Source organism: Homo sapiens, chromosome 11, assembly GCF_000001405.40.
Source record: "Homo sapiens chromosome 11, GRCh38.p14 Primary Assembly".
In the NCBI taxonomy this organism is placed as follows: domain Eukaryota; kingdom Metazoa; phylum Chordata; class Mammalia; order Primates; family Hominidae; genus Homo; species Homo sapiens.
In genome coordinates this window covers 124,164,258-124,308,436 of record NC_000011.10, presented here as the reverse complement: position 1 = coordinate 124,308,436, position 144,179 = coordinate 124,164,258, and the positions used below count along the sequence as shown (strand labels likewise).

At 36.5% G+C, this 144,179-nt stretch overlaps 4 protein-coding genes, 1 long non-coding RNA gene and 5 pseudogenes across 8 annotated transcripts in view; 2 read left to right on the top strand and 8 right to left on the bottom strand.

The window, feature by feature from the left end:
* OR8D1 (olfactory receptor family 8 subfamily D member 1) overlaps window positions 1-5,606 on the top strand; it is an 11,119-nt gene extending 5,513 nt beyond the window's left edge. Inside the window, exon 3 of the mRNA NM_001002917.2 lies at window positions 1-5,606. This exon is cut by the window's left edge and continues 2,346 nt beyond it. The gene's annotated coding sequence lies outside the window, so the exon portion shown is untranslated.
* SLC5A4P1 (solute carrier family 5 member 4 pseudogene 1) lies at window positions 33,859-34,467 on the bottom strand (annotated as a pseudogene).
* OR8G5 (olfactory receptor family 8 subfamily G member 5) lies at window positions 42,213-52,061 on the bottom strand. The gene is made up of 2 exons (NM_001005198.2): window positions 51,803-52,061; window positions 42,213-43,519 (listed from the first exon to the last, which is right to left on the bottom strand). The coding sequence occupies exon 2, from the start codon at window positions 43,503-43,505 to the stop codon at window positions 42,570-42,572; it is 936 nt and encodes a 311-aa protein (NP_001005198.2). The 5' UTR covers window positions 43,506-43,519; window positions 51,803-52,061; the 3' UTR covers window positions 42,213-42,569.
* Window positions 52,062-54,072: 2,011 nt separating this feature from the next.
* On the bottom strand, window positions 54,073-67,342 carry OR8G1 (olfactory receptor family 8 subfamily G member 1). Its single transcript, NM_001002905.2, has 3 exons — window positions 67,073-67,342; window positions 60,557-60,636; window positions 54,073-58,777 (listed from the first exon to the last, which is right to left on the bottom strand). Exon 3 carries the CDS (start codon window positions 58,759-58,761, stop codon window positions 57,826-57,828), a length of 936 nt encoding a protein of 311 aa, NP_001002905.1. The 5' UTR covers window positions 58,762-58,777; window positions 60,557-60,636; window positions 67,073-67,342; the 3' UTR covers window positions 54,073-57,825.
* On the top strand, window positions 67,224-90,301 carry LOC102724410 (uncharacterized). 2 transcript variants are annotated; one of them, XR_007062931.1, is made up of 3 exons: window positions 67,224-67,285; window positions 87,823-87,915; window positions 88,554-90,301. It is a non-coding gene; the product is annotated as an uncharacterized LOC102724410 (long non-coding RNA). The 2 variants fall into 2 exon arrangements; XR_948128.1 differs by lacking the exon at window positions 67,224-67,285 and adding an exon at window positions 80,309-80,431.
* On the bottom strand, window positions 68,860-70,015 carry OR8G7P (olfactory receptor family 8 subfamily G member 7 pseudogene; annotated as a pseudogene).
* On the bottom strand, window positions 82,830-83,705 carry OR8G2P (olfactory receptor family 8 subfamily G member 2 pseudogene; annotated as a pseudogene). The gene has a single exon (NR_171169.1). The product of NR_171169.1 is annotated as an olfactory receptor family 8 subfamily G member 2 pseudogene (transcript).
* A 2,307-nt stretch (window positions 90,302-92,608) lies between the features above and the next one.
* Window positions 92,609-96,730, bottom strand: OR8G3 (olfactory receptor family 8 subfamily G member 3 (gene/pseudogene); annotated as a pseudogene). Its single transcript, NR_172910.1, has 3 exons — window positions 96,567-96,730; window positions 93,777-93,865; window positions 92,609-93,699 (listed from the first exon to the last, which is right to left on the bottom strand). The product of NR_172910.1 is annotated as an olfactory receptor family 8 subfamily G member 3 (gene/pseudogene) (transcript).
* Window positions 100,291-101,253, bottom strand: OR8F1P (olfactory receptor family 8 subfamily F member 1 pseudogene; annotated as a pseudogene).
* On the bottom strand, window positions 119,657-125,092 carry OR10D3 (olfactory receptor family 10 subfamily D member 3). The gene is made up of 2 exons (NM_001355213.3): window positions 125,054-125,092; window positions 119,657-123,178 (listed from the first exon to the last, which is right to left on the bottom strand). The coding sequence occupies exon 2, from the start codon at window positions 123,165-123,167 to the stop codon at window positions 122,229-122,231; it is 939 nt and encodes a 312-aa protein (NP_001342142.1). The 5' UTR covers window positions 123,168-123,178; window positions 125,054-125,092; the 3' UTR covers window positions 119,657-122,228.
* Between the last annotated feature and the right edge of the window lie 19,087 nt (window positions 125,093-144,179).

Here is a 144,179-nt window from a genome sequence, read left to right as displayed (position 1 = left end):
CTTGCTCTAATATTTTTTAATGTTATCTTAGAGTTTCTCAGATACAGTGCCTATATCTTCTCAAGTCCTCCCATTCCTTAAGATCTTTTTGAGGGGGACACATAGTACTTACTCTTTTTCAGCAGCTTTAATAGTGCAATTAACACTTTTCTGAATCCAGGATCCTGACCTTCAAATTATCATTTGGTGCCACATAGTTTTCTAACCTGTCCTCTTCTCTCTCTTATTCCAGTTTAATTAACTTATTTTACTTTTAGTCTCATTTTTCTTCTGCTCTTGTTAGGGTTATAAAACTGAAGCATTCTTTCTAAATCACTTTATTTTCTAAGCAGATTTGATTCTTAGAAACAGGGTGTTCCAAACCCAGATTTTAAAACTGTATTCTTAGTTGTTAGCTTTGCAATAATTCAATTGAACTGTTTCTCTTTCTCAGTATATTTAGATGCAATATTATTTTTATGCTAAGACCCTCTTCCCCCGTTATTTTTATTTTTATTTTTTATTTTTTGGTTCATGAGTGAAATCTACCACCCCTTTAAAGGGAAAGCTCCAATTTAGAAGATGGGTATTTGTAGCCCTGCTCAGAACTTATACATTTAACAAATCCAGGGAGAGCTTGAGACCATTTGGTGAGAGTTAACCCTCAAGCATGTGGACAAGCTGGAAAACTGTGAAAATAACCAATTATTATCCCATCCCCTGTGTCTAAAATACCTTTATATGAAAATATTCTCTTTTCCCTATAATCATATCATGACTTTCTTGAAAAAAGCTTCCCCTTTGTGTTCAATTTTAAGCTGCACCAATATTTTCTGATTCTTAAGTGGCTTTCGCAGTTGCTAAGGTTGCTCAAACTATCCAGCCTACAATTACTTAGGATTATAGGACCCAGGGCTTTGTGGAGCCTCACTTTGCTCACATTTTTCAGAAGACAGCCTTTCCTGAGGCATTTGCCTTTTGCTTAGGGCCTAGCACTAGCAGCATGATCTCCAGGGGAATGAATCTGTGCTCTTCTAAAGTTATTCACTTATTTGTAAACAACTCTTCTGTATATGCACCAGTGGAAGTTAAAATCTTACATTGTCAGAGGTCAGGAACCACAGCTGCCTGCTGGGATCACTACAGTTAAAAGTTACACATAAACTGTAAACTATAAAATATTGCAAAATAAATGTCACTGCATGCTCCTGAGGTCAAAATCCTCTCTCCTCATGGAAAGTCCCAAACTTGTAAGTACACTTTTGTACTTAAATCTACTTTTGCTGTTAAGTTCTTCATAACCCTGGTCCAAACCACCAGATACTGGTTGTTTGGCAAGGTATATTTTGGGGCAAATAAATTTCTTAATACCAAGCTCTAGCATTAGACAAAATTGCCACTTGAACCATAGAAAATGCTGGATCCCTGTAGGTCTCTATTAGTAGAGGTAGAATTTCATAGGCAAGGATAACCAAGGATATATTGTTTCTAAAATATGCTAACTCTCAAAAAGAACAACAAAAAAGAGAACCATTTCTTTTTCACAACTAATCATCAGAAAAGTCATCCCACCTTCCTGGGGAAAGTGAGTAAAGGTGTGAAACAGAGGCGGGAGTATTAGAGTAATAGGTGTTCCTCCTCAGGGATGGGAACATCAGAAGCCAGGAGAGGTGTCTCATTCTTCCTACATATACCCTAGGATTTAGAAAAACAGATTCCAATCAGTTAAGAGTAAAAAAAATGGCAAGGCTATTTTAGAGAAAAGTAGAATCAAGAAATACAGAAGATTCAAAATTATAATTGGGAAATTCGAAGTAACTCTTAAGAAAAGTGACACAAAATCCTTTTTCTGCTGAAAAAACCCTCATCAGCACACTATTAGGATGTTTTTGTCTTACTACAGAAGGGAAAATAAGGACAATGGAGAAGAGAAAAAGAATTTTAGCTGACCAAAATAAAAATACGTAAATGGTGATTTGAAGTTAATACAAAAAAGATTAATATCCCATAGAAAAGTATGCAGAAGTTTCACTGTGAATATTATATGAATATTATATATATAATATTCATTATATATATATAGTAGCTATTAAACTTGGTCAACCATACTAAAAATAAAAATTCAAATAAAATAAGTCATATACTTATTTACCTGTGAAATGGTAAATAATATTTTAATAAATCTTAAAGGTGAGGTAAACAAGAATGATAATATATATAGATAACTGTATTAATTTCTGTAAGACAGGTTGATAATATATATCAAATAATATACGCCAAATAATTCCACACAATTTTACCACGTTATTCAATTTCTAGGCATGCATACTTAAGAAATAAAAGTGACATTGTCAAAGGCAGAGCTATAAATATATTGACAGTAACAAAATAATGAATTGAGTTAAATGTTCTTCAAAGTTATAGGTTTGAGTAAGATTCAGATATCCAGTAGAATAAATATGGTATCATTAAAATAATTTTGTGAAATAGTACTGGCAGGGACAATATGCAAAGTATATAGTAAGTTAAGAAGACGGGCATGATAAATGATACTGATATGTATGACGGCTTGAATGAAAAATCCGTAGTGCTTTAACAGACATTCTTTCTTTTCATATTGAAAGAAGTGTGTAGCATAAAATAAATGAGGATAATGTTTTAGGGGTGTTTTAACATTATTTTTGTGTGTCTGTGTTGAATACAGGGGATTCAAAGGGCTTTATCTTCTACTCCAATCAGTTTTTAAGATATTCCTCCACTGCATTTTAATGAATTTTATATATGTATACACAGAAAATGCACCAAGAGTATAGCTCTTTAAATTGCTAATGATGTTTATATCTATTTAGTGACTCTCCAGGTAAAGATATAGAATATTAGCATCACTCCTGGAGGCCCCCTTTTGCTTTTCCCGAGTCAATACCCATCTTCAAGAAGTACCCACTATATTGACTTGTACAATTGGTCATTTTCTTTTTTTTTTGAACTGTATACAAACTTTTCTCATACTCCATTATAATCCTTCCCTCAACCTTTTTCCACCCTTTCCTAGGCAATCATGAATCCACTTTTGTCATTGTAGATTATTAGCATTTCCAAGAATTTTGTGTTTATAAGGCCATACAGTATATACTCTTTACTTGATGTCTTTTATTCGGCATAATTACTTTCAGATTCACCATGATTTGCATGCATCATAGCACTATCAACTTGCCTTGACATTTTCCTTTGTTAAGATCAACTGACCATCTATATAGGGACCTACTTTGTACCCTATATTCTATTGTCTATCTTTATTATTTTCAGGCATACGCACTGATGGAAATCAATGAGGAAAAGAAAATCTGTTCAACAGATTGTTCTGATTGACTAGATGTCTGTATCCAAAAGCTGAACCTGATTCAATGCCTGACACCATACACACACACTAACTAGAGATTGATTACAGAAGGGAGCATAAGAGCTATCTTTGTGACTGGGAGGTAGTCAAACATTTCTTACATAGAATACCAAGAAAAATGATAAATGTGACTCCATCAAAATTTAAAATTTTTTATTATTAAAAGACACTATTTTAGAATAAAAAAAGTGCACACACAGGCTGGAAAAATAATGTACACACACACATATACAAACACAAAACAAATGTGTCCAACAAATGACTTATATCCAACTTTTATAAATAATTCCTACAACCAATTATTAAAAAAATGAGTAAAAGAAACTTTATATGAACTGTATACTAGGGCTTACAAATACATTAGGCCATTTCAATATTAATAGTCATCAGGAAAATTCAAATTAAAACCATGAAGAGATACCATTACACACCCACTAGAAGGGTTAAAATTTAAAAGATTAAAATATCCAGTATTGGAGAGGATTCAGAGAAATGGCATCTCTCAAATTTTACATGTTGTAGTGTAAAATGTTAAACAGTGCAGAAATAAAAATATACTAGAATGTCTATTAAATCTTTATTCATAATAGCAAAAAAATCAAGAAATGTCCGTCATCTGATAAATGGAGAAGGAAATTATGGAATATATGTATAATGGAACACCACTTAGTAATAAAAAGGGACAATCTATCGAGGCATGCAACCAAACAGATGAATATCATTTAATAATATGTCTAGGCCAAGAAACCACAAACACAAGAGTACACACAGTATAAATCAATTTATTTCAAGTGCAAGAATAGGCAATATAAACCTGTGAAGATAAAATTCATAATGATGATTGTTTCTTTGGAAGAAGTAAATACTCATACTGGATATAAACACAAAAAAACTTTCTCAGGTGATAGCAATGGCCTACATTAGAGACTGACATGTTTTCTCTAAAAAACCAGATAACAAATAGTTTAGAGTTCACAGACCATAAGGATTCCATTGTAACTACTGAACTATTATATTGTAATGAATGAATGTGGTCTTGTACAATACAATTTTATTTATAAACACTAAAATTTAAATTTTATGTAATTTTATTTTGATTTTTTTCAACCATTTAAAAATGTAAAAAGTGATATTAGCTCATAAACAATACTAAACTCTGGGCTGGATTTGCCCCATAACCCATATTTTGCACCACTACTCTTTATCTTGATAGGTGTGCTAGTTATTTGAATGAATGTATTTATCAAAACTCATTGAATTATATACTTAATACCTGTTCATTTTGCTATATGTAATTATTTTGAAATGATTATAATATAAAAATAAGAAAACAGAGGACTTTATGACTTCAAGTGAGCATAATTTTTAAAGAAAATGAATCATAAATACAGCCACATTAAAAAACTTTACAATAAAAGGCATCATACATAAAGCTAAAGGCAAGCTACAAATCAGAAAAGGATAACTGAAACACAAAATAATTGATATCTATAATTTTAAAAGCCCCACAAATTAATAAGCAAAGGACAAAAAGCCTAATAGAAAACCAGGCAAAAGATATAAGCAGCAATTTACATTGAAAACAGAACGTCCAGTAGCCAATAAACAAATGGAACAATGTTTAACTTCACAGAATCAGCCAAATACGACCGTTTACTATACTACATGTCAAGGACTCATATGGTTTAGCCCTGTGTCCACATCCACGTGTCGACAGAGGGACCTGTAATCCCCGTGTGTCAAGAGAGGGAGGTGGTTGGATTATGGGGGCAGTTTCCTCCATGCTGTTCTTGTAATAGTGAGTGAATTCTCACAAGATCTGATGGTTTTATAAATGGTAGTTTTTCCTGCTCTGTCTCACACCTCCCGCCATGTGAGATGTGCCTGCGTTCCCTTCTGCTATGATTGTAAGTTTCCTGAGGCTTCCCCAGCCATGTAGAACTGTGAGTCAATTAAACCTCTCTTCTTTATGAATAACCTAGTCTCCAGCAGTTCCTTATAGCAATGTGAAAACGGATTAATACAGACTCATTTCTGAACTGTCTGTAGTTTTGGTCTCCTTATTCCTTCCTAGTAAGGAGTTCATGAGTAAATCAGGAGACAGGAAGCCCTGGCTCCAGATTCACTTGTGAAACTGCATTCCTGCATATACTCATTTGTAAAGAAATCACACTACTCCAATTCTTCCTTTCTTATAAAACCGTTATGAGAGTAAGATAAGTTAAATATGTGAATAAATAAAACTGTAAATCTTTATAAATTTGATACAATATCATTTGTTATGATTCATCTGACTTGAAAACTATGAAGCCCTTTCTTCTTTAAGGGCTTGGATTTTTTTTTTCCTAAAATGGGTACAGGCAAAGATGTATATGCACTTCTGAGGAAGCTATCAGTTTTATGGCTATAGACCTGAAAGAGAATCTCAACATATTGAGAAATAGTTATTTGTAATGAAATGTCAGACCCAATACATATACACATACCTTTCTGCATGAAAGTTTACGATCTATTTAGGAGTGATAACATCATCCACAAACATTAATCTCTCACAAACATTCACAGTGTCTTAACATGCCTGGGAAGGAAACAATACAGTGTTTCTCAAATTGTGGACAAGGCACAGCTGAAGATAGACTTGGGAAAACTCATGTAAAGAATAAACAGAGTTCATTTTCTTAAAAACCTAATTTGGCTTAAAAATGTGATGGTGTAAACCCAGCAATTTTTATGTTAAAATTGTTGATGTAAGAGAAGTTTGAATATAAATGAGACTTAAAAATTGCCTCAATTTTAACCTGCCTTCTCTTCCTCATTTCATGCCTTTAGCATATTAACTCTTGTCTGCCATTTAAGTTACTTTAGCAGAAAAATTTAAGAATTATCAAAAGAGCATAGAACCAGCACTTAGAAGACTTGCATTGGAAACCTGGCTCCAGCACAAAATGCGTAAGCCTCTGTCTTCCACAGTTCTATCAGTATAATTGCGTAGGGTACATTTAATATAGATAAGTGTACCCCTGGAGAAGCCTGGCAGGCTGTTCAAAAGGCCCCACAAAATGACAGTCACAACCTTGGTATATTAATTTTAGTCTAGAATCTGCCCTCAGCCCTGCAAGCTTGCAAATCTAATTTTGTCTGCAGAGGAAATCATTCTTTTGGGAATGGATTTCACAATAATCAAGCTCAGCAAGCTGATGCACAGGAGCAGAATGCTAGTTTTTAAATTACAACAAATGCAGGACACTTGAAGGTACTGTCAGTCTTCCGATTCAGTCAGGTTACATGGGAGATAGATCCACAACCAGAAGGCCAATATATTAATTTAAAAGAGAACTGAGTTTGTCCCCAGAACTTGCATAATGCAGTCCGCATGACTCATTCTTTCCCTGTAGAAAGGCTGAGTGTGAAGCCAAGTAAGTACAATCCATTAAGTAGGAAAATGGAACAAAGTGAAAAAAATCAGCTATGCTCGTCCTCCCCTTCATTTTATTTTAATTACAATTTAAATGGCATTTTAATTTATGTTTGTTATTACAGTAGATAAAATAGCATAGTAGAAGATAAAATGTTAATTAGATACATATTTACATTAAGTATCATGGAATGACTATTGAGTCACATAGTGTCCTCTTTCTGGGCCTCAATTAAAAATGGTGAATTGATCAAATAAACTTGATGTCTATTTTCAGCTCTAAGACATCCTGTTAATAGGAATAGCTAATATTTACTGAGTGGTATCTCATTCCTTTTTATTAAACAATTAGGTTCTTTTAGTTTTCCTTTTTGATGATAGAAAATGTCAAGTCATTCTAATAGCTAAATTATTATTCATACTTTTTCCTTAAAATTTGTTCACAGAAAAGTAGTTTCTGGGTCAATAATAAGAATATTTTACAAACTTTTGCTATATATCGCATTTCAGAAAGATTATACCAAATTAAATGTCCTCTAGTAGTTATATAAGTAAATGAATACACCTTCACATATATTGATGAAAATTGTACAGGAATATATTATTATGGTTATTTCTGAGGGGTGTGCTATTTATCTTTATTCTATGGTTGCATGTTTTATATTTGTTTATAACAAATGTATATTCTTATACATAAATGTATATTACTTATATAGTCATTGCTAATTTATATTTTCTATATGAAACATAATTTCCCAAGCACTTGTGCATTTAATTTGGATTATAACAATATAACAGACTGGTCTCCAAACTGTCTACCTAATGCTGCACAATTAGCAAGATTTAGTTATCTAAATGTTAAAACTGTCCATCTTGGGCTGAGGCAGCGGGCTGGCTGCATCAGGTAATAACTGTGCACTTAGCTTGCTACGTTAATTGCTACATTAATTGCCCCACCCCCAGGGTACACGCATGTGCCCTGAGGTAAGAAGAGGGTGTGAAGAACAGTGATCTCAGTTGGGTTGCAGGTTTCTTCTAAGCCTCCTGGCAATGCCACCACTGCCTCAGTTTAGTGCTGAAAAAAAATGAGTGGTGGCCAACTGCTAGAGAAATTTCCAGCCGACACAAGCCTAGCACTGAAGAAACCATGAGAGGCCCTACAGTGGAGAAAAAGAAAATATGCTCTATAGGATATGGGCAAGAGAGACAAGCCTTAACCAGGACAAAACCTGTTTCTCTTTAGGTATCCTTCCAGTGCCCTGTATTGACAACACATAGCACGTTGCCCAAGGGCAGAGAAGAACTATTTTAAAAGGCTCAGCTTCATTATTACGCAGCCTGCAAAAAGGATGAATTTAGAAATGAGAGATGAAAGATAAAAAACGGACAGAGGAAACATTCAGTGTTTTACTACTAAGCATAATGTTAGCCGTCAATCTTAGTAGATGCCTTTTTACAGGTTGAGGAAGTGCTCCTCTATTCTGAATTTCCTGAGAGTTTTTATTGGGAACGCACATAGGTTTTTCTATTTTGTCTTGTTTATTGGGGAATTACACTGATTGACGTTCAAATGTTAAATGAATCTTACATTTCCATTATTAACCCTAGTTTATAATAATAAATGAAGGAGTGTGTGTGTGTGTGTGTGTGTGTGTGTGTGTGTGTGTGTGTAAAGGGATCGACAGGGGAGACTGGTGCATATTTCTTTAGATAAGAGAGCTGGGGAAGGAAACAAAGCCAGAGCTCACTCCTAAGCTGTGCATGTGTGGAACAGACCCAAGGAAGTATCACAAAGGCTTTGAAAACTGAAAGACAATTTGAAACACCACCCAGGTCTTAGACTGACCTCTGCGTGGCAAAATCTCATACTAACTTCTGAGCGGTACATTTGAAAGACAAACACGATGCGGCATATTAAAGGCTTTGAAAATTGTACTGACATTGGAAACACTGCCCATGGAAGGCAAGAGGAACTACTTGTCTGATGCTATGGATTGACAATGTGTTAAAACAAACAAAGAAGCAAACAAAAATCAATATTCTCCAGAGAATTTTAACAGGATCTGGAGTCTAAATAGCATAACATGAAAAGTGTCCAGAATGAAATCTGAAATTATTTAGCATACAAAAAAATCAAGAAAATGTAACCAATTCTCAACAGAAGAGATGATCAACAAATACCAACCCTGAGATTACCCAGATATTAGAATTATCAAAAATATTAAAGCATCTGTTATGACTGTGTTCCATAAGGTATAAATAAACAAATTTAAAATAAATGCAGGAACAGAAGTCCTCAGCAGACAAATGTAAACTATAAAAAAGGAACAAAGAAAACATTTAGAACTGAAATATAGAATTAATGCTTAAGAAATTAGAAATAATTAACATCATACTGGGAGTTCTAACTAGTGTGACAAAGAGAAAAAAGGCAAGAGGATACAAAGTAAAAAATGAAACTTTTTCTATTTACATACAATATGTTTATCTCCATAATAAATCCCAAGGAATCTACAATAAAAGCTTCTAGAACTAATAAGGGAATTTAGCAAAGTCACTGTATGCAAAGTCAATATACAAAAATATGTTATGTTTCCATATATTGGCAATTAAAAATTGTAAAGCAAAAGTAAAACGAATAGTATCATTTATAACATCACCAAAGTACACAGTTTTGAGTCTAGTAAAATATGTGCAGGATCAGTATGTTGAAAATAAAACATTAATGGAAGCAATCAAAGAAGACATATATAAATGGAGAAACAAACTGTGTTTATGGATTGGAAGACTCAATATCATTAAGAAATCAATTCTACCTAAACTGTATCATCAATGCACTCTCGATCTGAATTCCAACAGAATATTTTTTTTTAGATATTAAGAAGACAATTCTAAAGTTTATATGTAAAGAATAATTATAATAGACAGACGCTTTTGAAAAACAACAAAGTTTGAGGGCTCATACTACTAGATTTTAAAACTTACTATAATGCATAATGCTATGTTAAATTAAGACCATGTGGTATTGACGGTATTGATGAAGGGACTCATAACTCAATAGAACAGAACAGAGATCCTGAGAACAGAACCACACATATATGGTCAATTGTTTTTTGAAAAATTGTGCAAAGGCAAGTAAATAGAGAAAAATGGTCTTTTCAACAAATACCAAATAATTCTGAAACAATTAGCCATTCATATAGTAAAACAAAACAAAACAAAACAAAAACCAGTGATCCCAGACCCATGCCTAACACCTCATACAAAAATACACTTAAATGAATCATACATTTAAATACAAAATCTGAAACTTTAATACCTTTGAACACTCGTGCAGTCCACATAGACCATTGTGGAATTTTCTGCAGTATTGTAAAAGAGAAACCAAGTCACATTCTCTGGTTTCCAGAAGAGTGTGGTATCTCAGCCTCAGGAACTCAAATTTGGTGTTTATAGAAGGAGGTCCCAAGGGGGTATACTATCAAGACGTGAACACACTCATTCTCCTTGGATTACTTTCTTCACATACCGTTGGGCATTTCTCATGATGTAGTCATTGGTAGCTATGAGGGAGCAATTAAAGTTAACCACATTTGCCACCCAAAATAAAATAACAATAGTGAGATGCTTTGAAAGAGAAAATATATACACCTCTTCCCAGTGTGTTTGCCTAGAGAATGGACTCCAATCCTGACCTCAAGCGTTCATGGTTCTTTTTGTGCCTGTCTCTTACATGTTTATGTCTTTGCCTGTGGTGACATTTAAACACCTGTAATTTAATTGCATCAAAATTTCTGGGAATTTGTAGATATCTACAATTAGCATTACCATTTAAGACAGAATTTAATAAATAATTAACAATTGTTTAGTTGTTATGTGTTCTTCCAGCAAATGCATCTTAAAAGTAACCGTAATAAACTAAATACATTCAAAGAAAGATTATAAATTGATAAAGTGGCTCATCGCATATGAAAATGATTTAATATACCTAACAGTTAATATTGATTGAATATTTGTAAGTACTGTGATTTTTTTTTCAAGTTTAGTGTTTTTTTCTTATTTAAGTCACAAAACAAACTTATTAAGTAGGAGAGAAAGACTAAAGCACAGAGAGATTTAATACCTTGATCACACAGCTGGAAAGTGATTGAGCTAAGAATTAAACCCAGATCTGATTCCAAAGCCAACACTTCTCCCCTTCTACTGTGAGAGCTCCCAAGGGATATTTTGTTTAGAGAAGTAGAGACATGACACTTGACTTCAAATACAAAAACTGCTATGTAGATTTGTCGTGTGGTTTTCCATGGTGAAAAGCCAGTAAAAAGACGTGAAACTAATAAAAACTTAGATTTCATTTCGGTATAAGGAGAAAAACAATGGTGAGATATGTTGCCTTGTGAAGGAGTGAGTTTACTACTACTGTAAAGAGTGTAAGCATGGATCAAAAAGCATTCTTTCAGAGATGTGATAAGGGACATTCCAATCAGAATGCAAGATTACCCTACATGTACCCTTTATATTGCTTATAATTTTGAGATCATTTGATTTTATTACATAGTCCATATTTTCATATATATGTATATTTATATGTACATATTATATATGTATATTTATATGTACATATTATATATGTATATTTATATGTACATGTTATATATGTATATTTATATGTACATGTTATATATGTATATTTATATGTACATGTTATATATGTATATTTATATGTACATGTTATATATGTATATTTATATGTACATGTTATATATGTATATTTATATGTACATGTTATATATGTATATGTACATATTATATATGTATATTTATATGTACATATATATGTGTATATATACATATTATATAATATGTATCTATAGATACATATTATATACATATATGTATCTGAGTAGGCACAATAAAGCTTAACAAATGGTTCTCTTTGTAAGCAGGTGATTTTCATTCAAATGTGATAGATCTATTCACCTTTAAAACATTACCCTTAGCAAACTAATGCAGGAACAGAAAACAAAACACTGCATGTTCTCTCTTATAAGTGGGAGCTAAATGATAAGAACTTATGAACACAAAGAAGGAAATGGTCACTGGGGTCTACTTGAGGGTTGAAGGTGGAAGGGGGAAGAGAAGCAGAAAAGATACCTATTGGATACTGGGCTTAAGTACCTGAGTGATTAAATAATCCATACAAAAAACCCCCATGAAATGAGTTTACCTAGGTAACAAACCTTCACATGTACTCCTGGACACTAAAAGTTTAAAACCCCCCAAAACAACAAACAGAAAAACCAATAAGAACTATGAATATATGTATAGCAGTTACCATGGTAACAAATTAACACCATTTTTAATGCATCTTAGAAGAAAAGAAGCACATGCCATGGGGAAAGCCAGAATTCCACTGAAGAAGAGTTCCCTTGGGATGGTAGATGCTCATTGGGATACTTTTGTGTATGGTATGTAGCTTAAAAAAAATCCAAAAAATCTCAATTATGTTCAAAATGAATACATACAAGCATTGTACTGATTATTTTATGCACACTAACTCTCTTAGTCTTTACCAAAACTCTGTAAAACAGGTAGTGCTAATTCTCATTTTACATCAGAAAGCTGAGGCACAAAGAATGTAAGTGAATTGAACAAGTATCTACATCTATTGGTGGGTAGATTTGGGTCTCACACGCAGAACAGTAGGAATGCTTTGCTGAGTAGTTACTAATTCTGACTTCCTAATACTCACTCAAAGACAATAATTCTAAATAATCTTATTTTGTATTGCTTTATTTTTACAATGTAATTTTATTTTCTCTTAATTAATTCTCAGAAAAGCCTTGCAAGATTGTTGTAATTTCCAGATAAGGACATTGAAATTCAGAGACTTAAAAACTTTTCTGAAACTAAAAAGTGAAGAGTAAGTTATACCCAAATCTTCTGACTCCATGTTTAGTCTTATTTCTATTACACCTTCACTGTCTCCAAAAATACTTGATGCGGAGAGAAACTGCCCCTGGGTAAGGGAAAAAATATCACTCACAGATTCATGCTTCCAAGTTTGGAGAAGTTTTCCTGGCACCCTTGCAGCCATTAACTGTCTTTATATATTATTATTTTAATAGTTTATGGCACCAGCTTATAGCTCAGGAGAGGAACACGAGTCTTTCAAGATTATATTATACTAAGTTAATAGGTTGTAGAGCTACAGAGAAGTTTTAGTGCCTAATGATAATCCCCAAGAACATACTTCAGATTATGGTGTAACAAAGATAAATTTGCATCATATTCATTTCATTCAGAAATAACAGCCTATCTCCTTGTTTTACTTCTACTTATGAGTTCAAATATTCAGTAAGCCTGCAGACTTTTTCCCGGACATAAGTGAAATGACCTCACCCACAGAGGTAGATCCCATCCTTTAAATGAAAGGTTTTACCGTTTTTTGTTCGTGTATTTATAGTAACCCCCAATTATTCTAATAAAAATAACTATTCACATACTATCTGTCCATTTGTTGGTGGCGGCGGGAGACTGTCTCAAAGAAACCAAAGTGGAAATAATCAAGCATGGTTCCTTGGATCCTAATATCCCAAAGATTGGTGAATTGAATTTAAGTCAGGAGAGAAAACAACTTTTATGTGTTTCAGGATATACATATGGAAACATGTCCAACAAGGGTTTGGAAAGGAAGATTGAGGGTTTACTCTAGATATCGTGGCTAAGTCATCCTGCAAAAAGGGAAGTCCTCAACCTCTGAAAGAGCATAATGTTCACTTACATCATAGTTCTCCTTCACTTGGGTTTATGGATATGAAGAATTTCTAAGTAACAAAAAGGAAGCTGACACTGATCTGGCTTGATCCTCTTTAGAGACATTATTTTATTATGATTCAAACCAGCACCATAAGGCAGTTAAGTGTAGTGTTTACTGCATAATTCAGAAAAATATTTAACAAAACTTTAAGTATAAAACTCTATTACTTACTACAATACCCATCTTTCTTAACCCATTTACACCTGAAGTTGCAATTTTTTGAATTTTTGCAGTCAGACCTTGGCAATGACCTTCAGCAGTAGGATATAAATAACTCCCACATGCTTAGTGTTCCAATAATGGAACACTGGGCATAAGTGGCTAAATGCCTCCCATTTTGTCATAACAACAAATATGTATCTAATAATAATCTAATTTTGTTGACAAAAAGGGATTCAGAGAAAACTGCTGGTGTTTACCCCTTGAAAACCATCTTCTAGAGTACCTCAAATTTACCAACACCTGCAATAATTTCAGACATATCAGAGTTCCATAATAATTTGTCTTAGGATGCTGATCTAATAGTACAACTTTTTTTAACAAATATCATAAATTATATTGGTTTTATATATCAATTAGAGAGCAATCAGTTGTTTTTTTTGTTGTTGTTGTTTTTGTTTGTTTTTTTTAGACAAAGTCACACTCTGTCGCCTAGGCTGGAGTGCAGTGGCACAATCCCGGCTCACTAGAACCTCTGCCTCCCAGGTTCAAGCGATTCTTGGGCCTCAGCCTCCCAAGTAGCTATGATGACAGGTGCCTGCCACCACGCCTGGCTAATTTTTGTATTTTTAGTAGAGATGGGGTTTCACCATGTTGGTCTCAAACTCCTGACCTCAGGTGATCCACCCGCCTTGGCCTCCCAAAGTGCTGGGATTACAAGCATGAGCCACCATGCCTAGCTGCAATTAGATTATTTTCAAGAGGCTATTAATATGTATTCTAAACAACTTTGACCATCACGGAATAAAGATTTGAGAAGGAATATGATTTGACCTAACACACAAACTTCTTCCTAGACTATGAGAAAGCTGGAAGAAATGTTCAAAGCCTTCTGCTCCCCAACACATTTCAGTCCAATTATATCAGAATATTAAGTCTTGGTCTGGGTCATATTAAATCTCTAGAACCCCTTCAGTGGTTTTGGATACCCTTGAGTTTTTCGTGTGTTAGCTTTCAAATTCTTGACTTAATGGAACCCATGATGATTTATGCATCGTAAGAACAGGAAATAAACACCTCACACCAAGCATCAAGAAATAAACTTTCACAAATAATTTATTCTAGTTAAACCTGTTCATGTATCAAAACAACATTCAAAATTCTGTTGCAGTTCAGTTATTTCTCATTAATATAAATAACTGACCGTGAAAAGCAATTGGCAACTTCTGGTTTCTGGTCCAGCATGTAAGAGCTTCAGGGTAACCCTTTATCCTACCAACAGGTAAAAAGCTGAAGCTCACTAAACTAAAAAATCATCAACTCTTCTTTGCTCTATCAGAGGAGTGAGGCCACAGGAAAAACCACTGTCCCAAAAATTGGAGAAAGAGGTGAATACAGAGAATCATATCTTACTGGAACAGAAACCCATGAATGGAAACCTCCATCAGAACCAGTGCTGGGGTAGAAAAACCTAAACAGTAATTGATGAATGGTTGCAGGCTCAGTGTGGACAAGTATGAGATTCGAAAACTTAGCGGTATCCAGTTATAGGATAGTCTCCACCCTTCTGTGAGGTTTGCTTCCAGAAGTTTGGCCAGGTTTTCTTTTTTTTATTTTATTACACTTTAAGTTTTGGGGTACATGTGCACAACGTAGTGAATATTGGAGAAAAGTTCCTTAACGCTTCTGGCAGGGGGAGTGGAAAAGGAACCACTTTAAAGCATTCTGAAGAATTATGTTTTTCTTAGTCTGACCTCAGGAGAAACTATTAAATCAGCACCTAACCTGCTGGAGTTTTATCAGCGCCTAAATGACCTGGGGGAAAGAAAACACCCAACTCCAACCAGCTCTGGCCTTCTATGTGGCAGAAAAACAATCTCACCTCTGACCCACTCTAGCCATTCTGTCCCAATTCAGGACAGGGGAGGAATTGAGAAGCACTTGTGAACTTCAAAATCTAAAGGCAGAATCTCACTAAAGACTGAGACCCAACCATAGGAATATAGAAAGCTTTTCCTTCCCGCACACATTACCACCACATGACTAAAGTCCTATTTCTAATAGTTTCTTTTACTCAGTACCTCATGTCCAGCTATTAAGAAAAAAACTGCCAGACATACCAAAAGGCAAAAAGCACAGATGAAGAGACAGAGTAAGTGTATGAACCACATTCAGATATGGCAGGGAACCTGGATAATTAGACTGAGAATTTAAAATGTGCTTTTATGCTAGGGGCTCTAAGTGGATAAAGTAGACAGCATGCAATAACAGACGAGCAATGATAGCAAAGAGAGTGACATTTGAAGAAAGAACCCCTCCCTCAGTAAAAGCCAGAGATCAAAAATACTGTAACAAAAATGAAGAATGCCTTTGATGGACTTATTAGTAGTTTGGACAAAACAGAATTTAAACCAACAAAGATAAAAAAACACAAAGAAGAATATTACATAATGGCGAAGGGCCCAATTCACAAGAAGACCTAACTATTCTAAATATATACATACTCAGCACAGGAGCAACCAGATTCATACAGCAATTCTTAAAGACCTACAAAGGGATTAGATAACCACACAATAATAGTGGAAGACTTCAACACCCCACTAGGTATTAGACAGATCATTGTGACAGAAAATTAACAAAGATCAAAGGGACCTGAACTCAACACTTGATGAAATAAACTTAATAGACATCTATAAAATTATCCACCCCAAAACAACAGAATATACATTCTTCTCATCTGTACATGACACATATTCTAAAATTGGTTCAACATACAGAAATCAATAAATGTGGTTCATCACACAAATAGAACTAAAGACAAGAACCACATGATCACCTCAATAAATGCAGAAAAGGCTTTTGATAAAATTCAACATCACTTAATGTGAAAACCCTCAACAAACTAGGCATTGAAGGAACATACTACAAAATAATAAGAGCCATTTATGAAAAACCCACAGCCAACATCATGCTGAATGGGCAAAAGCTAGAAGCATTCCTGTTAAAGACTGGAACAAGACAAGGATGCCCTCTCTTGCCACTCGTATTCAACATAGTACTGTAATTCCTAGCCAGAGCAATCAGGAAGAAGAAAGAAATAAAATGAAGAGAGCTAGTCAACCTATCCCTGTTTGCAGATTATATAATTCTATATCTAGAAAACTCCATAGTCTGTGTCCAAAAGATCCTAGATATGATAAACAACTTCAGCAAAGTTTCAAGATACAAAATCAATGCACAAAAATCAGTAGCATTTCTCTACTGCAACAACGTCCAAGCTGAGGGCCAACTCAAGAATGCAATCCCATTCACAATAGCCACAAAAAGAATAAAATACCTAGGAATACAGCTAACCAGAGGGGAAAAAGATCTCTACAATGAGATTTACAAAACACTACACAAAGACACAAATGAATGGAAAAACATTCCATGCTCATGGATAGGGAGAATCAATATTGTTAAGATGGACATAATGTCCAAAGCAGTTTAGGGATTCAATTCTGTTCCTATCAAACTACCAATGACATTCCACGCAGAATTATAAAAAGGTATTTTAAAATTCATATGGAACCAATAACAGCCTGAATAGCCAAGATAATCCTAAACAAAAAGAACAAAGCTAAAGGCATCACATTACCCAACTTCAAACTATACTACAAAGCTGCAGTAACCAAAATAGCATGGTACTGGTACAAAAACAGACAAATAGACCACAGGAACAGAATACAGAGTCCAGAAATAATTCCATACATCTAAAACCATCTGATCTTCAACAAAAATTGACAAAAACAAACAATGGGGGAAAGGACTCCCTATTCAATAAATGGTGCTGGGATAACTGAACCCCTTCCTTATGCCATACACAAAAATAAACTCAAAATGGATTAAATACAATGTAAAACCGAAACTCTAAAAACCCTGTAAGATAACCTAGGAAATACTATTTTGGACACAGGACCTGGAAAATATTTCTTGATGAAGATGCCAAAAGCAAATGCAACAAAAACAAAAATCAACAAATGGGGCCTAATTAAATAGAGCTTCTGCATGGAAAACAAACAACAACAACAACAAAACAATGAATAAACCGACAAATTACAAAATCAGAGAAGATATTTGCAAACTATGCATCCAACAAAGGTATAATATCCAGAATCTATAAGGAACTTAAACAAATTTAATTTACAAGCAAAAAACAAACCCATTAAAAAGTGGACAAAGGACATAAACAGACACTTTTCAAAAGAAGACATACAAGTGGCTCACAAGCATATGAGAAAATGCTCAACATCACTAATCACTAGAGAAATGCAAATTAAAACCACGACAAGATACCATTTCACACCAGTCATAATGACTACTATTAGAAAGTAAAAAAGTAACAGATCCTGGTGAAGTTGTAGAGAAAAGGGAATGTTTTATACACTGCTGGTGGGAATAAAAATTAGTTCAGTCATTGTGGAAAGCAGTGTGTCAATTTCTCAAAAAACTTATAACAGAATTACCATTTGACCCAGTAAACCCATTATTGGGTATATACCCAAAGGGATAAAAATTGTTCTACCATAAAGGCACATACATGCATATGTTTATCGTAGTGCTATTCACAATAGGAAAGACATGGTATCAACCTAAATATCCATCAACAGTAGGTTGGGTAAAGAAAATATAGTATAGATACACATCATGAAATACTATGCAGCCATAAAAAGAATGAGATCATGTCCTTTGTAGCAACATGGATAGAGCTGGAGGTCATTATCCTTAGGAAACTAGCACAGGAACAGAAAAAAAAAATAACACACATTCTCACTTGTAAGTGGGAGCTAAACACTGGGTAGATATTGACACAAAGAAGGGAACAACAGACACTGGGGCCTACTACAGGGTGCAGGGTAGGGGAAGGGTGAGAATTGAGAAACTACCTATCCGATACTATGCTTATTACTTGGATGACGAAATAATTTGTACACCAAACCCTGCAGCACACAATTTACACACATAGCAAATCTGCACACGTACCCCTGAACCTAAAAGTTAAAAAAAGAATTATAAAAAGTACCTAAACATATTAATATGTGAAGAAATTTAATTGTAAATACTCCCTGAAATAGCATATTTGCTATAATAAATAATTTCAACAGCAACAAAAAAGAAAGGTAGCTGGAAAATTCTAAAATATTGGAGATTAAACAACCTACTTCTAAACAATACAAGAAAGGGTCAAAGAAGGAAACACAAGAAAAATTTTAAAATAATAGAACTAAATGAAAATGAAACATTAACTTATCAAAATTTTGGGGAAACCGCAAAAGCAGTACTTAGAGGACAATTTGTAGCATTAAATACACATATTAGAAAAGAAGAAAAATCTGATATCATTCGTTAAAGCATCAATCTTAGGAAACTAGAAAAGAAAGAACAAATTAAATCCAAATCATGAAGAATAAAATAGATAATAAGGCCAAATATAGTGGTTCATACCTGTAATCACAGCACTTTGGAAGGCTGAGGCAGGGTTGCTTGAGTCCAGTTTGAGACCATCCTGGGGAACATAGTGCGATCTTGTTTCTACAAATTAAAAAAAAAAAACAGAGAGATTGCTGGGCATGCTGGTATGTGCCTGTGGTCCCAGCTATTCAGAAGGCTAAGGTGGAAGGATCACTTGAGCCTGGAAGCTCAAGGCCACAGTGAGCCATGATCACTCCACTGCATGCCAGCCTAGGAAACAGAGTGAGATCCCCTCACAAAAAGAAAGAAAAGGAAAGAGAGGCGAGGAGAGGAAAGGAAAAAAAAGAAAAGAAAGAAAAGAAAAGAAGAAAAGAAACAATAAAAATTAGAGCAGAAATTCATGAAATTGAAAATAGGGAATCAACAAAACCAAAAGCTTGTTCTTTAAAAATATCAATATGATTTATGTCGTAGCCTAGCAGGCTAATAAAAAAGAGAGAAGATACAAATTACTTATATTAGAAATAAATGTGGGAACATCACTACAGAGCCCATGCACATTTAACAGGATAATAAATTATATGCCCACAAATTTCATAACCTAGATGAAATGGACCAGTCAGTTCCTTGAACAACACATCTGCCAAAACTCATTCAAGAAGAAATGGACAATCTTAATAGGCCTGTATCTATTAAAGAAATTAAGTAAATAATTAATATCTTCCCAAACTAGAAAGTATCAGGCCCAAATGGGCTCAGTGATAAATTCTACCCAACATTTCAGGACGAAATTATACCAATTCTGTACAATTTCATCTAGGAGATAAGACACAGAATACTTTCAAACTAATTTTATGAGGCCAGCCTTAAACTAATACCAAAAGTAGACAAAGTTGTTACTAGAAAATAAAACTACAGATCAATATGTCTCAAGTGCATAGGTAAAAGAATCCTCAACAAAATATTAGTAAATTGAATCCAACAATGTATAAAAAATATGCACTATGATCAAGTGGAATTTATTCCAGGTATACCAGGCTGGTTAAGCACTTAAAAATCAATTCATGTAATTTATTACATCAACAGGCTAAAGAAGAAAATTCACATGATCATACAATATATACAGAAAAAGCATTTGACAAAGTCCAATGTCCATTCATGCCAAAAACTCTCAGCAAACTAGGAATAAAGAGCAGCTTCCTCAACTTGACAATGCATGTATATGAAAAAGGAAAAACCCAACCTTACAGTTAACATCATGCTTAATAATGAGAAACAAGTGCTTTCCCACTAAGATCAGGAATAAGGCACTATGTCCCCTCTCACCACTCATTTTTATCATTGTATTGGAAATGCAATGTTTCTTCTCTTATTGAATTAGCTAAGATCTAAGATTTTCTAAGAAGAAATCTTAGATATAGCCAAGATTTTCTTGGCTAATACAATAAGACAAGAAAAGGAAATAAAAGATACATTCATTGGGAAGGAAGAAGTGTAACTGTCTTTATTCACAGATAATATGGTTGTCTATGTGGAAAATCTATAAGAATTGACAGAAAAAGAAAATCAGCAACAACAATAAAAAATTCTTGAACTAAATAGTAATTATAGAAAAGTTGCAGGATAAAAGGTTAACATACCAAAGCCAATTGTTTCCCTATACTGATACAATTGTTTCCCTGTAATGAAAAGTGGAATTTGAAATTAAAAGCATAATAACATTTACATGAACACTTCATCAAAGAAAAAAATACTTAGGTATCAATCTAACAAAGACCTATATGAGCAAAACTGCAATCTCTGGTGGAAGAAATCCAGTAAATAAGTAAATGGAGAGAGAGTCCATGTTTGTGGAGAAGAAACAGTATTGTCAAAATGTCAGTTCTTCCCAATTTGATCTATAAATTCAATGCAACCCCAGTAAAAATTCCAACATGTTAGTTTGTGAATATTTAAAAATTGATTTTTTTTCTTCATTGAGAAGGGATCTCACTCTGTTGCCCAAGCTGGAGGAGAGTGGCACAATCTTGGCTCACTGCAGCCTTGAACTTCTGGGCTCAAGTGATCCTCCCCACTTGGCCTCCCTAATAGCTGGGAATACAGATGTGCACCACCATGCCTGACTACAAACTGATTATTAAAGTTTATGTTGAGAGGTGAAAGATCCAGAATAGCCAACACGATGTTAAGGAAAATAATGAAGTTGAAGGACTGACACTACCTAACTTCAAGGCTTACTTTAAAGCTACAGTCATCAAGACAGTTTGTAATTCATAAAAATAACAGACATATAGATTAACACAACAGAATATATTGTCCAGAAATAGACCCACATAAATATAGCCAACTGATATTTGACAGAAGAACAAAGACAACATAAAATGGCAAAAAGAAAGCCTTTTAAACAAATTGTGCTATAGCTGGTTATTCGCATATAAAAAAACAAAATCTAGACAAAATTCAAACTCTTCACAAAAATTAACCCCAAATGGATTCCAGACCTAAATATATTAAATGCAAAACTATAAAATACCTATAAAAACACAGGAGAAAATCTAGATAACCTTGGATTTAGTGATGGCTTTCTAGAAAAAACATGAAATTCATGATTCATTAAAAAAAGACTTGCTAATCTGCACTTCCTTAAAACTAAAAATTTCAGGTCTGCAAAAGACATTGTCAAGAGAATAAAAATACAAGCCACAGATTGAAAGCAAATATTGGTAAAAGACACATATAATAAATGACTGTTATTATTCAAAATATACAAAGAAGTCTTAAAACTCAATAATATATTTTAAAAAACCCTGATTTTAAAATGGCCCAAATACCTTAGCAGATACCCCACCAAAGAAAATATACAGACAACAAATAGGCATTTGAAAAATGCTCCACATCATACGTCATCAGAGAGATGCAAATAAAAACAACAATGAAATACACTATACATCTACTAGAATGGCAAAAATCCAGAACACTGACAACACCAAATGCTGGGGAGGATATGAGGCAACATGAATGCTCATTCATTGCTTATGGGAATGCAAAATAGTACAGCCAGTTTGGAAGACAGTTTGGCAGCTGCTGACAAAACTAAACATATTCATCATATGATCCAGGAAAAACACTCCTTGGTGTTTACCTAAAGGAGTTGAAAACTTATGTCCACACCAAAACCTGCTAATGTATGTTTATAGAGGCTTTTCCATAATTGCCAAAACTTGGAAGCAATCAAGATGTTCTTCAGCAGATGACTGGATAAATAAATTGTGAGTGTGTGTGTCTTTATGGTAGAACAATTTATATTCTTTTGGGCATATATCCAGTGCTGGGTCAAATGGTAATAACTAAATTGCATTCCCACCAACAGGGTATAAACATTTCCTTTTCTCCACAGTCTTGCCGGCATCTTTTGTTGTCTGACTCTATTGATAGTCATGCTGACTGGTATGAGATAGTATCTCATTGTGGTTTTGATTTGCATTTCTTTCATGATTAGTGATGCTGAACATTTTTTCATGTTCGTTGGTGGCTTAAATGTTTTCTTCTGAGAGGAGTTTGTTCATGTCTTTTGCCTATTTTTAATGGGGTTATTTATTTTTTGCTTGTCAATTTATTTAAATTACCTATAGATTCTGGATATTCAGACTTTGGTGGATGATTAATTTGCAAATTATCTTCTCCCATCCTTTTTCTTTGCGTCCGTGAGTGTCCCACTCATAGTGTCCCACTTGTCTATTTTTGTTTTTGTTGCAATTGCTTTTGGGGACTTAGCCAAACACTCTTTGCCATGGCTGATGTTGAGAAGAGTGTTTTCTAGGTTGTCTTTCAAGATTTTTATACTTTGAGGTTCTACCTTTAAATCTTTTGTCCATTTTGAGTTAATTTTTGTATAATGTATATTGTATATATTGTATATTTTTGAGACACAGCGAGACTCCATCTCAAAAAAAATAAAAAAAAAATCGATTGATTTTGTATTCCATAACTTTACTGAAGTTGTTTATCAGTTCTAGGAGCCTTTTGGGAGATTCTTTAGGATTTTCTAGGTATAGAATCACATCATCAGCAAAGAGATATTTTGACTTCTTCATTTCCTATTTTATGCCTTTTATTTCTTTCTCTTGCCTGATTGCTTTGGCTCAGACTTTCAGTACTATGTTGAATAGGAGTGGTGACAGTAGGCATCTTTGTCCTATTCTAGTGCTCATGGGGAATGGGTTCAGCTTTTGTCCATTCAGTATTATGTTGGCTGTGGGTTTGTCATAGAAGGCTCTTATTATTTAGGTATGTTCTTTCAATGCTGAATATGTTGAGGGTTTTTATTATGAAGAGATGTTGCATTTTATTGAAAGCTTTTTCTGTGTCTATTGTGGTTTTTGTTTTTAATTCTGTTTATGTGATGAAAAACATTTATTGACTTGCATTTTGAACCAGGCTTGCATCCTGGTGTATTAACTTTTTGATGTGCTGCTAGATTCTGTTGCTAATATTTTGTTAAGGATTTTTGTATCTGTGTTCCTGAGGAATATTGGCCTGAAGTTTACTTTTTTCACTTTATCTGTGCCAGATTTTGATATGTGCCAGGCTGATGCTGGCTTCATAGAATGAGTTAGGGAGGAGTCTCATTTCCTTGATATTTTGGAATAGTTTCAGTAGGATTTGTTTCAGTTCTTCTTTGTACATTTGGTAAAATTTGGCTGTGAATCTATCTGGTCCAGGGTTTTTGTTTTGCTTTGTTTTGTTTTCTTACTTAATAGGTTCTTGATTATTCATTTAATTTCAGAATTTGATTTTGTCTATTCATGGTGTCAATCTTTTTTTGATTCAATCTTGGAAAATTGTGTGCTTCCAGGAATTTATCCATTTCCTCTAGATTTTCTAATTTTTTTGCATATAGCTGTTCATAGTTGTCTCTGAGGATCTTTTCATTTTTGTGAGATCAGTTGTAATAGTGCCTTTATCATTTCTGATTATGCTTATTTGGGTCTTTATCTTTCTTAATCTAGCTGGCAGTCTGTTCAACTTATTTTTTTTTTGAAAAACCAACTCCTGGTTTAATTGATTATTATTATTATTATTATTATTATATTATTGTTATACTTTAAGTTCTGAGATACATGTGCAGAACGTGCAGGTTTGTTACATAGGTATATACGTGCCATGGTGGTTTTCTACACCCGTCATCTACATTAGGTATTTCTCCTAATGCTATCCCTCTCCTAGCCCCTCACCCCCAACAGGCCTCAGTGTGTAACGTTCCTCTCCCTGTGTCCATGTGTTCTCATTGTTCAACTCCCACTTATGAGTGAGAACATGTGGTGTCTGGTTTTCTGTTCCTGTGATAGTTTGCTGAAAATGATGGTTTTCACCTTCATCCACGTCCCTGCAAAAGACATGAACTCATCCTTTTTTATGGCTGCATAGTATTCCATGGTGTCTATATGCCACATTTTCTTTATCCAATCTATCATTGATGGGCATTTGGGTTGGTTTCAAGTCTTTGCTGTTGTGAACAGTGCTACAATAAACATTCATGTGCATATGCTTTTACAGTAGAATGATTTATAATCCTTTGGGTATATACCCAGTAATGGGATTGCTGGGTCAAATAGTATTTCTGGTTCTATATCCTTGAGGAATTGCCACACTCTTCTACAATGGTTGAACTAATTTAGACTCCCACCAACAGTGTAAAAGTGTCCTATTTCTCCACATCCTCTCCAGCATCTGTTTCTTCCTGACTTTTTAATGATAGCCCTTCTAACTGGTGTGAGATGGTATCTCATTATGGTTTTTAGTTTTGATTTGCATTTCTCTAATGACCAGTGATGATGAACATTTTTTCATGTTTGTTGGCCACATAAGTGTCTTCTTTTGAGAAGTGTCTGTTCATACGCTTCACCCACTTTTTTTTTTTTTTTTGAGATGGAGTCTCGCTCTATCACCCAAACTGGAGTGCAGTGGTGCAATCTCGGCTCACTGCAACCTCTGCCTCCCAGGCTCAAGAGATTCTCCTGCCTCAACCTCCCAAGTAGCTTGGATTACAGGCACACACACACACACACACACACACACACACACACACACCACCGTGCCCAGCTAATTTTTGTACTTTTAGTAGAGATGGGGTTTCACCATGTTGTGCAGGCTAGTCTTGAACTCCTGACCTCAGGTGATCCACCTTCCTTGGTCTCCCAAATTGCTGGGATTACAGGAGTGAGCCACCATGCCCAGCCTTGCTTGTTTTTTTCTTGTAAAATTTTTTAAGCTCCTTGTAGATTCTGGATATTAGCCTTTTGTCAGATGGATAGATTGCAAAAATTTTCTCCCATTCTGTAGGTTGTCTATTCACTCTGATGATAGTTTCTTTTGCTATGCAGAAGCTCTTAAGTTTAATTAGATCCCATTTGTCAATTTTGGCTTTAGTTGCCATTGCTTTTGGTGTTTTAGTAATTGATCTTTTGTATGGATTTTTGCATGCCACTTTTATTAAGTTCTCTACTTTTGGTTATTTCTGCTTTCCTAGCTTTGGGTTTTTTTTTTTTTTTCTAGCTCCCTAGGTGCATAGATTGCTAATTTGAGATCTTTCTGATTTCTTAGTGAAGGTGTTTAGGGTTATAATCTTTCTTCTTAACACTATTTTGGTTGCATCCCCCAGATTTTAATAAGCTGTGTCCCTATTTTTATTAATTTCAAAGAATTTTTTTATTTCTTCTTTAATTTCATTGTTCACCCAGGAGTTATTCAGAAGTAAGATTTTTAATTTCCATGTGGTTGTGTAGTTTTCTTTTTCTTTAAATTTTCCATAGGTTATTGGGGTACAGATGGTGTTTGATCATATGAGTAAGTTCTTTAGTGGTGATTTGTGAGATTTTGGTGCACCCATCACCTGAGCAGTATACACTGCACCTTATTTGTAGTCTTTTATCCCTCACCCCTCTCCCACCCTTCCTGCCAAGTCCCCAAAGTCCATTGTACCATTCTTATGCCTTTGTATGCTCACAGTTTAGCTCCCACATACCAGTGAGAACATACAATGTTTGGTTTTGCATTCATGAGTTACTTCACTTAGAATAAGCATCTCCAATCTCATCCAAGTCACTGCAAATGCTGTTGTTAACTCATTCCTTTTTATGGCTGAGTAGTATTCCATTGCATATATATACCACAGTTTCTTTATCCACTTGTTGATTGATTGGCATTTGGGTTGCTTCCATGACTTTGCAATTGTGAATTGTGCTGCTATAAACATCTGTGTGCAGGTATCTTTTTCTTATAATGACTTTTTTTTTCCTTTGGGTAGATACCCAGTAGTGGGATTGCTGGATCAAATGGTAGTTCTACTTTTAGTTCTTTAAGGAATCTCCACACTCACACTGTTTTCCATAAAGGTTGTACTAGTTTACATTCCCACCAGCAATGTAGAAGTGTTCTCTGATCACCACATCCATAACAACATCTACTGTTATCTTTTGATTATGGCCATTCTTGCAAGAATAAGGTCATATGACATTGTGGTTTTGATTTTCATTTATCTGATAATTAGTGATGCTGAGCATATTTTTTCATATGTTTTTTGGCCATTTGTATATCTTCTTTTGAGAACTGTCTATTCATGTCCCACTTTTTGATGGGAGTGTTTGTTTTTTTCTTGCTGATTTGTATGAACTCATTGTAGATTCTGGATATTAGTTCTTTGTCAGGTGTATAGTTTGCAAAGATTTCCTCCCACTCTGTGGGTTTTGTGTTTACTCTGCTGACTCTTCCTTTTGCAGTGCAAAAGATCTTTAGTTTAATTAAGCCCCAGCTTTTTATCTTTGTTTTTATTGCATTTGCTTTTGGGTTCTTGGTCATGAAATCCTTGCCTAAGCCCATGTCTAGAAGGGTTTTTCCAATGCTATCTTCTAGAATTTTTACAGTTTCAGATCTTATATTTAAGTCCTTAATTGATCTTGAGTTGATTTTTGTGTAAGGTGAGAGATGAGGGTCCAATTTCATTCTCTCTGGCTAGCCAATTTTCCCAGCACCATTTGTTGAAAAGGATGTCATTTCCCCACTTTATGTTTTTGTTTGCTTTCTTGAAGATCAGTTGGCCTGTAAATATTTGGGCTTACTTTTTGGTTTTCTTTTCTGTTCCATTGGTCTATATGCCTATTTTTATATAAGTACCATGCTGTTTTGGTGACTATGGCCTTACAGTATAGTTTGAAATCAGGTAGTGTGATGTCTCCAGATTTGTTCCTTTTGATTAGTCTTGCTTTGACTATGTGGGCTCTTTTTTGGTTCAATATGAATTTAGAACTGTTTTTTCTAATTCTGTAAAGAATGATGGTGGTATTTTGATGGGGATTGTGTTGAATTTGTAGATTACTTTTGGCATTATGGCCATTTTCACAATATTGATTCTACCCATCAATGAGTACAGGTTGTGTTTCCATTTGTTTGTGTCATCTATGATTTCTTTCAGCAGTGTTTTGTAGTTTTCCTTGTAGAGGTCTTTTGCCTCCTTGGTTAGGTATAATCCTAAGTATTTTATCTTTTTTGTAGTACTCTTACCACTCCTCCTCAACATAGCACTTGAAGTCCTAGCCAGAGCCACCAGACAAGAGAAAGAAATAAAGCGCATACAAATTGGGAAAGAAGTCAAACTGTCATTGTTTGCTGACGATATGATCGTTTACCTCAAAAATCCTAAAGACTCCTCCAGAAAGCTCCAGAACTGATAAAAGAATTCAGCAAAGTTTCTGGATACAAGATTAATATACACAAATCAGTAGCTCTTCTGTACACCAACAGCAACCAAGCGAAGAATCAAATCAAGAACTCAACCCCTTTTACAATGGTTGTGTAGTTTTGAGAGATCTTGTTATTGATTTCCATTTTTTATTGCACTGTGGTCAGAGAGTGTGCTTGGTATGAGTTCAATTTTTCTACAAAAAGTTATTTAGTCTTGCTTTATAAGAAAGCATGTGGTCAATCTTAGAATATGTTCTGTGTGCAGATAAGAAGAATGTATATTCTGTGGTTGTAGATTGGGGTGTTCTGTAGATTTCTATTATATCCAGTGGGCCAAGTGTTGAGTTTAAGTCCAGAGTTTCTTTTTTAGTTTTCTGCATCAGCAATCTGTCTAATGCTGTCAGTGTGGTGTTAAAGTTTCCCACTATTATTGTGTGGTTGTCTAAGTCTTTTTGTAGGCCAGGAAGAATTTGTTTTATGAGTCTAGGTGCTTCAATATTGGATGCATATATATTTAGGATAGTTAGGGCCTCTTGTTGGATTGTACCCTTTATCATTATGTAATGCCCTTTATCGTCCTTCTAAATTGTTATTGGTTTCAAGTCTGTTTTATCCGATATAAAAATAGCCACTCCTGCTCTTTTTGTTTTCCATTTGCATGGTAGATCTCACTCCACCCTTTTACTTTGAACCTGTGGGTGTTGTTATATATGGGATGGGCTTCTTGAAGGCAACAGATGGTTGGGTTTTGTCTTTTTATGCAGCCTGCCATTTTGTGTCTTTTGAGTGGAACATTTAGCCTATTTACATTGATGTAGTTAGTACTGATATGTGTGCTTTTGATCCTGTCACTGTGTTGTTAGCTGGCCGTTATGTAGACTTGATTGTTTTTATAGTGCCCGTGGGCTATTGCTTAAGTGTACTTTTTCGGTAGAAGGTGTGGTTCTTTTGAATCCATGTGTATCTTTCCCTTAAGGACCTCTTGTAAGGCTGGTCTAGTTGAAACCTATTCCCTCAGCATTTGCTTGTCAGTGAAGGATTTTATTACTCCTTTATCTATGAAGCTTAGTTTGGCAGGATATGCAGTTCTTGGTGAGAATTTATTTTCTTTAAGGTTGATGAAATAGGCCCCCAGTCTCTTCTGGGTAAGGTTTGTGCTGTAAGGTCTGCTACTAGACTGATGAGACTCCCTCTGTAGGTGACTTGCCCCTTTTCTCTAGTTGTCTTTATATTTTTTTATAAAATATATGTCTTTATATATTTTTTTCCTTTGGCTGGGCGCAGTGGCTCATGCCTGTAATCCCAGGCCAAGGTGGGTGGATTACTTGAGGTCAGGAGTTCAAGACCAGCCTGACAAACATGGTGAAACCCCATTTCTACTAAAAATTCAAAATTAGTCAGATGTGGTGGCGGTCGCCTGTAATTCCAGGTACTTGGGGGGCTGAGGCAGGAGAATCACTTGAACCCAGGAGGCAGAGCTTGCAGTGAGCTGACATCATGTCATTGCACTCCAGCCTGGGCAACAAGAGTGAAACTCTGTCTCAAAAAAAAAAAAAAAAACAAAAAAAAAAACCATTTTTTTTTTTTCTTTTTTCTTTTTTTACCTTTGTATTGACCTTGGTGAATCTGATGACTATGAGCCTTGGGGATGGTTGTCTTGTATAGTATCTGGCTGGGGTTCTCTGTATTTCTTGGATTTACATATAAACCTCTAGTGATATTAGGGAAAATTTCATGGACTATATCCTCAAATACATTTTCCAAGTTCCTTATTCTCTCTCAGGAATGCTGGTGAGCCATAGATTTGGTCTCTTTACCCATATTTCTCATAGGTTTTGTTTATTTTTCTTAATTCCTTTTTTCTTTATCTGACTGACTTGATTCAAAGGACTGGTCTTCAGGCACTGAGAATTTTTCCTCAGCTTGGTCTATTCTGTTGTTATTACTTCTGATTGTATTATGAAACTCTTGTAGTGAATGTTCCAACTCAGGAGGTTCAGTTTGCGTCATTCTAACAATGGATATTTTACTTACAATCTTACAATGGATTGTTTTCCTGGGTGTTTGGGATTCTTGGATTGAGTTTCAACTTTCTCCTGGATCTCAATAAGCTTCCTTACCATCCAGATTCTGAATTCCATGACTGTCATTTCAGACAATCCAGACTGGTTAAGAACCATTGCCGGGTAGCCAATGGGCTCATTTGGAGGTGAGGGGACACTCTGGCTTTTTGAATTGCCAGAGTTCTTGTGCTACTTCTTTCTCATCTGGAAAGGTGTATATTCCTTTAACTGTGGTGTAAGTTGAGTGTAGTCAGTTGGCTTCATTTCTGGAAGTTTTCAGAGGGTAAGGCTGTGGACAGGGTCTTTGTAATTGAATTCTTGTCCTTGGTTTCACAGCCCCCGGAGAATTAGTTGTTTTTTGTTGTTACACTTTGGGCTGTGATCCAGTAGATGGCACATAAGAGCAACAGAGGGTAGACCAGCTCTTACTGGAGGCTGGGTTCCTTTGTGTATCCTTGCATTTGCAGCTGTATTCTATAGTGCCAAGGAGAGAGAGGTGACCCCATCTTTCTTTTGGTCCGATTCTGGGCCCAGGTCCACTCCTGGGCCTTTGGGGAGCCACCTCCGATCACTGGCACTATGGCTGTGATTTTGTTGTTGTTGTTAGGTCTTTCAGCCTGTGGGGCACCCTTGGGGAGAGGTCTGGTACAGAGATAGACCATACCCTTAACGAACCAGCCCTGTTGGGGGAGGCCTACCTAGGTCTCATACCAGCCCATCAAACTGTGTGACTTACCTCCTCTGTTTTCCGAGTGTGGGCTACTCCCTCATTAGCCCAGATCCCAGCTCTGTACTCCTGAGCCATGGGCTGCGGCTCTGGGGCCCATGACCTTCTTGTGGCTCCCTCTTCTGGACCCTTGGGGTTGAATTCCCGGTGTGCTGGGGGGACTCAAAGGATTGCTAGGTTGCCAGAATGCACTTAGGTAGAGCAAAGCACCCAAGCTGGGCAGCAGAGACTGCACTGTATACACACTCCTAGGGGGCAGCCAGGCAGGAGCACTGGAAGGAGTTGATGGGCAGGTGGGCCTGCAGGACAGGTGTGCTCCAGTCCCATAGGGAAGCAGGCCTTGCTTTCTCTCTGGGGCCAGAGCCTCTGAGAGAGAGATGGGCAGCCCTAGAAGGTAGGTGCTTATGGCTGGGCTCTATCGGAGCTGACCCACACTCAAAGGTTCCCAGCTGTGTGCCTGTTGCAGCTCTGTCTCCATCTCTGTGTAATCTTCAGGGAGACCCTTTGCCAGCTCACATGTCCCTAGGGCTGTGGGATCCCCTGCAGATAAGACCCCAGAGGTCCACAGCGAGAGCAAGAAGCCCCCCAGTCCCTTCACTCACTCCTTTCCCAGGCACCATTCATGGCCAGGAACCAGCCCTAGCATTCAGGCACCCCAATCAGGGTTCCCAGTTTCCCCTCGCTTCAGCCTTAGGGACTGCATCTTTTCTCCATTCACATTGAGCATTTTCTCTCCCAATAAGTGTTCAAGTTATGTTGGTGTAGTTGAAATCATGTTCTATGCGAGCCAAACTTCTTGGCTGCATCTAGTCTGTCATCTTGCCACTCTAGGGTCATTTTCATTCACTTAAAAAAGTGCCACTTAGGAAAACAAAATAGGGGAGATGAGCACAAAGTACGCTTTGTAATATTCTCTGATGACACAATTTTACCCTCTTAACTGGCACTCCACATATCTCATTTTCATTTCATATTTTAATCATTTTTTAAAAAGTTTCAGAAAAAATGATGTACTTGAAAGAATGATTAAAGATTCAACTGAGAGGTGGTTTGGAGGAAGAGGAGGAGGAGACAGCCTAGCAGATGGAGAATGTTTGAGCAGAGAAGTAAATGGCAAATTGCATAAGATTGTGTTATGAAGTCTAGGCAGGAAAAGAGACTGCTTACACATTTATATTTGGATTTTGGAGGTCCCTAGGAGAACATGTTACTAACATTATCATAAATCAGGAAATAAATGTCTATACAGATGGTAAACCACTAGCTGGAAAAAGTTGATGGTTGAAAGGAGGTCAGTGATAATGATCACTTGGGTCTGTAAACAGATGACATTGAGGTTCTCAGTGTTCTACTTATCATGAGTCCAGTGGTCCTGCGGTTTATGTGCATGAGTGTTACTCACATCCTGCTAACCATGAAGTTTCCCATTCATTAAGATAAAATATCACTTAATCTGTTCTTACAGGTTACAGTTGTTTGGGGCCTACCATTCACTCAGACTAGAAATCCTTTTGTAAAGGAGGTTCTTTGTTTCTCCTGAAGCTTACCTCTTTACCTTTTTCTCTTTCTGACTTTCACATAGATTAACATGCACAAGGACATGTGCAACAGTTTAACCTTAGAAAATTAAGGAACTCTAGAGGTGCATCGGCCAACATGGTAATATATAACAAAATAGAAGATAATTCTGACTGAGGGAAAACACAGTGATATATTGGAAAGATAACAAAGAAACAGGCCGGGCACAGTGGCTCACACCTATAATCCTAGCACTTTGGGAGGCCGAGGTGGGAGGATCAACTGAGGTCAGGAGTTCAAGACCAGCCTGGCCAACATGGTGAAACCCCATCTCTACTAAAAATGCAAAATTAGCCTGGCGTGGTGGCACATGCCTGTAATCCCAGCTACCTGGGAGCCTGAGGCAGGAGAACCGCTTGAACCTGGGACGCAGAGTTTGCAGTGCGCCAAGATCATGCCACTGCACTTCGGCCTGGGTGACGGAGTGAAACTTCATCCCCCTGCCACCTCTACAAAAAAAAAAAGAATAACAAAGAAACCAGAAATCTTATGATTTTTCCATAGCTTCATTACATGATTGCTGCATGAGATCAGAAAAGAGAAGGAAAAGGATCCAGGAGGTAAATTGCAGAGCAGAGGAGGCCTCTGAGGATGACTGATCCGGGCCCAAATACAAATCCCAGTGGATATGAAATATGAAGTAGTGTACAAGAGTAGAGCTGTCTCTATTTTGCTAACGCAATGTACAATGTAATCTTTGGCCTGACAGGTATTTTCAGTGCAAACTAATCTCACCTGACATTTCTCTGCTTTAACACCTTGAATTCATCCCCATCATCCACAGCCTATATGCTACAGTTAAGACTCCTTAACTTTCCATAGTGTTCTTTGGTCATGAAATTTAAGTCGCTTGTCTAGTGTTCCTTCCACCGATCCTTCCTTCCTTTTTTTTTTTTACATCTTAAATACATACAATTTTTATTTTTTAATTATACCAAAATAAAGCTGGAAACAATAATTTAGACCCTATGTTTCTGGTTTACACACATTATAGGGTCACTTAATAGTTTTATAAATTGTCAACTTTTTCTTTTTTGTCTTTTTCTTTTTTTTTTTTGAAACAGAGTCTCGCCCTGTTGCACCCAGGCTGGAGTGCAATGGCGTGATCTTGGCTCACTGCAACCTCTGCCTCCTGGGTTCAAGCGATTCTCCTGTCTCAGCCTCCCGACTAGCTGGGATTACAGGCACCCGCCACCATGTCCGGCTAAATTTTTGTATTTTTAGTAGAGACGGGGTTTCACCATGTTGGTCAGGCTGGTCTCAAACTCCTGACCTCAGGTGATCTGCTTGCCTCAGCCTCCCAGAGTGATGGGATTACAGGCATGAGCCACCGCGCCCGGCCCAACTTTTTCTTAATGATACAAAGAAACAATTAAAGCAAAATATCAAGTCTTTAGTCATTTCCTTAGACAAAATTACCAACTGCTCATCTCCCTTCTGCAACACAAGAAGCTATAAGAAAATTCATAAAATTATCCTTGGTTTACTTATTAATAATTATCAAGTATTTTAGTGGCTCAGAGTTCAGGCAAAATAGCCATAAACAAAGACCACCACCACCAGGAGGAGGATGACATTGATGTTTACTGCAGTCCTCCACAAGGGCCTCTCAGATGACAGCTTCTTTCTCGGGGCTTCCTCCTCCTTGGGCAGCTTGAGCCCTGTCTTCCGCAAACCACAGAATAAGTCATAAGCTTTCTTGAGATATCCATGAGATTGCTCAGGATAATACGTACATTAGGAATAGGTTTTGTTAAGAGGGAGATTCCTAAGACTGCCAGTATAGACTGCCCCCCACCCACCACCAAAAAGAGAGAAAAAAAAAAAGGAATGATGGAAAAGTACAGACAGTGCTCTTAACAGATAATCTTGGGACAGTCACTGGAAGATAAGCAACTCCCTGTTCCAAAGGTGAACTCTGCAATCATATCCGTAAGGCCCATTACAAGTCCAACCAGAATGCTCCCTGTTCACTGACTCTTTCACAGAAGATGGCAAGCAGGAAAACAGCTGCAATTAGAGGCCCAAGATAACTAGCAATTGATTGTGCATAATAATCAGTTGCTGATTTTGAGATACTTGTACCAATGGGACCTATATGATGCTGATGACAGTCGCTAGAAAGACAAATAGCCTGATAAGAAAACCAAATGATTTAAATATTAAACAAAAGCATTTAAGCACCCCTGTTGTGCATTCATTATTGAATTGATTCTTGCTGCCACTTGTCGGTTTTCTAACTCAAATCAAGCTCTTTGACATTACATGAACCCATGCCATGATTAACAATTATGTTAGCAAAATGTCAGTCCCTTCTTTCTCCCTTTTACTCGTGACTATGTCAAATTGTCCACTTCTTTTTGAAGTGCTTCATATCACCCATTTGCTTTATATTCCTTCATTCTTTCATTTCTTTTTTTCCATGACAAATTTTGTTCATCATTAAAAATCTGACTCTCATGTAACCTTCCCTGCAAAGCCTTCTTAGAGCCCCATAAACAGAATTCATAACTCATGGCTTTGTGCTCTTATCACATGTGTGCTAAGCTAATTGCAGTAGACTGTAGGGTGAAATAATTAAAGGAACGTTTGCTGAAGTCAGATTGCCTGGGTTCTAAGCCTGGCTTTGTCTTTTCCTATCTTTGTAACATTTGAGAAGTTATTTAACTTCTCCATGCCTCAGTTTCCTCATTTGTAAAATGCAGATAATAGACATATCTACTATATAGTATAGTTATGAGGTTTAAATGAGTTAATAAATATGTGTGATTCCATTAATGTCTGGTACATAGACATGCTATTATTATTATCACATTTTATTATGGGTTATTATGCCTGGTTCTTCCATTGGTTGGTGAACTCATACATCTCAAAGATCACGGCTAAAATGTCTTTGTAAAATTAACAACAACAATTATGCTTGACACAACACAGGTAGCCAGTAAACTGACTTCAAGAAGATGGCTTCTTTCATAAATGGTTTGAACACATTGGGTGGGTCTTTGAAATTGAAATGGAGGAAAATTTATCTTCTCCCCTGCCTTCCTGGTACCCCCTTCCCTACAATGTGAGCAGAGACTTCTTTTTCTTAGGCAATTATCTCATTTCTTTAATTTCTAGAATAATCTGCATTTGTAAGGATATTTTTAGAGTCTGCAGACACATTAATTTGTAAAGGCAGAATTCAGACGTGCACCTGTAAGGAGGGCTTTGAACTACCCAGTTTTCTCCACTCCTCTAATCTAATATATTGGGAAGAACTGAGATTAGCACCTATGATAGAGTGACCATGAGTAAGCTTCTAGGCTGCGCTTCCTGATTTGCACTGTCTGTTCTTAGGTCTTCCTCTCAGGAGTGTCATGAAGCCGTGTCTTCCACTCAGTAAGCGTCAGTTAATGCGGATGTACTATAAGAATGAACTAAATAATTAGGCCTTATGATCCGTTCTGTTGTGGAAGAAAATCTTAAGTATTTATAAGATTAAAAAGTTTGACCTTTTTGAAAATTTTCAGACTAGAATTAGATTGGAATGTTTTTGGTCAACTCCTGTGAATTTACTTCAATATTTACATATTTAAAATACACAACTTGGTGTTATCTATCTTGCTACACACATATATATACAAATTTATATACATATATACAATATAAAAACATCACCACTTACATATGTGTGTATATATGTATGTATGTATGTATGTAATATATGTAAAATTATCACCACCAAGCTAAGGAACATACCTGCTATCCACAGATGTTTTCTTCCTGCCCCTTTGTAATGCCCTACTCCTGTCCTCACACAAAGAATCATCTGCTTTCTGTCAATATAGATTAATTTGCATTTGCTAGAATTTTACAAAGATGAAATTATATAGACGTACTTTTTTCTGGGGGGTGGGGTGCAGATTTGGCTCCTTCTGCTTAGCATGATTATTTTGAGATTTATCCATGTTGCCGTGTGTATCAATTGTTCAATGTTTTTACTACTGAGTGGTATGGATTTGGATGAATAAACCACAAAGCATTTTCAATTAAGGAATACTTGCGTCATTTCCAGTATTGGACTATGACAAATAAAGCTAATGTGAATATTAATGTACAAGTGTTTGTATAAACATATGTTTAATTTCTCCTGAGTAACTACTTAATATGGAAAGGGTGAGTAATATAGTGGATATATGTTTAATTTTTTAGTAACTGGAAAATTGTTTTTTTAAGTGGCTGTATCATTTTAGATTCATACTACCAGATTGTGATAGTTCCAGTCAATGCACAGTCTCAGCTTATACTTTTAATGTCGGTCATTCTAATTAATAGGTGTACTGTGGTATCTTAACATGTGTTTATTTGCCATCATTATAACAACGGTGATGAATTCGAATATTTGTTCATTTTATGGGTTTTCTTATTATTGAGTTTTGAGAATTTTTGCATATTCTGAATACAAGACTTTAGTCAATGCCTGATCTGCAAATATTTTCTGAGATTTATGTTTTTAATCTCTTAACAATGTCTTAGGAGGAGCAAAACTTTTTAATTTTGATAAAATCTACAGTATCAATTTGATTTTTTTATAAATCATGCTTTTTGAAATGCTTTCTTAAAATGTTTCTGTCTACTTATTCTATCAGTGATTGAGAGAGTGGCATAAGTATCTCCAAAAATACTTGTGGATTTGTCTACTTTTTCTTGCAAGTCTGTCAAATTTAGACATCATATGGAATTTTGATTGCCTTAGAATATCTAAAGCTATCTTGACAAAGAACAAAGGTATATGATATAAACTAAAATGTTTTGAGAAATACTATGACACAGATTAGTGTTGACACACCACACCACCTGGCAGGTACCCCGAGTCCAGCGGAGACAGAGGAATTAGAAAGAGACAGAATAATAATTTAAAAGGCGGGTCCAGGGGACCATAGCTTCCGAGGCTTGCTCACGGCCCTGAGCTCTCGGCCTCCACCCAATTTATTGGTTTACAAGCTCTTTGTTCTTAGGGCAGATGGAAGGGGGAGGAAGGGATGAGGAAAAGGATTAATCAGTGAAGGAGAACTCCTGAGTCATTCAATAAGATGCATAGCAGTGGCGGTTTCTGTGAATTTCCTTGAGCAAAGGCATATGTCTAAACTACTTAAGATCTTTAACTTCTAGGGACTGAAATGGGTGGGAGCAGGTTTCAGGAGGAGCCAAGATGTTTGATTATACTCCACTGCTTCAAGAGAGTGTTAATTCCCCGAACAACCTGTGGCATGCCACAGAGCTGTTATGCTCTTGGGGCATAAAGACATTAGGGCAATAAGGAGACTTTTCTCCTCATAGTCTGCCCGTGGCTCCCCATGGGTGTCTCACACAGGGGAGACCAACTCATCTGGCATTCCAGAAACTCCCTTTCCCACAGATTAGGTTGTGTGTTATAGGTGATTGTAGAGAAAAAAAACAGAACAATAGAGAGTGCAAAAGTAGACCTAGACATATTTGGTAATTTTGTGAATGAGGTGCGATAGGAGCCTATATTTTATTCTATTGCTAACAAGACTTTCCTTTCATTATTGTTAGCAATAGGAGAAATAAGTGATTCGAAAACTAGGCAGGAAGTATGCAAGATAAACCTGGGGCATACTACGGTGCTAGAAGTAGGGGAGGTATCATAAAGCAAACAAAAAACACTACGTTGATGATTGATGCAAGTTTGTCAAAGGGATTCAGGAATCAACTAAAGGAACTCCGATGACAATGTTAGAACAATTTGAGCAGCAAATAAAGTATTATTGAATTATAACCCAATATATATAGTAATATCCATGAGTCCACACTGGTAACATAAATACATGATTGGACAAATAAATAAATGAGAAAAGAGAAAAATCTCACAAAGAAGAATTCTGAATAATTTATGAAGATACTTCACCCTAAATAAAGTGAAACATAACCATCCACTCTTTAAGTGTAAGCCATGCATACTGAATTTCTTCCAGAGAGTACAGAAAATATGAAAAAAAGTGTAACTTTTTAGTGAAGAAACCAGACCAACACTACCTCAACCACAAAATCAAGGTTGGCATCAACAGTAATAAGTGTGTTTAAAGTTGATAGTATGTACCTTTGATATAATATGGTGAAAATGAAACTTCATAAATCCACTCATTTGTGGTTAAATGATTTTTGACAAAGGTGTCAAGAACACACAATATTGGAAGGACAGAAACTTCAAAAATCTGTTGGAAAAACTGGATATCCACAAGCAAAAGAATAAAAATTGGCCTCATTTCACACTATGTACAAAAGTAAAGAACTCAAAATGGATTAAAAACATAAAGTATAAGATTTGAAAATATAAAATTACTAGAGAAAAACATTAGGGAAATCTTCTTGATATTGGTTTGAGCAAAGACCTTTTAGATTGAACTCCAAAAGCACAGGAAAGAAAAGCAAAAATAGATAGATGAGGGTACATCAAACTAAGAAGCTTATGTGCAGAAAAGGAAATAATTAACAGTGTGAAGAGATAACCTATGGCATAAAAGAAAATATTTGCAGCCATACATCTGATAAGGGATTGATATCCAAGTATATTAAAAAGTCAACTCAATAGCAAGAAAAAAATAAACCAACCTAAAAATAGGCCCAAATAGACATTTTTCCAAAGAAGACCTACAAATGGCCAACAGGTAAATGAAGATAGTTGACATCACTATTCATCAGAGAAACACAAATTAAAACCACAATGAGGTATCACCTCATAGCTATTAGGATAGGTATTATCAAGAAGACAAGATATAACATGGGTTGGCTAGGATGTGAACAGAAAGCCCTTGCACACTGGTGGCGGGAATACAAATTCACACAGCTATTATTTAAAACAGTATGGTTTCCTCAAAAATTAAAAAATAGAACTTCCATGTGATCCAACAATCCCACTACTGGTTATATATCCCAAGGAAATGAAATCAGTATGTTGATGAGATATCTGTACTCCCATGTTTATTGTAGCATTACTCACAGTAGCCAAGTTATGTAATCAATATGTGTCCATCAACACATTAATGGATAAAGAAAATGAGGTGTATATTCATAATGGAATACTACTCAGACTTAAAAAAAAATCTTGTCATCTGCTAAAACATGGATGAATCTGGAGAATATTTTGTTAAATGAAATAAGCCAAGCACAGAAAAACAAACACTGCATGATCTCACTTATGTGTGGAATCTAAAAAGTAGATCAAAGCAGCACGTAAAATGGTGGTTACCAGGGTTTGCGGGAGGGGATGGCAACTGGGGAGATGTTGGTCAAAAGATAAAAAATTTCAGTTAGGAGGAATAAGTTCAGTAGACTTATTGTACAACAAGGCAAGTATATCTAATAACAGTATATCGTATACTTGAAAATTGCTAAGAGAGTAGATTTTAAATGTTCTCACCACAAAAAAATAATAAATTTGTGAGGCAATGGATATGTTAATTAGCTTGATTTAGTCATTCCACGATGTATGCATATATCAAAGCATCAGTGTTGTACACCACAAATAATATATTTGTTCCAATTAAACAAGTAAACAAAAGAATATAGATGCTATTTAATAATGTTTCAATGACTCATTCATTGTAACTAGTGTAGCATATTAATATATGATGTTAGTAATAGGAAAATTATACAGGGCAAGGGAACTCTGTATTATCATAAAAAGTTTTTGATAAATTTAAAACTGTCCTAAAAATAACATTAATTTTAAAATATGAAAAAAGTTTCATCGTGGATATTTAAAGTGGAATTCTGTTAATGCAAGTTGAGTTTGAGCTTGCACAGAACTAACAGATGTGTACGAGACGGAAATGAGAGGTAGGCAGAGGATCTGACATGGGATGTCTGAGGTGTCTGGTACTATTTTCAATCAATGTTATTTGAGTGTCTATGTCTTATTAGAGCTTAAGTCAACTCAACAGAGAAAGATTAAAAGAATAAGCATTTAAGTATCATATTATTATCATAAGCCATACGTGCTGAGAAGAAAAGTAGCCAGTATCTGAGAGCAAGAAGAGAGGGATAGTGTATAATTTAGCTGCAGTTTCAAAGATGAGTTCTCTGAAGAAATGACATTTCTAGCCTTTACAAGTATATTTTTGTAGGTCTGATTCTGGCATACGTTTATGTTGTGTTGATTACCCTGAGGTACACAGGCAATACCAAATAAGCCAATAGTTTGGTTTGGCTTAGAGAAATCAGCCATAAGTGGAAGAAATACATTCACGCTAGCATTTGTGTTGGCTCAAAACAATAGAGTCCATGACTGACGGAGACCCTGACCAGCTCTATTTGATATGATTAGTGTAATGTGTTTTTAGATTTTCCAGGAAACAGCCCTTTACAGCTGTAGCTTACTCTCCTACCTTCCCTCCAGCTAAAGGCTTAGATGAATTACAAACTGTATAAGCAGAGGGCTATAAATAATTTTATGCATAAAGCAGCCTACATGAGCTGACCGTCAAGCAGAGAAACAACCAAAACAAAAAAAAAAAAAAAAGAAGAAAATGAAAAACAAAGAAAAACAAAGGGTGAATAAAATTGATCAACTGGAAACAGTAACCAAGACTTCTATGCTTAAATATTTAATGCCATTTCTCTGTAAGTCTAAACAGCAGAATAATTCCCCCTACGCCAGCATGGGTGAAGTTATTTTCTGTCCTGGGAATGATGGTCTAGACTGTGTTGTTTGGGCCCCAGACATCACTCTACCACGTAATTTGTCATGTTGTTGTATTAGATTTCAAATCTGTTTTAAAATACTTGAGTTTCTTATGCTGCCTACTTAAATTTAAGAATAAATTAGATTTGTTTCAGGGACTCCTTGGTTGTCAACAGGATTTAAAGACTTACAAAATCAGGTACATGCAAGTTATCATATGTGTGTGCGATTTACCACATAAGGAAGTCAAGGCTAATAGTTCAAACTCCTTGTATAGAAACAGCTAAAGATGTTACCAGGTATCTTACAGATCCTTAAAGAATTCTTCAAACTTAAACATAACCAATTTGAACAAAAAACAAACAAACAAATGCTGTATGTAGTACTTGAAGTGGTTAATGAGTGACAACTGTGTTGGATATGTACTTGTTTTCATATAAATATCTTATAGGGAGGAAATAAATATTAAAAATTTATTGGTCGGGTGTGGTGGCTCACGCCTGTAATCCCAGCACTTGGGGAGGCTAAGGCGGGCAGACCGCGAGGTCAAGAGATCGAGACCAGCCTGGCCAACATGGTGAAACCCCATCTCTACTAAAAATACAAAAATTAGCTGGGCGTGGTGGTGTGCTCCTGTAGTCCCAGCTACTTGGGAGGCTGAGGCAGGAGAATTGCTTGAACCCGGAAGGCAGAGGTTGCAGTGAGCTAAGATTGTGCCACTGCACTCCAACCTAGTGAGAAAGCGAGACTCCATCTCAAAAAAAAAAAAAGAAAGAAAAATTCAAAGGCCTAATATGTAGCAGGCACTCAACTATGAATTGGAGATGTAGCAGTGAACCATATGTCCAAGGGATTTCTTTCATGGAGGTTACTGTCCAGTACAGGATTTAAAAACGAGTAGGCAATTAACAACTAGAATAATAGATGGCATAGCAAGGGTATACTAGATTGGGAACAATTAACTGCATGTACATGGATCTGTGATTCAGATTTTAAAGTTCTGATTAGATTTTGCCTTTAAGCAGGAGAGAGAGGAAATAACCTCAAAGAAACATATATGGGATGGGATAATGTGTAATAGGCTTTTCTAGGCTAAACATGTGCAAACACTAAAGATTACAGGCCTACCATTGCTATGGCTTATGCTGTTTTTGAGTGGATAGAAAAAAAACAGATTGCTAGTCATCACCGCATGATAGTATTTTATCACCAGAAGATAGTGTTTTTATTATGTTGAGGAGTATGTTTTAATCAATTACATGAAAGAAAAGGGGGAAGGGAATGTAACTGGCATTATCAGGTTATGCCACTATTTCACTATGTCAATCTTATTATTTCTTCTAAGAAAATATCATGTCTTCGTAATCCTTATGAGAGAAAAAATGAGAGGGAAATGGCATGAAATAGACCATGTGCATAAGACATAACGTCAGTAAAATCCCCCCAAATTAGAAAGAATGTTGACAGATGCACTAAAGTGAAAGACATCATTTCATACAATATCATAGCCAAAAACTTAGATCTAATGCAATCTTTTTCATTGTACTTCTGTTCATAAGAATGTTCTTTTCCCTAGCGTTTTCTTCAGGGCAACGTGGACATCTTTATTCCTCAGGCTGTAGATCAGGGGGTTCAGCATGGGCACAACAATAGTATAAAACACAGAGGACACTTTCCCCTGGTCCATGGAGCTGACAGATGATGGCTGCAGGTACATGAATGCTGCAGACCCAAAGAAAACAGAAACAGCCGAGATGTGGGAGCTGCAAGTGCTGAAGGCTTTGGACCTGCCCTCAGTGTAGCGAATGCGGAGGATGCTGGCAATGATGAAGATGTAAGAGCTGAGGATGGTCAGGCTGGGGACAAGGATGTTAATTCCACTAAAGATTAAAATCAGTAACTCATTAATGTAAGTACTAGAACAGGAGAGCTTCAAGATAGAAATAAGATCACAGAAATAATGGTTGATCACATCAAATTTGCAGAATTGAACCCTAAACATACAGCCTATATGAGCTGACGCACAAATCAGGCCTATTACATACACCACTAAAATCAGAGAAAAGCAAGCCTTATTGGATATGATGATGCTGTACAGCAAGGGGCTACAGATGGCCACGTAGCCGTCATATGCCATTGCAGCCAACATGTGACACTCTGCAATAGCAAAAACGAGGAAGAAGTAGAGCTGAGTCATGCATTCAGGGTAGGAGATGATGTTCTTCTCTGTCACAAAGTTCACCAGCATCTTAGGGGTAATGACAGTGGAATGGCAGAAGTCAATGAAGGACAGACTGCTGAGGAAACAGTACATAGGTGTGTGCAGGTGAGAACTGAGCCCAATCAGTGTGATCATGCCCAGGTTCCCCAGCACTGTGACTACATAGATTCCCAGGAAGACGAGGAAGAGGGGCAGCTGTAGCTCTGACTTCTCTGTTAGCCCAACCAGAATAAACTTAGTCACAAAAGAATGGTTTTCTGCTGCCATTCTTTGATGAGTTTCTGCAGGGGAGAGAAAAAACATGGTATTTAGGTGAATTGTATTGTTATTCTCCTTTTGTAGGAAAGTGATCCCTTGTTTATATATGATCATTTAACTCCGGTTCAATTAACTGAATCATAATTTATCCCAATTTAGCATGTAGTAATCTTTATTTTCTAGTAACTGGTATTCTATATGATAATATTTTACCTATGTTTATAATAATTAAAAACTTTGAGTGTCTATTTTGTATTTTGAATATTTCAATGATCTTCAAGTCAGTATTTTTAAGCTAATACTTGCAAACTTAAATTCTTAGAGAAGCCAGTGTAAATAAGTAAAAATGGCTGAGTGACAACTTGGGGAGAACAATCCCTGTCTACAGACAGTAACCTCTAATAACCTGAAACTAATTTCTGTCAGGGATGAACAGAAATCTTATTATTGTCAGACTTCAATGTTTTATGTAATTATCAAGAAATCCAGATTTGTACATCAAACATTCATATTTTCAGACATTATTAAAATGAAACAACATTTACAATGATCATTGTGAATATCTATCTGCTGCAGTGGCCATAATTATACAGTTTGTCATCTCTGAGCTACAGGGAAGTATCTCTGACATCCCTTGAGGGAAACAGAATGAGTAGTTGTTGAATGGACAGGCTCTAAAGTCAAAGTGCTTGTATTCAAATTCTGACCCCGTCATTTACTAGCCAATACCCTTGAGCATGTAAAATAGCCTCTTTGTGTCATGACTTTCAAATCTGTAAAAGAGAACATTATTAACCTATTAATAATAACATTTTCAGACTCATAAATCAGTAAGTGAAGAAGGTCAATCTTATGTTGTTAATGTCTATTAAGCGTGTAAAAATGGGAAGATAGTAAGAAATTACTGATTTCAATGTACAGAAACAGCAATCTTACTACCTCAGTATTTCCTTTGATTTTCTTCAACTTTTGTGAATTAGAAGGGAGTAAAAAGTAGAGACACACAATTAAAAAACAGAATTACAAGTGTGATCCCCTTTCTGTTAAACAGTGAATAGATGATGTAGCTATTCCATTCACTAAAGTTACATTTCAAATGAATGAGTCAAATTATTTAAAAAAATACAAAATTTAGAAAATCTATACATTTCTTAACACATTTCTACACCAAAATAAATCTGAAATAAATCAGACCTGAGCATAAAACTAACTATAAAACTTCTGGAAAAACAACTGATAAAATCCTTGATATCTTGGAAAAGTTTATGATTTCTTAGAAAGAACATGGATTAAGCTGGAAACCATCATTCTCAGCAAACTATCGCAAGGACAAAAAACCAAACACTGCATGTTCTCACTCATAGGTGGGAACTGAACAATGAGAACACATGGACACAGGAAGGGGAACATCACACACCAGGGCCTGTTGTGGGGTGGGGGGAGGGGGGAGGGATAGCATTAGGAGATATACCTAATGTTAAATGACAAGTTAATGGGTGCAGCACACCAACATGGCACATGTACACATATGTAACAAACCTGCACATTGTGCACACGTACCCTAAAGCTTAAAGTATAATAAAAAATAAAATATTTTTTAAAAAGCAAAAGAACCAAAAACTAACAATGTTTCGATTATATTTCATCAAAATGAAAACAAAATTAATGACATTAAGAAAATGAAATGGCAAGCTCAAGGTAACACATATGCCTGACAGAGGACTTTTATCTAAAATACGTAAATAACATATGCAAATAATAGTACACAGACAACCAAATATTAACTACTAGTGAAATATCAGAAGAGCTATCTCACAGAAAAGATATATGACTGGTCAGTAAGTTTATGAAAATATATCCAATGTTTTTAGTAATCAAGGAAATGAAAATTAACACCATAATGAGACACTACAAACCATGATAGAATAGAAAAAACAAAACAAAACAAAAACACCTGAATATATCAAGTGTCAGGAGCATCTCTACTTGTCATACAAAGCTGGCAGGGAGTGTGAAATTGTTCAACTGTTTTGGAAAAGAGTTTGCCAATTTCTTATAAACTTAAACAGACATTAAATAAATCCAGAATTCTGCCTCTTAGTATTTACCCAAGAAAAATGTAAACATTTGTCTACATAAAGATATGTACAAAAATGTACATGGCAGCCTTATTCAAAACAACCATAAGTTAGAAACAACCTCAAATGTTCATCAACAGATGAGTAGATGCATGAGTTGTGGTGTGTGTGTATGTGTGTGTGTGTGTATATGTACATATATATAAAACTGAATACTATTGAGAATTTAAAAAGTAAATATAAATCACAAATACGTTTAACATGGATCTCAAAAACATTATGTTTCTTTGCAATAGATTTTCCACCAGAAACCCCAAATGTATAGAAGTATTCACCAGTGTAGCTCTCTAGACCTACAGGATTTTGTGTGTAAGAAATTTCAGTAATGGAATGAATTTATTTAATAGATATCATATATTCAGATTTTATCTTTCTTTTTAGTTTTCTTAAATTGAATTTTCAATTCAGTTGCTTACTTTACAAATTATGAAACATTTTACATTATGTTTTTCATAATAATTAACATTTAAAAAATATTTGTAGGCTATGCAAAATTTTTTGCTTCTTCATTCCTGAATCCAATAAATTAAGGTTGTCTTTTTGTCTTGATCATTCATGCTAGAAGTCTGTCAATTTTATTAATCAATTTAAATAAGCTAACTTTTTACTCTGTTGATTTTAACATTTATTTTTATTTAAATTATTTCTAATAATTTATTTTATTTTTATTCATTTCTTTAGCATGATTTCCTGTCCTTTTCCTAGATTTTTGAACTGAACCTTAATCAACATCTTCCATTTATAGTCTTTTGTAATATGTGCATATAAGGTATAAATTTCCCTCTCAGCCCTACTTTAGCTACTTGTCACAAGTTTTGATATATCAAAGTTATGATATTATACAGTTTAAGACACTTTATAATTTCTTTTTTATATTTGTGTTGTTCCGTGGATTATAGAAAGTAAACTGTTAACTTTACAGAAGTCAGGCTTTTTAAAATGTCTGTCTTAATTTCATTGTAGCTAACAAACATACTCTGAATCATTGAAGTTATTTCAAATTGCTGAGATTTTCTTTATAATACAACATATCATCAGTTTTCATAAATATTCCAAATGCATCTTAAAAGGATACATTGCCTGATATTGAGGTCCCTTAATACACACATTTCAATGATGTTCACTTCACTAATTATGTTGTTGAGGCATTTAATATGCACAGTGATATTTTTGTCTGATGTTCTAACGGTTAGTAGCTAAGTATGTCCATGTCTCTCACTAAAATTTCTGATTTTTAAATTTCTTCCTTTAGTAGTTGAATCTTTACCAAAATCTTTATTGCTATGGAATGCAGAACTTTATATTTAGTAATGTGTCTTGCTTAAATCTTCCTTCGTCTCTTGTTAGCATTTTTAGCATTGTTAGGCTATCACAATATTTTTTTGGTTAATGTTTGCACAGCATACTATTTTTCACTCCCTTTCATTAGATTTTCTGTTTCCTTATATTAAAATTTATTTTTGAAAGAAGCACAAAAAGAATATCATGTGAAATAGCAACAAATTAGCACCAAATACCTCAAAATATAAAGCAAAACATATACAATGACTATAGGTTAAAACTTTTAAGTAATCTTAAATTAGACAAACTTAAGTCTCCATCAGTGGATGGATGGATGGATAAAGGAAATGTGGTACACATACACAATGGAATACTATTAAGCCAAAAAACGAACGAAATCCTGTAATTTGATGGTTAAGTGAAATAAGCCAGGCACAGAAAGACAAATATTTTATATTCTTACTCATACGTGGAAGCTAAAAAAGCTGATCTCATGGAGATAGAGTAGAATGACAGTCACTGGTGGCTGGAAAGACTGACTGGGTGTGGAAGTATGAAGAGATATGGATTAATGGGTACGTGACATACAGTTAGATAGAAGGAATAGTTCCTAATGTTCAGTAACACAGTAGGGTGATTATAGTTAACAACAACATGTAGTGTATTTTTAAATAGGTAGAAGGTTTAAAATGTTTCCAACACAAACAAATGATAAATGTTTGAGGTGATGAGTATCCTAAATACCCTGATTTGATCATTACACATTGTATGCATCTATCAAAATACCACAGGTACCTCACAAATATGTACAATTATGTATCAACTAATTTTTTAAAAACCCTAATAAGAGAAGAGATTTACCATATCTGTGGATAATAAGACTCACTATTATAAAGATATTAAGTCTCTCAAACTTATGTATAGATTTAACATAATTCAATTGCTGGATATAACATCTAAACAGATGATCGATATGTTTAAAAAATATATCAATATGTAATTCTTTTTTTAACTTTTAAGTTCAGGGTACATGTTTAGGTTTGTCATATAGGTAAACTTGTGTCATGGGGGTTTGTTGTACAAATTATTTACTCACCCAGGTATTAAGCATTGTACCTATTAGTTATTTTTTTCTGATCCTCTTCCTCCACACATAGCTTAGCTGCCACTTATAAATGAGAACACATTACATTTGGGTTTCCATTCATGAACTACTTCACTTAGAATAATGACCTCCAGCTTCATCCAAGCGGCTGCAAAAGTCATTATTTTGTTCCTTTTTATGGCTCAGTGGTATTCTATGGTGTATACTGAAATTTTAAAAAATTATTTAAAGACAAAAAAAATGCATGACTATGAAAAATATATCAACAAATTCCTGAAGAGAATATTTAGATACTGCTGTTTATGTCTGAGGATTTATGGAAAATATCATCTCAGTGCAATATCAAAGGGGAGTCAAGATATTGATTCTCAAAAGTTAACAATTATTGTACTCTAAAAACTCAAGATGGATATTATAGCCATTATTCTCTATATCCCTTTCTCAACATCTGTATATAAGATCAGTAAATGCCTTGCTTTCTAGAATACAGCTCGTCTCAATCAGATAATTTTATATTAACACTAATATTTCAATTGCTTGGTGTGAATGTGCTATAGACACAGTTCATCTTCAATTTATACAGGCAGGTGGCACAGGCTTTCAGAATATATGCTGGATAAGATAGAGTTATGGGAGGCTTGTTGCTTTACAGTCAGATGTAGAAGAAAATATTTGAACACAAAGAGTGTTTGTTGATTCAGGTATTTCCCAATATGATTGATCATCACAGTCATCTAGGGAGATTGAAGTGTTTACAAAAAAGGATTAATGTAAAAATGTAAACATGATTATAATGAAAAACAAACGTTCCAGAATCACCTCCCTATATACTCTATCCTGTTCCCCAGACACTAATCTCTGTAGAATAGTTCCAACAGTGTCTGCTTCTAGTTCTTCTGAAGTTTACTGCTATAGTTCTAATTTGTTCATATTGCTATTTGTAGAATTAATAACTTTGAGCATTAAAAACTTCCAAACTGCATGTGGTTTTATTTTAGTTAAACTAGTATTGCTACCCCCTCTCTAATTCTGATAATTGATAGTTGTATTCTAGTTCAGATATCTTTTAGTAGCTTCTGAAACTTTGAAAATATTTTCAAATCTTTGTCAAATTTCAAATTTTTTTCAACTCATGTGTAAATATCCTGTTTGTGTTGTTTAATATAGATTTGCTACCACTCTACCAGATTTAGTGAATCAGAATCTTTGATGTTGAGGTTTAGAGATCTGACCTCTCTGAAAAATAAAATAAAAACACACAAATGACACTTCTAAATCAATGATGATGATCATCCAGGTTTGAGAACAGAGTTGAAACAAATTAAAATGTAGCAGGGAAAATATTTATTAACTTCTAAGCTTAGTTTAAAAATTAATTCTTCCCATATAAGATATCTGGTTTGAGTGTAGTTTATATAAAAGCATAAAGGCATTTTAAAAAATAATCCAATGGAGTCCATAGAATAATAGATGATAAAGCAATTGAAAATTCATAGCTTATTTATTAAAAAACAATTTCTAGAGTATGATGAGCCATAATCTCAATAAGATCTACGACATAGCTTCCCAACTCATGTGCCATGGACTTAGAATGTGTTACAATGGTGCTGAAGTGCTGGTGTTTAGTCCTTGGGGCAATGAAGAGAAGTCTGTGGCATCCAGAGCCTCTTAGAGGTCAGCATTTGCCACAAGCTGGGGTAAATTTCTTACCCCAGATGCTATGCAAATATTACCATCTTCTATGGGCACTATGAGGTTGGCAAGTACTATTCTATGCCTATCATATTAAATTTTGAACTTTATGTTTAATTATGAATGTCTTTTTTATTATTATTATTATTTATTTATTTATTTGAGATGGAGTCTCGCTCGCTCTTGTTGCCCAAGTTGGAGTGCAGTGGTGTGGTCTCGGCTCACTGCAACCTTCACCTCCTGGGTTCAAGCAATTCTCCTGCCTCAGCCTCCTGAGTAGCTGAGATTATAGGCGCCCGCCACCACGCTCAGCTAATTTTTGTATTTTTTAGTAGAGACAGGGTTTCGCTATGTTGGTCAGGCTAGTCTCGAACTCCTGACCTCAGGCGATCCGCCCAACTCAACCTCCCAAAGTGCTGGGATTACAGGTGTGAGCCACGGAGCCTGGCCATGAATGTCTTTTTTAAGGAGGAACATTGACAAGATGAAAGTTGTATAGAAGCTGTGAAGAGCTTGGAAAATATTTAAAGGTAATGAAATAATTAGCAGACACTTTTATACATTGAAAGAGAAACAAAAGAGAAGAGGTGTTTATTTTGTGTATGGTGTTTGACAGACTTAAGAATACACCCTTTAGATGTTGAAGATGCTAGCCAGAGAGGAGATAATTCAATGGGGAAAAGTCTCAGAGAAGAAGAAAATAATGGGATATGGAGTACGTGTACAAGAGCTAGATTTAGAAAGGAAGGACTCTCCTAAGAGAGAAGAGAGGTGATGTTGGGGTGCAGAAGATGATTCCCCAAAATATGGCACTCTGGCATGCTGAGTGCTTTAAAAGGCCTTGGAAATAAGCTTCAGAACCAAGGGCTGTTTCTGACCTTCTCCCACCTCCTTGTCTCTCAGATCCTCTTCCCCAAAGTACTGGGTGGGACTCTTTGGAATTTCCTTATCTAACTAAGCTTCTTTCCCAAAGAAATGCAGTTGTCTTAAGACCCCCTTCTTTGGAATCCAGGAAAGATAACCAGGAAAGATTAACCACCAGAGAAGAGACTGGGAGTCATCACCATGCACAGACAGACTTTTCATCTGCTATTCTCAAGGCAGCTCCAAGAGATTACCTGGGGGACTTTATCTGCATAATAAGACAACCTGTGTCCCCATGCATTTCCACCCCTCACCTTCCATAACTTGTCCGTCTCATCCAGCTTCCAAAGATAATCATTTACAAAATAATGTCTACCTCTTGCGTCCACACATCTCTCTTCCATGAAGAGAGTATTTAAGCCTCAACCACCTGGTCCTTCTTGGGTTTCATACTTAGTGTATGACTTCCATGTATATACACATTAAATAAATTTTGTATGCCTTTTTCTCCTATTAAAAAAGAATACACCCTTTAATCAATATAAAAATATTCTAATAACTTGAGATCTTAAAAAAGGAAGAGGCTATTTATTTCTGGCCATTAAATATATTTAACCACAGCATGACGATCCATCTTCAGAAAAATTAGGGAAAAGATTTTCTTAATTTATCTTATGATTAAAAACAAATATCCACTATCTCTCATCTCTTTCTACTCTTAGGTCTTGTATCTTCCTCCTTTGTGAGAGAAATATTTGGCTTCATTCAGTTCCTGGAATTTGTCACATTCACTTAGCTGTCTGACTTTTTGTTTACTGTTCCTTCTACATTAAATAGTCTTACCAATTACACTTTCTGTTGTCTGGCAAACATTTGTTTTCTTTCATATCTCATTCAAAACTATAATAATCATAGAACCATTCTCCAATTCCTTGTAATTGATTGGACCTTTCTACTGCATGCTCAGAAAATTCTAATTTCTAAACAGCACATTTTTAGACTGAACTGTACTGTAAGCCAGGCTGTGGATCAGACATCCTCTCTTCTGTATTCCCAGTATTAGCCCATATCTGGCAAATCACTGAAAGTTTAAAAAGTACTTTTAAGAATAAATGATTGATTAAATGAATGAACGAAAGTATTCACAAATATTTCCTACAGTTTTTACAGTGATTACTTCTAGACCTAATAGCATCAAATCATAAGTGTGAGATGAACACACTCACCTTTCTTTTGCCTGAAACCTCAGTTCCAAATTTTATTTGCAACTTGCTGTCTTTGACTTGGAGAATGGCACTAATGCTGCTGTTGGAAGTCATAGGTACCAAGCCAGCGTTCTGTAGTCTTTAGTCCTGAGACTGCAAAGCACAAGACATCTCACTCACTTTTGAAATCAATCTGCACCGCTGATCAGCATCTCCAGTTGTCACTTTTCAGTTGTGTTTCTCTAGCTCTAGCACACATCCTCCCCTTTTACAGTGGCCTGAGCAGTTTTGATTGCTAAACCTGGGTTTAGATACGCCAGGTACCAAATATCATGCAGACAAACATTCTCCAAGGATTTCCATTTCTCTGGGAACACAAGCTCCTGAGAAAAGAAGCAATTACTGTTGGCATTTACCCAATTGTCTAATTTTTCTTCAGGGGAATTTTTGTCAATTCTAAACTTGTCGATTAGCAATAAAGATTTGTGCCTACTGGCAATAAAGGATTTTGTGAAAAGGTATATTCTGATCCAGCAAGTCTGAGTGCGGTTTGAGATTCTGCATTTCTTAGAAACTACAAGCCAGTACTATTTGTTCACAGCCCAGACTATTATTAGCTGATTTTAGAGGACCAAGACACTTCCTGAAAAGTTATATCTTACTCATATTAGTGTTAGAAATTTTAAAATAATAAATCAAATCACTGCTTGACAGATCTCATGCTTATATTTCAACAGCTTCTCCAAAACCAATGAACTATCTTCCTTTGTTGCTAAATTGAATATTTGCAGGAAAGCAATAAAACAGCCTAAATATAATTCATGTAATCCTCCATTGTGGCCGGGGAGCAGTGGACTGTGATTGATCTACACTATTGTACTTCATGGTTGAGGTGGTGAAAGTCAAATTCAATACTGGTCAACAGTATAATGTGACTTTTAAAAAAGACTCAATATATCTTTAGTCTTCACTTGCAAAAAAAAAAAAAAATGGTCCTAGAAAATGGAATTGCTTAGTCTTATTTAACACTCAACAATAGTTGGACTACTGTTTAGTTTGGAGTACCATAATTTTGTGGGGTATAGAAAAACTGGAAAATTTCAGGAGAAAAATGTTCTGGAAATTTTGTCATTTGAAGATTGTCAGAGAGAACTGAAGATATTTAGCTAGCACAGTAATACTCTGTTTGACACATGATAGCTATCTTCAAATATTCAGCATATTCCTATATTTAGGAGATGTTGAATTCATTTTCTTCATGTCTAAGAAATTGCTGTAATACTAACTGCTAGAAACTATGGTAAGACACATTTTGTTTCACAACAAAGAAGAGCATACAAATACATCCAGAAATGGAAGCAGTTACCTTAATGTGCAGGACTTACAACCAGAAATGTTAGAGCATAGCCTATGTAACCACTGAGCAGATATTTTTCAAGTACACAGTACAATATGAGTAATTGGGTTAAATCATTTTTAACATCTCTTCCAGTTCTAATATTTCATGACTTGATATAAAAATTCCAGTATATCCTGATATTCGGTTGGACAGTCCTAGGTTCAAATCTCAGCTTAACTCCATACTTGCTGTGTGACTTTAAGAAAATCACTTCCACCAAGAAAAGCTGGCCATAACTGGGCATTAGGAAGAGGCATGAAATTTTCCTCAGAGCTCTCAGGAGGAACCACCTATGCTGACATCTTGATTTTTTGACTTCTAATTCCCAGAACTATGAGACAATAAATTTCAGTTGTTTAAAGCTGCCCAGAGTATGATACTTTGTTACAGCTATTCTAGAAAATGAATGCACTGTAAGACATGGAAGTTTTTATTTTCATTGACCTCTACTAACTGTATTAAATATCGTAATGTACTCATAAAACACCAATGCTTGGATAATTTTAGTTTGAGGGCTAAATGAAAGCTTCTGGTAGATGTTGGTGTAAACACAAGAGGTGTTCCTAGGGAACTGCACAAAGGAGAAATGATAAGGTTTTCTTCTAAAAATAAAAATGTTGAGGAACAAAAGAAACACATGCACTGTACAGGTTATTTTAGTTCCATATATAGACTAATTAACTTGTTTGGAAATAAAGATTATTAAACTTTTTACTCAAAATATTTATTAGTATTATATCATTTTGAGATAATAATTTACAATAGATTTTCTTAATCAAATTTGCTTTGAAAGAAAATATTTGCAAACCATACATCTCACAAGCGATTGATATCCTACATATATAAGAAATGCAAACATCTCAATGGTAAGAAAACAAACAGATTTAAAAATAGGCAAAGCATCTAAATAGACATTTCTCAAAAGAAGACATAAAAATGGTCAACAGGTATATGAAAAAGTGTTCAAAATTACAAATCATCAAATTGCAGAGAAACTACAGTGAGATATCACCTCATACTTGTTAGGATAGTTACTATCAAAAAGAGAACGGATAACTGTTGGAGAGGATGTGGAGGAAAGTGAACCATTACATGCTGTTTATGGGAATGTAAATTAGTACAGTCATTATGGAAAACAGCATAAAGCTTCCTCAAAAAATTAAAAATTGAACTACCATATGACCTAGCAATACCACTATCGGGTATATATTCAAAAAATACAATCAGCACGTCAAAGAAATATCTGCACTCCCATGTTTATTGTAGCATTATTCACAATAGCCAAGATATAGATTAACCTAGGTGTCCATCGCTTAGGAAGAATGGATAAACAAAATGTGGTATATGTGCACAATGGAATAATATTTAGATTTAAAAATTTGCAACAATACAGATGAACCTGTAGGACATTATATTACATGAAATAAGCCAGGCACAGAAAGACAAATACTACATGATCTCACATACATGTGGAATCTAAAAATGCTGAACTCACAGAGGTAGACAGTAGAATTGTGTTTATCTGCAGCTGGGCGTGTGGGAGGAGATGTTGGTCAAAGGATATAATATTTTAATTAGATAGAAGGAATAAGTTAAAAACTATTGTATAAATGGTAACTATAGTAATAAAAATCTATTGGATTAGTGTTCTCACCACACACACACAAATAAATATGTTAGGTAATATATATGTTAACTAGCTCAATTTAGGCATTTCGCTATACACACACACACACATTCAAAATAACTTGTACACAATAATATATACAATATTTTTTGACCATTAAAAGTTGTCAAAGTTTTTGTTTGTTTGTTCATTGGTGGTGGTGGTAGTTTGGGGGACAATCTCTCTCTGTCGCCCAGGCTGACGTACAGTGGCACAATCAAGGCTCACTGCAGCCCCAACTTCCTGGACCCAAGCAATACTCCTGCCTCAGCCTCCCAAGTAGCTGGAACTTCAGGCACACACCACCATGCCCAGCTAATTTTTGTATTTTCTGCAGAAATGAGGTTTCTCCTTGTTGCCCAGGCTGGTCTCAAACTCCTGAACAGAAGTGATTCACCCACCTCAGCTCCCCAAAGTGCTGGGACTACAGGCATGAGCCACTGCACTCAGCAAACATAAATAGTTTTCTAACGGACTTTAAATTATTGTTTTATCTTCATTTAAGCTGTTAATTTTTTAGTAATGTTTACAAATTTGAGTCAAAATGCGAAGAAGGAAAAGCTAATATTGGAGTATGTTATTGAAAAGCTGGTATGAGCAATGGTGGTTCAATTTTACCAGCACTTCCTCAGAAGTGCATATGATGTTTCCCAAGATGGCTGTCCTGTGTGACAGGATGATGTGGCATTACACACAATTTTCACTGTTACTGGGTAAAGGTGACCCCAAGAGCAAGAATTCTTTGAGCTGACTGTACATAAGCCAAATGAGCATCTGAAATTGTGGAGAAGTTTCCAGAGTGAAAGTGCAAAGCACTTGCTGGAAATTTGAAGTGTAACACCTTCAATGCAAGTTAACTCTCAGCTTGCACACAGCTAATAAATGTGCCTCAAGTCTGCTGAAATGAGAAACAGGAGGTAGTCTGAAAGAATGTGGCATGAGAAACCAAGGGTGTTTGGTATAATCATTAATAAATATTTGAGTGTGTATTCTCTACTCGAGCTTATAGTCCATTGAAGCAAGGGAAATGTACAGAGTAGACGTTCAAATGATCATAAAATTACCACAAGCAATGCAAGCTAAGAAGAAAAAGAGATAGTTTTTCTGAAAGAGAACATAAGGATGATATGGAAAAGTAATGCAGATTGAGTTTCAGAGATGAGTTTTCTGAGGAAATAACTTTAAGTCCCCTTAGCTTTTAGAAATATATTTTTTTCTAAGTCGGATCCTGGCAATTTTTTCACTAGTTATACTTAGATACACTAGTAATAGCAAATAAGTAATAAGTAAATAAGCTTAAAGAAATCATTTAACTTGGCTCCACATGGAAGAAATAGATTAACAGTTGAATCTTCCCAGACTCAGGTTAATAGAGTCCATGATTGATTGAGAATTTTCTCAGGCAAGAAGATCCAAATCTACTTGGTATGCTCAATTTTATACATGCCATGTTTTTAGAGTTCCCGGGAAATAGTCCTATTAACCTATGGCTCATTCACCTACACTCCCTTCAACTAAAAGGATGGACAAACTATAGTTTCGATATCCAGGAGCCTGTGATTAAATATATATAAACAGAGTAAGCTGCATTACCTGGAATCTGATCAAAGCAACTTAACCAGCCCCATCCAAATATAGACAAGTGAAATATTTCTTCTGGTTATAGAAACATAGCTTATTGTATTTGATCACGTAGCACCCTCACTTTCATTTTAAAGCAATTTTATTGAAGTATATTTTATATATCATAAAATTCACTAAATATCTACATAGCAAGGAATTTTCTCATTACCAGCACAGGTAAAATTATGTTCTGCTCTAGGCATAGAGAATTAAGGGTAGTTTAGACCATGCTATTCAGGTTCCAACTCTATCACCAGATTTGCTATGTTTACCCATCAGGCATCAAACATATTTTTTAACCTTCCTGTGCCACATGTTTGAAAAGAAAGAAAAAATAAGTATTGCTTTAGGGACTCCTTGGTTGTTGAGAGGGTTTAATGACTTAAAAAATCAGGTGTTAACAAGTTATCATATCTGCATTGGGATTTTTCACAGAACAAATACACATACATCTTAGCATAGAATAGGTCAGAATGTTACCAGTTATATTATAGATTCTTGAAGAACCTTCTAAAGTAAATTTTAATCAACTTGAAATATAAATTAAATTAGATTAGATTTAAAAACATATGTAGCTCTTCGAGAGATAAATAGATAAAGTAAGTATGACATACATATGGCTTTCCTATACTTAGCTTAAATGAGGAAATAATAAAAAAGCTTTCAAGGACCTAAGGTGGCAAGAACTATGATAGACGCTGGAGACGTGGCAATAAACCACATGTACGGGGGAATCTTCATGAAGACTGAAGTCCAGTGTAGGTTGAAGGCAAGTACAAACTAGAATAGGAAAATGCAAAGCAGATGATATATTGGATTGCACAATTATAACACATACACGGATATGTAACTTATATTCTGAAATTTTGATTATGTTGCTAAAGAAGAAATACAGCAGACAAATGAGGTAAATAGATGAATAAGGCAGAAAAGAGATTGCTGCAGGCTAAAATTACAGCTATCATATTGCAATAATTTATGTTGTTATTGAAAAGACAGAATAAGGGAGATTGGTATCACTTTTGGAAGATGGTATTTTCATTATGGTTGAGAACTGAGCTGAATTTTATCAATTGTGTAAAAGAAAAGAGGTAAGAACATGGGGCTGGCATTAATGAGTCTATGTACTCATGTCGATTTTAGTATTTATATTAATTTGTGTCTCATTGATACATATGAGTTAAAACCCCACATGGGAAATGACATCAAAGGGTCATGAAATGAAAAAATAATGGTAATATAATCTCACCAAATGGTAAAAATTATTGACAGATGCATTAAAGTGAAAGACATCCATTCATACAATGTAACAGTCCACTACTTAGGATTAATATATCATCTTCTTATTATTACTGTTTACAATAATGTTCTTCTCTGTAGCATTTTCTTCAGGGAAACATGGACATCTTTATTCCTCAGGCTATAAATCAGAGGGTTCAACATGGGCACAATAATAGTATAAAACACAGAGGATACTTTCCCCTGGTCCATGGAGCTGATTGAAGATGGCTGCAAGTACATGAATGCTGCAGATCCAAAAAAGATTACAACCGCCAACATGTGGGAGCTACAAGTGCTGAAGGCTTTGGACCTGCCCTCAGTGGAGCGAATGTGGAGGATGCTGGCAATAATAAAGATGTAAGAGCAAAGGATGGTCAGGCTGGGGACAAGGATGTTAAATGCACCAACACATAGAATAAGTAGTTTGTTGACATAGATACTAGAGCAAGAGAGCTTTAGGAGGGGAAGAAGATCACAGAAATAATGGTTAATCAAATCAAATTTGCAGAATTGAACCCTAAACATACAGCCTGTATGAACTGATGCACAAACCAGGCCTATTATATACACCCCTAAAATCAGAGAAAAGCAAGCCTTATTGGATATGATGACACTGTACAGCAAGGGGCTACAGATGGCCATGTAACGGTCATACGCCATTGCAGCCAACATGTGACACTCTGCAATAGCAAAAACGAGGAAGAAGTAGAGCTGAGTCATGCATTCAGGGTAGGAGATGATGTTCTTCTCTGTCACAAAGTTCACCAGCATCTTAGGGGTAATGACAGTGGAATGGCAGAAGTCAATGAAGGACAGACTGCTGAGGAAATAGTACATAGGGGTGTGCAGGTGAGAACTGAGCCAAATCAGTGTGGTCATGCCCAGGTTGCCCACCACTGTGACCACATAGATTCCTAAGAACAGGAGGAAGAGGGGCAGCTGGAGCTCTGGCTGTTCTGAGAGCCCAGCCAGAATGAACTCAGTCACTGAGGAATTATTTTCTCCTGACATCTCCTCCAGTCAGTTTCTGCAGGAAGAGAAAAAACAAAACAAAAAAACCCCATGGTTGTGGGAGGGACTTTATTATTCTTCATTGAGAAAAGGTTCCCAGATATTCATGCTTTAGGTATCCCCTTTGAGTAAGTAAAGTTTACCTCAAATAATATTTATTTAATCTTATTTTCAAATATAATAAATGTGTTTCATGTAAAATATTTTAGCCATTTTTATCATTGAACACTTTCTAAGTATCCCTTTCTTCTTTTAAATATTTCAGTGATTTTAAGCCAATATTTCTAAGTTTAGACTCACTAACTTAAATATTAATATAAGCCAATATAAATGAGTTGAACTCATGACAACTTGGAGAGAACAAACCTTGCCTAAGGATGGTAAACTTTAATTACCTGAAACTAATTTCTGGGAGGGGTGAACAGAGATATTACTGTCAGATTTTTCCATTTTTAATGTAATTATCAAGAAATCTCGATTTATACATAAAATTTTCATATTTTAAAATATTATTACTATGAAACAATCTCTATAACAATAATTGTATAAATTTAACACGAGCTGGACTGGCCCACAGTTATCTGGTTTATGGTCTCTGGACCAAGCACTTCTGCCATTATTTGAGGGAAGCTGTGTTAGTAGTGGTTAAATGGACAGGCCTTAAACTCAAAGTGCCTATGTTTGCTTTCTGACTCTATCATTTACTAATGATACCCGTGGATAAGTTAAATAACCCGTTTGTGTCTTGACTCCAAATCTGTGAAAGATAAATAAAAATATTACCTACCTATTAATAAAATTGGCAGACTTATTAATCAGAAAGTAAGCAAGATCATCATTGTATTTGTTACCTATTCATATCCTGTCAATTGGAAAATAAGCCATTTTACTCATTCAAATTACAGAAACAGATAAAAATACCTCCATTTTTTTTCTCTTCTTTTAACTTTTGTGAATTAGGAAGAAGTACAAAAAACAGGCATACATTTAGAATATATGGAATTTAAAATATAGTTATTTATTCTGTTAAACTATGATCAGGCAAATTACTCATTGCATGTGCCAAAGTAAAATTCCAAATGGCTTAGAGTTAAATTACAAAGAATATTATATATGGAAAACCTAAAAATGTATATCTTACTTCTATAAAAAAACTAAAATACAGATATAAACAGAAAGGCTAAACTATAAAATATCTGGAAGAAAATGCTAGAGAAATTCTTTGAGATTTTAAAATTTAAGCTTTCTTAGAAAGGATACACACACACACACAGACACACATAAACAAAACCCAAAGCAAACAAACAAAAAACCATACAAATACTTAATTTGTATGTCATCAAAATTAAAAGCTGTTCTTCAAAAGATAGTATTAAGAAAATGAGAAGGCAATTCTATGGAAATACATATATCTGAAAAAGGGCTTTTATTCAAAATATAGAAATAATATTTACAATTAATATGAAGGCAAGAAAATTTTAAAAACAGGAAAATATCCGAACAAATTCCTTACAAAAATATGTATGAATAGTCCTTAAGTATATGAAAATATGCTCAATGTCAGTCATCAAAGAAATGAAAGTTAAAACCATAGTGATACAGCTCTGCACACCTGTATTGGAATGGGTTAAATGAAACAACTCCAACAATACCAAATGTTGGTGTGAAGTAACTGGACTTATAAAATTTGGGGGAGGTGTAAAATTGTCCAACCACTTTGGAAAAGATGTTGGCAATTTAGTATAAATTTAAACAGACACTGTGCAATATAATAATTCTGCTCCTCAGTACTTACCCAAGAAAAATGTAAACGTTTGTCTACATGAAGATTTATACAAAAATGTTCATGACAGCCTTATTCATAAGAGCCCCAAACTGGAAAAAACCAAAACATTATCAACAGATGAATACATAAATGAGATGTAGTATACACCTATACTACAATTCTCTCTCCCTCTCTCTCTTCCTCTCTCTGTCTTATATGCACACACACATAAAATATTACTCTATATTTTAAAAGGAACATATCACAAATACATGCAATAACACAAATCTCAAAAACATATTTTTTGGAATAGATTGCCCCAAAATACCTTAAATGTTTGGAAGTATTCACCAGTATAGCAATCTAGACTTACGGTTTTCTCTCTGTGAGAATTTTTAGTAATGGATTGAATTTATTTAATAGATATTACTATTCAGATCTTATCTTTCTTCTCAACTTTCCTAAATTTAAATTTGAAAATGCTTGCCCACTTTGCAAATGATCAAATATATTGTATTCTTCTTCTTTTTTGGTAATTGTTTCTTTAACATCTAAACATAATTGTAGACTATGCAGCGATTTCTTTTTTCTGATTCCTAAAATCAGTAATTTATGGTTCCATTTTTGTCTCGATCAACCATTCTAGAAATTTTCCAATTGTATTACTCAAATAAAGTAAATTAACTTTTGGGTATGTTAATTTTATGAGTGATATATTTATTTCTACTTTAGTTGTTTCTAAAAACTTTATTATATTCTTTACACATTTCTTTAGTATGATTTCCTATTTTTTTCCCTAACCTCTTGAAGTGGAAGCTTGAATCAACAATTCAACTTTTATTCTTTTCTAATGTGTACATATAAGTTATAAATTTCCATCTGAACCCCACTTTAGCTGGATCTCGCAAGGTTTGGTATACAAAATTTATGATATTATTAAGTTTAAAATATTTTATAATTTTTGTTTCAGTTTTTTCATCGTTGCAAGGATTATACAGAAGTGAATTGTTATCATTACAGATGTGGGGCCTTTTTTTTTTTTTAGCTATTTCTTTCAAAAATACATCTATTGTAATTTCATTGTAATCAATGAATACAATCTGAATTATGTAAATCATTGCAAATTACTGAGACTTTATAGTACACCATATGGTCAATTTTTGTAAATATTTCAGTACATCTTAAAGAATATGTTGTCTGTCTTTGGAGGGTCATGTGATCTATATATTTCAATTATATCTAATGCATTAATTATGTTGTTTAGATTTTTCTTGTGCATAGTGTTTTTTTTCTCTTGTTTACTATTCCAATAGCTATTTAGTGAGGTATGTCAATGTCTCCCACTAAAATTTCTGATTTTTATACTTCTTCCTTTAATTGTTCAATCCTTGGATTTAACCCCTTATCAATTACGATTTAGTAATGTATCTTGCCTAAACTTTCCTTTTTCTGATAGTATATCATCACTGATAGTGTTTGCAAATCACATTATTCTCCATTCTCTTCCATTTGATCTTTAGGTATCTTTACATTAAAATGTATTTTTAAGAAGCTACAAATAAAATACAAATTTAAAAATAGTATCACGTAAAATAGCAATAAGCTAGCATCAAATACCTAGGAATAAAATTAACAAAATACATGCAATGTTTATAGAATGAAACTTCCAAATATTTCTGAGAGAAATTAAAGAAACTGGATCCCTCCCTTACACCTTATACAAAAATTAATTCAAGATGGATTAAAGACTTGAATGTTAGACATAAAACCATAAAAACCCTAGAAGAAAACCTAGGCATTACCATTCAGGACATAGGCATGGGCAAGGACTTCATGCCTAAAACACCAAAAGCAATGACAACAAAAGACAAAATTGACAAATGGGATCTAATTAAACTAAAGAGCTTCTGCACAGCAAAAGAAACTACCATCAGAGTGAACAGGCAACCTACAACATGGGAGAAAATTTTCGCAACCTACTCATCTGACAAAGGGCTAATATCCAGAATCTACAATGAACTCAAAACAAATTTACAAGAAAAAAACAAACAACCCCATCAAACAGTGGGTGAAGGACATGAACAGACACTTCTCAAAAGAAGACATTTATGCAGCCAAAAAACACATGAAAAAATGCTCACCATCACTGGCCATCAGAGAAATGCAAATCAAAACCACAATGAGATACCATCTCACACCAGTTAGAATGGCAATCATTAAAAAGTCAGGAAACAACAGGTGCTGGAGAGGATGTGGAGAAATAGGAACACTTTTACACTGTTGGTGGGACTGTAAACTAGTTCAACCCTTGTGGAAGTCAGTGTGGCCATTCCTCAGGGATCTAGAACTAGAAATACCATTTGACCCAGCCATCCCATTACTGGGTATATACCCAAAGACTATAAATCATGCTGCTATAAAGACACATGCACACGTATGTTTATTGCGGCACTATTCACAATAGCAAAGACTTGCAACCAGTCCAAATGTCCAACAATGATAGACTGGATTAAGAAAATGTGGCACATATACACCATGGAATACTATGCAGCCATAAAAAATGATGAGTTCATATCCTTTGTAGGGACATGGATGAAATTGGAAATCATCATTCTTAGTAAACTATCGCAAGAACAAAAAACCAAACACCGCATATTCTCACTCATAGGTGGGAATTGAACAATGAGAACACATGGACACAGGAAAGGGAACATCACACTTTGGAGACTGTAGTGGGGTGGGGGGAGGGGGGAGGGATAGCATTAGGAGATATACCTAATGCTAAATGACGAGTTAATGGGTCCAGCACACCAGCATGGCACATGTATACATATGTAACTAACCTGCACATTGTGCACATGTACCCTAAAACTTAAAGTATAATACTAATAATTTAAAAAAAAGAAATTCTTAATAAGGTTAAGAAGTTTTCCTATTCATAATTTAATGACTCAGTGTTGCAAAGATATTAATTCTCTCAAACTTATGGATAGACTCAACATAATACAGTTCCTGAACAGAACATCTAAACAGATCATCAATATGTTAAGACACCAACAAAGCACTGAAGGGATCATTGGCTACTTCTGGTAATCTCTTTAGATTTATGAAAAAAATTCAATTTAGCCCGATATGGGAGTAGAATTAAGATACTGGATCTCAATATGTTATATTGTACTCCAGAAACTCAAGGTGGTTATCATAAATGTGCTAGCCTTCACACTCCATACCATTTTCTCCTTGAATCTGTCTTCACTTAACATCCTTACATAGGATCAGTAATTGCCTTCCTTTCTAGGATGTAACTTGTTTCAAATCAGGGAACTTTTTTTGTCATAGCCAATGTTTCAGTTGCTCAATATAGATGTGCCATAGACATAGTTCATCTTTATTTTATACAGGCAGGTTGCACAGGCTCTCACAACATGCTCATGAGTAAGACCGAGTAACATGGCTCTGTTGCTTTACAGCCAGATGTAGGACATATTTAAACACAAACAGTGTTTATCAATTCAGGGATTTCCCAATATGGTTAATCATCAGAGTCACCTAGGGAGATCATAGTATTCATAAAAATTGATGAATGTAAAAATGTAAATATGATTATAATTAAAAATAAAAGTTCCTGAATCACCTCCCTATGTGCTTAGTCCTGTTCCCTAGAGACATCTTAGTCTTTGTAGAATAGTTCCAGTAAACATTTTGTTTCTAGTTCTTCTGAAGCTCTTCCCACCCTGCTTCTCCATCTCTCTCTCCCTCTCTCCATCCTTTCCTCATTCTCTCTCCATCTCTCTCTCCCTCTCTCCATCCTTTCCTCGTTCTCTCTCCATCTCTCTCTCCCTCTCCATCCTTTCCTCGTTCTCTCTCCATCTCTCTCTCCCTCTCTCCATCCTTTCCTTGTTCTCTCTCCATCTCTCTCTCCCTCTCTCCATCCTTTCCTCATTCTCTCTCTAGCTCTTTCTTTTGTTATTTTTTAATTTTTATTTTAAGTTCTGGGATACATGTGCAGAATGTGCAGGTTTGTTACATAGATATACATGTGCCATGGTGGTTTGCTGCACCTATTCTAGCTCGCTCTTTTATTCAGCCATCATTACTGAGAGACAAGGGGTCGAATACTGACCCGAAGCCAAAATGCATGAAAAGTAAAATGACACATTCCCTGCTTTAATAGAACTCTCAATCTAATTCTATCCTGTTAACAATGTTTTCAATAATTTAGTTAAGATTAAAATGGAAATGAGTGATCATTTAATGTACAGATAAAATAAAACTGGAAGAAATAGCCAATACAATGAATACGTGAATTGATTGTTTATACAACCCAACAGGACTGTGTTAAGAAGAAGAGAAATACTGTTGTAGAGACTTGATACTAAGTCTAATATTCACCATAATAAGGGATGATGTGTCAATTATTTCAATAACTGAAGTAAAGTTAGAGAGGCATGCAACTTTTGAATGGTTTCCCGAACGAATTCAGAGCTATTCTGTTATATATACATTTAAAAATGTATTTTCTATTATTTATGTGTCCTCATGTGATCACTATAGGATCAATATGAGGCTCTGAAAAATACTTTACATGTACACAAAATATAGTCTTCTGTTAATACAAGAACAAATAAAAAATATAGGGCTCCTGGTCTATTATGTTTACTCCTGCGTGTTAAAAATTGGGTATATATGACAGTAGCAATAAAAGGTCTGACCAAAGCCAGCTAAGTAGGGTTATAAATTATATAATATCAAAGAATAAGGTAAGGTCACTGAACATCATGAATATCAAAAGCATTTTTCTCTACTTTTTTAGTCATTTACGTTTTTGATTACTTTAATTGTAATCATCATAGTAGGGATTACAGCTGGGAAGAGTTCTATGGAATTAAACTGTGAAACTTTCTTTTTGTGAGTTATACATGGATTTGGGAATTGACAATTCCCCATGGTATGGTCTACACACACCCTTTGGTTAACAATATTCCCAAGTTACTGTAACTTCAGTCCTAAAATATTATGACAACCAGCAAAATGTGGTTGGTTCTAGACACTGAAAATAGCTAAAAAAAACAAGCTAAAATTGAGTGAGAAAAATACTTAACTTCCAGTCTTAGTTTAAATGATTAATTCTTTATGTACAACATATCTGGTTTGAATACAATTCATAAGAAAACATAAAAGTGTACTTCTGTATTAACTAAATGAAGTCCATAGAATAGTGGATGATGGATAAAGCAAGGGGAGATTCAGATTTCATTTATAAAAAAAATAATGGCTAGACTATGATGACTAGCAATCCATGTAAGATCTGTAACATAGCTTCCAACTCATATGCCATGGAACTGAAATGTAGGGAAAGGTTCATAATGGTTCAGAGGTATTGGTCTGTAGCCCTCGGGTTCTCACAGATAAGACTGTGGCATTCAGAGCCAGTTCACTGGTCACCATCAGCCACAAGCTTTCTCATCCAGTAACTTCATTATGCCATATTAATATGACCATCTTCTATGTGCTCATGAGGTTAGAAAGCACCATTCCACACTTATCATATTACACCTGGAGTCCATCGTTTTCCAATGGATATATTTTTAAAAGAAAGACATTGATAAGATGGAAGGCACACAAAAGCTGTCAAGAGCTTGGGAAATATTTGCAGGCAATGAGATAATTAGTGAGCATTTTCATGTATCCTAAGAAGAGCAAGGATAAGCTTTAATTTTGTGTGTGGCATTTGAAAGATTTATGAATACATCTTTTAATAAATGTAACTAACCTGCACAGTGTGCACATGTACCCTAAAACTTAAAGTATAATAATAATAAAAATATATAAATAATTTACTACTGAAAAAAAATAAAAATAAATGTAAAGGAAAATATTCTAGTATTTGAGTTCTTAGAAGTTGAATGAGCTACTTATTCCTGGTCATAAAATACACTGGACCAGAAATCAGATGATGATTCACTTTCAGGGACACTGATGAACAGGTTGCCTTAATTACACTTAGGATAAAGTACACAGATTCATGCTATCTCTTGTCCCTCTTCACTTTTAGTTCCTGTGATCCTCCTCCTTGGCTACAGGAACACTTCGCTTCTTTCAGTTCCTAGAGTCTGTCACATTCACTGAGCCTTTTCATTAGCTATTTCTTTTACATTAGATAGTCTTACCAACACCTGTCTTTCTGATGTCTGGTAAATATTTACTTTTCAAATCTCATTTAAAATGAAGTCATCATGTAAATATTGTCCAGTTTATTGTAATTAAGTTGATCTTCCTACTGTAAGCTCCAAAAACTCTGATTTCCAGACAGCACATTTTCTTTGACTGAGTTATTCTATAAGCCCAGTGATGGACCCGAGCTATTCTCCTCTGTATCTCTAGTAACTAGCAAAGTGGCTGGCCCACTGAAGAGGGTTTAAAAGAGCATTTCATAAATAATTGAATAAGTAAAGATAATGAGGAATAATAGTTTCCTGATTTTTTGCAAAGATTATTTCCAGATCTAATAGTCTCAAATCACAAGTGATGGATGAAAACACTCACCTTTCCACTGCCTAAAAACTTCAATGCTTGATTTTACTTGCAATTTCCTCTTCCTGACATGGAGAATGTTGGCTTGGAATGTTCTCTTCCTGACATGGCATTAATGTTGGTGTTGAGAGTCATAGACACCCAGCATTCTGGAATCTTTAGTGTTGAGAGGGCAGGGCCCAGCCCTCAGTCTCAGAGTCACTTTGAAGCTGGTCTGCATCACAGGTCAGTATTTCTAATTATGACTTTGCAGTTTTTGTTTCTCCAGCTTCAGGGTGGCAAGCATCCTCACCTGAGCAGCTCTGATTGCTGTGCTATAAAGGCTTGCCCTGGGTTAAGATATGCGAGGTACCAAAAAACATGGAGACAAATACTCTCCCGGGATTTCCATTTCTCAGGGACCAAATTCTTGGAAAAAACCAGCAATTACACTTGACATTTCCCCAGTTGTCTAATTTTCCTGTAAACGAATTCCCTGTCAATTTTAAAATTGTCAATTGGTGGTAAATATTTGTGCACAAGGATTATCTCTGCTAAAATGCAGATTCTAATGCAATAGGTCTGAGTGGAGCTTGAAATTCTGCATTTCTTACATGCTTCTAATGTAATTTAGTTCACAGCACACACTGTGATTAATATACTTGAGAGGACTAGGCACATCCTGACAAGTTATCTTGTACTGATAATAAAGTTAAAAACTTTAAAATAACACACTTTTTATTTCCTTGCAAATAGACATATTTAGTTTTAATTTGTGTGTAAATAGGTAATTTATATAGTTGACTGAAAATTCAAATCTGTTTATAATTGTATTTCAGGAAGCATGGTGTAATAATTTAGGGATTGATATAATACTTAATTTTTGAGTTTCTTTGTTGATTTAAATTCTGCCTCCTAATTTTTATAACTGAAGAAAGTATTTAAGTTTTGGAGAAGTTAGTTTCCATATAAGTCCATATAAGTGCCCCACTTCTTACTTTTTATGGTTTTTCACTTTCTTCAAAATAAAATTAGATGAAATTTTATATTGAATGTGCATCAAATAAATGAAGGAATTGAAAAAGACTATATGGGAAGTTACATATTAGAAGCTCTGAAAAATCGTACAAAACACTAGGTTTGATTGTCTTTAAAGAGAATGAAGTAGGTCTAGATCAGTGATTTTACTATGGCTGCACATTTAAAATCAACAAGGAGTTTTTTTTCATAATCTCATCCTAGATTACAGCCCATGGCACATTGGACAATAAGCAGGCAGCACAAATTAGAATAGTAAAAGGCAAAGCAGTGGGCATACTGGAGTGTACAATCACAACACACACGTGGGTCTGCAACTTTGACTCTAAAGTTTTGAATAGGTTTCTGAAGTAAAAAAAAAAAATAATGGAAGAAATAAGGAAGACAAGTTTAGTTAGTTGAATCGGGCAGAAAAGAGACTGCTGCAGGCTAACATTGTGCAAAAACTAGAGATTACAACTAACACATTGTCATGATTTCTGTTATTTTTTGAATGGAAAGAATAAATGAGGTTGGTATCACTGTTGGAAGATGATATTTCCATTATGGTTGGAGACTGAGCTGAGTTTTTATCAACTGTGTATAATAAGAGAGGTAAGGGGGCAGGGATAGCATTAATTGATCTATGTATCCATGCTATTCTTAGTTTTTCTTCTAATTTGTGTCTCAATAATGCATATGACATAAAACCCCACATGGGAAATAGCATCAAAAGATGATGAGAAGAAGAAATAATGGTAATACAATCTCACCAAATGAGAAAAAATATTGACAGTTGCACTAAAATGAAAGACATCCGTTCATACAGTGTAACAGTCAACCACTTAAGTTTAATAAACCATCTTTTATTTCTGTTTACAGTAATGTTCTCTGCAGCATTTTCTCCAGGGAAACATTGACATCTTTATTCCTCAGGTTGTAGATCAGGGTGTTAAGCATTGGCACAACAGTAGTGTAACACGCAGAGGACTGGATACTTTCCATTACTACTCGGAGCTGACAGATGATAGCTACTGGTATATGAATATTGCAGACCCTAAAAGACCACATCCACCACCATGTGAGAGCCATAAATGCTAAAGACTTTGGAATTTCCTTCAGTGGAGCAAATATAGAAGATGCTGGCAATAATAAAGACGTAAGAGCTAAGGATGGTCAGGCTAGGGACTAAGATGTTAAATGCATGAACACACAGTATCAGTAACTTGTTAACATAGGTACTAGATCAAGAAGCTTAAGGAGAGGAGGAAAATCACAGAAATAATGATTGATCACATCAAATTTGCAGAATTGAACCCTAGACATGCAGCTGTATATTTGTATAAGCTGATGAACAAAACTGGGCCAATTATATAACACCTGTGAAAAATAATGTATTTTGATAGGGATAGCATGGAATCTGAACATTGCTTTGGGCACTTGCATGACTAGAACATGCATATACCAAACTTTAGCATCACACAATATAACCACATAATGACCCTATAATGTACCCCTGAATCCAAAATAAAGATACATAAATAAAATAATAATATAACACCCAAAATCGGGGGGAAAACAGGCCTGATAGGGCATGACGACAATATACAGCAAGGGGCTACAGATGGCAACGCAGTGGTCATACGCCATTGCAGCCAACACGTGACACTCTGCAATAGCAAAAATGAGGAAGAAGTAGAGCTGAGTCATGCATACAAGTAGGAGATGATGTTCTTCTCTGTCACAAAGTTCACCTGAAGAACAGACTGTTGAGGAAATAGTACATGGGGGTATGCAGGTGAGAACTGAGCCCAATCAATGTGATCATGCCCAGGTTCCCCAGTACTGTGACCATATAGATTCCCAGGAAGGCAAGGAAGAGGGGCAGCTGGAGCTCAGGCTCTTCTGTTAGCCCAACCAGAATGAACTCAGTCACTGAAGAATAATTTACTGCTTCCATTTTTTTCTGAGTAGTTTGTAAAGCGGCAAAAAAAGACATAGTATTTAGAGACACATCTTTGTTGTCCCTCAGTTTTTAAAGGTATCCCATATAGAAAATTATTGGTTTAGGTATCACTGTATTACTCTGTTTTCACACTGCTATGAATAAATACCCAAGACTGGGTAATTTGTAAAGGAAAGAGGTTTAATTAACTCACAATTTTGTATGGATGGGGAGGCCTCAGGAAACTTACAATCATGGTGGAAAGTGAAGGAGAAGCAGGTACCGTCTTCACAAGGCAGCAGGAAAAGAGGGAGGGAGAGCAAAGGAGGAACTGTCAAACACTTATAAAACCGTTAGGTCTCATGAGAACTTACTCAGTATCATGAGAACAGCATGGGGGAAACTGCCCCCATAATCCAATCACCCCCCAACCTGGTCCCTCCCTTGACACATGGGGATTACAATTCTAGATCGTATTTTGGTGGGGACACAAAGCCAAACTATATCAATCACCTTGGTTTCCATATAATAATTTTAACTCTAGATAGATTTACCTAAGTGATATTTGTGTTTTTTAAATGTTCTTTACATCTTAACCTAAAACATATCAAATTATTTTATAAAAAATATTTTAGTCATAATTTTAATCATTCTAAATCATTGAAGTATCTATTTTCTATTTTGAACACTTCAGTGATCCTTATAAACATCAGTTTTTCTTTTTATTTTATTTTATTTTATTATTATTATACCTTAAGTTTTAGGGTACATGTGCACAATGTGCAGGTTAGTTACGTATGTATACATGTGCCATGCTGGTGTGCTGGACCCATTAACTCGTCATTTAGCATTAGGTATATCTCCTAAAGCTATCCCTCCCCCCTCCCCCCACCCCACTACAGTCCCCAGAGTGTGATGTTCCCCTTCCTGTGTCCATGTGTTCTCATTGTTCAATTCCCACCTATGAGTGAGAATATGCGGTGTTTGGTTTTTTGTTCTCGTGATAGTTTACTGAGAATGATGATTTCCAATTTCATCCATGTCCCTACAAAGGACATGAACTCATCATTTTTTATGGCTGCATAGTATTCCATGATGTATATGTGCCACATTTTCTTAATCCAGTCTATCATTGTTGGACATTTGGATTGGTTCCAAGTCTTTGCTATTGTGAATAGTGCTGCAATAAACATACGTGTGCATGTGTCTTTATAGCAGCATGATTTATAGTCCTTTGGGTATATACCCAGTAATGGGATGGCTGGGTCAAATGGTATTTCTAGTTCTAGATCCCTGAGGAATGGCCACACTGACTTCCACAAGGGTTGAACTAGTTTACAGTCCCACCAACAGTGTAAAAGTGTTCCTATTTCTCCACATCCTCTCCAGCACCTGTTGTTTCCTGACTTTTTAATGATTGCCATTCTAACTGGTGTGAGATGGTATCTCTGATGCAAAAATCCTCAATAAAATACTGGCAAACCAAATCCAGCAGCACATCAAAAAGCTTATCCACCATGATCAAGTGGGCTTCATCCCTGGGATGCAAGGCTGGTTCAATACATGCAAATCAATAAATGTAATCCAGCATATAAACAGAACCAAAGACAAAAACCACATGATTATCTCAATAGATGCAGAAAAGGCCTTTGACAAAATTCAACAACCCTTCATGCTAAAAACTCTCAATAAATTAGGTATTGATGGGACGTGTCTCAAAATAATAAGAGCTATCTATGACAAACCCACAGCCAATATCATACTGAATGGACAAAAACTGGAAGCATTCCCTTTGAAAACTGGCACAACACAGGGATGCCATCTCTCACCACTCCTATTCAACATAGTGTTGGAAGTTCTGCCCAGAGCAATCAGGCAGGAGAAGGAAATAAAGGGTATTCAATTAGGAAAAGAGGAAGTCAGATTGTCCCTGTTTGCAGATGACATGATTGTATATCTAGAAAACCCCATTGTCTCAGCCCAAAATCTCCTTAAGCTGATAAGCAACTTCAGCAAAGTCTCAGGATACAAAATCAATGTACAAAAATCACAAGCATTCTTATACACCAATAACAGACAAACAGAGAGCCAAATCATGAGTGAACTCCCATTCACAATTGCTTCAAAGAGAATAAAATACCTAGGAATCCAACTTACAAGGGACGTGAAGGACCTCTTCAAGGAGAACTACAAACCACTGCTCAATGAAATAAAAGAGGATACAAACAAATGGAAGAACATTCCATGCTCATGGGTAGGAAGAATCAATATCGTGAAAATGGCCATACTGCCCAAGGTAATTTATAGATTCAATGCCATCCCCATCAAGCTACCAATGACTTTCTTCACAGAATTGGAAAAAACTACTTTAAAGTTCATATGGAACCAAAAAAGAGCCCGTATCACCAAGTCAATCATAAGCCAAAAGAACAAAGCTGGAGGCATCATGCTACCTGACTTCAAACTATACTACAAGGCTACAGTCACCAAAACAGCATGGTACTGGTACCAAAACAGAGATACAGATCAATGGAACAGAACAGAGCCCTCAGAAATAACGCTGCATATCTACAACTATCTGATCTTTGACAAACCTGAGAAAAACAAGCAATGGGGAAAGGATTCCCTATTTAATAAATGGTGCTGGGAAAACTGGCTAGCCATATGTAGAAAGCTGAAACTGGATCCCTTCCTTACACCTTATACAAAAATTAATTCAAGATGGATTAAAGACTTAAGCATTAGACCTAAAACCATAAAAACCCTAGAAGAAAACCTAGGCATTACCATTCAGGACATAGGCATGGGCAAGGACTTCATGTCTAAAACACCAAAAGCAATGGCAACAAAAGACAAAATTGACAAATGAGATCTAATTAAACTAAAGAGCTTCTAGAAACTACCATCAGAGTGAACAGGCAACCTACAAAATGGGAGAAAATTTTCGCAACCTACTCATCTGACAAAGGGCTAATATCCAGAATCTACAATGAACTCAAACAAATTTACAAGAAAAAAACAAACAACCCCATCAAAAAGTGGACGAAGGACAAGAACAGACACTTCTCAAAAGAAGACATTTATGCAGCCAAAAAACACATGAAAAAATGCTCACCATCACTGGCCATCAGAGAAATGCAAAACATCTGTTTTTCTAAGGTGATATTTACAGGCTTAAACTTAGAGAAGCCAGTGAAAATGATGGAAGCTGGCTGAGCAGCCACTCAGAAAGAGCAGCCCCAGATTCAATGCAGTATCCTTTATTAACTAGCAGCTAAGATCAACCGAGGTTCACAGAGACACATTACTGGAACATCTTTGGAGTTTTTAAATGATAATCAGCTAATTTGAATTTTTCCAGAAATCTTCAGATTTCACAACTGCTATTAAAATGAAACAGCACCAGAAGTACTCGGTTCAGAGCTACTAGCTGGAGTGTCCCACCGTTGGAGAGTTTGTGGCTCTTGGGTCAGATGATTTTTCTTTGCTTGAGAAAAGATGTTTACATAGTGTTAACTAAGCAAGACTCAAAGTCTAAGTGCCTGTTTTCATATTCTGCCCCCATGATTTACTAGCTAATAAGCTTGGGCAAGTAAAATAACATCATCTAATTAGTAATATTTAGCACTCTGAAAATAACAACAGTAATAATTGTTGTAACTTACAACAATCATCAGTTAGAAATTATGGGGCAATTACAAACTTGCAAATACAGAACCAACAATCATAATGTTTAAACTCTTCCCTTCATCTTTTTTCATTCGCTACCTAGGAGGGTGTGAAAGGCAGTCATAAAATAAGGGATAATGAATTATAAATGCAGTCCCTTATTATGTCAAGCAGTAAACACATGATTTTAAAAATCACTTCATGTGTCAAAGTAAAATTCCAAATATATTATACCTGAATTTAAAAAAGGAGGATCAAAAAATCTAAAATGTTCTACTCACACCTAAACAAATAATCAAAAAAACTTGAAATAAATCTTAAAACTAAGCATAAATACTAAATTATTAAACTTGTGAGGAAAAAAAAAACACTGAAGAAGATCTTCATTACTGGAGTGTCTAGGATTTCTTGAGAGAATACCCTCATACAAGCAAACTACCTATACAATATTGATAAATTATATTTTATCCAAATTAAAAAATACTCTTCAAAAGGCACCATTAAAAAATTAAGAGTAAGCCACAGACAATACATTTGTCCAACTGTGTACTATCATCTAAAATTTGTAAATAATGTTGACCAGATGATAATATAATAAATTAAAAAATAAGAAAACTATCTGAACAGATATATCATAGAAAACATACAAGTAGTTAATAATCACATAAAATGATACTAAAATCATTATTTATCAGGGAATTGAAACTTAAACCCATAATAACTACCAGTACACACACACATACGCTGAAATGACTAAAATATAAAAAAGAAAAAATAAAGAGAAAAACACAAACTAACAATCAAACAAAAACTTACAGTACTAATGTTTGACCAGGACATGGAGCAACTAGAGCTCTCATTCCTAGCTGGTGAGAAGGGATATAACATTGTCCAAACACTTTTGAAAACTCTTTGGCAACTTGAGAGAAAATTAATTCTATACATAGAAGATAACCAAACAATTCTATTCCTCAATATTTATGTACATAGAAACTTTATTACTAGCATCTCCAACTGAAAACAACCCGATTATTCAATCAATGAACAGATAAATGAATTATGGTATATGCATAGAATGGAACACTACTCATCAATAACAAGGAATCAATCACAGATACATGCAATGATGTGGATTACTCTTGAAAAGGTCATGTTGAGCAAACAGAACAAGACATGAGTACACATTGTGCAATACCATTCATATAAACCTGTAGAACAGCACAATTAATCTGTGGTGCTAGAAGGTCAGAGGCTGACTCTAGAAGAATATAGGAGATTGGGAAGGGGCATGGGAACCTTTGGGATGATGAAAATGTTTCAGTAATGAAGTGTTAGTTTCACCAGTGTATAGTATATGCATTGGTCAAACTCATTTAGTTTGACACATGACTTTTACACTTTAAATGGATGCTTTCATTCTTGATGTAATCTTGATAAACTTATATCTTTATATAATCCCTATTAAATATGAAATTAATAATTAATCTTTATTTTAAAATGTATATAACACAAATCAGCAAAGATAAAGAATACTTGAGCAAGATTCATAAATGTGAATATCTACCTACCTATATATACTTATCATCTCACATCAGTCAACAACTAGATATTATACTTTTTGAGACCATATGAAACCTTTACAGAATTACTTATATGCCAGAGTATTTATTTTCTATATTCACAAAAAAAGGTAATACATAATTTTCCATTCTTGTAATTTTTTTAAAAACTGAATTTGTAAAAGATTAGAAGATATTCTCTTTCTAAATCTGGAATAGTTGGCATAAAAATTACCTTAAATGTTTGGAAGTATTCACTAGTGAAGTGATGTAGATCTTTGACATTCTTTTTGTTTAGATTTCAAGTAACAGATTAAATTTCTTAAATAGCTATCAATTATTCAGATTTTGTCTTTCTTTTCAACTCTTTTAAACTGATACTTCAAGACATTTACCCATTTTGAAAATTACTAAATGGTTTTCATACTATTTTTTTCACTTTTTAAAATATTTGTGGGGTATGCAATCTTTTCTATTTCTTTATTCCAGAAATCAGATATTTATAGTTTATTTTTTCTCTTGATTATTCATGTTAGTAGTTTTATTAATAAATTTTATTAAAAATTTTACGTTACATTGATTTTATGAATTTTGTGTATATTTTATATTTAAACTATTCTTAACAATTTTATTATTTCATTTTCTTTATAGATTTTTTGGTTTGCTTTCCTTTTTCCTAAATTCTTTAAATAAAGCTTAAATGATTATCCCAATCATCCTTCTTTTTTGAACATATACATATAAGGTATAGATTTCCTCAAAGGCACCTCTTTAGCTGCATCTTACATGTTTTAATGTTTTAAATTGTAACTATAATTTAGTTTAAGTATTTTTTCAATTATTTTTGTCCTATATTTAAAATGTATTTTAAATGTATTATTTTTATATTTTAATATATAAATGTTATATATTTGAAAAAATACGTTATTAAGTTGTAGAAAATTAGGCTTCAAAAATATTTTAATTTTATTGTGGTCAATAAACACATATTATTTACTTTTTGAAAGTTGTTGTAGTTTTATAAATCTTACAATATATGATCCATTTTTGTGAATGTTTCAAATGCATTTGAAAAAATGTTTTTTGCTCTTTCAGAGTTGTTTGGTCTATATATGTGAGTTACATGTAATTCATTATTGTGGTTTTCATATTTTACATCCATAGTGGTTTTATTTTTGGTCTTCTGTTTGAAGAGTTATTGACAGGCCGAGTGTGGTGGCTCATGCCTGTAATCCCAGCACTTTGGAAATCCGAGGCAGGTGGATCACGAGGTCAGGAGATCGAGACCATCCTGGCTAACACAGTGAAACCCCGTCTCTACTAAAAATACAAAAAATTAGCCGGGCGTGGTGGCGGGCACCTGTAGTTCCAGTTACTCGGGAGGCTGATGCAGGAGAATGGCGTCAACCTGGGAGGCGGAGCTTACAGTGAGCCGAGATCGTGCCTGGGTGACAGGGCGAGATTCCGTCTCAAAAAAAAAAAAAGAGTTATTGACGGAGGAATATATATTAAAGTATCCCACAAATATTTGATTTGTCTATTTCTAAATATATTTCATAATTTTTACAAAATTTTGGGGCCGTATATATATATTTCTATATAGCTTTGGGTCATATAGAAATTTAGGGTTCTGAGATCTTTGTTTTAGGTAATCTTGGACTGAACCATATATCATTATGGAATGTTTCCCTAATATATAGTAATGCATCATGCTTTAAGTTTCTATGCCTATTATTAGAATATCAAAGCCATTTTTACTTGGTTAGTGCTTGCATAGCATATCACTTTCAATTCTTTGCTTTTGAACATTTCTATGTCTTCATATTAAAATATATCTTTTTAAGATGCAACAAATACAAATAAAAGATTTTTTAAAAATCACGTCACTTAAAATAGCAATAATTTGGAATCAAATACCTAGAAATAAATACACCAAATTGTATTATGTCTGTATATTGAAAACTATAAATTATTAAAAAATGTAAGAAAATCTTAATAATAGGAGATATTTACCATGTTCGTGAATTAGAAGACTCAATACTATGAAGATATCAAGTCTTCCCATATTCATCTATACATTCAATGTGATCCAAATCGAAATTTTGTAGAATTTTTAGTGGATTGCCATAAATTTCACATGGAAATGCATATAGCCCAAAATATCCACAACAACCTTGAAAAACAAAGCTGTATAAATCACGCTATCATATGTTATTGGCACATTATAAGACAAGATGGTGTCTTATTGGTGTAAGGATAGATTAGTAGAGCAAAATTTAGAATTCAAAACCAGATTTATATACATATCCAGATATCTGATTTATGACAATGGTGACCCCATCATGAAGTGACTAGACCAGTGTTTCAATAAATGAAACTTGTAATAGACTATCAATCTAAATAGCCTGTGAAGGATGAGCTTTTATGCTGTATATTCCTTACTCCTTATATCTGAACCAACTTAACATCCACATATGGAATCAGTAAATGCCTTCCTTTCTGAATTCAGTTTGTCTGAACTCAAAGGAATTTTATGTCAAAGCCAATGTTTAAGTTACTTAAGATGGATATGGCATAGGTACAGCTCATCTTCAAATTATACAGGCAAGTGGCACAGGCTCTCATAACATGTTTGTGGATAAGCTATAGTTATGTGGGCTAGTTGCTTTACAGTCAGATGTAAAAGAACATACTTGAACACAGAGGGTTAATTAACTCAAAGATTTCCAGATATGGCTGATAATCAGCATCATCTAGGGAGATAATAGTATGTACAAAAATGAATGTAAAACTCTTACCATAATTATAACAAACCCCCAAAATTCCTGTGTTACCTTCCCTATGCTCTTAGTCCTATTCCCCAAAGACAGCTTTCTCTCTATAGAACAGCTCCAACAAAGAGCTTCTGTTTCTAGTTCTTCTGAAGGCTACCCCCATACCTCTACATAATTTCCTCATATTGCTTTTTTTCAGAATTATCAACTTTGAACATTAACTCGACTTTCTAATATATGTGGAGTTACTTTAGTTAAATCATTACCACCACCTACCCTCTCTTCCAATATTTATCTTGTATTTCATTTTCATTCCTCTTTCACTTGCTTCTGGAAATGTAAAAATATTCTCAAAACTATTTATTCATCAATTTTCAAAGTTTTCTCAACTCATCTAGAGAAATTCCCAATACAGACTTCTTAATCCAAGAACAGAACTAGTGATTAGATCATTTTAAAGATCTAAATGTTCAAAAGTCAAAATAATTTAAAGCAAGAAAACAAAGTATCAACTAATTGTGATGAATAGCTAACTGTGGGAATGATAGGATTAAGAAACCAAAGTCAAAGTAGTTGCCTGCTTCAAGTGAAGAGCTTGAGAACCTCTATCTTTTCTCTTCTAGTCTTCATTTTCTTCCTTCTATCCTTTCCTTCCTCCCTACCTTCTTTCCTTACTTTTCTTGATTCATCTCTTCCTGTCTTTCTTTCTTCTGTTTTTTCTTACCTTAATTGTAAAGATAATACTTGTGAATACAACTAGAAATAAGCAGTTGAGACTTCAATTCTTTGTGAAATTTTCCTTTGCTCATTTAAGCTTGCACTTGGAGATTGCTAATCCCCCATGGTAAGTATGTTGCACACCAAGTGGCCAACAAAACCTCTCATGTTACTGTAATCTGGGCCCAAAAAGACTACACCTACTGGGCAAGTAGATCCAGGCCCAAAACAGCTAAAACAAATAAGTTGAAATTTAGCAGTGCAAAGATTTAAATTCTAAATTTACTTTAAAAAAACAATTTTTTTGCATACTGTATATGTTTTGGGTGCAACTCACATGAAAAAAACAGGGCTGAGTTTTTCGTTAACTCATTAAGCCAATAAAGTAAATGGTTGGTTAATAAATTGGTTTGTTTTAGATTGCAATTATATGAATATATTATCTAGAATATGATGGGCAATAATCCACATAAAAGCCATAACAAGTCCATAACACGAAGACTCCGTAAATAATAGGGAGTCCGTAAGTAACAGGAAGTCCATAACAGGGAGACTCAAGTCTTCCTGACATGAGTTCTATGGAACTGGAATACCGTGAGTGGAACATAACTGTGCTAAGTTCTTGTGCCACAGAAATATTACCATTTTCTATGTGTGCAATGAAGCTGGGAAGCACTCTGCTACACTTACATTATATTTAAAGTTTTGTTTTTATTATTAATGTCCTTTGTAAGGAGGGACATAGACAAAATGAAAGGGACACAGAAGCTGTGAATAACTTGGAAATATTCAAAGGTAATAGGATAATTAGCGTGCGTTGTCTTATATCAAAAGGGAATCAAAAGGGAAGAAAACTTCTTTCATATGCGGTGTTTGGAATATTGAAGGCTGTGTCTTTTACTAGATATGAGGGAAAGGTTCTAACAATTTGAGTTCTTAAAAATGGAACTAGGTACTTTTCCTAAATCATACAATACACTCATCTATAAAACAGAGGAAAATCTACTTTTGGGGACACTGAAAAAACGGATCTTCTTCACTGTTTTTAAGATAAAGAATGAATATACCTACTACCTCTTTCTATTCTCCAGACCTAGTTCACATCTGCTTCCTTCCAGTTTCTGGAATATACCATATCATCTTAGAAATCTGAATCTTTATTTATGCTTTCTTTCAGGTTAAATAGTCTTACTAAATCCTATCCCTCAATTGCCTGGTGAAATTTTATTTCTTCTAAGTGTCATTTAAAAATTACACCATCGGAAAAACATTTCCAATTTGTTGGGATAGATTAGACCTTCTGAATACAAGCTTTCCTCCTCGCCCTCGCCCTTGCCCGCCCGCTCGCCTGCCTGCCTGCCTGCCTGCCTGCCTGCCTGCCTTCCTTCCTTCCTTCCGACTTGGTCTCACTCAGTTGCCCAGGTTAGAGCAGGGCAGTGGTGTGATCATGCTTCATTGCAGCCTCGCCCTGGTTGAACCTGGCTAAATCTACCCTTCCACCTCAACTTCCTGAGTAGCTGGGACTACAGATGTGCACCACCATGTCCCGTTATTTTCTTTTTCTTTTTTTTTTTTTTTTTGTAGAGATGCAGTTTCGCCACGTCACCTAGGCTACACCACCTATCATTTCTAACAGTACAACTTGAGACTGTGAGCTGTACTATAAGCCAGAAGACAGACCAACTCAAACTTATCTTCCTCTTTATCCAAAGTAAGAGTACAGTGTCTGGAACATCAAAGGCACTTTAAAATATTTTATGAATGAATGAATGTATAAAGCAGGATGTTTAACTGGATTTTTACAGCAATTACCTCCAGACCTAATAGTCTCAAATCACAAGTGTGAGCAGAACACCACAGTCACCTTTCCTCTGCTTGAAAACTGCAATGCCAAATTTTACTCATAACTTATTCTCTTCAATTTGGAGAACAATTACACTAGTGTTGGTGTTGAGAGTTGTATGTACTCAGTATTCTGCTATCTTTAATGCTGAGAGGGCAGGGCACAACCCTTTGTCTAGTCTCAGAACCACATTTGAAGTTGGTCTGCATCACAGGTCAGCCTCCACAATTGTAACTTTTCAAGTTAGGTTTCTCCAGCATCAGGGTAGCAAATATCCTCACCTTTGACAGTTATGATGGTCTGATGGATGTGCTATAAAGATATATCTTAGATTTAGATATGACAACATAGAGACAAATACCCTCAAGATTTCAATTTCTCAGAGAAATAAGTTTTTGAGAAAAGACGCAGTTACGTTTGGCATTTCCTCAGTAGCATAAGTTTTTCATTCACGTCCATCTGTCTTCCATATTGACATATGTGACATTATTAGCATGCAAAACTAATTGTGTTCACTTTCCTGCTTAAAAACTTCTAGCAGTTCCCCACACTAAAATGAGGAGTGATGTCTTATAATGATCAGGGTTGGTTCATGAACTGTTTCTGCCTCCTCTCTATCCTTGTAGCATGATTGTATTACCCTGAATATGACATCCCTTCTGGGGCTGCACAAGCTTCTGCCATTTCCTTAATGAGACTGCCACCTTTTAATTAGTCTGTATTTTCTATATGAGCTCAAGCCCCAGTGATTCAAAGGTCTATGCAACAGCACGCTTTTTGTTGGTCCCCATTTCACTTATTTGCATATATGACAATGTGTTGGACAGAGCACTGGACTCAGAATCATGCCTAACACAAGAGTTGTAATTGTGGCCAACTTCCCTTACATTATATAAATGATGAAAATTGAGGGAAATAATGTGAGAGGAACTCTGAGAATGAATATCTGATTGCAATGAATAACGGAATACAAGGGAGATAAAAATATATAGGTTTGTCCTATACTTAGAAACTATATAGTCAACATTGAAACTTCTTATATCAGCTGAATAATGCAAAACAGCATCCAAAGACTATTGACCTGCCAACAATGAGTAGGAAAGTTTGAACTGGGGAGAGACACAAGGCAATTATTTAGAATATCATGGAAATTCACACTTACAAGATGTTAAATTCTGAGAAGCAGAAAGATAATAACCTGGGGGCCAAGAAGATTTTTTTAAAGAAAATTGATATAAAATGACAATGGTTTGTAAATTATAAGGCAAAAAAGTATGAACCACATGGAAACAATGCAACTTAGAAGAATTTACGGCTGTCATGAGTTGCCTCATAAACAGCCAAAGCATTACTGACATAAAGATGAGGCAATGTTGTGTGGGTTGTTTTTATACAAAATTGTTGCTATCAAGTATAATAATATTATAAATATCTATAGTGTATGTCTATAATAAAACCATAATAATTTTCTGGTTTTGATCTATTTTTCATTGATCAATACAAATTTGGAAGACTTTGATTATGTTTATTATAGCAAATGAAACAAAAGTAAATTATCCTGGAGCTATCCAGAGGACAGCGATGCAGTCATGTTGGGAACTGGGGAAGCTTGATGTTTGGAAGGGATTTCTCAGGAGTCCTTACACCTATCCACAAGTAGCTGGACCAAGTATCACTTTGAATAGTATCACAAGTCCTTAAGCCAAACTTTCTACTCTCAATGACTTCTTAGGTTTGGGGCTCTGAGCATTCACTCAAAAAATAAGCCTTATTTACTTATTGGGAAATAATACTACAGCTTCCCCTGAAGGAATACTGTAAATATTAAATAAAATTATCCACTTAAATGTTAGGACACAGTGCTTGCTATTTCATCACATCTGAATGATATATGCCACTACTAGCATCTTCATTATCATCTTATTGTGATTATCATTGTTGTGCGCATTGTTATTTTTATTATTAATGAAATGATAAAAATATGGCTTCTTTAAACCTCAAGAGTTTTGATTTTATTTTTAGTATTTCTCCACACATACTCATTGGAATATACGTTCAATGGAAGTAGACTGAAGGAATATTTTGGAGGTGTGTTACATAAAAGAGCATCACTATATTTTGATAAATTTGCACAATAAATCTAACATATTACATATCTAATCAAACTGAAAGCCTGTTTTGATATGACAACATGGCAATAATTGGATTCATGAACATGCTTTGCTGTCCAGATTTTTCTTCAGGGCAAATTTGACATCCTTATTTCTTAGGCTATAGATTGGGGGTTCAGCATGGGCACAATAGTAGTATAAAACACAGAGGACACTTTCCTCTGGTCCATGGAGCTGACAGATGATGGCTGCAGGTACATGAATGCTGCAGACCCAAAGAAAACAGCAACAGCCAAGATGTGGGAGCTGCAAGTGCTGAAGGCTTTGGACCTGCCCTCAGTGGAGCGAATGCGGAGGATGCTGGCAATGATAAAGATGTAAGAAGCAAGGATGGTTAAGGCAGGCGTCAGGATGTTAAATGCACTCAAGACCAGAACCAGTAATTCATTGATGTAGGTGCTGGAGCAGGAGAGCCCCAAGAGAGGGAAGAGATCACAAAAATAATGGTTAATCACATTAGTCTTGCACAAAAAGAGTCTCAACATAAAGCCGGTGTGAATTGTAGATCCAAGGATGCCTAAAACGTAAACTCCCACTGTGAGCCAGAAGCAGTGGTGATAGGACATGATGACATTGTACAGCAAGGGGCTGCAGATGGCAACATAGCGGTCATATGCCGTTACAGCCAACATGTGACACTCTGCAATAGCAAAAATGAGGAAGAAGTAAAGCTGAGTCATGCATTCAGGGTAGGAGATGATGTTCTTCTCTGTCACAAAGTTCACCAGCATTTTGGGGGTAATGATAGTGGAATGGCAGAGATCAATGAAGGACAGACCACTGAGGAAATAGTACATGGGGGTATGCAGGTGAGAACTGAGCCCAATCAGTGTGATCATGCTCAAGTTGCCCACCACTGTGACCACATAGATTCCTAAGAACAGGAGGAAGAGGCGCAGCTGGAGCTCTGGCTGTTCTGAGAGCCCAGCCAGAATGAACTCAGTCACTGAGGAATGGTTTCCTGCTGACATTTTCCTTTGGTCAGTTTCTACGGAGGAAAGAAAAACCATGGTGTTTGTAGGGATTGAGTTGCTATTCTACTTTTGGAGGAGGGTATCCCATGCTGAGGATTCATGATTTAGATGACTTTGGTTTATATATAATAATTTAACTCTGGGTAAATTAGCTAAGTAATATTTTTATTAATTAAATATTTTATAGCTTAATATCAAATAGTTGTTTTTTATATAAAATATTTCAGCCATAATTATTATCATTTAAGAATTTTAATTGCTACTCTCTGGGTTGAACATTCCAAAGATTTCAAGTCAACTTTTCTGAGCTGTTTTTCGCACACTTAAAAACTTACAAGGGCTAATGAAAATGATGGAAGCTGGCTGAGCTGCCACTGGGAGAGAGCAGACCTGCATTCAGTACGGTGTCCTTTATTAACGAGCAGAGAAGTTCTGCCAAGGGTAACAGAGGTGCATTATGGCTACATCTTTGGAGGATTTTAATGATAATCAGGCAATTTAGGTTTCTATTAAAAATTATCAGATTTTCAGTATTATTATTAAAATGAAATGGCACCAACAAGATTCATGATACAGATCTACCAGTGGAATTGTCCCACTGCAGCAGTGTTATGGCTCTTGGACCAAATATTACACCTCTGCCTTTGTTGGAGGAAAACAGTGGGAGTAGCGGCTAAATAAAAAATCCTTAATATCAAAGTGCCTGTGTTCATATTCTGATCCTCTCATTTACCAGTTGATAAGTGTGGACAATTAAATTAACATCATCATCTAATTAGCAGATATTTAGCACTCTGAAAATGACAACAATAATTGTTTTCGTTGTTGTTCCACCATCCATCAATTGGAAAATGAGGGATATTTATATACTTCAAAATACAAAAATAGTAAACATGATGTTCACACATTTTCATTAATCTCTTTCCTCTTTCTTTAATTAGGAGTGTGCCAAAGATGGAGTTATAAAATTAGGAAATATATAAATGTAGCCTCTGTTATGCACTAAACAAAAGATTTTGTCATTTGATACATTAATGTAAAATTCCAAATAAGTCATACTTGAATTTTAAATAAAGTAGAAACAGAAAATCTAAAATCTTCTATCTCACACCCATGCAAACAAGAATATTGAAATAAATCTTAAATTTAAGCATAAACAATAAACTATTAAACTTTAGGAAAAAACACTAGAGGAAAATTTCAATATAGTGGAGTAATCCAATTAGATTCCTTAGGACATATATGCACACATGAATTAGCCATATAACATTGATAAATCCTTTTTTATCCTAATTAAAAGCACATCTCCAAAGGTACCATTAAAAAAGCACAAGATTATGTCCATTGCAGGGACATGAATGTATTATCCTTAGCAAACCGACACAGGAACAGAAAACCAAATACCATATGTTCTCACTTCTAAGTGGGAGCTAAATGATTTGAACACATGACCACTTGGACACATAGAGGGGGACAACACACACTGGGGCCTATCAGAGCCAGTGGAAGGTGGGAGGAGGGAAAAGATCAGGAAAAGTAACTCACGGGTACTGGGTTTAATACCTGGGTGATAAAATAATCTGTACAACAAACTCCCCTGACACAGTTTACCTATGTAACAAACCTGCACATATACCTCTAAACTTAAAATAAAAGTTAAAAAAAGAAAATTAAGAGTAAGCCACAAAAAATACGTATATCTGACTATGGCCTTTTATGTAAATATATACAAATAATATCAACATGTCAATGATACAAAGACAATAGACCAAATTAAAATATAAGAAAAGTATTTGTATAGATGATATATGACAGAAGATATGTAAATAGTTGATAAGCACGTAAAAAGATACCAAATTCATTATTCATCAGGAAAATTACATACCACTACACAGCCACATGGAAATGGCTAAAAATTATAAAAGAAAGAAAAAACAAAATAAACAAAAACTTACAGTTCCAAAGTTTGCCAAGGATATGGGATAACTCAAGCTCTCACACATAGCTGGTGAGGAGAGGTGTAAAACCGTACAACTACTTCGGAAAACTGCTTGGCAATATCTTAGAAAGTTAATCATATACTTAGATTATAACCCAACAATTCTGCTATTCAGGGTTTACTCAAGAGAAATGTAAACATGTATCTACACAATGACATGTACAAACATGTACCTGGAAGCCTTGTTACTAACAACTCCAAACTGGAAACAACCCAAATATTCATTCATTTATTCAATAACCATTGAATAAATGAATGAATTGTGGGATTTGCATAGAATAGAACACTACTCATCAATAACAAGGAATAAATCACAGATATATGCAACAATATGGATTAATCTTCAAAACATCATGTTAAGCAAAAAGCCAGACAAAAAAGAGCACATATTGTACAATTCCGTTCATACGAACTTGTAGAACAGCAGAACTAATTTTATGGTGATAGAAATGAGGTCAGTAGCTACTGTAGAATGACTAGAAAGGAGCACGGGAAATCTTCAGGGATGATAAAAATGTTTCAATAAGGAAGTGTTGATTTCACCAGTTTATAGTGTATGCATCTGTCAAAACTCATTTAGGAGTTTTACACTTAAAATGGGTACTTTTATCCTTAATGTAATCTAGATAAAATTACATTTTGATATACTCTTATAAAGTATTAAATATAATAAATTAATAAAATTATTTTCAAAATAAAAACCCTAATAATCGGCAAAGATAAAGGAGGTCTGAATGAGAGTCATAAATTTGAAGATAATCATATGTATGTATAGCTGTATACACATACACACACACACGATCTTACGGCATGCAACAACTAATGACACAAATTCTTTTTAAGGTCACATGGAACCTTTACAGAATTATTTATATGCTGGTTCATAAAGCAAGGCACAATATTTTCCCAGACATTTTCACTGTTCTTCACATTTAAGAATGTAATAACACCAATCTTACAGATTTTCTTCTAAAATACAGAAAAAGCACATAGAAAATATCCAAAAGTAATAATAAATAAAAAGCCTCTTAGCAAACTAGGCATAGGCAGTAAGTTCTTGGAGCTGCCTAAAAAGCACATATAGCTGCCAGGCATGGTGGCTCATGCCTGTAATCCCAGCACTTTGGGAGGCCGAGGCAGGTGGATCACTTAAGGCCAGGAGTTTAAGACCAGCCTAGCCAACATAGTGAAACCCCTCACTACTAAAAATACAAAACAGTAGCTGAGTGTGGTGGTGCACGCCTGTAATCTCAGTTGCTGAACTGGCTGAGGCAAGAGAATCGCTTGAACCCGGGAGGTGGAGATTGCAGTGAGCCGAGATAGCGCCACTGCACTCCAGCCTGGGTGACAGAGCGAGACTCAGTCTCAAAAATAAAAAAAAAAGAATAAAGTATGACAATCTATGCTACCTCTTGCAATTCTCCAGACCTAGTTCACATTTGGTTCCTTTCCATTTCTGGAATATGTCATATTTTCTTAGCTATCTGAACATTTATTTGTGCTTCCTTTCAGATGAAATAGTCTTACTAAATCCTATCCCTCAATTGCCTGGTGAAATTGTATTTCTTCCAAGTCTCATTTAAAAATTACACCATCAGGAAGACATCTGCAACTCACTGGAATAGATTGACCTTCCTAACACAAGCTTAGAAAGCAACCTATTATTTCTAACACAATGCAATTGTACACTGTGAGCTAAACTATAAGACAGATGTAAGACTAACTTAAACTTCTCCTCTTCTTTAACCCAAGTAACCAGCATCTGACACATCAAAGGTGCTTAAAAATATTTTATGAGTGAATGAAAGAATGAATGAATGTTTTTAGAGGGATCTTTGAATTTTGACAACAATTACTTCAGGCCTAATAGTTTTAAATCACAAGTGTGAGATGACCGCAGTCACCTTACCTCTGCTTGAGAAATGCAATGCCAAATTTTACCTGCAACTTACTCTCTTTGACTTGGAAAAGAATGGCACTAATGCTGGTGTTGGGTGTTTCTACTATCTTTTGTGCTGAGAAAGAGGGCAGGGCACATCCCTCAGTCTGGCCTCAGAAGCTGGTCTACATCACAAATCAGCATCCACAATTGTAACCTTTCATTTTTTTCTGCAGCACCAGAGAAGCAAATATCCTTGCCTTTGACAGTCGCCGGAGCAGTTCTGATGGCTGTGCTATAAAGCTATGTCCTTGGTTTAAACACATCAGGTACCAAATAACATGGAACAAATATTCCACAGAGATTTCCATTTCTCAGGGAAGCTAGCTCTTGAGAAAAGAAGCAATTACAGTTGACTCTCTAGTGGCCTTTTTTTTTTTCCTCAAGTGAGATTATCTGTCAATCCTAAACTTATCAATTAGTGATAAAGTTTTGTGTGCAGGGATTACCTGAGCATTTTGTTAACATATAGACACTGATCCTGCAGGTCTGAGTGGGGTCTGAGATTCTTCACTTCTTATAGCCAGTGCTATTGGTTCACAGCCTACACTATAATGAGCAGGTTTCAGAGCACCAGGCATATCCTGACAAGTTATCTTACTGCTAATAGGACTAGATAATACTACATAACCAATTAAGCCACCTATTTCCTTGTGCAAAAATGTTTAATTTATTTTATGTATAAACAGGTATATACTTGATTCAAAAGTAAAATCTATATATACTTGGATTTTAAGAGATATGGGGTAGGAATTCATAATATTGATATAGTACTTAACTTTTTTAAGATCCCTTAATAATATTTTTCCTGCATTAATTCGAATATTTAGATATTTTATTTTTAGCTTCCTATGTTCCATGTTCCTTCTTATTTCTTATATATTTTTCCTGTTTTTCTCTAACATAGGAATAATTGGATGCAGTCTTCACAGAATAAATCAAGGTAAATTTGGACACTCATATCAAAGTAGAGATAAATACATTAGGTTCAATTCTACTTAAAGAAGTCGATGATTGGACTATATTCATCTTTCTCAATTATTACTGCATATTTAAAACCAAGGGATTTTTAAAATACAATATTAGATGTCCTCCGCATATCACTTCAAAATCTTGGGATCTGAAGTCAGATACCGGCATTTCTTAAAAGCTTATCACACTGGGGATCCTCTTCAAATGCAGATTCTGATTTGGTAAGTTTGATACATAGCTTCAGATTTGCACTTTTAAGCATCTGTCAAGTTTTGCCAATGCTGCTGGTGTATGGACCACTCTGTGAATTGAGGTGTTCCATGATATCTCATATTAAATCCTTCCCACAAAAATTTTTTCAGAGTGCAGCAAGTTCTTTCATATCATGTATCAGAGAGCTTCTATTTAGCTTTAGAATTACAATGCCTGCAGGATTCTGAGATGTCTATAACAAATTATGATGTATTTGGATCACCACTTCACAGGAGAGCAGACTATGACTAACTATTACATCAACATGATAAATAATAGGAGTGAGAAATAGTTGAAGCTTGGTTGAGATGATAAATGGGAATGCTATCAATAGGCCTTTTCATAAGTAATTATACAATAATGAGAATCACTGAGAGACTGATTTAAACATGGTATTGGAATAAAACATTCAGATAGACCTGAAATAAATTTGTACATCTGTAGTGAACTCATTTTCTACAAAGGTGACAAGAAGATACATTGGAACTAAAGGACATTCTTTTCAGGAAATGGTGCTGGGAAAACTAAATATCAACATGCAGAAGAATGAAACTTGACCCCTATGTTTTACCATATGCAAAAATCAAATTAAAATGGATTAAATGCTTAAATCTAAGACCTCAAACTAGGAAGCTACTACAAGAATACATTGGAGAAACTTTCCAGGACATTGAAGTGGGAAAAGATTTCTTGAGTAATACTCACAAGCACAGGCCAAAGCAAAAATGGACAAATGGAATCACATCAAGTTAAAAAGCTTCTTCACAGCAGAAGACAATCAACAAAGTGAAGAGAAAATCCATAGAATGGGAGAAAATATTTGCGAACTACTCATCTGATAGTGGATTAATAACTAGAGTGTATAAGGAGCTCAAACAACTCTATAGGAAAAAAAACTCATAATCCAACTAAAAATGGGCAAAAGATTTGAATAGACATTTCTCACAAGAAGATATACAAATGGCAAACAGGCATATGAAAAGATGCTCAACATCACTGATCATCAGAGAAACACCAATCAAAACTATAATGAGATATCATCTCACCCCAGTTAAAATGGCTTTTATCCAAAAGACAGGCTTAACAAATGCTGATGAAGATGTAGAGAAAAGGATACCCTTGTACACTCTTGGTGGGAATGTAAATTAGCACAATCTTTAGGCAGAATAGTTTGGAGGTTCCTCAAAACACTGAAAGTAGAGCTACCTTACAATCCAGCAATCCCACTCGTAGTATACACCCCAAAGAAAGGAAATCAGTATGTTGAAGAGACATCTGCACTTCTATGTTTACTGCAGCACGATTCACAATAGCCAAGATTTGGAAGCAACCTACGTGTCCATTAGCAGACAAATGGATAAAGAAAATGTGGTACATATACACAACGAAGTACTATTCAACCATAAAAAAGAATAAGATTTTGTCATTTGCAACAACATGGATGAAACTGGAGGTCATTATGTTAAGTGAAATAAGCCAGGCACAGACAGAGAAATTTCACATGTTCTCACACATGGGAGCTAAAAGTTAAAACAATTGAACTCATGGAGATAGAGAGTAGAAGAATGGTTACCAGAGGCTGTGAAGGGTAGTAGGTGGGGTCAGATGGGGGGGCAGGGTTGGGAAAATGGGGAGGGTTAGTGGGTACACATAATAGAAAGAATGGAAAAGACCTGGTATTTGCTAGCACAATAGGGTTACTATAGTCAAAAATAATTTAATTGTATATTTAAAAATAACTAAAAGGGTATAATTGGATTATAACACAAAGGATAAATGCTTGAGGTGATAGATAAACCATTTACTCTGATGTGATTATTATGTATTGCAAGCTTGTTTCAAAATATCTCATGCAACCCATAAATATATACACCTATTATGTACCCACAAAAATTGAAACTTGAAATTAAAAAAAATAAGGAGTGGTGTCTTACAGTGACCCAGGGTGGTTCATGAACTACTTCAGCTTACTCTTCTATCTTTGTGCCTTGATTATAGTACCCTGAATATGACATGCTTTTTCCCTCTTCCTTGATAAAGCTACTGCCTTTTAAGTAGCCTATATTTTGTGTATGAGCTCAAGCCATATTGATTCAAGTGTCTACCCAACAGTGCTTTTTGGTTTGTCCTCTTTTAGCCTATTGGTATATATGACAGTCTGTTGGACAGAGTGCTAGACTGGGAATCATGCCTAAGACAAGAGTTATAGTTGTAGCCATTTTCCCTTACTTTATATAAATGATGAAAATTAAGTGAAATAATAAATGCAATGGGTCCTTGAGAACAAATCTCTTACTGCATTGAATGGATGGATAATGAAATATAAGAATGATAAAGACATATTGTACTAGTTGTTCCTATATTAGGAAATTATAGTGAACACCAAAACTTGTTATATTAGTTGAATAACACGGAACAGCATCAAAAAATATTGATCTGACAATAGCGAGTAGGTAATTTAAATTGGGGAGAGACACAGGCAATCGAGTAATTAGAATATCGTGGATATTCACAGTTACAGGATGTTAAATGCCCAGAAGCAGAAAAGTAATAACATGAGGGCAGAGAAGAGATTTTTTTAAGGAAAATTTGACATAAAATGGCACCTGTTTATAAATTATGATACCAAAGAGTGTGAACCACATGGAAGCAATGCAACTTAGTAGAATTTTCAGCTGCCCCAGTGATCTGCCTCATAAAGAGCCATAGTGTTATTGGTATGACGATAAAACAATGTGTGTTTTTTATAAATTGTTGATATGAAGTATAATAATATAAGTATCTACAATGCATCTCTATAATAAGACTAGAATAATTTTCTGGTTTTGCTTTGTTTTTCGTAGATCATTACAAATTTGAAAGATTTTGGTTATGTTCATTATGATAAATGAAATAAAAGTGAAACTGTCATGAAGCTGTCCAGAGGACAGTGACACAATCATGTAGGGAACATGTCATAGGGAACGGGGGAAGCTTGATTTGCAGACAGAAATTCTCTAGAGTCCTTAGACCTACTCACAATTACCTGGACCAAGTACCACTTTGAATAATGTCAAAAGTCCTTGAGCCAACCTTTCCAGTCTCAATGTCATATTATGGTTGGAACCCTGAGCAGTCACTCAAATAAATGTTTAATTTTTTTCATATTTAAAAGCATAATAATACTAAGACTTTCCCTGAAGTAATACTGTAAATGTTAAATAGAGTGACCCATTTAGCTGGGTGCTTGATATTTCATAAACTTTCAATAATATATGTTATTACTATCATTCTCATTACCATCATCATCATTGCTGTTGTTGTTGAGGTTGCTGTCTATATTATAATTAAAAGATAAAACTAGGGGCTGAGAGTAGTGGCTCAAACCGGTAATCCCAACACTTTGGGAGGCCGAGGCAGGCAGATCACTGAATGTCAGGAGTTCGAGACCAGCCTAGCCAATATGGTGAAACCCTGTCTCTACTAAAAATTTAAAAATTAGCCAGGCATGGTGGCACACGCCTGTAATCTCAGCTACTCAGGAGGCTGAGGCAAAAGAATTTCTTGAACTTGGGAGGCGGAGGCTGCAGTGAGCCAAGGTCGAACCACTGCACTCCAGCCTAGGTGACAGAGCTAGACTCCATCTCAATAATAATAATAAATAAAACTAGGGATACTTTAAACCTCAAAAGTCTTTTGATTTTATTCTTTGTATTTCTTTACATATGCTCATTGGAATATAAGTTCGATGGAAGCAGACCGGAGGAATATTTTGGAGAGGTGTTACATAAAAGAGCATCACTAAATTTTCATAAATCTCAACAATAAATCCAATAAGTTAGATATCTAATCAAACCAAAGACCTATCTTGATGTAACAACATAACATTGATTCTATTCATTAACATGCTGTCTGATGCAGAATTTTCTTCACGGCAAGTTTGACATCTTTATTCCTCAGGCTGTAGATCAGGGGGTTCAGCATGGGCACAATAGTAGTATAAAACACAGACGACACTTTCCTCTGGTCCATGGAGCTGACAGATGATGGCTGCAGGTACATGAATGCTGCAGATCCAAAGAAAACAGCAACAGCCAAGATGTGGGAGCTGCAAGTGCTAAAGGCTTTGGACCTGCCCTCAGTGGAGTGAATGCGGAGGATGCTGGCAATGATAAAGATGTAAGAAGCAAGGATGGTTAAGGCAGGCATCAGGATGTTAAATGCACTCAAGACCAGAACCAGTAATTCATTGATGTAGGTGCTGGAGCAGGAGAGCCCCAAGAGAGGGAAAAGATCACAAAAATAATGGTTAATCACATTAGTCTTGCACAAAAAGAGTCTCAACATAAAACTGGTATGAATTGTAGATCCAAGGATGCCTAAAATGTAAACTCCCACTGTGAGCCAGAAGCAGTGGTGATAGGACATGATGACATTGTACAGCAAGGGGCTGCAGATGGCAACATAACAGTCATACGCCATTGCAGCCAACATGTGACACTCTGCAATAGCAAAAATACTGAATAAATAGAGCTGAGCCATGCATTCAGGGTAGGAGATGATGTTCTTCTCTGTCGCAAAGTTCACCAGCATCTTAGGGGTAATGACAGTGGAATGGCAGAAGTCAATGAAGGACAGACTGCTGAGGAAATAGTACATAGGTGTGTGCAGGTGAGAACTGAGCCCAATCAGTGTGATCATGCCCAAGTTGCCCACCACTGTGACCACACAGATTCCTAAGAACAGGAGGAAGAGGCGCAGCTGGAGCTCTGGCTGTTCTGAGAGCCCAGCCAGAATGGACTCAGTCACTGAGGAATGGTTTCCAGGGTCCACGATCTTGTCAACAGTCTCTAAGTTTTAAAAAGAGAAATTGAATGTGTTTGTGTGTGAGAGAGAAATTATTTGTAAATCATTGCATATTCTATACCTTATCAGAGGAGAAACAGAATGCAGTGGTCTCCTGAGCCTCTCTTGCTACTGTTTAATAGACAATAGTCTGGTCGACCAGAGGAGGAACTGCAGACATCAAAAACATTAAAATTTAGTTCATATCCTTTTAAGAGAAAACACCAATTTTTGACCTCAATAAGAAAGCAAGCTACTAATGTTATTTCAGAGGATTCTTTTCTTTCCTACCATATTCTCTAGGATATAAATACGTCATGCACATCAAATAGCATAGCCATGAGATTTTCATTTTACTCAGATTAGGAAAGAGAACCAAATGCTCCTTATAATGTATCAATATAGAAGTCCTGGCCGGGCGCAGTGGCTCATGCCTGTAATCCCAGCACTTTGGGAAGCTGAGGTGGGAGGATCACTTGTTTGAGACAAGCCTGGGCAACAAAGCAAGACCTCATATCTATCTATCTATCTATCTATCTATCTAATCTATCTATCTAATCTATCTAAAAATAGAAGGCATGAGTTTATAAAATTAGTTATATTAGTCTGAGTTACTTTTCTTATGAGAATTTCAACTAAAAATAGCTGAAGAACTGGGTAATGACCTGTCTCATTCTGCCCGAAATTTCAGCTCTTTATTTCTCAACTTTCTTCACCCAGACCTGCTATTCTGCAAGGCAAAAACATAACTGCGTGGCTGATAGCATCCTTATACCTCAGGAGCTTTTCCAACAGTGAGGGAATTGCCTCTCTTGTTCTAATTTGAATAATCCCAAGGGAGTAATACAATGGTCTCAATGCAGGTCACCTATTATCCCATTCTGGCCAGGGGAGCAGAAAACTATGATTGGTCTACATTAAGTGTACTTCGTGGCTGAATTGGAGAAGATCAGAAAAGTACTCATATTCTCCAAAACCGAGAAGGCTTTCTGAAAACAAACATTAGATATCTTCTATACTGATCACTTTTTATAATCATATATTTTGCCTGTGCTCACTATAAAATTTAAAGATAATGGCTATGTGGATTAGTAGAGCACATGCAAAATACAATTCACAATCTTAGTCTAAATATAAAACTAGTCAACAGTGTGATGTGGATTTTCAAAAAAGGCTAATACATATTTACTTTTGCAAAGAAAATTAGTAGATTCTAGATGAAAGAAATTTATGGTCTTATGTAACACTCCAGCAATAGCTGGATTAGTGTTTTCAGTTTAGGGTTTAATATTTTATGTGGAATATAGAAAAACTGGACAATATCAGAAACATGATCTAAAAATATTGTCATTTGAATAATGACTGACATAACTGAGGTTTTAGCTAGCACAATATAAATATATGTGGCACATGGCATTTATATCCAAATGTTCAAAATATCTAAGAGGTATAGGGCTCCTTGTATATGTCTCTAAGAGAGAAAAAATAAAAACTAAGTGCTTCAAATGATGGAGAGAAATATTTGGTTTCACAACAAAAAAGAACATTCCAAAAGTCAAACACACCTTAATTTACTTATAGCCAGAAATGTCAGAGTCAGCTTGTATAACCATTTAGCAGACATTATTCAAGGACACAGCATGAGATGGGTGCTTGAATTCAATCAGCTTTAATATATCTTCTGGTTCCAATATTTCATGATTTAAAATTCTAATGGGCTATGATATTAGATCAGGCAGTCTGGGTTAAAATATCATCTCAACCATATACATGCTGTGTGATCTTGAGAAAATTACTTCTCGTCTTCAGGCCTCTAAAAAGTAGAAATGTTAATATCATTCTCATGTAAAAATCAAAAGACGCATAGTTCCCATCTGTTGGTAAGAACTTAATAAATGTCAGTGTTATTTTAACTGTAATCTATTGAGCCTTCTCTGAAATATTTTTTATTTGCTCAAATTTTTATTCCAATAATGATGGCTGAAGGTTTTTTCCCTCCCTCAGCATATCTTGTTTTTGCTCCTTCCTACATGGATACACATATTAACACAGAGATTCAGAATTATTTTTTTTACTGAACAGTAACCTCTTTAAATCAGCACTATTTTTCATTTCCTCATAGGAAGCTCAAATCAATATCTCTTATTCAAAGATTGTTATCATCTGGCAACCAAAATAAAAGTTTTCTTCTTTTATGTCCCAACAAGTACTATATGATTTGGCTATTACATGATTTGGCCATTTGGTACTCTCTCAGTTTTAACTCATGATGCCCCTTTAATTTTTCTCTTTGTCTATCATCTGTAGCCTATGACATCCTATTTAATAGTTAAGGCTCTTTAGTTAAGGGCTTTAATAGTGCAAACTCTACTTAATAAGGCCATTTAATAGTGCAAACTCTACTTAATAAGGCCATTTTCTATGTCCATACATATATTTCTTATGTTTACATGTAACACTAATTTCATTCTATGTTATTATTATTTATTTATTTGCTTTTCTTCTGTACTAGACTATAAATTCAATATAGTGCTTGGTGTAGTGCCTTGCATATAGCAACTCAATACATATATGTTCAATAAAATTGCTCAAAGAAGCTTAGAGATATGTAAATATGGATTCAAAATAACTGAATAAAAACCCTCTTACTGCCTGAATTGAAATGAGTAAACACAGAAGTGTTTGTCATAAATGTATATTGCAGAGAACAAGTAGATGACAAGGGAACCACTGCTCATCAAGGCATGTGAATGTGAGAATAAGGACAGGGAGAGACAGATGAATAGCTGTGTGCATCTCTCTTTGCACTGCGAAAGAAGCTGGAACAGGAGACTCCAAGATTTTAAAGTCAAAGACTGGGACTCATACATACCCATCCTTTCTGCCAGGGTCCAGGGTTGTACATTTTTCTTCTCCATTGCTCTGGAGGGAAAAATGAATCTGATGGTACGAGGAGGTCATAGCCCAAAAGTCTCCTTGGCAATTATTTTGAGTCATTCATCCTGATCTCTGACAAAGCTGATGCCTAAAGCCATCTGGCACTCTGCAAAGGGTGGCTGATGTGAGGATTTTATATGCTGGGTAAGAGTAAGAGTCTGATAGGGAACAAACAATGATAATGATCTCCCTCTAGATTCTATTCCCACAAATGTCAGCTCTTGGGAAAAGAAACAATTAGAATTTCCCTTTCCCCCTCTTGGTTCTCAAGTGTTTCCCTATTGGCATATGTTGTGATTCATTGTTCTTGTAATATTACAGATTGGAAATGAGGATGTGAGAGACTTTGTTGGAGCTCTAGTGAGTTTCATCTCTTTAGTGAGACAATGAAAAGTTCAAAATTTCAGCCAATTTTTAAAACATACATTAAAGGAATTGTCTAAAGTGATTTGTCACAAGGGGAAAATAGAAAATCAGAAATAACAACAAATGTTTCTAAAATTTGAAAGTTTTCATTTTCATTTACCTCTACTAATGATATTTTGATATCATGATGTATTCATAAAACAGTAATGCTTGAAATGTTTTAACTTGAGGGCTGTTTCCTTTCAGATCAATGAAGAAGAAAATGCTTTCATTCAGTCCCCAAGTTAAAATATGATAGATATTGCCAAGACCCTGAGGAGTTCCTAGTAAGCCTAACAAGGAGAGTTGATGACTTTTTTCATCAAAAAATAAGAATGATATTGAGGAACAATAAAGACATATGTGTTACAGAAGTTATTTTTGTACTTATATAAAACTAAATTATTTTGGAAGTAAAATTATATTTCATGTTTTGTTAAACGTTATATTGATGGCAAAAGTAGGCCATCCAGAACCGCCGCTACCATGGTGCCAGCTGCAGTGGGGAGGCCAGCGGTTGTGGCAGGAGAGGCTGCAGGGGCAGCAATAACGGTGGTGGGACCCCTGTCCCCCATGTCTCCAAGGCAGGCAACTGAGCCACCCCCACCTTTGCATGACCAGGTAAGACCCACCCCTAGGCCTAGAGACTCTGTGGCTCCTGACCCTGGCCCCATGTCACCACTCTTGCCTGCCACTGCTGTGGGGAGGGGCTGGGGAGGAGGCAGACAGTCTCTGGACCCCGCCCCTGGAAGCCACCTGGAGCCTGTCATGGTGGGGACCACCACGAAGGGGCTGGGCCGAGTTTCCTGGTGGGGGAGCAGCACGGTTGGGCATGGAGGCCTGGCAGAGATGGCCCCGAGGCAGAGCTGGGCCCAGCATGGTGCTGTGGTTGGAGATGGAGTGTGGAGGATGGGCCAGAGGTAACATCTGCTTTGGGGACCTGGCCAGTGGCATGGCCACCATGCCCACCTTGCTGATGGTGCCAGGTTCCTGTGCCCTGAGAAAAGGCTCTGCACTGGGGGTTGAGTCTCAGGGGTCTGCCCTGCATCTGGACAACCACCAAGCCTGACACTCCTGACCTCTAGTCCCAGGACCTGAAATCGGCTCCTAGAGGTGCCCCTGAGGCAGGGTCACAAGCTGACCAAGTGGGAGCCCTGGGCCACCCCTGAGCACCAGGGCCATGGGAAGAACTTATGTTGATGTCACTCCTGCCCTGGATGCCAGCCCAGGCCCAGCAAGGACTTGGAGCCCCTGCCCCAGGCTTAAAGGAGGCGTGGCTGGGGCTGCATGCTGCAGGGCCAAGGATAAGCAGGAGTCCGGCCCCTTCCAAGCTGGCAGGGTGGGAACTCCCTGGGTGCAGCTGCAGCCATCCTGCCATGTCTGCTGTGGCTGCAGGCCCAGGCATCTCTGCAGACTTGGGGGCCTGGGAAGGCTCCCCTGGCCCTCGGTGGGATGAGGGTGCCTGCTCCCTCTGCCTGGCTTCTCTCTGCTGTTGGTGCCAGCTCTGAGTCAGGACCAAGCCCGGGCATTGTTGTAGCCCAGCCGGGGGTGCACATGCTCAGGCAGGCTCCTGGGCAGAAGGTGGCGGGTCCTTGGTGAAGCCCTACCTCCAAGCTGGAGAGGGCCTGAAGCTTGGGGATGGGGTCACCAGTCCCACAGACCAGAGGGGGAACTTATGGTGCTTTTCCCTACGGCGACTCATGGACTAATCAGTACACGTTTTCTCCCCTCTGAGGCCCATAAAAACCCCAGAGTCGGCCAAACTGGAGCAGAGGATGGAGAGACAAAGGGAGATGATGAGATGACCAGCTGCAGAGAGGAGCTGACCACCCCAGGGTTTCCTGTCTGCTGAGAACCAAGGAGATGATAGGACGACCAGCTGCAGGGAGAAACTACCCTCTCTGCTAAGAGCTGGGCACTTGACGGGATGACCTGCCTAGCAGAGAGGAGATACCCTCTCTGCTGAGAGCTGAAGAGATGACTGGGTGACCACCTGCAGAGAGGAACTACCCTCTCTGCTGAGAGCTTGACACTCATTGGGAAACCCTGCTATGGAGAGGAGCTGCCCATTGCAGGTCTCCTCTGAGCTGTTCTATTGTGCGATAAAGCTCCTCTGTGTCTTGCTTACCTTCCACTTGTCTGCGTGCCTTATTCTTTCTGGTCTCAGGACGAGAACCTGGGACCCACTGAATGGCAAGGCTAAAAGAGCTGCAACAGAAATAGGGCTGAAACATGCCCCTTGCTCACCATGTTGTGGGTGAACAGGAGAGAAGAGCTGCGGCCCTTTGGGGATCCCAGACCTGGGAGCTCCCCGAGACAGCACTGTGACTTCTTCTTTGGGGCCCTGCAGTTCCTGGTGTCTCCAAGCTTTTAGGTGCCACCACATTCCCCGGTGCCAGCTGAGGAAGCTGCTTGCAGTGCACCTAGTCCAGCTGCAGCCTTGCAGAGAGTGTCAGCACCTGGAGCTGCCCATCCCGCAACAGCAGCTGGTGTGTCTGATGTAAGCAATGGCCAGACCCCATGCTCACTCACACACCCCCCACTATTCCACGCCTGACGCACAGTCTCCCTTGAAGGTGTGAGACCCAGGCCGGTAGTGGGGGCCTTGCCATAAATATATGTCAAAATACACAAAATGTATTTAGCAATATTTATTGCTGTCAATCTCTTCCACTAAGTATTATCTCCTTATGGGTAGAAACTGTTTTATTACCCATCATATGCCTCCATATTCCCTAATATATTTCTACATGCTTAGTAAGAATTAGTGATTGAATCTGGTATTCAAAATGGTTGCAATTATTTATTTTGGAGATCACACTTTGAGAAGTGTTTACCTATACACTTAGTAGAAAAACCCAGGTACACAGGTATTGAGAATATCATGGGGACTGACAAGATATATTTATTCCTTAAAGTAAGGTAAATAAGTCTTGCCTTAAAAAGTGCCATATTCCATACTTATAAAGTATAATCACACACGGAGGCTTATGAATTTTTTTTAAATGTTTAGAAGTGATACGTGTTACTCTGAGTGGATGAACTCTGTGGCATCCCATAAATGCTCCCAACATGTAACTGATCCTATGAATTCAGCCTTATCCTTGGCATCTTTCTTCCAAATAACCAAGTAGTAGCAGCCATCTCATTACTTGTGGACATACCTTACTGTCTCTAGATTGTTTCCTTATCAAACCTTTTCCAGAAATTAAAAGTTTTTGCTAAAGCAAAATACCCCCCTTCATAGGAAACTTCTTTTTTCAAGGAGCTTATTTAAGGCAACTTTCACAGGAAACTTCTTTTTTCAAGGAACTTAATTAAGGCAACTTTGACATCTTTATTCCTCAGGCTGTAGATTGGGGGTTCAGCATGGGCACAACAGTAGCATAAAACACAGAAGACACTCCCCTGGTCCATGGAGCTGACGGATGATGGCTGCAGGTACATGAATGCTGCAGACCCAAAGAAAACAGAAACAGCCGAGATGTGGGAGCTGCAAGTGCTGAAGGTTTTGGACCTGCCCTCAGTGGAGCGAATGCAGAGGATGCTGGCAACGATGAAGATGTAAGAGCTAAGGATGGTGAGGCTGCGGAAAAGGATATTAAATGCACTGAAGCACAAACTACTATTTCATTGATAGAAATACTGGAGCGGGAGAGCTCCAGTAGTGGGAAAAGATCACAGAAGTAATGGTTGATTACATCAGCCTTACAGAAAAGCACTCTTAGCATGCAGACTGTGTGAGCACGTAGCACCAATAAAGCCCATAAAATACACCTCAACTACCATCCAGGAGCAGACCTGATAAGACATGGCGACATGGTAAAGCAGTGGGTTACATATGGCAATGTAGTGGTCATAAGCCATTGCAGCCAACATGTGACATTCAGATATGACAAGAACAAGGAAGAAGTAGAGCTGAGTCATGCATGCTGGGTAGGAGATAATATTCCTCTCTGACACAAAATTCACCAGCATTTTTGGGGTAATGACAGAAGACTGGCAGAGATCAATGAAGGACAGACTGCTGAGGAAATGGTACATGGGGGTGTGCAGGTGAGAACTGAACCCTATTAGAGTGATCATGCTCAGGTTGCCCACCACTGTGACCACATAGATTCCCAGGAAGAGGAGGAAAAGAGGCAGCTGGAGCTCTGGTTTGTCTGTTAGCCCAGCGAGATTAAATTCAGTCACCGTGGAATGATTTCCTTTTACCATTTTCTCTGGAAATTTTATGTAGAAAGAGAAGAAGAAAATTTGAGTTAGGTATTCATTATCCCACTAACACGATAAAATGTGAAACAAAATTCAAGTTTTTCAACTAGGTAGTTGCAGTTCTCTGCCTGTTCCTCATGTTAGCAGTAAAAGACCCCAGGATCCCTGAAATATGGGATACACAGATACATCTCAGAACTTTCTCTATTTGTGTTCTATGCTATGAGAGTGGATATTGGTACTGCTCAATCCCTGAAAACCCAAAGAACTGTACTGATAACTTTGATTGAATGTTCTAAGGACTTCCCATGCCTTGTTGGTAATCCTCTTGACTCAGCAGAGCAAATGCTAATGTACCTATTTTACTATTAGGTAACTGAGGATGATAGCGGTTGGATATTTGCCCAAAATTAGGCATGTAATAAGTAAATAATCAAGGAGATAAAACCTGTTTCACCTTCTATTATTTTAGCTACTCATGACTTCCCTCCTACTTTTTTACCTCTTTTTTTCATATCAGTGAAGCCTCACTTACAACAATTAATGTGAAAGAAAAAATTCACATAAAGTGCTAACGATGATGTATCAGCACTGATCTAGACTAGATTCCCCTTAAGTGAGTACTTGGACTACTGGCACTGCTTCAAAAACATAGAAATTATGGCTCTAAAAAGTAACCGAATGGTTAGTACAAACTATTTGTACTTGACGTCCAAGAAGGACTTGAGGTTCCTAGTGAGGAGAATTCAGAGTAAGAAATAATAAATATGAAATTAATTCATTCCAGAAACACTGACGGGGTGCCCAGCATGTGCTAAGTACTCTGGCTTGACCTGATGTAGTCCATGGCCCTCTGGGCCTGTAGGAGGACCTGGACTGCAGAATGGCAATCTTGCATGATGCTTGGACTATAGTAACAGTGTGCACTTTGTCTTGGTATATTTTACACTCACCTTCAAACCAGAGTTTTTAACAGCACTTCCTCAGAGGCAAGAGAGACCAAAGCAGGAAAAAATATGGATATCTCTCTAGCTTCAGGACAAGAGTTTGGAAGAAAGCTAATTAAGGTCTGAGCACAGGACACTGTGATGACAGTTCTATGTTCAAAAGAAAGAGATCTGAAAGACAGCATAAGAGGTTTTTGAGGTATCAGCAAACAAAGGTATGAATATTTAGGTAAGGATGAAAGGTGGCCGGGTACTGTGGCTCATGCCTGTAAGCACTTTGGGAGGCCGAGGAGGGCGGATAACGAGGTCAGGAGATCGAGACCATCCTGGCCAACATGGTGAAATCCCGTCTCTTGTAAAAATACAAAAATTATCTGGGTATGGTGGCACATGCCTGTAATCCCAGCTATTCGGGAGGCTAAGGCAGGAGAATTGCTTCAACCAGGGAGTCGGAGGTTGCAGTGAGCCGGGATTGCGCCACTGCACTCCAGCCTGGTGAGAGAATGAGACTTTGTCTCAAAAAAAAAAGCGATATTTCTATTTATTTCATGTTTACCACATGCTTAGAACTGTTCAGGCACTTTCATGAATGTTAAACGATTTCTTTCCCCCACAGCACTATGGGGTACAAGAATATTATTCCCATTCTATAGATGCAAAAGCTACAATTCAGAGACGTTTATAATGTTTTTCAGGGTGACTCTGTGGCTTTTCAATATAGATGTCAAGGATGATTTTCTAGCAGTGCAGATGAAAAATCTGACTTAGCCGTGAGAAATAAAAGAAATAACACATCAGCTAGTATTTATATCTTCCGGAAATGCCGTCTTTCTGAAACCAAACCATGTACAAACACATACTAGATTCAAAGAACATAAGCACTGGAGAAAAATTATAAAGGTTATACTTGGCACTTACTGAGTAATTTTAATTAGACCAGAGTCCATATTTGTACTTATTACTTACACGTGCATAGATTGTTCAATAAGTGGTGTATGAATAAAGGGACTCAACTGGGTTCACAGCATGAAATAAGTAAAACCAAGAGCCTTTGTCTTTCCCAAATTGCCAGTTGCATGTAAACTCCTTTTAAGTGCATGGTGCCTTCCTATCACTAAAATGTCTGCTGTGGTTTCTATACTTACACTGCAGGTCATGTCTGAGAACAGGTAAACATAAAGTCAAAATGTAATATTCTTTGTAGTACTTTGCCTCACAGTACCAAGATATTTTCAGTGTAATACTAATGATTAATAGTAAAATGCTCTCAAGTTTTGTTACTGGCAGTTTTCACATGCTTACTACTTGGTTATTACTTAAATTAGAGTCATGTAAGAATGTGATAACATGGTGAAATTTTTTAATGGAATAGGAAATGGTTTTCTGCCACTTTCTTGTCAGCACTTTTTGTCTACAGCAGTAGAGTTCACTCATAATGGTGAAGCCCTCCTGGAGTAAGGTCTTACTTGTAATTTTTAAGTAATTTTTGGTTATCACAGTTTCAAACGTATGTATAGAATAGTGATAATTGGGGAGGGCAGAGCAAGATGGCAGAATAGAAAGCTCCACCCATCATCCCCCCAACAAGGACAGCAATTTAACAACTATCCGCACAGAAAAACCACCTTCATAAGAACCAAAAATCAGGTGAACACGCATAGCACCAGGTTTTAACTGCATATCTCTGAAAGAGGCACTGAAGAGAGAAATAAACAGTCTTGAATCATGGACACCACTCCTCCCCCACCCCCAGCAGCTGCAGCCTGGTCATGAGAGCATCTCTGGGCACTGGGGGAAGGAGAACACAGCAATTGTGAGGCATTGAACTCAGTGCTGTCCTGTTAGAGCAGAAAGGAAAGACGGACCAAACTCAGCTGATGTCTGCCCACAGAGGGAGCATTTAAACCAGCCCTAGCCAGAGGGGAACCTCCGATCCCAGCAGTCGGAACTTGAGCTCCAGCAAACCTTACCACTGCAGGCTACAGCGCTCTGTGTCTCCAGGCACACTTGAAGGCTATAAGAACTACAACTCTTAGGCAACACCCAGTGCTAAACTAGGCCCAGAGACAGTGGAACAGGGGGACGCATGACATACTGAGACACCAGCCAGGGCAGCCAAGAGAGTGCTGGCATCACCCCTCCCCTAACCTCAGGTTGCACAGCTAATGGCTCCAAAAGAGACCCCTTCCTTCCACCTGAGGAGAGGAAATGGAAGAGTGGGGAGGACTCTGTCTTGCATCTTGGATGTCACCTCAGCCATAGCAAGAGAGGGCACCCGTCAGAGAGGGGAAGCCTCTGTTCTAGGCCATAGCTCCCAGACAACATTTCTAGACACACACTGGGCCAGAAGGAAACCCATTGCATTAAAGGAAAGGACCCAGTCCTGGCAGCATTCATCACCTGCTAACTGAAGAGCCCTTGGGCCCTGAGTAACCAGCAGTGATACCCAGGTACTATATGGAGGGCCTTGAGCAGACATATACTTTAAAATGTTAAGATGTTTAAAATGTTTCTTGTGTGTCTTATCAGAGAAAAAAAATAAATTTAAAAAGTAGACATAGTTAAGGAGGACTGAAATGACAGTATAGTTGGAGATTGTCGGAAAATACCCAGCAGGTTTAAGTGAGGCAGCCAGTGATTTGCTACCTGACACCTCCTTTCTTCTGACTCCCCAGTTTGCCATCTCCTGCAAAGGCCAATCATCCCCAACTCTGAGTCAATTCTATACTTCATTAGAAAAGTTTATGGAAATCTAGAGTACAAATTTGTCAACTCCTGAACAACCCAAACTATTGCTGATTTTGCAAACCCAGAAATGATCGTTTCCCAGTTATCTTTTATAAAATCCCAGTTATTTATTTTAATATATCTCCCAATTTTACCTGTATTAAGAGAGCTCAGTTTCCATATCCTTCCATATTTCTGACTCTTTACGTTGGCCAGTTGACTATTTTTTTCTGTGTTCCTTGACTCTCACAAGTCTGTTCAACCAACTACTAGACACCATCATAGAAGCTCCATGACCTCGTGTCCAATCTTTGTAACTTTGACAGCAGGACAGCAGCTGTGGGGCTCTGATTGATTGCATGTGAACAGTTTCCACTGAAGTCTGACTCTGATACGTGCTCTTAATGCCTACTGCTTCCTGTTCTGCCCTGTTAACAACACCTCTGTGTTTGAATGTCCATGATCATTACTTGTGGAGAACTTCCAAACAACCTGGTCTGCATCAGTAGCCTTAGCCTATCTGTATCTGAGCCATCTTAGAGATGAAGCAAAATACCAAAACAGTTTAAGGGGAAGAAAGGATATTTTTGTTTTTAAACCATTTTACTGAAGTAGAATTGATACATAACCACATATTTAAATGTGTATAATTCGATGAGTTTGGACATATGTAAACATCCTTGATGCCATCACCACAATCGAGGTAACTGACATATTCATTACTTCCCCAAGTTTTCTTGTGTCCATTTATGTTGTTTGTTTTTGTAGTAAGAATACTTAAGATGAGATGTACCCTGTTAACAAATTTTGAAGTCCATTGTGTTAACTATACACACTATGTTGTATGGCAGATCTTTAGAACATATTCATCTAGCATAACTGAAAATTTATACTCAGTGAACAACTCCCTGTTTCTCCCTCCTCTTAGCTCCTGGAAACCGTTATTGGATTCTCTGCTTCTATGAGTTTGACTATTATAGATACCTCATATAAATGGAGATATGCAGCATTTGTCCTGCTGTGATGGGTTTATTTCACTTAGCAGACCACAACAACTAGAAATCAATAAAAGAAAATGAAAATTTCCCAAATTCTTGGAAAATAAACAACATGCATCTACATAATTTATAGGTTAAAGAAGTTTTAAGACAAACAAAAACATATTTTAAACTAAATGAAAACTAAAATACAACTTACAAAAATTTGTGGAATGTAGTAGTGCTTAAAGGGAAATTTAGAAGATTAAAAAATAAATTAGATAAGAAAGATCTAAAATTAATAAACTATGCTTATACCTTAGAATCCACAGAAGCAAGAGACAAGTAAATATTTTTTAAAAGCATAGAAAAATAATAACAATTTAGAGCAGAATTTTAAAAACTGAAAATAGGAAAACAATAAAACCCAACAAAATCAAAATTACTTATTTTTAAAGGTGAATAAAATTGATAAATCTCTAGCCAGGAAAACCAAGAACAAAAGAGGTTAAAACTAAGACAATAAAAATAAAATATGAACTTTAGCTAATAATAAGGTTTCAACATTGGTTCATTGGTTGTGACAAATATTCCATTGTAATATTAACTTGAAACATTTAAACTGGGTACAAGGAAAAATTGGGTGCAAGGTATATGGGAAATCTCTATAATATTTTTGCAACTTTTCTATACATTTAAAATTATTCTAAAATGAGAAGTTAATTTAATACAAAAACTTCTTTCTCCGCCCCCAACAACAACAAAAAAAAACCCTAGAAAATTTTGTGCATTTTGTTTGCCTTCACATCTTTTAGATCTCCTCATGTTTCAGACTCTAATTTTTCTTTTAATTGCACTACAGTTTCATGGCTTCCATCTCTTGATTTCAATTTTTTGCATCTGAACAGTGTCTAAAAGTCACTACTACTTTCTAGGCCCTCAAGCATGATAGGGAGCTAACAAATCAATAACCTCATCTTGGGGGATGAGGCTAATAGAAGTTTTTTACTTACAGAATGACTCTCATGCTTTTTCTGTGGCCACTATTTTATTAGAATCACCTTACTAATTGTAATCCAAGACATTTGTTTCCTATATATGTAAAAAAATTTAGAAAAAAATCAACGTGACGGTAGAGAAACGAGAAAAGTTCCCTTGTCCCCCTCGAAGGGCGTGCGATGGGATGTGGCTTGCTTCTTCAGTGCCCCGCTGCTCAAACCTCTAGGGGAGCATACAGACAGGCAGGCTGTGGGGCTCCAACCCACGGCAGTGTCTAGGGGTGAATGTTTACAGCTCCTGAAGCCCCAGTGGGCGCGTTACAGGGCGTTCTTTTCGTTTTGCCGTCTATAGGCGGCTTGTGTTAACCAGCTCAATTAGACCCTCTACCTTGTCTTAAGGGCAGAGGGATTTCTGTATCCCAGGTTCTTGCCTTGATGTACTCGAAGAATCTGATCACACCTGGGCTTGGAGAATGAGTGCAAGGTTTTATTGAGTGGAAGTAGCTCTCAGCAGATGGGGGAGCCAGAAGGGGATGGAGTGGGAAGGTCTTCCCCTGGAGTCAGGCCGCTCAGTGGCCTGGGCTTTCCTCCAACTGCCCCCGCCAAACTGTGTCGTTCTGCTTCTGCCGGTCGGTGGCCTGCTGGCATGCTGGTGCCTGTCGGTGTGCGCCTCTCGACGTCCAGCCGCCTGTGTGTCTGCCTGGTACGGTCTTAGTGATTTTTTTTTTTTTTCTAGACGGAGTTTCACTCTGTCGCCAGGCTGGAGTGCAGTGGCAGAATCTCTATTCACTGCAGTCTCCACCTCCCCAGTTTAAGCGATTCCCCTGCCTCAGCCTCCCCAGTAGCTGGGACTACAGGCGCCCGCCACCTCGCCCGGCTAATTTTTTGTATTTTAGTAGAGATGGGGTTTCACCATGTTGGCCAGAATGGTCTCGATCTCCTGACCTCCTAATCCACCAGCCTTGGCCTCCCGAAGAGCTGGGATTAAGGCATGAGCCACTGCGCCCAGGCCAGGTCTTGGGGATTTTTATAGGCACAGTATGGGGGGTTGGCAGGCCAGGGTGATCTTGGGAAATGCAACATTTTGGCAGGAAAACAAGATCTCTGATAGATCTGTGGTTACATGTTTTTTACATGCACACACGTGCGTGTGTGCTTGCACGCGCCCCAAAACAAAGACAAAGGAAACTTTTGGAGGTGATTGTTACGTTTATTACCTTGATTATGGTGATGGAATCATATGTGTACACATGTCCTAACTTATTCAAATTGTATGGATAACGTGCAGTTTTTGTATATCAATTATACCTCAATAAAGCTAAAAACAGAAAAAGAGTAAGTTTCATACCTAACTTATTCCACATGGCTTTCAAAATATAATGTAATCTCATCCAAATCAAAGTCTTACCTACCTAATGTCACCAACTTCATCTCTTACTCTTATTCAGGAAAAATATTCTCCTCAGAACAGTCTCAATGTCCCTCAAACACACTGCTCCATTCCATATCCTGCTTATAATCATTCTACTCCACCTATTTAGAAGTACCATTTCTATTTGCCATTGATAGTAACCTCCTCCACATAGCCATCCCTGATTTCTAAAGCACATAATGGATGCTTGCATGACGTCATTCAAATTCTGACTCACTTGCACACTGTGTTGCATTGTTTACTCTTTTCTAAAAGGTTTTAGTGTAGTCTTGTAATTGACCTCCATAAGGACATGGACCATGACTTACAAATTCCTGTATCTTTTCAACACAAATCTCATTTTAGTTGCTTAATAGAAATTATTTGACTGAAGATTATATAATTCCTCTAAGTAGAGAGGTGAAAATGAAATAAAAAATAATTTAATTTTATACCAAGGATTCTCCCCTGTTCATATTGTGTATATTTCAATGAACAAATCTAATACTTTTCAGAGTCCTTATTCGTACTTATATGGAAGGAAAGTGCTGGGAAGGAAAGGGCATGATCCCTTTAAATGATATGGAACGGGGAAGGGACGTGGGATGGGAAGGGGAAGGGGGTGGTCCCTGGCTAGGGCTCTACTCCTGGGCCTGTGCCCATGGACCTGGGTGAGGACAGACATTTTTGTTTTGAGAAAAAGAGAGACCACCTTCACGTAACTTTTATTATAGTGTATAATTGTCCTATTTTATTATTAGCTGTTAATTTCTTGCTATTCCTAATTTTGAAATTAACTTTTATCATAGATATGTGTGTAGAGGAAAAAAACATAAAATATATAGGGTTTGGTACTATTCATGGTTTTGAGATTGGGTATTTCCCTTGACCCCTTCATGCGACTCATGAAGCGGTGACTCGTTTGCTCAACTGCCACCATCAATCCCTTACCGGAGGGAGCACACAAGCCAATGGGTGCAGGAACTGAAGTGAATGAATGCCGGAATAGGCTGGTCACTCCTCTCTGGCAGAAGCAGGCTGTGTGTGGGCCCTGTGGCAGCGTCCAAGCGTGTTACAATGCTCTTTTAGCTCTGCTGTCTGGGAGGGGGTGTCAACAAACCCCAGATCCCTAGAGGGCATGTGTTACAATCAGTGCTTTTAGTATTTGTCATTCACAGATGGCTAAGTGCTAACCAGCTCAGTGGAGGGTCAGGGTGACAGCCTTTTACACCCTGCCCTCTTGGTACCTGAGTTCTTGTCCAGCATCCAGGAAGAATCAGGTCACATGAATGAATTGAAGGGTGGTGTATGTGGAAAATTTTATAGAGTAGTGAAGGTGGCTCTCAGAGGGAAGGGGAGCTGGAAGGGGGATGGAGTGGGAAGATAATCTTCCCCTGGAGTCCCGCCTGGGGACAGTCAATCTCTTCTCTGAAGTCCCACCATCAAGCCTTCCCTCCAAAGTCAAGCTGCTTTTCTCCAAAGTCCAGCTGCTTCTTCTCTTCTCTCCTTCTCTGCCACTATGCTGTGCTTCTCTGCTAGAGGAGCTTGGGATTTTTATGGGTACAGGGTGTGGGGCAGAGCAGGACAGGGTGGTTTTGGAAAAAGCAACATTCCGGCGGGAAAATTGGGATGTGAAGTTCTCATTTAGGGCCATGAGTCCAGGCTTAAGGGTGGAACCCTCGCCAGAGACTCCACCCTTTCAACCCAGTATTCCCTGCCTCCTGTCTGTATCTGTTTTAGGTACCCACTGAGGGTCTTGGAATGTATTCCCCGAGGATCAGGGCAGATTACTATAGCTCGTAGAAGTATCTGCATTCCCAGGTTCATTGCAGAATTATTCACAGTAGCCAAGATACAGAAACAACCTAAGTGTTCATTGACAGATGGAGTTCCCTCCATTTACAGCAACATGGGTGAACCTGGAGTACACTATGCTAAGTGAAATCAGCCAAACAGAAAGACAAATACTGCATAATCTCCCTGATATGTGGAATCTAAAAAAATAAAAGTTGAACTCATGGTAACAGAGTAGAATGGTGGTTGCCAGGGACATGGGTCAGGGAAAGGGGAAGATATTGGCCAAAGGGTACAAACCTTCAGTTATAAGACAAACAAGTAATAGAGATCTAAAGTACAGCATCATGACTATAGCTAATAATAACGCATTTTATATCTTAAATTTGCCAAGAAAGCAGATTTCAAGTGTTCTCACTATATACAAAAAAATCTAACTATGTGAGGTGATGAATATGTTAATTATCTTGAGTTTGGTAATCATTTCACAATGTATGTGTATATAAAAACATCACATTGTATAACCTAAATATATGCAATTTTTATTTGTCAATCATACCGCAATAAAGCTGGTGAAAAAACAGAAATAAAACAGGTACAGAAATAAAAACATTTCATGATCTCACATATGTAGAATCTAAAAAACTGAATACACAGAAACAGAGTAGAAAGGTTGTTACTAGGGGCAGGACCAGGTTGGGGGAAGATGAGGAGATGTAGGTCAAAGGGTACAAAGTTGCAGTTATGTAGGATAAATAAGACTAATGTGCATATCACATATTTTATCCTGTAAATTTGCCAAGATGGTAGATTTCAGGTCCTTTTACACAAACAAAAGTAAATGTGAAGAAATGTTGATTTGCTTCACTGTAGTCATCATTTCACTGTGTTTACGTACAAGGATAACAAAACATGATGTTATACACCTGAAATATAGGCAATTAAAATTGTATGCCTATAAAATAAAATGTTTTTAAACCGACAAAGGAAAAAAAGATTATCTGTAAAGTTGCCATAATCAATGCAATGTGAAATTGACATAAGAATAGACAGATCAAAGAAATAGAAGAGAAAGTCCAAAGTAGCCCCACCCATCATTCTTCGACTGAAACCTCATAGCAGCTCAGTAGGAAAAGATGTCTCTTAAACAAATTATGCTGAAACAACTGAATATTCACATGGGGACAAAATGAACATCAATCTTTACTCCAGACCACAAACAAAAATTAATTTGAGATGGGTCATAGATACAGAGAAAATTAAGCTATAAAGCTTCTAGAAAAGAATACAAGAGACTATCTTTAAGACCTAGTAAGAGAAATGTACTATTTTGTTCTTTTAACTTAAATTATTCTATAATCCTTTTTCCATGCTGCTAAAATAATTTTGATAGCCAATAATAATGACCATATGTTTTATTAAGTCAACACATTATATTTTGCCTAATGTTATCCATATCTGAATATTTAAATGCCATTGTTCTTGCCATTTGAAATGAATTGGCATTACATATATTTTTCCTTTAGAATAATTTCTCAATATTAGACTCCTAGGGCCAAAGTATATAAACATATCAATTTATCTTATTTGTATTTAAAAGTTCCTTTTCTGAAGGATGTTACCAATGTGTTTTAAACTTCTGAATGAACCATGCTGCTTTATTCCTTTGTACTTTCACAAATCCTGCTCTTTTTCTTCCTCCATGACTTTTTTTTTTTTGCAGAGCTGACTTTTATTATCTGTTATAAAATTTAATATTTATTCCCTTATTGCATGTTTTTTTCTCATATCTCTCCCCATTTTGAGACAGGTATTCCTCTTAAGTGCTGTCATAAAATCCTGCGTGTTCATATATTGTTGCAATCATCACCTTCAGGGGTAGGGTAAATGCCTTGTTGGACTTGTAAATTCAACTCCTGTCACTATACAAAACATAGAATAGATAATAAATACTCCTGGAATGAACACATAAATCAATAAATGCTACCAGTAGTGTAAAAATGTTGTGGGGCTTCTGTAGCTTTGTTAATATATAGTTTGATTATTTACTATTTAATATTAGTTTGCTTATTCAGTAGATATAAAATGGTATCATCATGTCACATTGTATACTATATTTTTCAAAATTAATAGTCACATTAAGGATCTATATTTATTAGTTCAATTTTCTTTGCATTAATTGTAACTTATTTCATTACATGTTTGAAATGATCATGTTGATATGTTTCTACATGTTCGATTCAATTTTAAACCTACATGTAATTTTGTATACTATTGTTCGAAAAATTTTATATTTTGGAATATATTTTATATTTTGAAATATAAATTATATCTTCTCCATTATTTGATAATGTATGTATAGTTTATCTTCTTTTAATTGAGTCCCTTCAGCATATGTGAAGTATAACATACGTAGAAATTAGAAACACAGCCTGGAAAGTGCAATGTAATGTAAGGTGAAATATTACGGTATTTATCATCTAAAATTAGAATACAGAGGAAGCATAGCCTATGTCTTCTCACCAGTATCAAGTCAGACTTTTTGCAGGAGAATTTTGACAGATTTTGAAAACAATGAATTGCATCCCAGAGAGTGGAAACAGCCTATCCAAATATACCAAAGTTTGATATAGTTAGTTTTGGAAAAATGACAAATAATTTGGTGAGTTTAGAGTGTAAGGCCTGATGGGAAAAATGGACAAGGCCATGAGACTGGGCACTGAGATACAGACAGATTATAAAAATCATTGTATATCATATTAGAGTAGATTTTACTCTAAAGTTAGTAAGGAGACATAAAATATTTTAATGCATGGGAATTAACATGATCAGATCTACTCTGCGTGTAAATATCTATGCAGAGGTTGTCATTTCTTCCAAATTACCAATGAACTTGTAAAACAAATTTCCTCTTCTGTCCCTGCCCTTCCAAAAGCACACATCATGATTACCCCTAAAGCCAAGGAGAACTGGTCGTTCTGTGCTAAGGTTGGAGATGATCCTATGTCCATCAGGGGGCGATAGAGCACAGTTTGCAGAATACGGATTATCATGTGGCCTCCAGGCTGGCACAATTTGTTGTCCAGCTACTGACTTCTTAGACTGCATCACATAACTAACATGCTGCCAGAATCCTATCTGTAGAGCTAATATAGACTAAATAGGAGATAGGGACCATGGCTGTCATATTAGTGCAGGGACAGAGACCGGGGAAAAGATCAGAAGAACTAGGGATGATTTGAAGATTCTAGGAGAGCCTGCATGTCCTTCTTTTGGATCACAGCCAAAAAGGCAAGGAGAGGACAAAAGCAAGTTTCTCATTCTTGATCAGACCTCCCTTCCACCCTCCGGGACTTGCAATGGAGACTGTGCCCAGTGACTTGCTTTCAGTTTGGTAGGTTATGCGCTTAACATTCCCATGTTGTGATAGAGAGCTTGCCCAGAGGCACGGAGCCCAATGCAGTCACCCCTTTTCTCATATTACAGGAACATGAGACTCTAAAGAGGGAGGGGATTAAATCCTATTACTGGCATATCCGTCAAAGGGAAATTCCAAGTTTTTCAGCTCCTAGGTTGCTAAGAATCAAAACAAGAAAACATTCTTATGACCAGGAGTGGCAAATTCATATTCTCAGATTCATTACGAATTTACAATATACAATTCTAAAATCTAACATACCCTGTATGTTTACTACTTCCCTTTATCTAAATGCACAGCTATAACTAGAACTATATGAAAAATTATCAAAGATTGCTGTTCTCTAAAATGAAGCATACAGTTGAGACATATTGAGTATATATTGTCTTAGGGGTGACCTTTGTTCCCCAATTGTCACAACCACTATGGATCAGTTAGCAATAAATGTCTTGAGTTTTCATGTCATCATAAATGTAACTACTTATCAGAGTTTGTGAGTGTACTTCAAACTCTCATTACAAACTTGCTGAAACTGAACATCAGATCTACTACTGTAAGGTTGACTCTGGTCTTACTATTTCATATAAATTTCTAGATCTTTGTATTCTGTTTAGTTAAAAACTATGGTCATCCTATTTCACTTCACTCATACTGTTTTTTCTCAGATGGGTGGTATTTGTCAAGAGTATATGTACTTCCAAAGAAAATGAGATTTCAAAGGAGAAACATTTCTTTTAGCTTGGAGCATTAAGGAAAGCTTTGGCAAGAAAACAATGTTTGGATGGTGTCCTGAAAAATGAGCATAATTTGGTCCTATGGAGAACAACGAAACTGACATCCCAAACAGAGGCCACATGAAGACTAGGACTCAGAGTCATCAAAAGCAGGGAATATGTGAGAAATACACCAAAATTCAGGATCCACGATAGAGCACAATGTGAGAAACATGGCCTAACACGGCAACAGAATAGCTTAATTTAGGACTGAACTGGAGAATCCAGACCATGTTGTCAGCGTTGGTTTGGAAAATTACAAAGGAGTTTGAGTTGGCTTGTGGAGAAGTCAAAAATAAAAGAGAAATAGGAATAAAATTGGTGACAGAGATCAGAACCAGATGTTAAAAAGCTTCAAATGTTAAACTCAATATAGTCAGCCTTGACATCAATAGGAAATGGAAACATACCAAAGAAATTTTTAGCAAGAGAGCAAAATGATTTTGTCAATGTTTTATATGGCAAAACTGGCAGCAGTTAAAAAAACAAAGTGAAATTACAGAAATGAAATCATGATTGAGAAATATAAGCAATTAGGTTAGTTTTTTTCAGAAATATTTGTAACTAGATGACTGTGGTTTAAAATTTAAAAGAAAAAGGTATTGAAATGCCCTATTGAGGAACAGGGTTGACTACTCTCACCCGGGATTAATTATTTAAGGTGGCGGGACCAAAACAAAACCTAACTAGTCAGGCCCTTCCACTCTTGAGCTATACTCAAAAGAGAGCTTAACCTCAGTGAATCTGTTACGTATAAAGACTTCCTCCTTTGAGAAACTCTATTTCCCTCTTTCTCTCTCTCTCTTTAAAATGCAAAACAGAATTTATTTACATAATTGTTTGAATAGTTGTATTGCCTTTTACTTCATTATTTTTTAAAATGATAAGACATCTCACAATCTTGCATTTATTTGCTTTCTTTTTAAAATTTTTAGCTTTTTTATTTCAATAGGTTTTTGGAGAACAGGTGGTGTTTGGTTACATGAGTAAGTTCTTTAGTGGTGATTTCTGAGAGTGCTGATGGGTGATGACGGGTGCACCCATCACCCGAGCAGTGTACACTGTATCCAGTGTGTAGTCTTTTATCCCTCACCACCCCCTACCCTGAGTCCCCAAAGTCCAATTCATTGTTCTTATGCCTTTGCATCCTGATAGCTTAGCTCCCACATATGAATGAGAACATGTGATGTTTGATTTTCCATTCTTGAGTCACTTCACTTAGAATAATAGTCTCCAATTCCATCCAGGTTACTGCGAATGCCATTATTTCATTTATTTTTATGGGGCTGAGTAGTATTTCATGATATATATATGTTATATATATTATATATATTATATATAATAATTATAATATATAAAATATATATAATATATAATATAGTAGTATATTCCATTGTATATATACAATAGTGTATACTGTATATACACCATTTCACGGTGTGTGTGTGTGTGTGTGTATATGTGTGTGTATATATATATATATAACCTTTTCTTTATTCACTTGTTGATTGATGATATACTTTCTTATGTAATTTTCACAACGGTTCCATGAGATAAGTAGAATTACTCTCATAATTTTCCCCATAACAAAGCAGACTTAGATCCAGGTATTTTTCTTCATAATATCTAAGATTTATCCGGAGACCCTGCCCATGAGCTCAAGGAGAAATGAACAGTGTATGGGTCACAACTAAGAATCATGAAGTGAATAATTTCATTAGATGAAGTTTTGGGGGAAGGATCAAGTCCTGAAGTATGCAGCAAACTTCCCACAGAAGTAAGCAAAGCTACAGAACAGATCTGATGAAAGAGGTGGAGAGCAGCCATCACTGGGTGGTGTCATGGAATCTAGGAGGAAAGAGCCTTCGTGTTTATTTATTTGGAGGATGCTAGAAAGAACAATTTTGACAGAGTGGACTGGGAAATAAACCAGTAGATCTGAGGATTCAGACCACTGATGGGAGAGGTTTGGTAGTTTAAAGAAGCTCTGTGATAATGATCATTGGATCTGTGAGCAGATGACTTTGAGATTTTCAGTACCCTCCTGGTCATGTGTCTTATGAGCATAAGTGTCAACCATATCTTGCTGACTATGAGACTTTCCACTTGATAAAACTGAGCATCTCTTTATCTGATCCTCTGTGGGGATTATCATGAGTTGGGAATGTGTTTTAAAAGAGATGCTCGATTTTCCTGTGGCTTATGCTTCAGTGTCTACTATCACTAATACATAAGTAGGTTAGCATGCACAGGGGCTTAGCATGATTCATTTAAGTTTGGAAAATTAAGAGCCCATGTTATGTATGATCTTAAACATATAACAAGTAGTATGTAACAAAATATAACATGATTCACTCACATTTGCAAAAAGTTTAAGTGGTATAATTCACATAATGTAGGGCAGAGAAACTAGAGTTCTGATCCAGTCTTAGTCCTGCCATGAGGTTGCTGCATGCGCTCCAATAATGCAGGAGAAAGAGTCCTTGGTGGTAAATGGCTGAGTTGGTACAACCTACATCTGATGGTGCAGAGGTCAGTGGGTGTTAAGTGTTAGGTACTTCCCACAGGGGTAGAAGAGAGCAGATTCCTCTCCATTCTGTTGGTGGAGTGCTCTGCCCACTCTATTCTTGGCACTGGCTGGACTTGCAAATGCTCTTGGCTGAGCTAAGTCATAACCAGCCTCCACACTTTTATTGAATCTTCATTGCCAAGTTCTCCTTTGATTCATAGAGAAGTAAAGTGTCCACATAATTTATTTTACACATCAGAACACTTTTTAGAGTGTTAACACTATTAAAAATCATGTATAAACTATCCTGGCAAATCTGAATATATGGCCTTTTCTACAAAGGGCACTTCATGATAAGAAACTCGTTCATGATTAGGCTCCATTCTACCATCTCCTTCTCTCTTCCTGCTTTCTCCTGTCTTTCACTTCCGCCTCCAATCATCTTTTATTATAACAATATCGTTCTCCCTGGAAATAGTGTGCTTGGTACATACCCATGCTTCCACAAGATGTCCCCTGCTTTCTGATTCCGCACTTTCTAACCCTCTGTCTGATGTTTATTCACACTCCCCTCCATGCATCCCTCATAGCCTGGCTCACATCCCACCTTTCCTGCAAAGCCTTCCCAAACAGCCTAGGCAGAAATAATTGGTCACTTCTCCATGCTCTCATTGCTTCTCAGAATTTATGATGCTGATGTAATGAAATTATTAAAAGAAAGATCACTGGAGACTGTGAGAATTGGAGAAGGAAGAAGGAAACACTAAAAGCAGCTCAATAGTCAAAGACAGATTTATGATGGAGAATAAACTTGAGAGGGGTTTCTGGCCAAGTTAGGTCAGGAGCACTCTCTCTTACAGACTAAGAGTATTTAAGGGTTTAGGGCAGAGAGCTTATCACAGGCTCAGAATGTTTCTATGTCTCTTTGTCTTGCTTATCTGGGAGGGAGAGTTTTTGTGTCTGTTCCTGTACATCTTCCTGCAGCTGCAGGCTTACCCCCCAGAGTCTGCTTTTAGCTTCCCTATCTTAGTGCACCTAAAGAGAAAGGAATGTGCTTATTAGGGCCCACTGTTTTACTGGGGCCCATTGTATGAGTGTAAATTTGGTGGTTACCCAAGAGACTTTCCCCCCTCCCTCTGTGCCCAAGCTGTCTTATCTGTGTTTTACTGTCTGCTCTTTCTGGCTGCTTGTTGTTAGAAGAGAAGTGATTTCCTTGAAATACATGAGGTTAGAAAGGGAGCTGGAACTTAAAATGGTGGTGTTTGTCCAAGATGACGGTGTTCCTGCTCTGTGAGAGACAGCCTGCAAGACATCCTAGCTTTGTGACTTACTAGCTGGAAACATTTCTTAACTTCTGTGTGTCTCAGTTTTCTCCTGTATAAAATGAGATAATAGGATTATGGTGAGGACCGCATGAGTTAATGTAGGTAAAGTAAAGCGCTTGAGAGTAATACCTAGCACGCGGTAAGCCCTAAGAAAGTGTGTCCTGCTGTTATTATCACAGTTTATTATGGACCATCTATTCTGTATGATTCTAAAAACAGATGGTGGACTCCTTCAGGGCAGGGATCTTACCCATCTTTATCAATTTAGCATAACAATAGTATCTGCTGCAAAACAGGAATTTAATAAATACCGACTGAATTACTTCTCTAGCATGTCTATGGGAAAGAGATTTGAGGATATCTGTGCCGATCTTTGGCCAAATCGACGTAGAGAAAAACGTTTAGATAGATAGATAGATAGACAGACAGACAGACAGATATAGATATACATATACACTTGCTCGTCTGCCTTCTTACTTCTCCTGCCAATCATAAATATCTTTCTCGAGCTAGATAGTATCTCATTTCTATTACTTCCCAGGAAATTTGCTTTTGAAAACAGAATGTGGGATTTGAGAGGAAATTCATTCTTAAATGGCAGAATTTCAGGCATGAAAATATATTTTGAAATCAGTGCTCTAACTGCCCTGATGGAGCAGCCTCCTTCATGGAAACGTTCAGGTTGACTCGCTGTGTGCATGTTGAGCTCCTCTCCATAGTGAGAATGTTAGCGAGATCCCTGGTCTGGATCCTCTTTAGGGAATGCTGGATGCTGTATTGTTCCCATCATAGACTGTCATGCCTCAGGTCTCCCAGGGCCTCCCAAACTGAGGGTTCAGAGAAGAAATTCTTGAATAAAGTGAATAAACACATCTTGTAAATGGTTTGTTTTGTTAAAGATGTAAATATTCCTGAAATAAAAGTTGTTTTTACTTTAAGAATGTTTGGGAGCAGAAGGGATGGGAGAAATCCTTGGAGGTGCTAGACCTGGCTTTTCTTTGTGAAACTAATTATTTATCTTCTAAAGCGAACAGCTCAACTGAAAAGAGGAAAAAAAATGTCCACTGCCATGGAAAATGTTGTTTCTTATTAAGAAAGGAGGAGGAGAGAAAAATTAAAGCATAGACTGCTACCTCACAGTCTCTGTTAAGCAAGTTAGAACAGCAGAAAACATACAAGAGCTTTTCTGCTCTTACTGTGAATGATCTCAAACAGGTTTGTATAGGAAGTACAGCTTTAGAGTATATTGGAAGAACTATGGTAGATAGGTGTTTTAACTCTGGTAATAGCAAGCTACTAATTAACGATTCATTATTAAGAAACTTTAAAAATAACTGAAATCTCAAAGGATTCTACGTTTGAGAATGGAATCAAAACAGTTATGTAAGTTGTGATTAATATCAGATATAGTTAAATCAGTAATAGAAAATAGATTTTGTAACAGTGGATCAGCATTCCTTTAAAAACGGATGTGACATTTTGTCTTTATTTGTTCACTTTGTCTTATAATGTTAATAAGAAACACATATACCAGAGAAAAGGGAAAATGCAGTCCCATTATTACCATTCCTCTGGAATGTTGAGTTACATCTGAAACCATTTTGGGGCCAGGGAGGGGCTCTGAGATCTTTTGTTAGATTTTCCCTTGGCCAATAACAGAGCCTTTGAGATGTCTCTATGAATCCTTAGAAGGCGAATTCAACAAGCTAAATGAAATCAATACTGGGGCTCAGAGAGAGGATTGTGAGCTGCTGGATCAAGGATCATTGCCCAGATCGGGTGAGAAATCAGTAACTGAAAATCAACAGCCATCTCCTTACATTGGTCAGGAAACTTCCTAACGAGAGAAGTGGAGCACAGGTGACAGAAGAAGGCATATGGTGGGTGTTTGGAGACAGAGCTTTCTTTCAAGCTGTTGCTGATTTTTGTATTCTCAGTCATCTCTCCTCCTTCCAGCAATCCTCAGTGATACAAAGATTCCAGTGCCTTCATCTATGGCTCTTGTCTGTTTTTTACTGGAAGAAGACATGAAGATGTGGCACTTCTGATTCCTGTGTGGCCCTTCTTTTTTGAGTCTCCGTTGCTGTGTCCCTCTTCGTATGCCTAATCGTTTCTCACCCTGGCCTCTGCTGCAGTGAGATGCCTTGCCCACTTGAGGCCTCTGCCATCTACGTTCTGGAGTTAAGCCCACCATTGACTCCCTTGGTTACCATTTCCTTCATAAGAGTGGGAGAAAATATCTTTATCTTGGATGTAAGATGCTTCTTGGGCTGGCATGGATGAAGTCAACTGCTCCCTCTTGGTTTCTTATCTCTTCTTAGTTGGAAAGATTTTTAAGCATTTTGGAAGCAGTTTCTTAGTGTTTAAGCGTAAAAGCCTTGCATTCATATCCTGGGCCTCTCACAGTAAAATGGGAACAATAGCACAAATATCAAAGATTGTTTTGAGGATTAAATGAGATAGTTTTACACAGCATTTATGATAATATCTGACAAATAATCAGGGCTCTATAAAAGATAATCTTCATACTACTGAACCAAAGACAGAAATTTAAGGCACAAATGAGTGAAGAGGCTACTAAGACAATTATATACTTGACAGTTCCAAGGATACAGAGAATTCTGGCAGGAAGCTTTGCAATTCGGGTGTCATGCTTAGGAGTTTTTGAAAAGGGATAAAAAGGAGAATATGAAGCTGAATTTATTTTTGTTACATCACAGTGGATTGGGAAGCTTTCTAGTTGGAATTTTAATAACACGGTGCTTAGTATTTTGGTAAGAGGTGTAAAGAGGTAAAATTATGTGTACCCTAGGCAGTTAATACAACGAATCCAGGAAAATGCTGAGTGTCTCTGTCTTCTGTGGGATTTCAGATCTAATCAGTGGCTCCACAAAGCTTCTGTGTAGCTGTTTTTGAGCCAAAGTAGATAACTTTGATGCACATCAAAAAATGAGGATGTTGCATGAGGCCAAATGTAAGTATAAATATTTTATTTACAATTTTTTTTGGAAGAGCAGAATTGTTTGGTAGGTAATGAAATGATCCTTGAAGCTTTACCAAGTCTAGCAAGCTCAAATGAATATCCAAGAGGTAAGGGTGAGGTTCAGGTGTTAAAGAAAAGGCAGAAACACCTTTAAAGTTATGGGTAGAAACAAAAGATACACATCATAGTTTTTAATCTTACAAGGTACCCCAGAGATCAAAAAGTCCAGAAGCTTTCAAACTTTCTCCAGTAGAATCTTACCTAGAAATCTAATACATATGATAACTAAACAGAAAGTTCTCACTAAGTATATTTAACATGGAAATCTCAGGATAAATTCACTGGAGTCTCGGGGCTCCTTGAATCAAGTTTGGAAAGCCATTGGCCCAAGCCATTAGCCTGACCTGATAAAGCTACTAAATTGTTACCACACTACTTGCCACACTAATAGCTGGTAGCAAGATGGAAACAGACCCAAATCTAATATACTAGACACAATGCTTTTTACTTTCCTTAGGCAGTGAGGCTAACCCAATCTGCCTAAAAATGTTTAGACAGAGCAATCAGGTATGGGGTCAGACATGGGATGAACATCCTTGCTGACAAATTCTAAGTTATTCCCTTTCCAGATATTTGGGGAGGAAAAAAAAACACTGCATCTTGACTCTAGTCCTTAGTCTGTTAATATATTTTTAAAATTATATTATTCTCTCAATCAGTTATTTAAAATCTCTTTTCTTTTTATTGCCTTTCCCTATAGGTTTGTCTCACAAATAGTATGAGGGGAGTAAATTGAGAAAAGTGATGCAAAAAAAAAAAAAAATGGCAGGATGGAAAAGATCTTCCTTCCAGGGACAGGCAATTCTCTATAGAAGAAAGGCAAAGTAACAATAAACAAGACTATATGACTTTGAAGATAGGTGAAGAGGCAGAACCTAGACAATAAAATAAAATATTGCAAAAAGATAATGTATTATATATAGCATAATGGTCCATATCATTCAGCACAGTGCTGAAAATTCCAAGTCATTGTCACATATGAAGATTCCAGAATGAAATTTCTTAGGTCAAAGCAAAAGGAATTCCAGAGCCATGCACCCATTTATCTGCTCTTACTAACTCTCAGGAACATGGCCTGTCCTGTGCAATATTGTTTTCAGGGCTGTTTTTACTTCCTTATTCCTCAAGGTATAGATCAAAGGGTTCAGCATTGGTCCTACCAGATTCATGAGAATTTGTACCACGGTTCCCAGCATGGGGTTGGGTGTGGGCTGCAGGTAGACAGTGATGATGGGCCCATAGGCACAGAGGATGGCAATGAGGTGAGCACTGCAGGTGGAGAAGGCACGGCGACGGCCCTCAGTTGTACGAATGCTTAAGATAGATATTGTGATTCTAGTGTAGGATAAAAGAATTAGCAGAAAGCAGACAAGAGATATGAGGCCAACGTTGGTGAAGCTCACCCTCTGGGCTAAGGATGTGTCAGCACAGGCCAAGGGCAACAGTGCTGGAATGTCACAGAAGAAGTGATCCACTTCATTGGGACCACAGTATGGCAAGGTGAAGGTGAGGGAGGTCAAGATACTGGAATGAATGCACCCTAACAGCCATGTGCCCACAGCCAGGGCCACACAGATCCTTGGGTTCATGATGACTGTGTATCGCAGAGGATAACAGATGGCAGTGAAGCGGTCATAGGCCATCACCGTAAACAAGAAGCACTCAATGCTCCCGAGGAAATGGAAGAAGAAAAGCTGGCAGACACAGTCTTTGTAGGAGATGAGTCGGCTCAGCCCCATAAGGTAGAGCAGCATTTTGGGACAAGTCACTGAGGAGAAACCCATGTCAAACACAGACAAGTTTCCCAGGAAGAAATACATAGGTGTGTGAAGGCGAGCAGAAGACATAACAGCAACAAGGATAGACACATTTCCCAGTAGAGTGCAGGCATAGAAGGGCAAGAATAAGACAAAAAGTGTCATCTCCAGCCCCTCTGTGTGTGGGATTCCCAAAAGGATGAACTCTGTCACCATGCAGCAGTTCTTCACCTCCATGGAAGCCAGTCCTAGGAAGGAAAGAGGAGGCTGAGGACATGGAAGAATGCCTTGGCTTGCTGTCAATCAAGTGAACATACTGGAGAAATAAAACTTGTCAATTAAGTGACTGTGATTTGCATCTAAGTTATGGAAAGGCTGCTTGTGATTCAAGTTACAAGGCATTATCCTTGGAATGTAACCGCCATAGCCAACTACATTTCTGTAGCAAATATTTTTGTTATACTTATTCGAAATACAAATGCCCATTATTAAAACAATATTCTGACCTTGTTAGAGCAAAGATTTTTAAAGAGAGGGCAGGATCCATCCAAACACATGCTCCTCCTCCCGGGGTAGAAGGATGTGAAATGTCAGGATTATTTGAGGGCTTTTTTATATCACTGGAGATATGAACCACAATTCGGGAATCATCATATTTGTAAGCCATTATTAGCAACAACGTTAGATTTTATGTCTACGTTTTTTAAGGGAATCATAAAGGTTGATCCCTGCTTTGCAGTTCAAAACACTTATACAACATGATCTCCGTTCATCTAATCCTGGCAGTCACTTTTTGAGGAGGTCTACAGAAAAGATTACATTTGAGCAGTAGGAAGGCTAGGTGACTCTCCTAAATTAAGGCAGCTAGTTCTTGGTAGAACTAGGCATCTACATTCTTTTTTTTTCTTTTTAAACATCAGTCTTTCCCCCGGGTCTGGATGGATCCATCTGTGATAGATCACGGCATTACTGGCCTTGTCAAATCTTACCCCGGTATTAACCATGTTTTTCATTTGGACATCACCAGGCTCTTAAAATGTTGTTCCTCCTCCTCCTTAGTAAGCAATGGAAAATCAATATATATCCAGCTACCTCCCCACACACACACAAATATAACATCTAGGAGAGTAAATATTTTTTGTGTTTACGATTATACTCTCAGTGCAAAGAACAGTGCCTTTTTCAATAAACGTTTGATGAAGGAAATAAGATAACTCACTCAATGCCTGGCAAGAATTGGATATCATTCCTCTTGTGCAAGGATCTGTGTGGTACTATCAGATAGTAATTTCTCCTCACAGTCTTCTAAAGCAACTTGATCATCTACCTGTTTCTCTTTTGCCCATTTCCTGTATATTTGGAATTTCTCTGTTTACAATCATGTCACCTGCACTCCAGAAGAAGCTCTACACTACATTCCAAAAAGCAATCAGACCCAAGACAAGTGCTACATATAATCTATACTGCTTCCAAAAATGTCCTGGCTGTCATACATCAAAGAAAGAATCAAATGAAGATATCCACATATGGGCTCATTTAGAGTTTCTGTTACTTTAATAATATAAAATCAAGTCCAAATTCCTGATTGTAAAGTGAAATAACAAGAATGGGGTTTGTGAGCTGATGGGCCAGCACAATGGGCTCAAAGATAAACCAAGCAAATAAGATCTATTCTTCTGGCCAGTAGATCCATGCTCTCTGTTCATTCTGAATTCTGAGAATACTTTGTAAACTGAGGACTCCAAATTTTCCTCTCCATTGGATACACAAAGCATAAAAGAGGAGTGAAAAAAGAGGTGAGGGCCCCTATAATTTCAGCTACTCTGGAGACTAAGGCAGGAGAATTGCTTGAACCCGGGAGGTGGAGGTTGCAGTGAGCTGAGATCGTGCCACTGCACTTCAGCCTGGCCAACAGAGTGAGACTCAGGGAGGGAGGGAGGGAGGGAAGGAGGGAAGGAGGGAAGGAGGCAGGGAGGGAGGGAGGGAAGGAAGGAAGGGGAAAGAAAGAAAAAAAAAGAAAGAGAAAAAAAGAGAAAGAAAGAGAAAGAGAGAGAAAGAGAGAGAGAAAGAGAGAGAGAAAGAAAGAGAGAGAAAGAGGCAAAGATGGCACTTATGTAACTTACAAAGAGAAAGTATGATCATTTAATCATCTGTTTGTATAGGATTTTTAGTCCAAATTTTCCTTTGGCATATTAGAGGTTAGGGATCTCCACCCATGATCTGGAATGCTTTCTTCTTAGCCAAATAAACTCTGACTAAATGACATGCAGCAGCGTGCGTCTCTGTCTTCTGCACAGACATCTTCCAAGACACTGATATCTACATTGCTTTCTCCTACGTGGAAATTTAAATATCTTTGGAGCCTTTGGGACCCCATTCCTGAATGAGTCCTATTCAAGGAGGTTGTTGAGCAAAGGGAGTAATTAGAAGTGAGTAAACTGTCTAGTTGAAATAGAATATGGTGATGTTTCCCACTGTGACAGTGCTGGATAGGAACAAGGGGGAGCCAAATCTCTATTTTCTACCTCTAAGATTGACCCTGGGAAAGGAGAAAAAAGGTGAATGGTATAGCCCAATCCTAGGACATATGTAGAAACCAGTTACCCAGTTTCAGGATACATTATCGGAATGAGAAATAACCTAACAACCATATATCTCAGACTTTTAAAAATATCCAATTTTAAATATTTTAATCTCAGTTTCTTCATAGTTCTTGCCATGAACTGAATTGTGTTCCTTCAAAAATTCGTGTTGAAACTCTTAACACACCCAATCCACGTAACTGTATTGGAAGTAGGGTCTTTAAGAAGGTGAATAAAGTTAAATGAGACCATAAGGATGAAGCCCTGATGCAATAGAACTGGTATCTTTGTAAAAGGAGAGACATCAGATCTCTCTCTCTGTCTCTTTCTCTCTCTCTCTCTGCCTGTCTTTTTCTCTCCCTTTATCTCTCCATGTGAGAACACAGCAAGAAGACAGCCCCATCTCTAAGCCCCAGAAACCAAACCCTGCTGCAAAACCTGTGCAACCTTGATCTTGAATTTTACAATCTGCAGAACTGCGAGAAAAAAAATTCCTGTTGTTTGTGTCACCTAGTATATTCTGTTTTGTTATGGCAGCCCTAGTGAACTAACATAGTTCTTCTACTTTTCAGACTATGGTTTCTAATATTTTGATATAGAAATAGAATTTCTTTTCCTAGACTCCAACAAACATTTGTCAATTGGCACAGCTGAATTTCCTGAACCAGAAATAGTTCTCCTGATGATATTCCCAGAATTATATCAAAGTATTATTCAACAAACATTAATTAATAACCTATACAACCAAGAATAAGACAAATTTCCTTAATCTTGACCTTCTCTTCTGTGAAAGGAGTCAAGAACCTTGCCCTTTGAGATTCCAGACATTTGTAATCTGGAAATTATTCCTCTTTCATGTAACGTAACAGTTACAGAGTTGTCAAAGAACTGAAAAATATGTAAAAACCTGAAATAATAAAGTAGAGAAAACAAAAGAAAAGAGGTCAGCAATGCTAAATTTGGCTCTTTGAAAAGACTAAGAAAATAGAAGTACTTCTTTAAAAATGATTCTTGAAAAAAGTGAGAAGGCACATATAAACATGAGGAATGAAAGGATGACAGAAGCACATGGATTAAGCAGAATGAAAAGAGATATTACAACATTTGCCAAGATATTCAAATGATTTGTCAAAATAATTTATCAAATGCTTATTAATTTGTGAAAACTGACTAAAAATAGAAAATATGAAGAGTCGTATGTAAAAGTTTCTATTGCTTACTGCATAACCAATTACTCCAAACTTTTGTGGCTTAGAGGCATTTATTATCTCATGCTTTCTGTGACTCAGAAATCCAAGCACACCTTAACTCAATTCCTCTGGATCAGGGTCTCTCATGAAGTTACAGTCAAGCTACCAGCTGGGGCTGTGGTCTCCTCTGAAGGTTTGACTGGGAAAGGATCTATTTCCAAGCTTACTCACATGGCTACTGGCAGACCTGGCCCTGTCCACAGAACTGTGTCATAACATGGGAGCTGACTTCTCCCAAGGCAACCAAGTCAAGAGACAGTAAGATCGGGCCAGTGAACCCAAGATGGAAGGCACCACCTTTTATGATCTAATCTCCAAAATGATACTTCTTCAACTCTACTCACTAGAACCACATTCTATTCACTAGAACCAAGTCACTAAATCAGGGCAGGTGATTACACAAAGCATGAATCCTAGAAGGTGGGAGTCACCAGGGGCCATATGAGATGCATTGTAGGACAGTGGGGGAACGATAAACTATTAAATAAGTGATCCTGGGACAATTGGCTATTTGTGTTTTTTAAAAGTAGAAGGGAATTGAATTCTTACCTTGGTCATGAGCAAGAACCAATTCCAGGTGGATTAAAGATTTAAAAGCGAAAAAATAAAAATAAAATTAAAGGCAAATTAAAGGTAATATGTTATTTCTAAGTAAGACACAATAATCTTTAATCATAAAAGAAAGTTTTGGTAAGTCACCTTAAAGGAAGCCATTGATTTTATCAAAAAAATGGCTTAAAGCTAATAAAAAGAGAAGCTGCAAACTAGGGGAAGATATTTGCAGGACATCTTACCAAGAAAAGATTAGTATCCAGAATACATACAGAACTACTATGAATCAATTTTATAAAAGTCCAAATACTCAAAAGAAAATGAACTAAAAAATAGCATAAATTTTCCAAAGGAGGAAACCTAAATTGTCATTAAACATATTAGAAGATGCTTAACTTTACCAGTAATCAGGGACCAAAATTTTACAATGCAATATATACATTCACATACCATCAGATTGGCAGATACTAAGAAGGATGTTAATATAAAGTGTTGAAGAATGGAAGTGCTGTGAAATATCATCCACTGAGGGTATGAATGTATTTGTTATAATCATTACATTTTGGAAAGCTCTTTGGCATTCCACTCCTAAATATATCTTTTTAGAGAAACTCTTGAAGTGGTGACCCAGTGACGTGCAGAAGAATGTTTTTAACAGTAATTAAAAATCACCCACATGTCTGACAACCATAGACCAAATAAATATATAAAGATGTAAAATTACAGCTATATGCATCAAAATGAATGAATCTCAAAAGTAAGTTTGAAAAGGAAAAAAGCATCATGTTTGAGCATATTTAAACAAATTTCAAAACCAGAAAAAACTAAATAATATATTGTTTGGGAATGCATACATAGGTGGTAAATAAATAAAATAAAGAAATTTCCTTAACAAAAATTCAGATTGCTATTAACTTCTGGGAGGATAGGACTAACAGAAATACACAGAAAGAATGTCTAGATTATATTCAATTTCTATACCAGCTATAAGGAATACATGTGTTCATTAATAGTCTTTCAATTTTGTAATATATTTAAAATTTGCAGAATATTTAAAAATATTTTACATAATAATTTTTAAAACTGGCTGAAATAAATTGAAAAGTATATTATTAAATTTATTTTAAATACTATGATATAAATTAATATAAATAACATATAAAACAGATACGTATTTATTCCCAGCCAATAAAAAGCACGTACCATTTAATTTATTTAAAATTAATTATGAAAACCACAATTTATTGAACACATAATTTTTTAAATGCTGAATTATGCCATGTTTGGCTTGTTCACCAAATATATATTAAAATACGGAGTAAAATTTTAGGACTTGTTAGGGTGTGAAAATGAACAAAACCGGTTTTCAAAACACATTCTTTAGAATGTTAGCATTTCATAGTTAAAGAATTTAAATAATGTTGGAAAGGGAAAGACTCAGGCTTCTATTTGTAAGCACTTCTCAATTTTTTATAACCAGGTATATGGTGTCTATCCTCAGAAATGAAATAAAACTGGGAGTAAAATTGTCACTGTATATTTTAACAACATTTTTGAAATACCAGAATATGATGAAATGAATACAATTTCTTAAGTGCAACATGAGCCAAGCATACGTGATTAATGCCAGTCTACTTATCATGTTTATTTATTTTGAGCTCAACATTATTTTTCCTCATATTTCCTCTAGTTAATCACTAGTCCAAAATGGGTATAAATTATATATAAATGAGAAGACAAACACTTTAAGACTATAATGGTTAACATAAGCAGTTGTTATTTTTGCATATCACCAAATCAGTGACTGAAACATGAGCATATGTCCCCACATCCTTTATTGCACGTGTTCACTCAGACCACACGTACAGAGGCTCTCAAAAAATTTTATATGGATGAAAAGGTATTAAAATATTTTTCTTAATGTGTGTTTGTTTTTAAGAATCATATTGGAAAAGAGTGCACTATTGCTATCCCTACCTATATGAAAGGTTAGAATTATTTTTTTGGATCTCTGGAGGCTTTCAAACCCCTGATTTGAAAATGTTGCCCTGCAGAATTCAGAATATCCTCTGCAGCACTCAGAATGCATTCCTGCACTTCCATGAACAGGAATGACACTTTTTCAAGGCCGACCATTGTCTGGTTAATCATTTTCTTCCATTCAATCATTCCTCCTTGAGTTTTCTAGAAAATGTTCCTTGTTCTGCTCTTGTAATCTGCCAAATGAATGTGGGCCCCTTTTCATCCAGCATCCCTTTACAGATTTGAGATCATCAGTCCTATCTGCTGTCTCTTTATCTAAATATTCTAATTTCCCACAACCATCTCTCTCTCCAACATCACGTTCTTTTTTTATTTTTGCATGTCACTATTCTAGTTTGTTGATGTCTCCCTTGAGGTGCCATCTCAGACTTGAAGGCAATTCATCAGGTATGATAACATTTAGATTGTGCCTGGGACATAGGTGGGCTCAATAAATTCCTGTTGAATGAATGAATGACTTATCTTTTTCCTATCTTTTGCATTTCTTTGTGTTGAAGTCAATTTGCTCTTCATGCTTGGGAACTAATTCCTCCTATCCTATTCTGCCACTTCCAGGTGAAAAAAAGAAAATGACAGCTGGTCCTACTCCCAGTACATTCATGAATACTTATCTTATTAGGCCAAAGTTTCCTAATACACTTTTACATCTTCAACTGGTGTTATTTTTTTTCTCCCTGGAGAAGGCACTTTCATGGGAAGGCAGTCACTGCTGAGAGGATGATGTCTGACTTCACAAGCCGATCTGATTTTATGTTTACATAGTCTATTTTCTTTTTGTTTCTCTTAGTATTGATTTATTAACATCATTTTTTAAAATGCCAGCCTTTCACAGATACGCTAAAGGAAATTGGAGAAAAAAAAGTTTTGCCTAAACCAGGTCAGATTGTTACCTGATGGTAGTAACCTATGCATGTACCTGTGGAATGGGAGAAACGTTAATCAAAGTGCGATGGAGATGTATGTGGAAAGTGAGACACACAGGAACAGATTTGAGGTCATTTTGGAAAAAAAAAAAAAAAAAGCACTTCCTAATTAGAGATTTTCCTTTCAGTGTTTACCCTTGGATGCTCTGAGTCTCATTTTAATAAGACACATTGATCTCTTCCAGTTCCATAACTCTAGGACTTGTTGGATGCCCTCCCAAATAATACATATGGCATGTGGCCTAGAGGTAAACAATATTCCCTCTTGCAGGGAAGATGACAGGGCAGAGTGTTAGTGGGGAAAAATGAAACTGTACTGAGTTTTCATAATTACATATACAAGAGAAATAAGATGGTATTCACATAAAAGTATGAACTTAGGAAGAACTGGGCACTGGTGGTTTAGATTTTTCCACTATTAAGCTCATCCAAGAGAGTGTGTTCGAGGAGAGATGTAAGGCAACGGCATCATCACCTCTGGAGATGAAAGTAACGGAAAGAAAGGATTGTAACAATAAAAACCTGTAATGGGCTGATTAGCAAATGTAGGAAGACAGCGTGACCACTGGTATTGCCCCATGTTCCTCTCTGTACTTTCCCCCCATACAGAACATTTTTCTTGAGTCATTCTTTTAGTCTTTCTCTTCTGTCACTTCCCTAGACTGGATCTTAACACTCAGATACGTAATTCTTTTCTAAACCTCTATCAGATAACTGCAAGAGTAGAAAGGAAGGAATATACAAACAGGCCAATGAAGAAAAAATAACATTGATTTAAGAGTAATAGTTGTGCAAACTTCTACTGAAGCCAAAATACCTGTGATGAGTAACAATGTTTTTAGAAAAGGTCAAAATCAGTAGTTACTGAGATTATGCTGTGTGTTCTGTAACATTTGGCTTCTTTACTTTGGAATAATGTATATTTTTCATTATTTCAGGGATTTAGGAATGGCAAAAAGGGGAGCTCTAATCTACTGAGTCAGGAGGACTCAGTAGGTTAGTTCTCAGTGGGGCTTGGCATCATGGGGTTTTGTTGGGACATGAGGAAGTAAAAGAGGAGAAGTTAGCCCAGTATGGCTAGAAAAGAAAAAGACTACATATCTATATCTATATCTATATCTATATCTATATCTATATCTATATTTATCTCTAACTATTTATATCTATCCATCCATCTATCCATCTATCTATCTCTCATGTCAGACCAAGGCCAGCTCTAGTTCACAGTTCCACCCCAGTAACCCAGTTAGTTCAGTTAGTTATATAAGAACTAGGCAGGGTCCCAGTGCAGGTGATGCTAAGTGTATAGTCTCTATTAGAGAACTATCGCTGCCAACAGAGCTTGTTTCTCTGTGAAGACAAAAGGGCATAATGCTCCATATCTTCTGGCATCATTCTTTTGTCCTCTCACAGGGCCTGGCCCCACCACCAAATGAGCCACGAGAATGCACGTGCACATACAACACATCACACATTATGTCTTTTATCACAGAGCAGCCAGACAAAAACAGCAGGAGGGGATCCACTCTGAATGGGAACCCTTCCAGCTGAGATTAAATAATTATATCTTGCATGATCAAGATTTGAACCCAGAACTTATGATTCAAAATCTTATGCTCTGGTTTTCATGTAGCAATCATTGGTTTGGGGAGCTATCAATCATTGAGAGTTTCGAAAGTGTCAGGAAGGAAAATTTTTGAAAGAAGACTATCTCTTTGCTTTTCAGGTAAAATTGACCAGTTGAGTTAAAGTGAATGCTCTCTGAGGTGTCTGGTAGATCTTCCAGAGTGGTCCTGAGTAAAAGTCTCATCATGTTGTGTACATGAACCAATTGGTTATGTCCTAGTTAAAAGAAAATCATTAGTTTATCCATGGAATTAAGTGAATTATGGAAAGAATATCTAGTTTTTTAAAGAGAAATAATAGCATAAGATTTTGAATCATAAGTTCTAGGTTCAAATCTTGATCATGCAATTATTGATGTATAAGAATATACAACTTACTTAAACTGTCTCAGGGTCACTGAATTTCTTTACCTACAAAATTGAGATTATGATACCAACTCTCACATGTATTTTATGAATTTCAAATGAAATATTGTGTGTGCATTTTCTTGAAATAGAAATTCTCTGCAAATGTGAAGAATTGACACTAGTTTAATTATTTTTATTTAATAAGCACTATTAAAATGGTTCGCATCATGTCTTGAAGAGACCTAAACTATCGGAATTTTTAACAAGATTATTGAAATATAATCCACATACCAGAAACATATCCTTTTAAAGTGTAGAATTCAATTATGTTTTGTAAATTTACAGCTTTGCAGCAATACCTTAATCCAGTTTTAGAATATTTTTGTTACTTTGAAAGGATTCTCCATGCCCATCTGAAGTTGCCCCCTGTTCCTACCCTTAGCCCTACTCATTCACTAATCTACACTCTGTCTCTATTGATTTGTCTTTTCTGGACAGTTCCTATAGACAGAATCATACAATATAAGGCCTTTTGTATCTGATTTCTTCAAATTAGCATAATGTTATCAGGATTTGTTCACATTGTGACATTTATCAGTTCTGCATTCCCTTTTGTGATTCACTAATATTTCACTGTATGAATATACCACATATTTATCATTCATTTATGGACATATGAGTTTGTTCCACTTTGGGCTATTAATAATATTATTATGAAAATTTGTGTACAAGTTTTTTTTGTGGCCATAGGTCTTCAGTTCTCTTGGGTATACATCCAGAGGTGAAATGCTGGATATATAGACTATTGGCATTTAGATTTGAATTACACACAGAAGGAAAAAAATTCATACTGACTTATTCATTTCCTTACATGTATGTTGTTTCAAACTCAAAGCTAGATATAAACTCTTGTTTACCACATTTCTATGGTAATGAAACAAAAATGAACGAATGCAAAAAAACTATAGAACCAATAAAATTCTAATAAAGAACATTAATTTGCTCTAACATATTATGTTGTATTTCTGAAACCAAATCATTGATACTAAATTTTATAATAAAATATTTATATTTGTGAGTCTTGTGTTTTACATGGCAACTTGATTCTAGAATTTAAAATATATTTGGCCATCGTTTGAGCCATCTTTCTTACCCTTGTTGTAATCTTACTTCTTTTAAAAATGACTTTTTTGATTTACCAGGATAATATTTTTACTGGCTAAATAATTAAATTTTAAAGAAAAGAAAATAAAATTTTGAAGGAAAACTATCAATCCAAAATGGTCTTCAAATTACGGTTAGAGAATTCTCCAAGGAAGAGTGGTGTTGAATGTCAGTATAACAACCATAACAGGAATAGGTTAATCCCAGAATATGTGGAGATGGCTCTAGATGACCAAATGCCATCACAAGATGTTGTACATATCATAAGAGGGCAAAGGAAGGTGTATCAAAGGAGAAAAGTAGACACTCCTCCCCACCAATGTTGTGGTGTTATGTAAGTCCCACAGCTTAGTCCCAGAACTCTGTGAAGATGAAGATGAGGATAGAAAACTCAAAATTAACTGGGTTTACTTAAAGATAACTAGATTATTTTTTCCTATCATTTGACAGAAATGAAATCTTGGAATAAAAATGAGCTCAGTTTAAAAAAATCAAAGGAAATTACATTTTTGTATATCTGAGTTTGCAGCATATGAACAATAGTTTACCCATTTTGTATCCTCTCCGTGTATCTGAAACCTGCTGTGGCTCCCCAAGAGGTATGACAGTGACATCAATTCTATTATCACATATATCTGGGTGTGAATCAAGGGCCTGAAAATATAATGGCTGGAGCAGAATTACGAGCAGAAGATAATAGGCCTAGTTAAATTCAATGAACGTTGAAAATTATTTGAGCAGTGTATTTCACTTGCAACATTTCACTGACCTTAAAGCTTACTCCTAATTTCACAGGGCTCAGTGAACTAGCTTTGTTTGTTGCTGACTCACTGGGTCCTCTCTCGAATGGTCTCCATGGAAACCAAATGCAGAGAGGAAAGGAAAGCACAGGAAGGTAGCCTAACAATTTCAAGCTTGCTGTTTTGTTTTCCTTGGGTCCTGACTATAGAGCTAATGGCTTAGCATGGCTAAGTAAATATTATTTATACCAAATAAACATAAGTATATAATACTATAAGTATAAACACTAAAAAATACTATTCTATAATAATAATATAAAATAAAAATAATGTATACTATATAATAATACAATACTATATATATAAGTATTCTATGTTATTGATTTTTTTAATTAGAGAAAAAATAAATAAGAACTAATGACATTTTTTTCATTTTCTTCTTATTTCTATGCCTTAGCCTCTCCTGGATTTTTTCTCTAAAACCAACTGCTATTCCCAAATTTTCGAATTCTAGAAGCCAATAAAGCTAAATTTGAATGTCATGTCTTCCCTCAGGCCTACCCCGATATACCCAGATCAAACTAACCTTTCTCATTTGAACCCACTTCAAATTTTAACTGTATTTTTCTTATGACTGACAATATATAATTTGTTGCATTGCTAATTTTATAAAGGCCTCTAATTCATATTTTCCATAGCTCCTAGCTAAGCGTCTTTGTAGATCCTCAATGAATGTTTGCTAAATTAATATATCGGCTAATTAAAATAAGAGGAAACCTACTTATCCCTCAGATATCTTGATGAGAGGCAGAACTCCCAATTTAGTATATTCGTTTCTGTGCACTCATCTAGATATGTAGAATTTTTTCCTCATTTAAAAGAGCTGTTTATATTAATGATCTCTGAGGTCCCTTTTAGTTCAAAAGTTGTGTTTAATAATAATATATAAAAATAAGATATGATTATGGTGCATGTAAGTAAGGTTTTTTTGTGAAGTCTAGTCTGAATGTTTCTCTTTAATGCTATTCACCATTGGCTTCTGAGTGGATAGGGTCAGCTCTATAAGTAATGAAACTGGCAGAGGCCTGAGGGCTGGCTACATAAGGATATCATTTACAAGGAGATAGCCAACTCAATATTAAAAATAGTTAATAGACTTTCAGCTCTGCTCAGGCTCTTGTGCTGAGCCACTGCAGTAGAAATAGACAGGATTAGTGGAAGAAGACATATGGGGCACACTGGGCCTATTCTTGGGGAATTTGCAATGTATGCAGTAGATAAGACAAATACAAAGATAATTATAAAACCTTATTTGAAATCAGACAAGATCAATAGAAGACATAAATCCTGAATTAGATTTCAATCCATTTCTTGAAGTAACCTTGGATAACAGAGAACCTCACTTTGTTCTCACTTTTTCTGTGTTATTTTGTGTATGCTGTTTGGTCTGTGTCTAGTTGTTTCATCATACTTTTTTTTTTTTAAACTTTATGTGACATTTAAGGTCCCATCCACCTCCATCCACTTATAAGGACATTAGCATTTATCTTCTATTTTGATAGAGATGGTTTGTTATTGTGGACCCCAAAGGATTTTTCTTATATTTAGCTGAAAGCGACAGATTTCATTCTATTGGTGTGTGTTATCAAAATTGTTACCTTGTTTAATTATATTGTGTGTGCATGTATGTGTGTGCATGTAGTGTTGTGTGTTTCTTTGTAGGTATTTAAGGTAATTAAATACTCCCTAATGTCATGAAACTTAACTAAGAACATAAAGTGCCTCTAACTTTGGGACTTCAGAATGGTGGGGAGGCGGTTTGTCATGCGGTGTAATACATCTTCACAGCAAGTACTGACGGAAAAAATTAGCAAGTACCTAATTTAATCTATGAGGACGGTCATGGTTAACAGTCCCTCGTGAAATTCACACTGAGTCTCAAATTGCTTACCCTGGCCCAGCTGCTCAATTTAACTGTGGGGTTTTAATTGAGCTTTTCACCATGTGCTGATCAAAGCCAGCTGTCAGGAATGAAATATGATTGACAGGTTCCACTGATGCTTCTTTGAAGTGAGAAAAGTCCACACTCAGAATATGCAGCCACTTAGAGCTTTGACATTTAAAATCCATATTTTCGCTGTTCTTTCTTGTCAATTTCAACCAAGTCTATTTAATTGCATTGCAATTGACAAGTGGCATTTTTTCCACTAACTCCCACAAGAGAGAATAATGCTGTAGGAAAGCTAGTTTTTAGAAGTTTTTTTTTTTTTTTTTTTTTTTTTGGAGCAGGGGAGTTGCTTGTTTGCTTTTTAATACAGTGATTTAGAAAAAAATCAGCCTCACCTCGGAAATGCTGAAAAACTGATGTAAATGAAATTATCCATGAACATGTGTCTGGAAAGGAGGCTGTATATTAACATGTATGTGTTACACTCATAATTAGTTTTTCCTTGGAATAACAATTGCAGAGTGAATCCAAGACATAAACACTGTAACAAGCCTTCTTGCATTGGCTAACTAATCCTCTTTACCTCATGACACAGCTCACAAATGGAAACCAACAATTAAAGGGCAAAATAGCCAAAATCATAATGAGCATAAAAAGCATCTCGTAGAAATGAATACCTTTGAGATTAATTAACTAAAAAAAAATTCTTCTCGATGATTCCCTTTGAGAGATTCTATAGCTGGATGTAAGCGATAACAGAAGTTTTTGTAAATGTGTTTCCTACCAGGAGTTTTCCATTATGCAACTGAAAAAACAATGACCATTTACTGAGTTTTAACAAACGATGTTAATAGGAGTGACTATGGAAAGCACTTGCTTTGGTCAACAGTACCCATCGTACATTGTACATGAGAGGCATTGGAGCACAGCTGGGTTTCAAAGTGAGACAAAATGAGGGCTGACGGCTACAGGACATGTGTGTGATTTTAAGAGCAAGTTGCCCAAGCTCTCAGTCTCATTTTTCTAAACTGTAAAAAGCAGATAATAACAGTAAGTACTTACCTCATAGTGAGAGGTGACAGCGTGCTGGCAGTCCTCACAGCCCTTGCTCGCTCTCGGCGCCTCCTCTGCCTGGGCTCCCACTTTGGCGGCACTTAAGAAGCCCTTCAGCCCGCCGCTGCACTGTGGGAGCCCCTTTCTGGGCTGGCCAAGGCCGGAGCCGCCTCCCTCAGCTTGCGGGGAGGTATGAAGGGAGAGGCATGGAGGAAGAGGCGTGGGCGGGAACCTGGGCTGCGCACGGCGCTTGCGGACCAGCGTGAGTTCCGGGTGGGCGTGGCGTGGGCTCCGCGGACCCCGCGCTCCGAGCTGCCGGCCGGCCCCACCGGCCCCCGGCAGTGAGGGGCTTAGCACCTGGGCCAGCAGCTGCTGTGCTCAATTTCTCGCCGGGCCTTAGCTGCCTTCCCGCGGGACAGGTCTCGGGACCTGCAGCCCGCCATGCCTGAGTCTCCCACCCACTCCGTGGGCTCCTGTGCGGCCCGAGCCTCCCCGATGAGCGCCGCCCCCTGCTCCACGGCGCCCAGTCCCATCGACCACCCAAGGGCTGAGGAGTGCGGGCGCACGGCGCGGTACTGGCAGGCAGCTCCACCTGCAGCCCGGTGCGGGATCCACTGAGTGAAGCCAGCTGGGCTCCTGAGTCTGGTGGGGAGGTGGAGAACCTTTATGTCTAGCTCAGGGATTGTAAATACAGCAATCGGCACTCCGTATCTAGCTCAAGGTTTGTGAACACACCAATCAGCACCCAGAGCTAGGGCTCAGGGTTTGTGAATGCACCAATCGACACTCTGTATCTAGCTTCTCTCGTGGGAACTTGGAGAACCTTTGTGTGGACACTCTGTATCTAGCTAATCTAGTGGGGACGTGGAGAACCTTTGTGTCTAGCTCAGGGATTGTAAACGCACCAATCAGCGCCCTGTCAAAACAGACCACTAGGCTCTACCAATCAGCAGGATGTGGGTGGGGCCAGATAAGAGAATAAAACCAGGCTGCCTGAGCCAGCAGTGGCAAGCTGCTGGGGTCCCCTTCCACACTGTGGAAGCTTTGTTCTTCTGCTCTTTGCAATAAATCTTGCTACTGCTTACTCTTTGGGTCCACACTGCTTTTATGAGCTGTAACACTCACCGCGAAGGTCTGCAGCTTCACTCCTGAAGCCAGCAAGACCACGAGCCCACCAGGAGGAAGAAACTCCGAACACATCCGAACATCAGAAGGAACAAACTCCAGAGGCACCACCTTAAGAGCTGTTAACACTCACCGCAAGGGTCCACGGCTTCATTCTTGAAGTCAGTGAGACCAAGAGCCCACCAATTCCGGACACAATAGGGTTATTATAAGACCCAGATGAGATAAGATTGTAAGGGACTAAGCATAGTGTTCACAGCATGGGAAATGCTCTATAAATCTTAGTTACCACAACAAAATTTTACGTTTTTTTTTTTGGTATTTCAAACATTTCCTGATGGTTATAATTTTAATAAACCTATCAGTTTGCTCATCTAATCTAAGTCCTATTTAATCCAATGTAACCTTTAATCTTGTATTGTTGTGTTAAATTGTTTTGAGAAATTCTTAATTTCCGGTAGTATTTACCAGTAACACTTGTCATTTCTCATGTTTCCTGAGGATTTGAGGCAAATTGAGAACAGGGTCTTTTTCGCTGCTTTTTTTTTTTTCTTACTAAGTCTCTGTTTATATCTACCTATAATTTGTTAGCATAGCTAAAGGCCAAATATACAATGGGTTGACACAGACTGTGTAATTACAATATCTATTACTTTTGTGGGGTCACATGTTCAAAGGTTCAGCATTTCAGTAACTTCATTTGAAGGAAAAGTAATTCTGAGAACTATAATGGGAAACAGAGTCTCATCCAATTTTGCTTCAACCCAACACATTGCATAAGTACAAAATAACATATAAAGTGAGTATTTGAAATTAAAATGAAGGCTTATATAAAAAATTATATTCAAGATTCGATACTGGTTATGGTGGTTGATATTATGTGTCAACTTGACTGGACACTGAATGGCCAAATATTTGGTTAAACATTATTCTGGGTGTGTTTGTGGAGATGTTTTTTATGAGATTGACATTTGAATGAGTAGACTGAGTAAAGCAGATTGCCCTCCCTAACATGGGTGACCCTCATCCAATCAGTTGAAGGCCTGAGTAGAACAAAAACACTAAGAAAGATACAACTTTGGTACTTTGACTGATTGATCTGAAACATGGGACTTCTGCCCTCAGGCTAAAACTTACATCATTGTGTCTCCTGGTGCTCAGGCCTTTGGATTCAGACTGAACTTACACAATCAGCTGTACTGGGCCTCCACTTGCCAACTGCAGGTCTTGGGACTTTTCAGCCTCCATAGTCATGTGAGCCAATTCCTTATCATCTTATTTTATATATTTTTTTTCTATTGGTTCTGTTTGTTTTATGAAGCCTGACTGGCTAACACATTAATTTTGTACTACATGCTAATTTCTGCACTAAGCTCTTTGCATGGATAACATAATTTTATCTTCACAATAACCGTATGAGTTAAGTACTTTTATTGTCCTTGTAAGACATTTGACAAGACTGTACTCAAAGGACCTGTCTAAGGCCACAAAAATGATCAGTGACTTTGTGGAAACTTAAAGTCAGATCTGTCTGACCGCAAAGCCTAGCACATTCTTAAACACTGTCACTAGTATTCTTGAAGAGTTGTTTCCAAAGAAAAAGTTTATAAGTTGAATGCTGATTTTCTTTATTTTTTTATTTTATTTTATCTATTTTAGGTTCAGGGGTACATGTGTAGGTTTGTTATATAGGTACTCTTGCCATGGGGACTTGTTGTACAGATTATTTTGCCACCCAGGTACTAAGCCTAGTACCAGATTGTTGGGGTTCAATCAAGCTGGTGGGAAAAATATTAGAGATAGTTATAGAGATAGACACAAATCTTCTTGGAAGGCTGAGAAGTTTGCATAACTTTGGTAATAGATCTGACTGAAGGCAACCTGGTCCCTTTACCTTTAGCTAAACAAATTAAAGTAGTAACAAAGGAAGGCAGAGCAGTTTACCTAACTACTCTGTGATCTAAGACTAAACTTTGATGTATCCCGGGTGCTTACGTGCTTTCTACTAGGGAAGTCCACAATGTCAATACCCTCTAATGGTGTTGACTCAAGCCTTTGTTAATTAATCTTACTGAATAAATGCGAGTCTCACTAGCTGATCAGGCCGAGTCGCAACTGTTTACAGGACTCAGCAGGGAGTCTGTAAGCAGCTTGGACACACTCAGCTGGACAGGCAAAGCAGAATATCTGTGTGTCAGTGTACTTCATTCATCCGTTGCTGGGTCAGGGGCCTGCAAGGGACAGACCCCGCCACAGCTGGTGCCCCCATATGAGCAGTGCTGCCACATCAGATGGTTACTTTTTCTGATCTTCTCCCTCCTCTGGTCAGCCTCCATCCTCAAAAGGGCCCCAGTGTCTGTTGTTCTCCTCTTTGTGTCCATGAGTTCTTGTCATTTAGCTCCCACTTATAAGTGATGATGTGTGATACTTGGTTTTTTGTTCTTGTGTTAATTTGCTAAAAATAATGGCCTCCAGTTCCACCCATGTTCCTCCACAAGACATGATCTCATTCTTTTTTTATGGCTGCATCACATTACATGGTGTATATGTGCCACATTTTCTTTATCCAATCTGTCACTGATAGGCATTTAGGTTGATTCCATGTCTTTGCTATCATGAATAGTGCTGCAATGAACATTCACAAGCATATGTCTTTACGGTAGAAGGAGCATACCTCAAAATAATAAGAGCCATCTATGACGAACTCACTGCCAACATCATACTGAATGGGCAAAAGCTAGAAGCATTCCCCTTGAAAATCAGCACAAGGCAAGGATGTCCTCTCTCGACATTCCTATTTAACATAGTATTGGAAGCCCTGGCTTGAGCAATCAGGCAAGATAAAGAAATAAAGGGCATCTGACTAGAAAGAGAAGACGTCAAACTATCCCTGTTTGCAGACAACATGATTGTATATCTAGAAAACCTCATAATCTCAGCCCAAAATCTCCTTCAGCTGATAAACAACATCAGCAAAGTTTCAGGATACAAAATCAATGTACAAAAATCATTAGCATTCCTATACATCAACAACGCCCAAGCTGAGAGCCAAATCAGGAACACAACTCCATTTACAACTGCCCCAAAAAGAATAAAATACCTAGGAATATAGCTAACCAGGGAGGGGAAAGAGTTCTAAAACATGAATTACAAAACACTGCTCAAAGAAGTCAGAGATGACACAAACAAAAGGAAAAACATTCCATGCTCATATATAGGAAGAATTAATATCATTAAAATGGCCATATTGCCCAAAGCAATTTACAGATTCAATGCTATTCCTACTAAACTACCAATGACGTCTTCACAGAATTAGAGGAAAACTATTTTAAAATGCATATGGAACCAAAAAAGAGCCTGAATAGCTAAGGCAATCCTTAGCAAAAAGAACACAGCTGGAGGCATCATGTTACCAGACGTGAAACTACATGGGTACAGTAACCAAAACAGCATGGTACTGGTACAGAAAAAGACACATAAACCAATAGAACAGAATAGAGAACCCAGAAATAAAGCCACACACCTAAAACCATCTGATCTTTGACAAAGGTGACAAAAACAAGCAATGGGGAAAGGACTCCGTTTTCAATAAATGATGCTGAGATAACTGGCTACCCATATGCAGAAGATTGAAATTGAATCTCTTCCTTGCACCATATACAAAAATCAACTCAAGATGAATTAAAAATTTAAATGTGAAACCCAAAACTATAAAAACCCTGAAAGACAACCCAGACAATACCATTCTGATCACAGACATGAGCAAAGATTTCATGATAAAGATGTCAAAAGCAATCACAACAAAAGCAAAAACTGACAAATGGGATCTAATTAAACTAAAGAGCTTCTGCACCGCAATATATATATATATATATGTATATATGTGTGTGTGTGTGTGTTTATATATATAGGTATATATATGTGTATATATATATAGGTATATATATGTGTATATATATAGGTATATATATGTGTGTGTGTATATAGGTATATATATGTGTGTGTGTATATAGGTATATATATGTGTATATATAGGTATATGTGTGTGTATATATATATAGGTGTGTGTGTGTGTGTGTGTGTGTGTGTATATATATATATATATATATATATATATATACACACACACACCAACAAAGTAAACAGACAACCTACAGAATGGGAAAGTTTTTTTGCAAACTATTTATCTGACAAAGGTCTAATATCCAACATCTATAAGGAACAAACAAATGTACAAGAAAAAACAAACAACCCCATTAAAAAGTGGACAAAGGACATGAACAGTTTTCAGAAGAAGATATACATGTAATCAACAAGCATACGAAGAACAACTCAATATCAATGATCATTAGAGAAATGCAAATCAAAACCACCATGAGACACCATCTCACACCAGAATGGCTATTATTAAAATGTGAAAAAATAATAGATGCTGGCAAGATTGCTGAGAAAAGGTAATGCTTATACACTGTTGGTGAAAGTATAAATTAGTTAGACCATTGTGGAAAGCAGTGTGATGATTCCTCAAAGAGTTAAAACAGAAGTACCATTTGACCCAGCAATCTCATTACTGGGTGTATACCCAAAGGAATATAAATCATTTTACCATGAACACTGATTTGCTGTTACTGTTTATTTTTATTTTTTTACTTAAAAAAGTTTAAAAAAAAGACGGGAAGGTAACATACTTATCAAATCTTTTTTATATTCAAGATACAATATTAAGTGTTTAAAAAAAAACTAAGTCAATCCTCACCATTAAAGTAGGTTTAAATATTACTATTTTACAAAATTACAATACAACAATTTAAATTAGCTAAGTAACATGTTAAAATCATAAGTTCATACATGTTAAGATGAAATTCAAATCATGTATGTCGGATTCTGTTACCTCTGTCAGCATAAACATTAGTATTCTCAAAGTACAGCATGAGTCTGTTCCTAGAAGACATTTAATAACATCTAATAAATGTATAGACTGAGGTGCTGATCATCAATGAAATGTTTCCACAAACCATTCTTTCATTTATTTATTCAACAAATGAAGGTTTGGACAGTTCTGAACTGTGACTACTCATCTGTCTTATTTTCTTTACCTCTCTGCCTCTAGTTAACTGTTAAAAGTCATGTTGCCAACCTTATTTTGACGTAGTAAGATAATGTTTTATGCCATGATATAAAACTAAAACACAGAAAAAAAAATATGTCTAAGATGGGAAAATTTTAAAGAAAATGACTTGTCAGCTTGGATGTTGAAGGATGAGTAGAAGTTTGTCCAGCAGAGGAATCAGGGAAGGGCATACGAAGAGGGGACATTAAAATGTATTAAGGGCCGGGTGCGGTGGCTCACGCCTGTAATCCCAGCATTTTGGGAGGCCGAGGCGGGCAGATCACGAGGTCAGGAGATCGAGACCATCCTGGCTAACACGGTGAAACCCCATCTCTACTAAAAATACAAAAAAGTAGCCAGGCGCGGTGGTGGGCACCTGTAGTCCCAGCTACTCGGGAGGCTGAGGCAGGAGAATGGCGTGAACCCAGGAAGCGGAGGTTGCAGTGAGCTGAGATAGCGCCACTGCAGTCCGGCCTGGGCGAAAGAGCGAGACTCCGTCTCAAAAAAAAAAAAAAAAGAAAGTATTAAGTCACAGAACTGTGAATGAATCTATTTTAAATGTTTTTAGGTCTTCTCTAAAATCTGCACAGAATTAATCATTTCTGCCTTCATTTTGCTTTTCTAAATTTTATATACTTTCATTAAATATTTATCACATATTATTTTAATTATTTCTATATCTGCCTCCCATCCTTAGCTATGAGCTTCATAAGAATAAGACACACAGATCTTTGTAACTCCAGTGTTTAAATATACCACTTCATATTTTTATTCATACATTGATTT

Bases quoted from the DNA above. Each gene is read 5' to 3' on its own strand.
- OR8G1 (NM_001002905.2), bottom strand. From the start codon at position 58,761: ATGTCAGGAGAAAATAATTCCTCAGTGACTGAGTTCATTCTGGCTGGG.
- OR8G5 (NM_001005198.2), bottom strand. From the start codon at position 43,505: ATGGCAGCAGAAAACCATTCTTTTGTGACTAAGTTTATTCTGGTTGGG.
- OR10D3 (NM_001355213.3), bottom strand. From the start codon at position 123,167: ATGGAGGTGAAGAACTGCTGCATGGTGACAGAGTTCATCCTTTTGGGA.